Source organism: Hyperoodon ampullatus, assembly GCF_949752795.1.
Source record: "Hyperoodon ampullatus genome assembly, chromosome: 4".
NCBI classification, from domain to species: domain Eukaryota; kingdom Metazoa; phylum Chordata; class Mammalia; order Artiodactyla; family Ziphiidae; genus Hyperoodon; species Hyperoodon ampullatus.
Window position 1 is genome coordinate 57,275,138 of NC_136917.1, and position 120,858 is coordinate 57,395,995.

The 120,858-nt window shown below is 40.0% G+C and overlaps 4 protein-coding genes across 7 annotated transcripts; all 4 read right to left on the reverse strand.

Annotated features, from left to right (window-relative positions):
* Positions 1 to 9,654: 9,654 nt before the first annotated feature.
* On the reverse strand, positions 9,655 to 18,420 carry LOC307051396 (protocadherin beta-13-like; the record flags this gene model as incomplete). Of its 3 annotated transcripts, none has more annotated exons than XM_079701712.1 (2): positions 9,655 to 9,795; positions 16,162 to 18,420. In XM_079701712.1, 2 exons carry the CDS (start codon positions 18,418 to 18,420, stop codon positions 9,655 to 9,657), a joined length of 2,400 nt encoding a protein of 799 aa, XP_079557838.1. The 3 variants fall into 3 exon arrangements, with proteins under 3 accessions (XP_079557838.1, XP_079557839.1, XP_079557837.1); XM_079701713.1 differs by having other exon boundaries at positions 9,655 to 11,364; positions 17,740 to 18,318; XM_079701711.1 differs by lacking the exon at positions 9,655 to 9,795 and having other exon boundaries at positions 16,021 to 18,420.
* Positions 18,421 to 34,026: 15,606 nt separating this feature from the next.
* On the reverse strand, positions 34,027 to 41,445 carry LOC307051217 (uncharacterized protein; the record flags this gene model as incomplete). The annotated part of the gene is made up of 2 exons (XM_079701549.1): positions 39,033 to 41,445; positions 34,027 to 36,433 (listed from the first exon to the last, which is right to left on the reverse strand). Exons 1-2 carry the CDS (start codon positions 41,414 to 41,416, stop codon positions 34,027 to 34,029), a joined length of 4,791 nt encoding a protein of 1,596 aa, XP_079557675.1. The 5' UTR covers positions 41,417 to 41,445.
* Positions 41,446 to 54,357: 12,912 nt separating this feature from the next.
* LOC307051218 (uncharacterized protein) lies at positions 54,358 to 90,449 on the reverse strand (the record flags this gene model as incomplete). Its single annotated transcript, XM_079701550.1, has 5 exons — positions 54,358 to 56,750; positions 69,818 to 70,554; positions 70,617 to 72,295; positions 85,503 to 85,510; positions 88,061 to 90,449. 5 exons carry the CDS (start codon positions 90,447 to 90,449, stop codon positions 54,358 to 54,360), a joined length of 7,206 nt encoding a protein of 2,401 aa, XP_079557676.1.
* Positions 82,658 to 90,341, reverse strand: LOC307051398 (protocadherin beta-3; the record flags this gene model as incomplete). Of its 2 annotated transcripts, XM_079701716.1 has the most annotated exons (2): positions 82,658 to 84,705; positions 90,140 to 90,341. In XM_079701716.1, the coding sequence occupies one exon, from the start codon at positions 84,590 to 84,592 to the stop codon at positions 82,658 to 82,660; it is 1,935 nt and encodes a 644-aa protein (XP_079557842.1). The 2 variants fall into 2 exon arrangements, with proteins under 2 accessions (XP_079557842.1, XP_079557841.1); XM_079701715.1 differs by lacking the exon at positions 90,140 to 90,341 and having other exon boundaries at positions 82,658 to 85,018.
* Positions 90,450 to 120,858: the final 30,409 nt, after the last annotated feature.

A 120,858-nucleotide genomic window follows, 5' to 3' on the forward strand; every position in this document is an offset into this window, starting at 1 on the left:
TCACTAAGTATCTTTAATAGATAAGGACTTTAAAAATATATACTATACCACTATCACAATCTACAAATTTAGTGCTGGTAGCTTAATATAATTTATATTCAATCTGTGTTTGGTTTTACACATTTTCCTCCAAAATATTTTTTACTGTTGGTTTGTTTGAATCAGTATTTAAACAAGGTTCATGAAGTGCACTGAATTATCACTGTTTTGAATGCCCGACAAGAAGAACCATTAAAATGTCCTGAACTGAAGAAATTATATTTTATTCAGGCCATTTATTGAGTAATTGCAAATATATTCTCCCCTACACTCTTGTAAACACTTATAGATTTCAGTCGATTATAGTTAGTAATGTCATTGCTTTTTTTGCTTGTATATTTTTAAAAATACATATGTGTGTCTTTATGGAGCTCACAGGCTAGAAAATTTGTCAGGCAAGTAATTAAAAGATGCCAGAATGTATGCACAGGTAAATAATAATATATAAATACCAAGAAGGGACATCTTATACCTAGGAGACAGCATTGCATAGTGGTTATGAACATGGATTCTGGAACCAAAATGTCTACATTAGAATCCTAGTTCTGCTACTCACTATCTTAAGTCTTGGGCAAGTTATGTACCTCTGCTTCCTTAACTGTAAAATAGGGGCAATAATAGTGTTTACCTCGTAGGATTATTATCATAGGAATCTAATGAGTTAATTTTTACAAAGTGGCTAGTAAGTGCTTGTTAAGTGCCTGTTAAAATAAATAAAATCTAATCCATATTTTTGGACATCACTGTAACCTTTCCTAAGGTATTGAACTACAAGTTGTGATCTGGAGGAGCCATTCAGGAGAAGAAGAAGTGTTTTGAACGGATATTTTAAGGAAACAGGGAAGCTAAATATGCCTCGAGCTTTAAACCATGGAAGGGGGAGAATGTTAAAATGAGATTGGGGGAAAAAAGCAGAGTAAGGACATAAACAATTATATGAGTTATAGCATGCATTTTAAAATTTATCCTAAAGGCACTTATAATACAATGTAGGATCTTAAACAGTTGATTAACATAATTACACCTGCATTTTTGAAAAATCAAAATTGGCTGAAGTATGATAATCAGTTTCAGGGGGTATAACTGGAATCAGAGAGACCAGTTAGGAGGTGATGGTAGCCTGGATGAAGGTAATACTAGTGTCGATAAGGAGAAGCGGGGTGATTAGAAAGATATTTAGAAGATAAAAATATTTAAGACCCAGTGACTGATGGCTTGCATGGGGAGAAAAAGTGGAAAGACTCAAGGATAATGAACACCTCTCTGGGTTGGTTACTGATGGTTAGTGCATCATTCACTAAGACAGGGAATGCTGGAAAAAAAAAACAACCACCAAGATTGAAATAGAAAAAGATAAAGTTAGCTTGGGACATGTTGATATTGAGGTAAGTGCCTGTGGAATGTGTGTGTGTGTGTGTGTGTGTGTACATATATAACCGAAACACAGAAAACAAATCTGGGCTGGAGATGTGGACTTTGAGATTCATCAGCATGTACAGGCATACCCCAGAGATATTTTGGGTTCCATTCCAGACCACTGCAATAAAGCGAGTATCTCAATAAAGTGAATCACAAATTTTTTGGTTTCCCAGTGCATATAAAAGTTATGTTTGGGCTTCCCTGGTGGCGCAGTGGTTGAGAGTCCGCCTGCCGATGCAGGGGATGCGGGTTCGTGCCCCGGTCTGGGAGGATCCCACATGCCGCGGAGCGGCTGGGCCCGTGAGCCATGACCGCTGGGCCTGTGCGTCCGGAGCCTGTGCTCCGCAATGGGAGAGGCCACAACAGTGAGAGGTCCACGTAAAAAAAAAACAAAACAAAAAAAAAAAAAAAAAAAAAAAAAAAAAAGTTATGTTTATACTATACTGTAATCTATTAAGTGTGCAATAGCATTATGTGTAAAAATACAATGTACATACCTTAACTTAAAAATACTTTATTGCTAAAAAATGTTAACTATCATCTGAGACTTCAGCAAGTCGTAATGTTTTTGCTGATGGAAGGTCTTGCCTTGATGTTGATGGCTGCTGACTGATCAGGATGATGGTTGCTGAAGGTTGGAGTAGCTGTGGCAATTTCTTAAAATAAGGCAACAATGAAGTTTGCTGCATTGATGGAGCCTTCCTTTCATGAACAGTTTCTCTGTAGCATGCAATGCTGTTTGATAGCATTTTACCCACAGTAGAACTTCTTTCAAAATTGGAGTCAATCCTCTCAAACTCTGCCGCTACTTTATCAACTAAGTTTATGTAATATTCTAAATCCTTTGTTGTCATTTCAATAATCTTCACAGCATTTTCACCAGGAGTAGATTTCATCTCAAGAAACCACTTTCTTTGCTCATCCATAAGAAGCAACTCCTCATCCATGAGAAAGTTTTACCATGAGATTGCAGCAGTTCAATCACATCTTCAGGCTCCACTTCTAATTCTAGTTCTCTTGCTATTTCCACCACAAATTAAGTTACTTCCTCCACTGAAGTCTTGAACCCCTCAGAGTCATGAGGGTTGAAATCAACTTCTTCCAAGCTCTTTTATATTGATATTTTGATCTCTTCCCATGAATCATGAATTTCTAATGGCATCCAGAATGGTGAATCTGTTCCAAAAGGTTTTCAGTTTCCTTTGCCCAGATCCATTAGAGAAATCAGTATCTTTGGCAGCCAAAGCCTTATGATATGTATTTCTAAAATAGTAAGACTTGAAAGTCAAAATGATTCCTTGATCCATGGGCTGCAGAATGGATGTTGTGTTAGCAGGCATGAAAACAATATTAATCTGGTTGTACATCTCCATCAGAGCTCCTGGGTGACCAAATGCATTGTCGATGAGCAGTAATACTTTGAAAGGAATCTTTTTCTGAGCACTAGATCTCAACAGTGGGCTTAAAATACTCAGTAAACTATGTTGTAAACAAGTGTGCTGTTATCCAGGCTTTGTTGTTCAGTTTAAAGAGCACAGGTGGAGTAGATTTAGCATAATTCTTAAGGGCCTAGGATTTTCGTAATGGTCAATAAGCATTGGCTTCAACTTAAAGTCACCAGCTGCATTAGCCCCTAACAAAAGAGTCAGCCTGTCCTTTGAGACTTTGAAGCAAGGCACCTACTTCTACTCTCTAGCTATGAAAGCCCTATATATGGCATCTTCTTCCAATATAAGACTATTTCATTGACATTGAAAATCTGTGGTATAGTGTAGCCAACTTCATGAATTATCTTAACTAGATCTTCCTGATAACTTGCTGCAGCTTCTACATCAACTTTCTGCTTCACCTTGCACTTTCACGTCCTAGAGACAGCTTCTTTCCTTAAACCTCATGAACCAGCCTCTGCTAGCTTCAAATTTTTCTTCTGCTTCTTCCTCACTTCTCTCAGCCTTCATAGAATTGAAGAGAATTGGGGCCTTTTTCTGTATTAAGCTTTGGCTTAAAGCAATGTTGTATCTGGTTTGATGTTCTGTCCAGGTCACTAGAACTTTCTCCATATCAGTAATAAGGCTGTTTCACTTTTCATGTGTTCTCTGGAGTAGCACTCTTTTTTTTTTTTAATGTTTGCTTTTTTAATTAATTAGTTTATTTATTTTTGCTGTGTTGGTTCTTCGTTTCTGTGCGAGGGCTTTCTCCAGTTGTGGCAAGTGGGGGCCACTCTTCATCGCGGTGCGTGGGCCTCTCACTATCGTGGCCTCTCTTGTTGTGGAGTACAGGCTCCAGACGCGCAGGCTCAGTAGTTGTGGCTCACGGGCCTAGTTGCTCCGCGACATGTGGGATCTTCCCAGACCAGGGCTCGAACCCGTGTGCCCTGCATTAGCAGGCAGATTCTCAACCACTGCGCCACCAGGGAAGCCCTGGAGTAGCACTCTTAATTTCCTTCAAGAACTTGTCCTTTGCATTCACACCTGGCTGTTTGGTGCAGGAGGCCTAGCTTTCAGCTTGTCTTGGCTTTCAGCATGCCTTTTTCACTAAGTTTAATCATTTCTGTCTTTTGATTTAAGGTGAGAGACATGTGACTCTTCCTTTCACTTGAACACTTAAGGCAAATTGTAGGATTATTAACTGGCCTATTTTCTTTTTAAAATTTTTTTAAAATATATTTTATTTTTGGCTGAGTTGGGCCTTCATTGCTGCGTGAGGGCTTTCTCTAGTTGCAGCGAGCGGGGGCTACTCTTCTTTGAGGTGCGTGGGCTTCTCAGGCTTCTCGTTGCAGTGGCTTCTCTTGTTGTGGAGCACAGGCTCTAGGCACGTGGGCTTCAGTAGTTGTGGCTTGCGGGCTCTAGAGCGCAGGTTCAGTAGTTGTGGTGCACAGGCTTAGTTGCTCCGTGGCATGTGGGATCCTCCCAGACCAGGGATCAAACCCGTGTCCCCTGCATTGGCAGGTGGATTGTTAACCACTGCGCCACCAGGGAAGTCCCTTAACTGGCCTATTTTCAATATTGTTGTGTCTCAGGGAATAGGGAGACCCAAGGAGAGGGAAAAAGATGGGGAACATCTAGTTGGTAGAGCAGTCAGAACACACATTTATCTATTAAGTTCACTGTCTTATATGGGTATAGTTCATGGTGCCCCCCCAAACAATTACAATAGTAACATCAAAGATCACTGATCACAGATCACCATTATATTTGTTTTATTATAACAAATATAATAAAATGAAAAGTTTGAAATATTGTGAGAATTACCAAAATGTGACACAGAGACATAAAGTGAGCAAATGCTTTGGAAAAATGGTGTCGATAGATATGCTCATTGCAGGGCTTTGAATTTGTAAAAACTTTCAATTTGTAAAAAACACACAATATCTTCAAAATGCAATAAAGTGCAATAAAATGAGGTATGCCTGTGTATGGTGTTTGAAACCATGAGATCTCTAAGAGAACCAAGCAAAAGTGTGTCAAATAAGAATAGAAGAGGCTTAGCACAGAACTCTGAGAAACATCTTCATTTAAAGGAGAGGTAAGGAAGCATTTTTTAAAAAAGACAAGGAAGATGCAGAGTTCAGAATCATGAAACTAAAAGCAAATAGCATTTCAAGGAGATGAGGAATATCGACAGTAGCAAATCCTTCAGAAAACTCAAGAAAAATAAGTATTAAAATGGTCCATTGGATTTAAGAAGATGGCCATCGTAAGGATTCTGATAGATGTCTGCCAAAATCTGTTCTCCTTTTCTGTATAGTAATAGAACTGTACCCAGGCACATGGTGACTCAGCCTCCCTTGTAGTTAGGTGTGGCTAATTAAGTTCTCACAGATTGTGGACAGAATTTTTATTTGCTACTTCTGGGTCTGGAATGGAAGACATCTGTATGTGTCTCTTCCCTCCTAGCCAGCTAGAACCCAGATGTGGCAGTGACCCAGCTACAAGTCATGTAGATTATACACTGAAACAGGGAATGTAAGAGGAATTACTTGGAACAAATTTTGGTTCCAGAAGGACCATGAGGAGCAAAGCTGCCCTATCTACCCAATCATTTACATTGCGGCTGGTACAAGAAAGAGATACATACTTTTACAAGCCACTGTGTAGTTGTGCTGCTCTATTTCAATAGTGTAACCTTACCTAACTTAAACAGAAATGCGGTACGTGGGCCTCTCACTGTTGTGGCCTCTCCCATTGTGGAGCACAGGCTCCAGACGCGCAGGCTCAGCGGCCATGGCTCACGGGCCCAGCCGCTCCGTGGCATGTGGGATCCTCCCAGACCGGGGCACGAACCCGTGTCCCCTGCATTGGCAGGCAGACTCTCAACCACTGTGCCACCAGGGAAGCTCCAGAAATCTTTGATGAGCTTTACAATAGCAGTTTTCAGTAGAGTGGTTGTGATAAAAATTAGATTTCACTGGGATGAAAAGTGAGAGGGATAAGGAAATAAAATGTCAATCCTTTTGAGAAATTTAGCTGCAAAAGAAAGAAGTAGATTGGTATCTGGAGGAGAATTTATACTCAGGAGGGTTTTTTAAGCCTACAGAAATGTTTTAAAATGCTAATTTGCAGTATCGAGTAAAGAGGCAGAAAATTAAGGTACACAAGAAAGGATGTAATCACTGTGAAGCCCCTAGAAAGTGGTCAAAATAGGATCCAGGGATCCTATATATGAAGGGATTGGACTTAGGTGGAAGGGACCTCAGCAGAGGAAATTTTCCAAGTACATATGCTATCAAGAGTATAGGTTTGGGGACAGGAAATTGAGATAATTCCCATCTGATGGATTCTGTTTTCTCTTTTAAGGTATTAAGCAAGTTCATCTGCTAAAAGGGGGTGTGTAAGTAGTAGAGTGAGTAGTTTAAAGTAAGATAAGTAGGGCTTCCCTGGTGGCGCAGTGGTTGAGAGTCCGCCTGCCGATGCAGGGGACACAGGTTTGTGCCCCAGTCCGGGAAGATCCCACATGCCGCGGAGTGGCTGGGCCCGTGAGCTGCTGAGCCTGTGCGTCCGGAGCCTGTGCTCCGCAACGGGAGAAGCCGCAACAGTGAGAGGTCCACATACCGCAAAAAAAAAAAAAAAAAAATAATTAATTAAAAAAAATAAAGTAAGATAAGTAGGTTTGAAGTAGTTGTTATGGAGAATAAAAGAGAAAGCTGATTAGGAAAATATAAAAAGATTTCTTGATCTTGAAAGCCCAATTAAGTTTGGGTGTGATAAACTTAGTGGCAATAGTATTGATAACTTTCTAAGTTTGTCTTATAGAGTGCAGCATCCCAGGTGTAAGAGAAAAGAGATAACTATATTCATCTAATGTGGAGTTTCATCAGGTGGTGAGGGAAATCCTAGAGTGAAGGCAGGTTGAACAAGAGAATTGAGAATATGAGCATGAAGTGATTGGGAGTGGTAAAACAGGGAGTCAGCTGGATGAGAAGGAAATTAAAACAGGAGGGGGTTGTTAGGTGGTCGTAGCATCATGGAATGGAGGTCATGACAAGGTCAAAGACAAGATGTGATAGGAGTAGCAGGATGAGAGGGCTAAAGGCATAGAAGGTTGTGTTCTCAGAGGGAGAGATCTGAAATCATATTTTATGGAAAGAACAGTTCTGGGTAGTGAAAAAGTACAGCATGTAGCCAAGGCACTAATGACAACTGGAGCAGAGGACTGAGAGGCCATGTTAGATTAATCAGTGGATGCAGGAATGCAGTAGTAGGATAGGGACTTGAAGTAGACAGGAGATGAGGAAAACAATGTGTTTGTATGTGAAAATGTCCTTATGTCCTTTCTTTCCCATACTCTTGGCAAATTCCAACCTAAAGTGTTATTTTGTTCTTATTGGTAAGGGTTTTCAAGAAAATCAATTCTGGGAGGCTGAGCAGTCTCTTGCATCTCCATTTTGTAAGTGACCTCTTCCCATTGGACAACTTATAGTCCTTTAATATAAAATTGGCTGATACAGTTGGATTCCTATGCACTGGTTTATATTTAACTATAAATAAGGTATCTGAAGCATAAGAGCAAAATCTGTTTTTAGCAATACATTGTAAGATAACTGGTTGGTTTACTTATATCTGGGCATCTGAGCTCCTGAAGGCCTGGCCTGTCTCCATTAGAGTCAGGAAACACATAGTTCTTTCCAGAAATAGACAAGTCCTCCTGTTCAGATAGCTGGAAAAACTCTAAGCAAGAGGACAAGTACCTCATCCTTTTCTCTGCTGTTGCACCTGTTAGATTTTCTGCCTGAGCTGTTTAAACTGCTCTTTCCCCCTGCCCCGTTATAGATGAGAGAGACCAAGCTTATTGGGGAAACAAGCTGCTAGAACACTCCCACCTTGGTTGTTGACAGTTATAATACTGTATATCTCTTTAAGCTAGTAGTCCTCCATCTTTTCCCCACTAAGAACAGTAAACACAGGAGGTAACCTTAATACTTAATTTTGATTAATTAATATGAGTTTTTGTTCTCTATGTAAGGAAGCTTTCGTTTAGGGAAGAAGAACTTACTCCAAGTTCCACTTCTGAAAATAGAAAATTAGAATTTAGTTAGTCTGCATGGAGAGACTTTTGTTCCCTCCATTTTTCTTGAATTCAAAGAGTAATTAATCAGTCCACACAGTTCAAAAGAACTGGTGGTGAAATTTTAGCATTCAAGGACTGTAAACATTAGATTATTTTGGGTATGTTAGAGCAAGAGGTTTGACTTCCAGGCATTATTAACTGACTAATACCCAGCCCCTCTATAATGTTAAGATTAGAATATCTTCAAGAGGCAGTGCGTGGCATTGACTCCAGTCTGTGGCCCCACCTCAGGCATAAAAGCAATCATTTTACTCACCCTCATGCACCTCCTCTTTCTCATGCCTACTCTCTCTCTCTCTCTCACACACTTCCTTTCCTTCTATACCCTTACTCATTTTGCTCATCTACATTTTCCTTCCACAACATACAGACTTTAGACTTTTTGATGAAATTCATTGGAAAGATCCTCCCCCAACAATGAAGGCTTTCTCTTCTGTAATATAGTCAGGTTACTAAAGGCAAGAGTGGTTGGTTGGTGCTTGTACAGCATGAAACAAAACTTCCTCCTACAATGACTTGAAAAAAGTTCGAAAATTAGAATGTTAAAGGACTATCTTTTCATACTTTTCAGTACTCTACAAATATCTGAGAAAAGTGGTTTTGAAACTTTGGATTGCTACCCATTAGTAGGTCATGAAATCAATTTAGTGGATCATGACCACATTTGAAAATTAAATAGAATGGAATAATACAGGCAATTTCAGATTGTATCACAAAAAAGCTAAGCACTGTTCACAAAACATTTCTTTCATGTAAAACATGTATGTTATATAATATATACAATATAATTTTTCAGTTGCCTGTGATTTTTTAAAGTTTGAAAATTAGTGCCCAGTGTATATATATTAAATTCTGGGATAACACATGAGGCAAAAAATTATACACATTAGCAAACAAGTCCACTCTACAATAAACAAATTATTATTTGGGAGCCTGTATTCAACTAGGTTGCATTACACCTTTGTAACATTAATGAGACATCTGGAAAATTATAACTTCATATTCCAGTATTCTGTGGGTGGCCACAATATTAATGTGTCTTCAGAATAACCCTCCAAGATGAGTAAAGAAGAGACACTAAGAAAATTGCCTTCTGGCCCATTCTAACAAGGTGTTTATGATTGTATCATAGGACATGATTTTTCAGGTATATTTTCAGCAGTAATAAACATTTTAAAATGTTAACTTAAAAAGTGGTGAATTTAAAGAAAGAATGACATTTCTGAATAGCAACCATTATTCAACCACAAGAAAAACCGCAAGAAAGAAATAAAATGAAGAAATACTTGAACACTTGTAATACTTTGAAAGTGGTCTGCTTTATTTTATCATAAGCATAATTGTGAATGAAAGTTCAACTGGAGAGAGGGCCATGAGCAAAAACTGATTTGGTGTTATTATTTAAGGAGGCAAATTAATTACAAATTAAGACCTCATTGGTTAGAGAATAAATTGCTATCTAACTACAACCACAGGTAAAGATAAACATTCACTTAAAGGTGGGTAGAACATGCGAAAATATAAAAGTAACATCAGTACGACTTCAAACACACACATTTTGGGGGAAATAATGTTGGTATGGAAGTGCCACAAAACAACATACCTCTGAGATATAAAAGTTAATTATGGTCACTGAATATTGAACCCAAAGCTATTGTAGAAGGTACGATTTTCCTCTATTTCTTTCCCAGGGCATTGGGGCGGGAGGTTGGGGAGAATCGGCTTCAAGAATTTGAACTCATTACTCCCAGAGCCTCCCGTCAGACACACCTCGTACTGGTAGCTCTGGGACAGGGTCCCCGTGCCGCTGACGTCCACCAGGTGGCCCGGAAAGGGGCCCTCGGGCACCGAGCAGCGGCCCACCGAGGCCGCCCCGCCCCTCCTGCACAGCCGCACCGCGACGAACACCAGCACCGAGAAGAGCAAGAGCGATGACACTGATGCCAAGGCGACCACCAGGTAGACGGTGAGCGGGGCCGCGTCCGCCGCTTCCGCTTCCGGGGCCGGCAGGTAAGGCTGCGAGAAGCCGTCCACCAGCAGCAGGTGCAGCGTGACGCTGGCCGACAGCGGCGGCTCGCCGTTGTCCTTGACCAGCACCACCAGCCTGTGCTTGGCCGCGTCGCGCTCGCTCAGCAGCCGGGCCGTGCGCACCTCGCCGTTGTGCGCCCACACGCCGAAGAGCCCGGGCTCCGTGGCCTTGAGCAGCTGGTACGACAGCCAGGCGTTCTGGCCCGAGTCGCCGTCCACCGCCACCACCTTGGTCACCAGGTAACCCGCCTCGGCCGCCCTGGGCACCAGCTCGGTGCAGGGCGCCGAGGCGTTCTGCAGCGGGTACAGCACGAAGGGCGCGTTGTCGTTGTCGTCCTCCACGAGTACGCGCACCAGCGCCTGGCTGCTGAGCGCGGGCGAGCCGCGGTCAGCGGCGCCCACGCGGAACTCGAACGCCCGCAGGGCCTCGTAGTCCAGGGACCTCAGGGCGAACAGGTGGCCGTTGTCCGGGTTGATGGACACCAGGGAGGCCAGGGGCACGTGCGGGTCGAGGGGCGGCAGCAGCGAGTACGTGACCTGGGCGTTGACGCCCGCGTCTCTGTCTGTGGCGCGGACGCTGCCGATGTGCAGGGCGGGGCTGTTGTTCTCGCGGAAGGTCAGGGTGTAGGAGGTCTGGGTGAAGGCGGGGGCGTTGTCGTTGACGTCGGCCACCAGCACGGTTATGTTGTGCTCGGTTTTCAGCCTGGGGGTTCCCATGTCAGTGACGGTGATGGTGATGTTGTACTCGGCTCTTTCTTCTCTATCTAGTGTTTTCTGGGTTACTAAGGTGTAAAAGTTCTTGACTGAAGGTTTTAGAAGAAAAGGAAGGTCATCCTGGATGGAGGAAATAGTTTTCCCATTGTCCCCAGAGTCAGGATCTGAAACACTGAAAACAGCAACTACAATGTCAGGGGAGTTCTCTGGGATGGGAGTGGTGAGTGCAGACACTGTCACTTCTGGAGGATTGTCATTCACATCCACTACTTGCAGGAGAAGAGTGCATTTTCCTGAAAGACCTCCCCCATCAGTGGCCTTGATGTCCACTTCATAAGACAGAACTGTTTCAAAATCTACTTTTTTTCTCAGTCGAATTTCGCCTGTCATAGGATTTACCTCCAAAGTTTTACTGATATCTTCTGAAGGCTGAAAGAATGTGTATGATATTTTTCCATAGACTCCACTGTCTACATCGCTGGCAGAGACAGTGACAACCAGGGAGCCTACGGGGCTGTCTTCGGGAATATGCACCTTGTAGAGCGACTGCTCAAACTCAGGGGCGTTATCGTTACTGTCCACCACTTCAATGCGCACCTGGGCGGTTCCATACCGAGGCGGAGAGCCGCCATCCAGCGCTGTCAGGGTTAATGAGATTTCAGGCTCCTCCTCCCGATCCAGCTCTTTGTCCAACACCAGCTCAGGGTATTTTCTGCCGTCGCTGTGATTTTGGGTTAGAACCCGAAAATGGGAGTTGGGGCTGACTTTATAGTTCTGAACATTGTTGCTGCCTACATCCAAGTCCAGAGCATTACTCAGAGGGAATGCAATTCCTATAGGACTGTTTTCCGGTATTTTTAGAATCATTTCTCTTTCAGTGAACACGGGGGAATGGTCATTTATGTCTTTCACTCTCAGTTCTGCCTGAAATATCTCTAACGGTTTTTCCATTAATACTTGGAAATGTAGTATGCAAGGCTCACTCGGACCGCATAGCTTCTCTCGATCTAGTTTGTCATTTATGAGCAAATCCCCAGTCTGAACCTTGAGCTGCAAATGCTCTTTGTTCCACTGGGAAATGATCCGGGCACCGCGGGTGGACAACTCTGTCAACCCCAGCCCCAGGTCTTTTCCTACATTTGCCACAAAGGAGCCTCTCTCTGTTTCTTCCACTACTGAATAGGGCCCCAAATCGGCACTCGCCCCATACATGCTCAGCAAAACAAAGAAAACTAGGACTTGCCTTTGTCTCAGATTGTGCATCCATCCAATCTCCATTGCTCTTTCCTGAAAACTGAGTTCACAGGAGCTTCATATATGCCCAGGATCCTGGTAGTCCGGTCCTGCAGTATAGCAGGTCAGAACTATGTCTCTAAATACAGTTTTAAAGAGGTTTCACGCACATTGTGCTCTGACTGAGAAAGCTGTTCTTCAGCTTCCAGGCAGTGTGAAACTGGCTGGATCCTGGAGCTACGTCTGCAATTCTGTTTCTCACCACCTTAACCTGCAGCGCCACCATGCGTTCTCACTGTGTCTTATCTTTTCTGGTTTAACGTTGGATGCAAAATTCTCCTAAATGTAACACATAGGCTGTGTCAACCGTGTTCTGTAATATGAAACACTTAGTTCTATTTTCTTGTGGTTTTTATGAGTTCAGAGAGAGCTGTGTTGTTACAAAGGAGGAGTACTAAGAGCAGACTTTCATTATGTTGACTGTTTAAAGCTGTTCAGGGTGAATAATTAAGTAAAATAATTTAATTAACATTTAAGCTGAGAAGAATTTAAATTTAGGAGCAAAATATTTGTGAAGTAATATGGGAACAGTTTCACAAGTACATTATTTTCATGGTACATGTTATAGAATTGCAGATGAGTGGACACTGCAAAATTGCAATCAGTGATGGTTCTAAAGAGAGTATTTTATCAACGCCTTATTAAAGAGTAGATTACTTCCTCTTCTTTTCAACACCTAAGCCTGAGGACATGAGTTTTTGAAACTTTCAAATTATTGGAAAGTTATTTCCCAAAAAGGCAGTCTAAATGTTAGGCCTGCCATGTTTTGGGATTTTTTTTTTATCATGACAAGAATAATTTCTGTTTTATTCCTTTTAAAAGACAGGTTTAATGAGATGTAATTCACATACCATACAATTCACTCGTTTAAAGTCTACAATTCAGTGACTTTTAGTATATTCACAGAGTAGTGCATCCATCACCACAGTCAATTTTAGAACATTTTCATCATCTAAAAAAACCCCAAAATACTCTTTAGTTCAGATTTTCCATTTTTAAAATTTAAATTGAATTCCAGTAAAGATTCATAATGTTTTTATAAATCCAGTGTTTTTGTTAACAATCTGTAGAACAATTTTTGATAAATACCTTGTCTGGGGTTAAAGCATTCAATCAATGGGGTCTAAACTTCTGTTATAAAGGTCTTTGTATGCCTTCCTTTGGCCACAGTTGGTCCTGCTAACCAGATAATTTTCTTCCAAGCAGTCAACCTGCGGTAGGCAGAATAATGGCCACCCATCGAAAGATGTTCATGCCCTAATTCCCCAAATCTGTAAATATGTTATCTTACATGGCAAAAGAGAATGCACAGATATAAGTAAATTGAGGACCTTGTTGGGGGGTAGGTTATCCTGGATTATCTGGGAGGGACAGAACCTTTCCTGGCTATGGTCAGAGGGGTATGTGATTACAGAAGAAGTGGACTAAGAGACACAATGTTGCTGCCTTTGAAGATGGATGAAAGGGGCCATGAGTCAAGTACTGTAGGCAGCATCTAGAAGCTGGAAAAGAGAAAGAAATAGATTCTCCTCTAGAGCCACCAGAAGAGAATGCACCCCTGGTGACATCTTGAATTTAACCCAGTCATACCCATATCAGACATCAGACCTACAGAACTATATAGCAGTGCATTTTTATTGTTTTAAGCAACCAAGTTTGTGGTAATTTTTAATAGTAGAAACAGAAAATGAATACATAAGCATGAAATTTCATGCACCCAGCATCTGAGTCAACAAAAATTCATCACTCTACAAAATTGGATTATCACAGCAAATGCTGAAGAATGTCTGATTCAGCTCTTGTGAGCCATCCTTTCAGAATAAAGTCATTTATGACCCTCTAAATCTTTTTTCAGCATAATTTTAAGAGGTGTTGTCAAAGACATATGGTTAGTTTTAATAGAAAATAACTGGAGCCTATCAGCTTTATTTCTATTTAATTTCCAGAATCTTTAAATTATTTAGTGATAAAAATTCCTCCACATCATTGCCTATACTTTTCTGAAATTAGTTATTTCATTTAGAGCTAATACTAGAATAGCAACTGCTTTCAAAGAAATAGTGTGCTAAAATGAATACAGTATATTTAATTTGAATAAGGGACTTACAGAATGTATATAATAAACTTTCCAAAAAAAGATAAAATATATATTAGCAGTGACAGAAAAAGACTGAAGGAATAGTACAAAAAAACCTCAAGAAATACAACCATAGGGTAATTCTACTCCCTGTTTAGGGCCTTCATTTCTGCAATAATGAATGTGATATGTTGAGAAGGTACAGGAAGGTAATCAGGCTGATTCGATCATGATGAAGGTCAATTGTGGTACCTGACCCAGCTTACTTAGGTCAGTGCTTCTGTAAGAACTTTGGGTTTATTGGTCCAGAGCAGTGTGATCTCTGGTATAGAAACAAAATCAAGCTACAGACTAAAAGTTACATTTCTACATAGGAGTTCAATTCATGCAATAGAAGGATTTCACTTCCTTGGTTAGGAAGACAATGCCACCAGTTAATGCCTGCTGTGATAGCGTACAGGTTAAGAACTGGGACATTCCATTCAAGTAGACTTAGAATATATTCCAAAGTTTTCCTTTTATTCCTTCAGAATTGTGAACAAGTAAAAGAGGAAATAACATGCCAACTTCCTTAGGGTTTGGCAGAGGATTAAAAAGATAATGAATGTAAAGCACTCTGTACTCTTAACTAAATTAGAAATCAAGGAAAACTTGACAAAGATCAGTTAGATCAAACTATACACTTAAGATCTGTCCATTTTACCGTATTATATAACATTTTAACAAAAAATCTTACTGTGAAAACATTAGGATTGGATTCCACTGGAGGTAGCACAAAACTAAAATGATGGTGGCTTAAATGAGATAGAAGTTCCTTTATTTCTCATGTGAAGAAAGCTCAGAAGTGAGCAATCCAGGGATGACAGGATAACTGTGATTATCAGGGATCCTCATCTCTTTAAAGTTTATTCTATACTGACTGTCTTGGTCCATTATTTCCATCCTTAGTGTTGCTTTATGGCTCAATATGACTGTGTTCCAACCAAGACTCCCACATTGCAAGCAGCAAGAAGCAGTTAGAGGACAAAAAGGGACCCCTTCCTAGATGAGTCACCTCCCTGTTAATGGCCTTCTTGGAAGTCTCTAACAACATTTGCATATACATGTAGTCAAATGTCCCGTTTTAGCTGCCAAGGAGCCTGGGAAAACATGTTCCTTTGACTAAGCACACTAATGCTCTAAATGAAATTTGGAGTGTGTTACCAAAGAAGAAAAGATGAATGGAGATTGGACAGCTACTGCATTTTCTGTCACAAGATGACCAATGTTTCTCAAGTGGGAAAAGCCAATTTCCTGCTATGCCCTTTCATCACACTGGATAAAAACAGTGTAGCTTTTTCTCCCCTTTTACACCAGTAAAACTAAATGGAAAGCAATTACAATAACTATATTAAAACTAACACTGGTATATTAATGAAAGGAAGCACAATTAATAAGAGAAAATAAGATTAAAGTGCTATGAGAGCAGAATAAAGTAAGAGCCAGATTCTCACTGTACCAGTTCTCTCTCCTTCCTGATTGGGCATGCTTCAGTGTGTTAGTGCAGTACTGCTCTTATGTACGTAATGGTTTAAAAACTAATAAGAAAAACTCAAGGAAATATAACTGATTATATAGAATTAATTTCCCACTGTTTTTTTCCTAACACATTTCTAAGCTATGCCAGAAAGGACTTGTACATTTATTGACTTCAACAGTGTTTTGAGAGGCAAGATTTAGGACCATTAATCTTCTTACAGTAATGAAGAAAAGATACCTTTCTTTAAAACAAAATTTGCAAGCAAGTTTAGTGTAGTTTATAAGTTCATGATAGGTTGCCAGAAGAACAATCACCTTGAAGTATCATCAATTTAAAATATATGGAACGTGAAAAGCAATTGCTGTCACTGAATACTGAAACCAAAATCTTTCCTAAAGTTGGGGGTTTCTTCTATATCAGGGCCAGGGGAATGGCCCTGAAAATTGGTCACAACTGGCTTCAGAAACTTGAACTCGCTGGTCCCAGAGTCCCCCTTCAGATACACCTCGTACTGGTAGCTCTGGGACAGGGTCCCCGTGCCGCTGACGTCCACCAGGTGGCCCGGAAAGTGGCCCTCGGGCACCGAGCAGCGACCCACCGAGGCCGCCCCGCCTCTCCTGCACAGCCGCACCGCGACGAACACCAGCACCGAGAAGAGGAAGAGCGACGACACCGACACCAAGGCCACCACCAGGTAGACGGTGAGCTGGGCGGCCGGGGCCGCGTCCGCCGCTTCCGCTTCCGGGACCGGCAGGTAGGGCTGCGAGAAGCCGTCCACCAGCAGCAGGTGCAGCATGACGCTGGCCGACAGCGGCGGCTCCCCGTTGTCCTTGACCAGCACCACCAGCCTGTGCTTGGCCGCGTCGCGCTCGCTCGACAGCCGGGCCGTGCGCACCTCGCCGTTGTGCGCCCACACGCCGAAGAGCCCGGGCTCCGTGGCCTTGAGCAGCTGGTACGACAGCCAGGCGTTCTGGCCCGAGTCGCCGTCCACCGCCACCACCTTGGTCACCAGGTAGCCCGCCTCGGCCGCCCTGGGCACCAGCTCGGTGCAGGGCGCCGAGGCATTCTGCAGCGGGTACAGCACGAAGGGCGCGTTGTCGTTGTCGTCCGCCACGAGCACGCGCACCAGCGCCTGGCTGCTGAGCGCGGGCGAGCCGCAGTCGGCGGCGCCCACGCGGAACTCGAACGCCCGCAGGGCCTCGTAGTCCAGGGACCTCAGGGCGAACAGGTGGCCGTTGTCCGGGTTGATGGACACCAGGGAGGCCAGGGGCACGTGCGGGTCGAGGGGCGGCAGCAGCGAGTAGGTGACCTGGGCGTTGGCGCCCGCGTCTCTGTCTGTGGCGCGGACGGTGCCGATGTGCAGGGCGGGGCTGTTGTTCTCGCGGACGGTCAGGGTGTAGGAGGTCTGGGTGAAGGCGGGGGCGTTGTCGTTGACGTCGGCCACCAGCACGGTTATGTTGTGCTCGGTTTTCAGCCTGGGTGTCCCCAAGTCCGTGACGGTGATGCTGACGTTGTATTCTGCCCTGGCCTCTCTGTCTAGCGGTCTCTCTGTTACTAGGGTATAAAAGTTTTCCATGGAAGATTTAAGGAAAAAAGGTAGATCGTCCTGAATGTAGCAACTTATTTTCCCATTCTCTTCAGAATCAAGATCTGAAACACTGAAAACTGCAACCACAGTCTCAGGCGAGTTCTCGGGGATCTGCCTGGTAAGTGCAGACATGGTGACTTCTGGAGCATTGTCGTTCACATCCATGACTTGAATCAGAACGGTGCATTTCCCAGAAAGACTTCCAGTATCTCTGGCCTCGATATTGACCTCATAAGACTGAGTTGTTTCGAAATCAAGTTGTCTTTTCAGTCGAATTTCTCCTGTCATGGCGTTGATCTCAAAGGTTTTGCTAATCTCTTCTGAAGCCTGGAAAAGTGAATAGGAAATCTCTCTATTGACTCCTATGTCTATATCCGTAGCAGAGACTTTGACAATCAGGTAGCCTATGGAACTGTCCTCGGGGATCTGCACCCTATAGAAAGGCGGCTCAAATTCAGGGGCATTATCGTTGATGTCCACGACTTCGATGTAGACCTGAGCGGTGCCAAACCGGGGTGGAGAACCGCCATCCTGAGCAGTGAGGGTTAACCTGAGTTCAGGTTCCTCCTCCCGATCCAGCACTTTGTCCAGCACAAGTTCCGGATATTTCCTGCCATCGCTGCGTTTGCGGGTGAGGACCCGAAAATAGGAGTTGGGACTGATTATATAGTTTTCAATATTGTTTCGGCCTACATCCATGTCCTGAGCGTTCTTCAGAGGAAACTTAGTCCCAGGAGGACTGCTCTCTGATATTTTTAGCAACATATCTCTGTCCATGAACACCGGAGCATGGTCATTTATGTCTATTACCTGTAGCTCAGCTTGAAAAAACTCCAAGGGATTCTCTAGCAACACCTGGAAACGCAGCATACAGGGCTCCGTCTGACCACACAGTTCTTCGCGGTCCAGTTTCTCATTTAGCAGTAAATCCCCAGTCTCCTGATCGAGCTGCAAATACAGTTTGTTTCCTTTGGAAATGACCCTAGCTCCCCGCCTGGAAAGTTCCCCCTGCCCCAGACCCAGGTCTTTTGCTAAATTGGTTACAAAAGAGCTCCCCTCAGTTTCCTCCACCACAGAATAACGCCTAAATTCAGAGCTCGCCTGAGCTAAGCCCAAGAAGAAAAAGAAGAAAAAGACTTGCCTTTGTCTGCAAATGAGCTTCCTGCTGGCCTCCATTGTTCTTGCTCGGTATAGCCTCTGGCGAGGGTGGTTCCGCTGAGCTGTAAAGGCCTCAGTACGTTTCTGAGACTGTAGTTATTCCACAAGGTACTTCAGAAATATTCCAGTGAGTAGTCCTTTACAGAGGACCCAGTCCTCCTTCTGTGGCATCCAAGCTCCCCGTGGGCTTCCAGGCTCTGCTGTTGAGTTTTGCCTGTTAATGGAGACGCAGCTGCGGTTCCGGTTTGTACCTTATCGTGCAGCGCCACCACGCGTCCTCAGAGGATCTTACATTTTCTGGGTTGAAAATGGATGCAATGTTTCCAGATCTTTTCGTTTTGGTTTTTTTTAAATTTTGGCTGAGCCGCGTGGCTTGCGGGATCTCAGTTCCCCGACCAGGAACTGAACCCGGGACCACCAGGGAACTCCCCAATGTTCCCAACTCTTGCCAGTACGTATCACCGAGCTATGTAAGGTTACAATACTATTTTTACTATCTCTGAACCCTAAGGTTGAGGCAATTGTCTGAGGGCCATACAGAAGAAATGATATTTGTAGAGGCTACTTTCAATAATGCTAATTGAGTTTGGAGCAAAAAGAAAATATTTATGTAACAGTTTGCCTGAGAAGAAAGACTATATGCAGAAATTTAAATATATATATATAATAACATAGAAAACTTTCAGAATTATATACTTTTATTGCCATGAACTATGGGAATAATTAGTAGCTGTGAACCTCGGACACGTTATTTAACCTCTGCCTCAGTTTTCTCATCTGTCTAAGGTGGAGATATTAATGGAACTTACTACATAGGGCTGCTGTGAGTTCCTCACCTTACAGATGGGGAAACTGAGGCAGAAAGAGATTAACCTCACACACACACACACACACACACACACACACACACACACACACACCAGGCATGTAATGTGATGCCATCAGGTAGCTCAGTTTGCATTAATCCATTGTCATGACTAGAAAAACCCCCAAGATTCACGTGGTAGAAGAATTCATGAGCAGCATTATTTCAGAATGAAGTTATCATATCAAACGATGAAACCAGAAAGGCTGGAGAATCTTTCTAATACATGTATAATCTGTGATGGTAGTGATGATTCTGTATCTCAGAAGGGTGTCCTCTTCTCTTCTTACAGTATCAATTTTTAAAAACCTTTTATTTCGAAAATTTTCAAACCCCATAATGAAGGAGAATAGTACGATGAACCCCCAGGTACTCATAACTAGCTAGAACAATTATCAATATTTTGCCACAATTGTTTACCCTATCTCCCCAACATTTTCACCTCCCAAACTAAATTTTTACCCATAAAACTTCATTATAAATCTCTAACTTTTAATGTCTTAAAAAAACCCACTACAATGCCCTTACCACACCTAAGAAATTAAGTTAATATTGTTTAATATCCCATCTATATTCAGATGTTTCCAATTATTTCAAAGTTGTTATGATTGTTTGAATCAAGATTAAACAAGATCCACTATCCACTGCATTTGGTTGGTATGTCTTAATTTCTCTCATTGTGTAAGATTCCCTCCTCCCTTTTTCCATGCCATTGATTTGCTTGAAAAACTAAATAATTTTATCCTGATGCTATGGAAACAACTTAAGATTTTAATGCTGTGAGGTTCCTTTTTTTTGTCGTTAGACTATATCCCATTAGTAATGCACAGTAATATTACTATTTTAAGAGTTATCAGCACTAGCTTATGATATATTCAGAATACAGCTCTGCAAAAATGATCTGGATAACTGTTAAAGAAAAAGCAGTTACAGATTATTATAACAAACAAAGCTTCTCCTTAACTCTCCAGAATCTTTAAGTAATTCAATGATAATTTGTTTCTCTTTAATATTGCATATTTAAAAGTATTCTTTTTCTTATACTTTTCCGATTCAGCACTGAAGTATATGGAATAGAAACTTTAAAAAATAAACTTTCAAATTAAAGGAGAAAACGTGTTAAAAAGGTAGGGACTATTGTAGGAAAATTACTGCAGTGTGAGGAAAATAAACAAATGAAGCGATCAAGATTATGTAATATTTCTATTCATGGTCATTAATCTTTTCTATGAAATGAAGGTCACATTCAGATAACAAGGAGAAAGCACAGATCTTTCCATTTTTTTTACTTGAGATTTGGATAGATCAGAGCTTTAAAAATAATAGTTGAATAATTGATCCAGAAAAACTGGATTATTAGTTTATAAGAAAATAAAACCACAAATACATATCTTATTCTTTGCAAATACACGAAACATTTGCATTTCCTTAAAATTAGTGATGGTTGAATATCTTTTGATGCGGCTGTTGGCCATCTCTTTTTCTTTGGAAAAATCTCTGTTCAGATCCTCTGCTCGTTTTTAAATCAGGTTGTTTTGTTTTTGTGGAGTTATATGAGTCTTTATATATTTTGGATATTAACCCCTTATTGGATATATGATTTGCAAATATCTTCTCCCATTCTTTAGGTTGTCCTTTTGTTTTGTTGATGGTTTCCTTTGCTGTGCAGAAGCTTTTTAGTTTGATGTAGCCCCATTTGTTTATTTTCATTTTTGTTTCCCTTGCCTAAAGAGACATATCGGGGAAGAAATTAAGACCAATATCAAAGAGCATACTGCCTATGTTTTCTCCTGGGAGTTTTATAGTTTCAGGTCTTACATTCAAGTCTTTAATCCATTTTGAGTTGATATTTATGTATGGTGTAAGATAGTGGTCTAGTTTCATTATTTTGCATTTGGCTGTCCAGTTTTATCCCATGTCCCCTGCATTGGCAGGCAGTTTCTTAACTACTGCATCACCAGGGAAGTCCCACTTTTTTTCTTGAAGTTAATGATTGCCTTGCCTTTTCATTTGCTTGGTTTTCTTTAGATATGTCACCTATTCTTCTCACACTTCCAATTCCTCTCAGTACAATTTTCCACATGGTCATTCCCATGTCTCCTGAGATATCAATTCTCCTTTAAATTGAGTGGCTGTTCCCTACGTCTGCTGCATAGGTCTCATCCTGGAACTTTCCTTTGCTATCATTCTTGGAATTCCCTTTGCCTTTTATTCTGATTGGGTTTCCTATTTCAAGGATTTTATTCTTCCTCTTTTTTGGTTTATTCTATAGCTTTAAGAGATCACATCTTCCAAGAGTTTCATCTGATTGAAGATATGTCAGGGGACTTGCTGATGATATCCTTCGAAATGCCTGTCTCTTGAGTCATACAGCTCCAAACTGGACTAGTTGTTCACTATACTGGAGACAAGTGTCATCCTGGGATCATCCTTCAACATCATGTGGAGATTCATTTTACTTGTTCTGCTTTGTTTTTTGTTTCTTTGTTTTGTTTTGTTTTAATATTTATTTATTTGGCTGCACTGGGTCTTAGTTGTGGCACATAGGATCTTCATTGCGGCATGTGGAATCTTTAGTTGCAGCATGCGGGCTCTTAGTTGTGGCATGTGGGATCTAGTTCCCTGACTAGGGATCGAACCTGGGCCGCCTGCACTGGGAGCATGGAGTCTTAACCACTGGACCACCAGGGAAGTCCCTCACTTGTTCTGCTTTGGATCATCTCTTTTCTCTTTCTTCTTACTTCCTCTCTCCTAGATTACTCTCACATTTTGATATCTTCTAGTAGTTTCCAGAGAACGGTGTATGAAAGGTAAATTTTGTTGTGACCTTGAGTGTATTAAATTATCTTTATTTTACTCTCAAACTTGATTGTAAGTTTGACTGATTATAGAGTTTTAGGTTGGAAATAATTTTTCTTCAGAATTTTAAAATATTTTGTCCATGAGCTCTAAACCAATGTGTTTGTTAAGAAGTCTAAAGTGAATTTTATTTTATATCTTCTTTTTGAGACCTGTATTTTTAGTTCTTCTTGTATTATATTGTCATTGTCCCAAGCATTTGAAAATTAAACACTGATGTGTCTTTGTTTGAGCTTATTTTCATCCATTGTACAGGACAATTGGTAAGCAGTTTCATCTAGGAAACTAATTTCCTCCTGCTCTTAGAAACTTTCTATTTTCTCCAATTTACGCTTTTTTTTGCTTTGCTTTTTTATTTTTATTTTTTCCATTGAGAAAAGGGTTTTAATAAAGTTTTTTTATCAATTATATATCTATTTGGAAAAAGATAAAATTAAGATCTATTCCTTACACCATACTGCTTTGTTTTTATTTCTATATTTCTTCTTAGAAACTTTCTTTAGGAGTCTCATTCAGGTGTCTGTTCTTGATTTAGTTTGGGAGACTAAAGAGCTCAGTAATAGTTTTGAGCGTGTTATCAGGGCTTGTCCATTCTGATTATTACTCTAAGGTGAACTGGGAGCTCTTGTTGTTGGAGAAACCCCAGTGTCAGTGTGATTAGGTCTTTTCACTTCGACTGGTCAGATTCCCCAACTCTTTAAAAATCTCCTACCCAGGAGAAAAAGGTATGGATTGAAAAGGTAAAGGATTGAATGGGGGAAGTGGAGTGTAGGCCTGCATTATTCAGGATAGGTTAGGTTATGCTTCAATACTAAACAGTTACTCCAAATCTCAGTGATTTAACACAATGAAGGTTGATTTCTTTCTCACACTACATGTCCCATACAGTTCAGCATGGGACCCTCCTCACAGCTGTCAGTGAGGGATCCAGGCTTCTGGAGACTCCCATCTCTACAAAGGCTTTCATGATCACTATAGTGGGCAAAGTAAATGTGTTAAACCATGCACTGTCTCCAAAAGCTCCAGCCCAGAAATACTATATGTCACTTCTCCCATTTTAATGGTGAAATTAAATTACATAGCCACATGTATTTTAAAGAGGAAATAGAATTGAAATTCTACCATGTGTCTGAGAGGAGGAGAACTGAAATATTTGTAATTGGTCCCAGTGACTAAAATAGCATTTTAACAATCAGCTTTCACTGTTTAGATGGTCACCTATTTCCACTACGCATATTACCCCTGCCCTCAGTTTTGACTGTGGACCCTCTAATATGATGACTCTCTTTTCCTTCAGTCGTCAGAAAACAAAACTCCAGACTTACGCTAGGGATGGGAAAGTAGGTTACTCCGTGACTGGAGTCAGGGAAAATGATTTGACCATTAGAGATTTAACTGATTCTCAGGCAATTTTAACACAATTCTCCTTATTTGGCACCCTGTCATCATTTCCAGAGTGTCTAGGGCTGATAGTTCTGATATCCAATGCTTCTGAAAATCCTGCAGTCTAACCATGATTGGTTCTCAGCTTTTCCTACTTCAGGATGGGTAGTTGGTTTATCAGTTCTACTAAGTTATTCATCTGCTTTCCAGCTACTAAGATTTTTATCTGCTGTCTTATACCTTATTCTCTCCATCCTTGTAGGTTTATATTTTTGAAAATATCTCTTCACTTTTGTGTTAGTGCATTTTTAGAGAGAGCCAAGTTAAAGGCACATGTCCAATCCACCAATTTATCTCAAAATACCCTTGAATTTTTCAGAGAAATAGACTTGTGTTTAATTGGTCAAATCTATGTGGTTTTTATTCTATTTAAGTAATTTATGCTTTCATATTTATAAATTCCATTTCTTTTATTTTCTTTATTTTTTAAATTGTTTTTCTTGAATCCTGAGTTGTTTGCTTAGCCTATTCTCAATAAACCTTGATTTCTAAGAAATGCATGTAAGTCTCACAATTTTCTCTATTCATTCTTTGGTTCCTACCTTAAATATCACTTTATTTAAAAAGCTTACTATATCATCTAGAATTATGTTCTATATAATTTCTATATATAGAAATGTTCTATATAATTTTAGCCTGAAATAATAGAAAAACCCTAACAACAACTGCTTACACAAAATAGAATTTTATTTTTCTCTCATAAAATAAGGCTAGTGGCTGAAATGCACTGCATGATATCTGGGACCCAGTCCCATTCCATTTTGTTGCTTTACCATCTTCAGGACATGACCTTTACCTAACAGTCCAAGACAGCTGCCTAATATCCAGCTATTACATTGCCATTCAGACCAGCAAATAGGAGAAAGGGAAAGCTGTGCCTTCCTTTTTAAAAGACTACTTCTAAGAAGTATTCCATGGCACTTGTGCTCATGTCTCACCGGCCATAACTTAGTTATAAGACCATCCCCAGCCACAACAGAAGTTGGAAAGTATAATCTATAGCCCACATATCCACATGGGCAGCTAAAAATGAGAAGTCTGTTAATAATAAATAATGGGAGACCATATATTTGGGTGAAATTAGTAGTCTATGTCATACCCACTCAGACCATAGCTGTAGCCCCCACTACCCACTAGGAGGAGATAGGATCAAATACATTGCCTGATTGGATTGGTTTTTAGAGGAGCATATGATTGTATTTCTCCATATTGGTGGTATGTTTTATTTATTTATTTATTTTTAAAATTTATTTATTTTATTTATTTATTTTTGGCTGTGTTGGGTCTTCGTTGCTGTGTGTGGGCTTTCTCTAGTTGCTGTGAGTGGGGACTACTCTTTGTTGCGGTGCGTGGCCTTCTCATCCTGGTGTCTTCTCTTGTTGCAGAGCACAGGCTCTAGGCGCGCAGGCTTCAGTAGTTGCAGCACAAAGGCTCAGTAGCTGTGGCTCACGGGCTTAGTTGCTCCACGGCACATGGGATCTTCCTGGACCAGGGCTCAAACACGTGTCCCCTGCATTGGCAGGCAGATTCTCAACCACTGCGCCACCCTGGTGGTGTGTTTTGTAGCCAGAAAATTCTTGTTCCACTGAAAGTTTAGCCCTCAAAGCAATTAAGTACTAAATTCAATTTCTGGGACAAGATCCTTTGAACCAGTGATGCTTCCCTAGTGTGCTATTGGCACCTGTCATCCATTCCTACTTCTTTTTATTAACTTGTAAAAATTTTAGGGTCTTCAAAGCTTAAAACTCCATTTTACAGACTCCTTTGAATTATTATTCTGGATGTAAATTAGGTTTTACCAGTGAGCCTTCACATGAGCCTTTGAAGACAGGCAAAGGTCATCTTCATGCTGTCATTGCTGCTGACCAACAGATCAGAAAGATGTGAGTGCTTGCAGCCAAGTTAGCATTTCTGTGTCCAGCCATCAGTTTCATGGGGAACTGGAGGCCATTGTGGCAGCCAGACACTATGTTCCACTGTGTAGTCACCAATTTTGGAGGTGGGAGAGGAGAGGCCTTTGTGGGAGTAACAGTTTGGGTAGTAGCAGCAGCAGCAATTTCCTAATTTCTGTATGGCAACAATGGTAGTATGCCTTCAAAACCAGTAGTTCAGTGCTGATTCTTGCTTCTGCTTGTCCAGTTCTTCTGATTTTGTAAGCAACTAATTCCCTCTATAAAATTTCTTTTTTTTCCTTTAGTTAGATGTATGTAGAATGGTTTCTGTCTTTTTGTTTTTGTCTTGAACTCTGAATAATTCAGTTTTATACCTTCACTTGAATTATAACGAATATGAGCTTCTCAATTAGAGCTTGTAAAGGAAAAGATGTAAAATATAAACTCATTAAGCAGTTAAGGCACTATTCTCTTAAGCTAACACATCTTGGTTTAAGAATAGGGAAGAATGAAAAGTTATGGGTACACTCCTGAGAGACTAAGGATGAAAATGTTTAATAAATTTAATGTGTATATTTTTACAAAACAGAGCATGGCCTAAAAGTGAACCATAAACACTTTCTTTCGTCCCTCACATGCAACACGGTAGATAAAATTTACTTTTAAAATTTAATTATCTGTGGATAAATAAGAAAAGGGCTCAACATCACAACATTTTAAAATATGATAACTGGCTCACATTGTTTTTTTCTTTTTGGCCACACCACTCAGCATGCGGGATCTCAGTTCCCCTGGCCAGGGATGGAACCTGCGCCCCCTACAGTGGAAGGATGGAGTCTTAACCACTGGACCACCAGGGAAGTCCTTGGCTCACATATCCTAAATGATACATAGTTAGGTGAATGAAGCAAGTATCAAATAGTGTAAATAGTATATAAGCATTTTATAAATAAAATATTTTGTTAAGTTTTTTTTAAAATAAATTAATTTTTAAATTTTTGGCTGTGTTGGGTCTTCGTTGCTGGGTGCGGGCTTTCTCTAGTTGCGGTGAGCGGGGGCTATTCTTCATTGCGATGCACGGGCTTCTCATTGTCATGGCTTCTCTTGTTGCAGAGCACGGGCTCTAGGTGTGCAGGCTTCAGTAGTTGTGGCACGTGGGCTCAGTAGTTGTGGCTTTCAGGCTCTAGAGCTCAGGCTCAGTAGTTGTGGTGCATGGGCTTAGTTGCCCCGTGGCATGTGGGATCTTCCCAGGCCAGGGCTCGAACCTGTGTCCCTTGCATTGGCAGGCGGATTCTTAACCACTGTGCCACCAGGGAAGCCCTTGTTATAGTTTTTAAGTTTATAAAGCCAGACAATAAAATAACAGATTGAAATTTATTCATTAATTTATTCAATACTCATTCATCCATGATTACTTCAGTATGTATTTTTCTAAACACAGTAGAAAAACAGCTCTCTACATGAGGAGCTTATATTTTAATGGGGAAGGGAGATCAGTGATTTGACTGGGCAGAATACCCAATGAATGGAACATTATATTCAATGGATTCAAAGAAAAAATAGCCTAATATGTCATTGAAATTATGGCAAAATTGAATCTTCAAATTGAAAAGACATTAGGCAGAGCTTTTTATTTCTGAAACTGATGAAAATTCAGATGAACCTCATGTGGAAAACAATAAAAAGTGATGGACAAGACTTTTTAAAAATCACTTTAGGGAATTCCCTGGTGGTCCAATGGTTAGGACTCCGCACTTCCACGGCCAGGGGCCTGAGTTGGATCCCTGGTTGGGGAACTAAGATCCTGAAAGCCCCATGGTCCAGCCAAAAAGTGAAATGAAATAAAATAAAATAAAATAAAAATCACCTTAAAATATTAAAGAGGTGAAAATAGCCTAATTTTTGATGGAAGCCTGTAATAGAAGGGTAAACAGTATATCAAAACAACAAAACTTATTATTCTTTCAGGGCATGTGAAAACATTTTCCCTTGGGCTTTGATTTGAAGCAATGTGAGATCAAAGAAATACAAATCAAGTCTCAGGGCCAGCCAGATGTGCAGCATATTATATGAAGATCCTCCCCATTTTAATTGACCCCACAGGGCTACATCCACAATATAAACACAGTGTAAACACCAAAAATATCTAAAGCTGCTCCCTCCCCTCAACTCCAAGGACTTATATAGAAGGCTCCCTGGTGTTAAGTAGAGCAGAAGAAAAAGAAGAGAAAACATGCCTGGGAAATTGTAGCTACAGAGTGGGCCTCATGTGTGTTTGTATTCTGAATCTGCATAGGTTGACTTGCAAGAAACCTTAAGCCATAACTTGGTTTGTGATGGTCCCCTATTTATAGTGTTTCTATCCTGGCTAAAACAAATGAAAACCACTTTTGAAAGATGGAACATGCAACCAAGGCTCTGAGGACACCCTACAAATAAATTTTCAGGTGCAGTCAACCATATAATTCACATGAAGAAACAGACAACATAAATGAGAAGAATCAGAAACAATACAGCAGAAATAGACCCATACAAACTTCAGATGTGGGAACTATCAGATTGAAAAACCATTTATACTTACCATATATAAGTAAATAAGTGACATACTTGAAGCTGCACAGAACAGACTGAAAGGGTACACTGAGCTTCAGGGAAGGTAATACAAAAGTATCAAAATTAAGACATAACCTGATAAAGATAATGAATTTCAAGGGTAGAAAGCAAGTCATCTACAGATGAAGAAAATAGCCTCAGACTTCTCCTCATCAACATTTAATACCAGAACACAATGGAAATGTCTTCAGAGTTCTGAGGGAAAGAAATTATGGCTCAATAATGTTATACCTAGCCGAGATGTTCAAGTACAAAGATAATAATGCAGCAAACAGGAATGAATTTATAAAACATTGCATTAGCATTCATGAGTGCTTATTGAATAAAACTACTTAAGGATAAAATTCAGTCAATTTATAGATGAACTGAGAAACTGTGGTGAAAGGGTTAATGTAATATTTGGTATCAACAAATCTCTGAAGAAAGTTGACTGAAGAATTTTATACCCAGCTAAATAACACTTCTCAAGCATGTGATAATTCAAGAAATACAGCACCTATAAACTCTTCTCTAAAGGATTACACCTGATGAAATCCAGTAAACCAAGAGATGATGCACTATAAATAATTCAGGTTTGTGGAAGCTGGGTTAAAATAACTGAGAGTAAGGATGGCATATCATTTCCAGTTTGAGCATACCAGTTTATCTCAATTCCCCCATGAAACTTCATTTAAACAATAGAGAGCAAAGGTTTAACATAAATGAACCTATGAAGACAGAAAGAATAGAAGAGTAAACAGCAGGGGAGAAAAGTCACTAAAATTTTTGGAAGATGCAAAGTATATAGACAATTGGTTATGGACAGATTTTACTTTTTTCTGTTCTCAAATGAGAGTAGAAAGTAGGGGTGCAGGTGGGTAGGATTAATAAGAAAATCAAATCCAGCCAAAGTAATGATTCATGTTGAGGGTCCAAGGAGAGGCTGAAAACAACAGTGGCTGAAAATCTGTACAAGGACTACATGTATCTGAGAATTCCTTCCCCAGTCAGTGAAGCAAGGTGCCCTCCCTTTTCTCTTAGTGGCAGGAAATGGGAGGTACACTATTTGTAGATGTTATATAGACAGGGCTGGACTGAGGGACACTAGCACAACTGAGGGTAGGGCTGAGACCTTATTGAGAAGAGTATTAAAGAAATTCTACATACTGATTAAGACCCCATTTCCAACCAATGAGCTCTCAGAGTGCTGAGTGCCTTCTTTATAATACCTTCCACCACTACCCCCATTCTTACTGAATTCTTCTCTGGAAAACAACATAGGCCCAAGAGAAGAGATTTACAGATACTAACTTTTGGTCCCCAAGCAAAATGTTTCCTATTTAATTATCCTAAGGTGAGATCCACCACTCAACGAGTCCCACCCAAACATGCAATGCCTAATCAGCTTTTTATTTTCTCATGGAAAAAACACAAAACCAAAAAACAGACAGCCAAGCAGCTTAATACATAAAAAGGAAGGTCTCTAACATGAGAGTGGAGACCAAAGACAAAGAGGATAAAAGTAATACTAAAGAAAAATGAAATGCTAGGATTAGAAGAAAAAATTTAAAAACCTAAAATTAATATCTTCAGAGGTATAAGAAAAGACCAAGTCTCTGTGATACAATAGAAGGCTGCCATTGATTGATAAAGACCTAAGTGTAAGGGCCAAAACTATAAAACCCTTTGAAGAAAACATAGGTGTAAATCTTCATGACTTTGGATTAGGCAATGACGTTTTAGATATGACACCAAAAGCATAATAAGCAACCAAAGGAAAAAATAAATAAATTGGGTTTCATTAAAATAAAAAAATCTTTTGTGCTTCAAAGGATACTATCAATAAATTTAAAAGACAAACCACAGAATAGGAGAAAATATTTGTAAATCATATGTCTAATAAGGGTCTAGTATCCAGAATAAAGAACTACTCCAACTCAACAATAAAAAGACCAAAATCCTATTTTTAAATGTGCAAAGCATTTGAGTGGATATTTCTCCAAAGAAGATATTCAGATGGTCAATAAGCAAATGAAAAGTTGCTCAACATCATATACCATCTGGGAAATGCAAACCAAACCACAATGAGATACTACTACACACCATCTAGGATAGCTATAATCAAAAAGAAAATAACAAGTGTTGGTGAGGAGACACTGGAACCCTCCTACACTGTCAATAGGAATGTTAAATGGTACAGTTACTTTGGAAAACAGTTTGACAGTTCTTAAGAAGTTAAACAGAGTAACTGTATTTATGACCTAGCAATTCTAATTCTGGGTATATGCCCAAGAGGATCAAAAACATACATCCACATAAAAACTTGTACATGAATGTTCACAGCAGCATCATCCATAATAGTGAAAAAGTGGAAACAAACCCAAATGTCCATCAGCTGATAAAATGTGGTACATCAATACCACATTAATATTATTTGGCCATAAAAAGGAATGAAGTATTGATATGTGCCACGACATGGATGAACCTTGGAAACATGCTAAGTGAATGAAGACAGACCCAAAAGGCTACATGTTGTATGATTCCACTTATATAAAATGTCCAGAACAGACAAATCCATAGAGACATAAAGTTGATTAGTGGTTGCCAAAGGCTAGAGGGAGGAGAGAAGGGAAAGTGACCACTAATGGGAACCAGGTTTCTTTTCAGGGTGATGAAAATGTTCTGGAATTAGACAGTGGTAATGATTGTACAACTGTTTGAATATACTAAAAACCACTGAACGGCTTTAAAATGTGACTGTTAGGGTATGTAAATTACATCTCAATTAAAAAATTAAAAACTAAAAAGCTATAGAAAGAACCTTCAGAGAACAAGAGAGAGCTTTTTGAGAGGAAAACTATAATAGCAAAAGTTTAAAACTCAATCAGAAGGGTTAAAAAATAGGTTGAGAAAACCTATTAGAATCCAGGGAAATAAAGACAAAAATAGTAAATAGAGAAATGTTAAGAAAAATTAAATATCAACCAAGGAGGTCACTATACAACTAACATGAGTTACAGAATAAGAAAACAATGAACACAACAGAGGAAATCATTTTTTAAATTACACACACACACACACACACACACACACAAATCCCAAATCCTGTCTTAGTCTAAAGAACGCATTACACAAGATTGACAAATCTCATTGGGTATTTATCACAATAAACGACAAAATTCTTACACTCTGGGCTTCCCTGGTGGAGCAGTGGTTGAGAGTCCACCTGCTGATGCAGGGGACACGGGTTTGTGCCCTGGTCCGGGAAGATCCCACATGCCGCAGAGCGGCTGGGACCATGAGCCATGGCCACTGAGCCTGCGCGTCTGGAGCCTGTGCTCCGCAATGGGAGAGGCCACAACAGTGAGAGGCCCGCGTACCGCAAAAAAAAAAAAAAATTCTTACACTGACACATAATTAAGAAATTCTACAAAAATGGAGATAATATATAATGACCTAATTTCATCTTGAGCAAGGTTTCTCAGCTACAACACTATTGGCATTTGGGGCCATATACTTCTTTGTGGGCAGGGGGGCTGTCCAGTGCATTGTAGAATGTTTAGCAGCATCCCTGGCCTCTACCCACCAGATGCCACTAGCACCATCTCCTCCACTTGTGACAATCAAAAATGTTTCCACACATTGCCAGGTGTTGCTGGGTGGCAAATTTGCCCCCAGTTGAGAACCAGGGATCTAGGAAAAAAATAGGTCTCAGAAAAAATGGGTAATGAGAATGTTGAATATCTCAACATTGGAGATTAGAAGACAATGAAGCAATGCCTTCAAAATACTAGTAGCAAATAATTCCTCACCTATAATTCCACATCCAACAAAATCAACAAATCAACATTTGATTTTATAGCATCCAAAATTTTCAGATGTTCAAGTTCTGAATAAATTTGTCGCCAAATATTTTTCAGGAATTTAGGGGGGTAAACCAATAAAGAGGAAGACATAATAAATGCAGAAAATGAAATCAAACATATGAGAGACAGAAAATAAATTTCCAGGATGAAGGGTATAGCAAATCCCAAACTGCCAGCTGTGGAGTAGGTCTAAAGAGAAAATAGTGTACAGTTGAGCAGGAGTCTGGGTGGCTCCACAATAGCTCCAAGAAAAGATAATGGGGGCTTCCCTGGTGGCGCAGTTGTTGAGAGTCCGCCTGCCGATGCAGGGGACACGGGTTCGTGCCCGGGCCCGGGAAGATCCCACATGCTGCAGAGCGGCTGGGCCCGTGGGCCACTGAGCCTGCGCGTCCGGAGCCTGTGCTCCGCAATGGGAGAGGCCACAACAGTGAGAGGCCCTCGTACCACAAAAAAAAAAAAAAAAAAAAAAAAAGAAACTGAGAGGTTTTTTTTATGGGCTTAATAATACAATGAGGAGCTTTAGACTTTAGAAAGTATGGGGATAACTTTAAAATATGTACATAGAAAAGTAAGTAAAGTGGAAAATGAGGCAATTATTAACTTAATAGTAAAGAAATAGAAACAAAATCTTAGAGCAATATGAGGTTTGGGTCTAAGTGATATTTCAATAGTCATAATTATTTAAACACTATTTAAACAGAATAATGATATTGGTATGAGAGAGGATGGGGTAGAAGAAATGTGCAAGTTTGTGTGTGTGCCCTTTGTAAGTAAATGGATAATATCGAAAACTTAAATTTGAGAAAAAGCATTTTGTAAGCATATTATTTAGAAATATGGAGGCAAATATCATGGGGGAAAAAACCAAAAGGTTCAAAAGTTGTTACCTCTGGACAGACTTGAATAAACTTGAAAAAAGTTGTAGCGTTGTATGACATTAAATATTTGAAACATAAAATGTCTAAACAATTATGAAGATTATCCTTTTAAAACACATTGTAAATGTTATAAACATTGTTAAGGTAACTACATATAACAAAAGTATAAAGTAAGGTGAGGAGAGGAGGAAGTGTAACATTGTTTATTTGCTCGTTTTTCAGCAGGCAGTTGATCATTGCTAATATCTTAATATGCACCATAACTCCTGTTTGTTAACCTTATAGGGAATATTTATCTAAGCTTAAGCAAGTTCTATAGTTTCATATTATTTTTATTATATTTCAGTAAAATCTGATGGTTTTAATTATAAAGAAAGCAGTTTCTTACAGATTCGTTTCAGAAAATTATTTCCATCTAGCTAGTAACTTATAAGCATCATAGAAATATTTTAGAATGATGATGACATTGATAATTATTCATGAGTGGGAGAATCATGGTGTTAATTCACTTTCTTTTTTGGTCTTATTGAATATGTTTGAATCATGTGACTACATATTATTTTAAAAGAATGAAAATCATTATTTCCATACTAAAAACCATTTATTATGAAAAAGAAATCATAACTCTACCAACATTTTTTCTATTTAACTGGGATTAAATCCTTTTAAATTATAGCAGACGGTCTAAATAATGATATCAATTTTGAAAGAAAATACTCAGAAAACATCCAGATAAAATATTAGTTCATTTGAGGAAAGACAATAGTATTTTCAAAACAACACTACGGAAATCCAATGATATTCGAGGTCACAAAATTTTTTGCATAGGTGAAAATTATTTTTAAACCTAAAAGCCATCATTTACAATAGCCTGACATGCTATGATCATCGTAAAACACAATTCTCTTAGTCATAACAAGATATCAACGAACAAGCTCAAATATCAGGAACCTGCAAACATTTGTGACTTCCAAATATCTGACCACCAAAAAACTGAGAAACACCATTTCACCATTTCATGTCTCATCTCACATGCAAAATGTGAAGGGCTTAAAAAAAAAACAGCAACAATAAAAAACATCTAGAGATTCGAAATGTAAAATACTTCAAACTATAAATATGACAAAACTTACGAATGAGTGAATATGTAAGCTCTATGTGAATGAAAGGGTTGGAAATTAATACATTCGTGAATATGATCATTTATCACGTCTTGTCAAGTGAGATTCTTAATTGAACCCAAAATGGTTTCTAAAGTTCGAGTTTTCCTCGGTGTCCGTACCAACCCCTTCACCCATGATGTTGGGGACAGGAGGTTTCAGACACCTGAACTCCCTGGTCCCAGAGCCTGCCGTCAGACACACCTCGTACTGGTAGCTCTGGGACAGGGTCCCCGTGCCGCTGACGTCCACCAGGTGGCCCGGAAAGGGGCTCCCGGGCACCAAGCAGCGACCCACCGAGGCCGCCCCGCCCCTCCTGCACAGCCGCACCGCGACGAACACCAGCACCGAGAAGAGGAAGAGCGACGACACCGACACCAAGGCCACCACCAGGTAGACGGTGAGCGGGGCGGCCGGGGCCGCGTCCGCCGCTTCCGCTTCCGGGGCCGGCAGGTAGGGCTGAGAGAAGCCGTCCACCAGCAGCACGTGCAGCGTGACGCTGGCCGACAGCGGCGGCTCCCCGTTGTCCTTGACCAGCACCACCAGCCTGTGCTTGGCCGCGTCGCGCTCGCTCAGCAGCCGGGCCGTGCGCACCTCGCCGTTGTGCGCCCACACGCCGAAGAGCCCGGGCTCCGTGGCCTTGAGCAGCTGGTACGACAGCCAGGCGTTCTGGCCCGAGTCGCCGTCCACCGCCACCACCTTGGTCACCAGGTAGCCCGCCTCGGCCGCCCTGGGCACCAGCTCGGTGCAGGGCGCCGAGGCGTTCTGCAGCGGGTACAGCACGAAGGGCGCGTTGTCGTTGTCGTCCGCCACGAGCACGCGCACCAGCGCCTGGCTGCTGAGCGCGGGCGAGCCGCGGTCGGCGGCGCCCACGCGGAACTCGAACGCTCTTAGGGCCTCGTAGTCCAGGGACCTCAGGGCGAACAGGTGGCCGTTGTCCGGGTTGATGGACACCAGGGAAGCCAGGGGCACGTGCGGGTCGAGGGGCGGCAGCAGCGAGTAGGTGACCTGGGCGTTGGCGCCCGCGTCTCTGTCTGTGGCGCGGACGGTGCCGATGTGCAGGGCGGGGCTGTTGTTCTCGCGGACGGTCAGGGTGTAGGAGGTCTGGGTGAAGGCGGGGGCGTTGTCGTTGACGTCGGACACCAGCACGGTTATGTTGTGCTCGGTTTTCAGCCTGGGGGTTCCCATATCTGTGACGGTGATGGTGATGTTGTACTCGGCTCTGCTCTCTCTGTCCAGCTCTCCTTCTGTTACCAAGGTGTAGAAATTTTCTACAGTAATTTTCAGAAGGAAGGGGAGATGGTCTTGGATGTAACACATCATTTTGCCATTGTCCCCGGCGTCTGGATCTGAAATTCCGAAAATAGCGACCACAGTGTCAGGGGTGTTTTCTGGGATATCATTCATGAGTAATGACATGGTCAATTCAGGGGCGTTGTCGTTTACATCCGTCACTTCTATGGCTACAGTGCATTTTCCTGAAAGACCCCCGCCGTCTGAGGCCTCAATTTCCATACGGTAAGATCGAATTTCCTCAAAATCCAACATTTTTTTTAATCGAATATCCCCCGTGACTGTGTTGATTTCAAAGGCCTGAATGACTTGATTTGAGGATTGGAAAAATGAGTAGGAGAGCTCTCCGTGGGTCCCAGCATCCAAATCTCTGGCAGAGACAGTGATGACAAGGGAGCCTATAGGGCTGTTCTCTGGGACCTGCACCTCGTAGAGCTGCCGAGCAAATTCAGGGGCGTTGTCATTTATGTCCAGGACCATGATGAGAACCTGGGAAGTCCCAGTCTTTGGCGGTGACCCACCATCCAGCGCCGTGAGGGTTAACCTGATCTCTGGCTGCTCCTCACGGTCCAGCTCTTTGTCCAGCACCAGCTCCGGGTATTTCCTGCCGTCGCTGCGATTTCGAGTGAAAAGGTGGAAATGGAAGTTGGTGCTAATTGTGTAGTTCTGAACTGTGTTACTGCCCACATCTAAATCTTCAGCTATTTTCAAAGGAAATGCGGTCCCTGTATGGCTACTTTCTGAGATTTTCAGGAGGATTTCATTTTCCAGGAACTCAGGGGCATGGTCATTTACGTCTTGGAGCTGTAATTCACCTTGAATAAACTGCACCGGGTTTTTCAGTAACACCTGGAAATGCAGTATACATGGATCCATGTCACCGCACAACTCTTCCCGGTCCAGTTTTTCGTTTAGGAGCAAATTCCCACTCTTGTGCTCGACCTGCAAATGCTGTTTATTTCCTTTGGAAAGAATCCGGGCGCCCCGCGAGGCCAGCTCTCCTAAGCCCAACCCCAGATCTTTTGCTAGGTTGGCCACAACTGAGCCGCTGTGTCTCTCTTCTAGAACGGAATACTTAATGACCGCACCACCCACCTCCCACAACAGTAATGGAATAATAATGGCAGTCACTTGCCTTTTTTGCGTCGCTTTGGGTAGCGGCGTCTCCATGGTTCCTCCGGGTCTAAAAGATGCAGTATTTAATCACAAAATAATTGCTTTGCAGCCAACTCTGCTATCTTGGTTCAGAAATCTTGAGTTAGCTCTTAGCATTGATTGACGGGGATAGCTGCCTCTCTGAAATCTTCTTTACCCATCAGTGTAAATGTTTCCTTTGTGAGCTGCCACAAACGGATCGGTTTTTATGGAGTCTGGGAGCATGCAGCGACAGTTTTTCACTCTCTTAGCCTGCAGCGCCACCAAGCGTTCTGCTTCACAACTTCAGGTAGTCTTTATTTCAAAGAGTAATGTAATAGCTAAACTGCATTGAACACCTTTTGGGTCACAGAGTGTTATAAACTCCTTTCCCCCTCACCTGTGATGCAGTTTTGTTCAAGTATCTAACAACAGTTGTGAGAGCAAAGTAATACCTATTTATCTATATATTCATCTTCCCTATAAAGGTACAAGTTCAGTAGACAAAACTGGGCTCAAGACAAATTTATTTATTTAATAAGTATTTGTGCAGGAATTTTCTAGCTTCTCAGGATAAAGCAGTAAATTAAACACAAAAATTCTTGCTCTCAGGAGCTTATATTCTATTACAAAAATACTAATTTGTTCTATCGTGTTAGAAGTTATAAAATTTTAAATCCAGTTTCTGCTCCCAATCAAATTGCAGTGTGCCTGTAACTTCTGAAAAATGTGATTTCTTTTCAGTCTCTGTATACATAACCTTGGGGAATTTTTTTTTCCTTCATAAACTCATTGTGTGCATAGCTCACTAAAGTTGAGAAGAAATGGCCATTTGTTTTATTGGAAATCAGTAAGTTCTGAATTCAGGCAATGTCTTTCTGCAAACATGAAGAAGGCAATAAAGCCAATGAAGTCAAAGATATACTTTCTAGGGAAGGGTTTTGACCTGTCAGCATTGGACAGGGCCCATCCCAGTGTACACCCTCTGGGACTGTGCAGATGGGGTTACTGAAAAAATCCACTGCAACAAGTAAAGCCATGTGGTTGGAGTAAGAATAGCAGAAGAAGCAGTTCCCCCAAAGAAGAATGGAGGAGGAGAGGGGAAATATCTGGGAATACAAACCAGTAAGGGTTCCCTACACTCATTGAATTGATCAGTAATCATCCCTGACAAAAGAGCCATGATAGTTAATTTATTTGGACACAGAATACAGCTAAATATAATTTAGTTAAGCCCAGTTCCATTTTAATTAAGGATAAAAAGAAAATATTCACTCAATTGTCACTGCCAGACTTTGACGGGACCTTGTAAAGAGGTATATTTCATAAAATACTACAAATAAAACCAACAAAAATAAAACCAAATATGGGTTAAACTGTGAAAGTAAATGATTTTGTGGTTAATAAAGATAAATGGTGCATACACAGCACTGGAAGGGAAAATCTGACATTAGCTAGTAACCTGCTACTCATAACTTACTTACGTCTTGGCAGGTATCACACATATAGAAGGAGGAGGAGTTTGAAAAGTATAATTTGGATTTTACCAAAAATACCTCTGAACTTGCAAACTGTTAGACAAAGACAAGGAGATAAAATGTACTCTCAAGCACTTTATATTCTGTAATAGAGATTAGGGTGAACAAGGATGTTTTCTGTTTAGAAGGAAAGTTAAAACAGTGATATTTAATAATGTCACTTATTGGCAAGGATACTATATTGTAAAGAGAATACTAGTATTACTAATTCCTTGAAAGTTATTTTTTAAATTCGCTATTAGAATGTTAATAACATTTAGCAAATATTTATTAAGCATTTATAATTGGCTTGGTGTTGTTTTAAAAAGGCCAGCATATTCTTACATGAAGCTCACAAACTAATGTAATGTGTTGACAATTTTGTTAAGTCTATATTCATAGAAAATATGTATTGACTATTGTGGTATACTGAAGTACACATAAATATGAATGGCTATTTTAGCATTTAGCCATCTTTAGTATTTATCTTTAGTTTTCCACACTTTAGTTACCCCAAACTTATACTGGGAATACAAAACAGTAAGTGTTCCCTACACTCATTGAATTGATTGGTAATCATCCCTGACAAAAGAGCCATGATAGTTCACTTATTTGGACACAGAACACAGCTAAATATAATTTAGTTAAGCCCAGTTCCATTTTAAATAATATCAAATACATTCAATAATATCAATTACATTAAAATTTTAAATATCTGATTAAATAATATTAAATACATTAAAATTTTTTCCCTACATAGCAGTAGTGATGACAATTGTCACAACTACTTAGAAATACAATCTTAAGGACTTTGGAATATAATTTTTGTAAAAAGGATAGATTATTCAATTAAAAATTTTTTTAAAAATGCAAATAAAAATTTACTTTTGTTCAAATTTTCAAATATACTTGAGTGAGAGTAATTTTTAAAAACTACTAACGATAATATAGGGAAAATACTGTGCATACCCAGTACCTGATATTTAAAAATTTCACCCTAAGGAACAGTAATAAAATAATCAGGAAAACGGACCGTCAATAATATGCATTAATAACATGTAGGTTGAAATTAAAAGAGATTTCCAACTTATTAAGTAGGGTTTAATAGAATAATTCGATACTTAACTGAACAGGAAACTACTCCGAAAGGTGGGGTTTTCCTCCATTTCCCTCCTAGTGCCCTGGGGAGGGAAGTTACGGTGAATAGGTTTCAGAAACTTGAACTCGCTGGTCCCAGGGCCTCCCGTCAGACATACTTCGTACTGGTAGCTCTGGGACAGGGTCCCCGTGCCGCTGACGTCCACCAGGTGGCCCGGAAAGGGGCCCTCGGGCACCGAGCAGCGACCCACCGAGGCCGCCCCGCCCCTCCTGCACAGCCGCACCGCGACGAACACCAGAACCGAGAAGAGGAAGAGCGATGACACTGATGCCAAGGCGACCACCAGGTAGACGGTGAGCGGGGCGGCCGGGGCCGCGTCCGCCGCCTCCGCTTCCGGGGCCGGCAGGTAGGGCTGAGAGAAGCCGTCCACCAGCAGCACGTGCAGCGTGACGCTGGCCGACAGCGGCGGCTCCCCGTTGTCCTTGACCAGCACCACCAGCCTGTGCTTGGCCGCGTCGCGCTCGCTCAGCAGCCGGGCCGTGCGCACCTCGCCGTTGTGCGCCCACACGCCGAAGAGCCCGGGCTCCGTGGCCTTGAGCAGCTGGTACGACAGCCAGGCGTTCTGGCCCGAGTCGCCGTCCACCGCCACCACCTTGGTCACCAGGTAGCCCGCCTCGGCCGCCCTGGGCACCAGCTCGGTGCAGGGCGCCGAGGCGTTCTGCAGCGGGTACAGCACGAAGGGCGCGTTGTCGTTGTCGTCCGCCACGAGCACGCGCACCAGCGCCTGGCTGCTGAGCGCGGGCGAGCCGCGGTCGGCGGCGCCCACGCGGAACTCGAACGCTCTTAGGGCCTCGTAGTCCAGGGACCTCAGGGCGAACAGGTGGCCGTTGTCCGGGTTGATGGACACCAGGGAGGCCAGGGGCACGTGCGGGTCGAGGGGCGGCAGCAGCGAGTAGGTGACCTGGGCGTTGGCGCCCGCGTCTCTGTCTGTGGCGCGGACGGTGCCGATGTGCAGGGCGGGGCTGTTGTTCTCGCGGACGGTCAGGGTGTAGGAGGTCTGGGTGAAGGCGGGGGCGTTGTCGTTGACGTCGGACACCAGCACGGTTATGTTGTGCTCGGTTTTCAGCCTGGGGGTTCCCATATCTGTGACGGTGATGGTGATGTTGTACTCGGCTCTGCTCTCTCTGTCCAGCGCTCCTTCTGTTACCAAGGTGTAGAAATTTTCAACGGATGGTCTTAGAAGAAAGGGGAGATTGTCATCTATAGAACAAGTAATCTGTTGGTTATGTCCAGAATCTGCATCTGATACACTGAAAACTGCCACTATGATCTCTGGCAGGTTTTCAGGGATGGGGCTGGTAAGTGACGACATAGCCAATTCGGGAGCATTGTCATTCACGTCCAGGACCTTGATGACTAAACTGCATTTTCCTGATAGTCCCCCACCATCTGTGGCCTCAACATCCACCTGATATGATTGAAATTCCTCAAAATCCAATGTCTTTCTCAGTCGAATTTCTCCCGTATTTGCATTTATTTCGAAGGGTTGGTTAACATCATCGACTTGAAATAGGGCATAAGATACCTCCCCAAAGGATCCTGCGTCTAAATCTCTCGCTGAGACGGTGAGAACCAGAGAGCCCAGGGAGCTATTTTCAGGGACTTGGGCCTCATAGAACTCCTGAGCAAACTCGGGGGTGTTGTCATTGCTGTCCAAGACCACGATCTGAATTTTTGTGGTCCCAGACCGGGGCGGAGACCCGCCATCCAGCGCTGTGAGGATTAGCCTGAGCTCGGGCTGCTCCTCACGGTCCAACGCCTTGTCCAGTACCAGCTCTGGGGACTTCCTGCCATCCTTGCGGTTCCGAGTGAGAACGTGGAAGTGAGGATTGGAGCTGATTTTGTAGCTCTGAAGGCTGTTGCTACCAGCGTCTAAATCCTGTGCCATTTTCAAAGGAAATACCTTTCCTGGCATAGTAATTTCTGATATTTTTAGTAGCATTTCTCTAGCGGGGAACTCTGGGGCGTGGTCATTTATATCTCTAATTAGCAAGGCAGCCTGAAAAAACTGCAAGGGATTTTCCAGTAACACTTGGAAGGGTAGCACACAGGGCTCAGTAGAGCCGCAAAGCTCCTCCCTGTCCAGTTTTTCATTTAGCAGCAAATCATAGGTCTCTGGATCAAACTGCAAATACTGCCTATTCCCCTTAAAAACAACTCGGGCGGCCCGGGCAGCCAGCTCTCCCATCCTGAGTCCCAGGTCCTTTGTCAGGTTGGCCACAAATGTTCCACTTTCTGTCTCCTCCAGTATAGAATACTGAATCGATTCTGAACCTGCCTCCCACAAAAGAATCAATATAATGAAGATCACCACTTGCCTTTTCTTATGATGTAATTTTGTTTGCACCATCTCCATTGTTATGTCTGGTTCCAGAGGAAAAATCCTTTTCCAATCCCAATCACCACATCCACCGTTGACCCTCCAAAATGTCTGCTATAAAATTTCAAATTCGTTCTTATAATTTGTCTGGTGGCGACCGCTCCCTGAACACTTCTATCTTAGCTTTAGCTGTGTGTTCTGTGTTTTTTTCTTGGGTTTCTCCGTGAAATGGAGTCCACTGAATGCAGAGCTTTTATCCACTCTCTTAGCCTGCACTGCCACCATGCGTTCAAATTAATAACTTCGTGGGGGTGCTGCAGGTCGACACCATATCCAAAATCTGAGCATTAAAAGGTTTTTTAAAAATCAGTGTTTCTCAAACTGTAGTGTGTGAAGCACATGAATAAAGACTTACCTGGGAGTCTCGGGGTGTTTTTTCAAAGCCAATTCCTGAGCTCCCCTCCAGAACTTGAATCAAATTCTCTGGCAGTACTAACAGAAATTTGCACTTCAGTCTTACTTCTTAAGTGATTCTGATGCGAACTAACACATTTAAGAATCATTCTCTCAGGTAATGTAAACTTCCTATAACCAACTTTTATTCATTGGCAGTGCAGTTTATCTCTGAGGAGCAGTGTAATTTCTGAATCCAAGTATACTATTTAATTGTCCCATCAACAAACTATACAAAATGTAAAAGTTGGTTAGCAAGACCAATCTTAAAATACACAATCATTTCTCTAAATTATATGGCTAATAAAATGATATGAACAACATACTTACTTTGTTTTGTGGGCACACCTGCACAGTACAGGGAACAATTAGGCTATTAGGAAAACTGAGGCCAAGAAATACTTATGATAGAAGTATCTAATCAAATTAAAGTGTTTAAAAGAGGGACTAGGAGCAATCAGGTATCTGTCATAAGTAAGCATTTTAGGATTCCCTTCATTTTTGTATGGGTAGAAATGGTCATGATTTTATTAGTGTTGTTCATTTTATTGTAACTTTTTGGTCAAATTTCCCTGCTATATTAAATAATTAATCAAGGTCCAAATATATTGCCCTGTTGTAAGAGCATATGCAACGCAGAAAACAAACATTCAGGAATCACCTCTACCAGTCTCTCACAACAAGGATGACACTAGGTCCTATAAATATAGACCAAATAAGGTAGTGTGAAAGGTGAATTATATTTGAGTGGATACCCTGGAATTCAATGATGGTTCATCATGGCTATATTCATTCACAGCTCACCAATTTCTGCTCAGATAAATTGGAAAATGTATCTCTAAACTTCCTGAGAATACATTAAATGGGTCAGTGCATATCTGAGTACACAAAATACACCAAACATAATTCATTTAAGAATGATTTCATATTTATTGAGAGGTGAAATCAATCGAGTTCAAGCAAAATTCACTTCAGGTAAGGAGTGAATAATGGAGGATTAAAAATGAGGATATTTTTCAAAATACTTCAACTCCAGCTAAAATAAATAAAGCTAAATAAATCTAAACTCTGAACAGATGAAGTCATTTTGTAGTTGAAAGCACCTCTATCTACCCAGAAGGATAAAATTAACATCATTTTGTTTCACTTGATAAATTTTACTGAGAACAGACTTCCTTGAGGATCTGAATAACAAAATACACTGATGAAGTAAAACCAACAATCATAAACATCTTGGATGGGTTTAGTTTCTTCTCTGAAACAAAATTATTTCTAGCTCAATCCTAAATGCTTTCAGTGGGCAGTGTGAGTTCTGATTCCAACTTAATGGCATCCCTGGCATCCACAGAGTCCTTTATTCACTCTCTTTGCCTGCAGGCATCCTCAAATACAGCTTATTAAATTATTTTTTCATTTTAAAGCAAATCTTAATTATTAGCAGTACAGTATGTGTAAAAAATCAAGTTAGATCATTGAAGTGTCTGTGAGAGCATTACCTGTTATGATAGAGAGAAAGAAGATAGTATCTTTTTGTTATCTTCTTTGGTTTCCTCTTTTTTTAAACTTATTTTATTTATTTATTTTTGGCTGCGTTGGATCTTCGTTGCTGCACGCGGGCTTTCTCTAGTTGTGGCAAGCGGGGGCTACTCTTCGTTGCCGTGCGCGAGCTTCTCATTGCGGTGGCTTCTCTTGTTGCAGAGCACGGGCTCTAGGCGCGGGGGCTTCAGTACTTGTGGCTCATGGGCTCTAGAGCGCAGGCTCAATAATTGTGGTGCACAGGCTTAGTTGCTCCGCGGCATGTGGGATCTTCCCAGACCAGGGCTTGAACCCATGTCCCCTGCATTGGCAGGTGGATTCTTAACCACTGCACCACCAGGGAAGCCCCTCTTTTTAAAAAAAAAAAAAACAACTTTTTTTTTTGGCTGCGTTGGGTCTTTGTTGCTGCGCATGGGCTTTCTCTAGTTCTGGGGAGCAGGGGCTACTCTTCATTGCGGTGAGCGGGCTTCTCATTGCGGTGGCTTCTCTTGTTGCAGAGCACGGGCTCTCATGCCTGCGGGCTTCAGTAGTTGCAGCACGAGGGCTCAGTAGTTGTGGCTCACGGGCTCTAGAGTGCAAGCTCAGTAGCTGTGGCGCACAGGCTTAGTTGCTCTGCAGCGTGTGGGATCTTCCCAGACCAGGGCTTGAACCCATGTCCTCTGCATTGGCAGGTGGATTCTTAACCTTAACCACTGCACCACCAGGGAAGCCTCAAGAAGAAAGTATCTTAATGTAACCCCAAAAGATATCAGTTGGGTATGTGAAGAAACTGCCTTTTTGGAAAGTGGATTACATTAGATTCCATCAGGAAAATGCTTCTCAGTTGCTTTGATTTGATCGGCTAGAGTTGAATTGACTTTGCTTTTACAAACGTCTCACAGGAATAATTCAAGTCTTTATTATGGAAAAAGTTCAACATATACAAAGTAAACAGCATAAACTTGCATGTACACATCACCCAGCTTCACAACATTCTGTCTTGTTTCATCTGTACTTTTTCCTCCACTTTATGCCTCCCACTCAGTGTTTTTTTTTTGTATAGTTCTTTTCTTTTTTTCTTTTTTTAACATCTTTATTGGAGTATAATTGCTTTACAATGGTGTGTTAGTTTCTGCTTTATAACAAAGTGAATCAGTTATACATATACATATATTCCCATATCTCTTCCCTCTTGCATCTCCCTCCCTGCCACCCTCCCTATCCCACTCCTCTAGGTGGTCACAAAGCACCGAGCTGATCTCCCTGTGCCATGCGGCTGCTTCCCACTAGCTATCGGTTTTACATTTGGTAGTGTATATATGTCCATGCCACTCTCTCACTTTGTCCCAGCTTACCCTTCCCCCTCCCCATATCCTCAAGTCCATTCTCTAGTACGTCTGCGTCTTTATTCCCGTCTTGCCCCTAGGTTCTTCATGACCATTTTTTTGTTTGTTTTTTAGATTCCATATATATGTGTTAGCATACGGTATTTGTTTTTCTCTTTCTGACTTACTTCACTCTGTATGACGGACTCTAGGTCCATCCACCTCACTACAAATCTCAATTTCGTTTCTTTTTATGGCTCAGTAATATTCCATTGTATATATGTGCCACATCTTCTTTATCCATTCATCTCTTGATGGACACTTAGGTTGCTTCCATGTCCTGGCTATTGTAAATAGAGCTGCAATGAACATTGTGATACATTACTCTTTTTGAATTATGGTTTTCTCAGGGTATATGCCCAGTAGTGGGATTGCTGGGTCGTACGGTAGTTATATTTTTAGTTTTTTAAGGAACCTCCATACTGTTCTCCATACTGGCTGTATCAATTTACATGCCCACCAGCAGTGCAAGAGTGTTCCCTTTTCTCCACACCCTCTCCAGCATTTATTTTTTCTAGATTTTTTGATCATGGCCATTCTGACTGGTGTGAGATGATATCTCATTGTAGTTTTGATTTGCATTTCTCTAATGATTAATGATGTTGAGCATTCTTTCATGTGTTTATTGGCAATCTTTATATCTTCTTTGGAGAAATGTCTGTTTAGGTTTTCTGCCCATTTTTGGATTGGGTTGTTTGTTTTTTTGTTATTGAGCTGCATGAGCTGCTTGTAAATTTTGGAGATTAATCCTTTGTCAGTTGCTTCATTTGCAAATACTTTCTCCCATTGTGAGGGTTGTCTTTTCATCTTGTTTATGGTTTTCTTTGCTGTGCAAAAGCTTTTAACTTTCATTAGGTCCTATTTGTTTATTTTTGTTTTTATTTCCATTTCTCTAGGAGGTGAGTCAAAAAGGATCTTGCTGTGATTTATGTTATAGAGTGTTCCGCCTATGTTTTCCTCTAAGAGTTATATAGTGTCTGGCCTTACATTTAGGTCTTCAATCCATTTTGAGTTTATTTTTGTGTACGGTGTTAGGGAGTGTTCTAGTTTCATTCTTTTACATGTAGCTGTCCAGTTTCCCCAGCACCACTTATTGAAGAGGCTGTCTTTTCTCCACTGTATATTCTTGCCTCCTTCATCAAAGATAAGGTGACCATATGTGCGTGGGTTTATCTCTGGGTTTTCTATTCTGTTTCATTGATCTATATTTCTGTTTTTGTGCCAGTACTGTATAGTTCTTTTCTTAAGGTAATGTTTACACAAATTGAAATGCACCAATCTTAACTGTATCATTTTTAACAAATGGATCCATCAGTGTTAAAGATAATGAACGTTTCCATGATTCACTGGGAACTGTCTGAATTATATTTTCCAGGTTAATTTTAATAATTAGGTGGCAAAATATTGATCTCCTCTGGACACAACACAGAAAGGTAAACAATGTAAAAAATCACCATGTCCCATGCTCTTTTTTGTTCATGTATGCTAATTTGAAGTGACCATTTCAAGATTAATTTAGTTGTATTATTACCAATGGGTTGAAATAGTACTTTAACTGATGAAACATTGTAAAGTGTGTTAAACTTAATTTTATTTAGTTAACTTATAACTGTTGCATAGCTGATCAAGCTGATTTCCATTTATATGCCACGTGTGTTTGTTTTCCTTTCATTCCATTATAACATTTAAAAAACTTCAAGTTATTAAAAATGAAAGATAAAGACTAAACTTCAAGGATGGATTGAACCTCTTGGAAATCTTTCTAAATTTAGTTATGTGCAAGGAAAAACACAATTATTCAGGGAAAAGATAGAAATGATATATAAGCCAATAACTTATGAAAACTTTTCAACTGATGTGATATATGCAGCAGAAAAGTTTTAAAATATAAACAATTTGATGCTAAACACATTTGAAATCTGAAATGGTTGGGGAAGATCAGTCACTTCAATATATTTGAAAAATTTCCCTTGAGACTTTGTGTTTGACCCATGGATTAGTTAGAAGTGTGTGTGTTGTTTAGTTTCCAAGTGTTTGAAGATTTTCCTGTTATTTTTCTGTTATTGATTTTTAGTTTGATTCCATTGTGGTTGGAGAGCCCATGCTGTATGATTTCAATTTTTAAAAATTGGTTGAAGTTTGTATTATTGACTTGTTTACATGGTCTGTCTTGTATATGTTCTCTGAGCATTTGAAAAGGATGTGTATTCTGGAGTTGTTGGGTGGGTGTTCTATAAATATGTTGGTTGATGGTATTGAGTTTTATGCATTCTTGCTGATTTTCTGCCTAGTTGTTCTGTCAGTTGAGATAGGGTTGAGAGAGGGTGTTTAAGTCTCCAACTTTAATTGTGGATCTATTTCTCCTTTCAGTTCTATCAGGTTTTGCTTCACATATTTTTCAACTCTGTTGTTTTGTGTGTACATATTTAGGCTTTCTATGTCTTCTTTTATCATTATATAATGTCCTACTCTATCTCCAATGTCATTTTCTTTGCATAATATATTTTTCTATCTTTTTACTTTCAATTTGCCTGTACCATTATATATATTTTCTAATTAATTAATTAATTAATTTTTGGCTGTATTGGATCTTTGTTGCTGCGCATGGGTTTTCTCTAGTTGCGGCGAGTGGGGGCTACTCCTTGTGGTGTGTGGGCTTCTCATTGCAGTGGCTTCTCTTGTTGCAGAGCATGGGCTCTAGGTGAGCAGGCTTCAGCAGTTGTGGCTCACGGGCTCTAGAGCGCAGGTTCAATAGTTGTGGTTCACGGGCTTAGTTGCTCCTCAGCCTGTGGGATCTTCCCAGACCAGGGCTCGACCCTGTGTCCCCTGCACTGGCAGGCGGATTCTTAACCACTGTGCCACCAGGGAAGCCCCTGTATCATTATATTTGAAGTGAAGTTTCCTATAGACAGCATACGGTTGGTCATTTTTTAAAAACCCATTCTGCCCATCTCTGTTTTAATTGGTGTGTTCAGACCATTTACATTTAATATAATTAGTGATATGTTAAAGCTTAAGTCTGCCATTTTATTTTTTGTTTTTTATTTGTCTATCTTTTCTTTCTCCATTTTCTTTTTCCTGTCTTCTTGTGTGTTATTAGAATGTTTTTTAGAATTCTACTTTGATTTCTCTATAGTGGGTTTTAGTGTATCATTTTGTATAGCTTTTATAGTGGTTGGCCCACACATAAATTATCACAGTTTACTGGTTGTCATTTACCAGTTCAAGAGAAGGGTTGAAAACCTTCCTCCCTTTACATACCTTTACCCTCCCCCATTTATAATTGTCTTAAATATTTCCTCTACATACATTTTGAACTATATCAGACAGTATTATAATTTTGGATTCAACCGTCAAACATAATTTAGAAAACTAAATTCTAAAAAGGAGAAGACCAAAGAAGATATACAGACTGCCAACAAACACATGAAAGAATACTCAACATCATTAATCATTAGAGAAATGCAAATCAAAACTACAATGAGATATCATCTCACACCAACCAGAATGGCCATCATCAAAAAATCTACAAACAATAAATGCTGGAGAGGGTGTGGAGAAAAGGGAACACTCTTGCACTGCTGGTGGGAATGTGAATTGGTACAGCCACTATGGAGAACAGTATGGAGGTTCCTTAAAAAACTACAAGTAGAACTACCCTACGACCCAGCAATCCCACTACTGGGCATATACCCTGAGAAAACCATAATTCAAAAAGAGTCACGTACCAAAATGTTCACTGCAGCTCTATTTACAATAGCCCAGAGATGGAAACAACCTAAGTGTCCATCAAGAGATGAATGGATAAAGAAGATGTGGCACATATATACAATGGAATATTACTCAGCCATAAAAAGAAACGAATTTGAGCTATTTGTAATGAGGTGGATAGACCTAGAGTCTGTCATACAGAGTGAAGTAAGTCAGAAAGAGAAAGACAAATACCGTATGGTAACACATATATACGGAATATAAGAAAAAACAATGTCATGAAGAACCTAGGGGTAAGACAGGAATAAAGACACAGACCTACTAGAGAATGGACTTGAGGATATGGGGAGCGGGAAGGGTAAGCTGTGACAAAGCGAGGGAGAGGCATGGACACATATACACTACCAAACGTAAGGTAGATAGCTGGTGAGAAGCAGCCGCATAGCACAGGGAGATCAGCTCGGTGCTTTGTGACCGCCTGGAAGGGTGGGATAGGGAGGGTGGGAGGGAGGGAGACGCAAGAGGGAGGAGATATGGGAACATATGTATATGTATAGCTGATTCACTTTGTTATAAAGCAGAAACAGCCACACCATTGTAAAGCAATTATACTCCAATAAAGATGTAAAAAAATTTTTTTAAATAAAAAAATAAAAAGAAGGAAAGTCTATTGTGTTTACCCATATTTTTGTTTACTGTGTTCTTCCTTATTTCCGGATGTTCCAAGATTCCTTTTTTTATTAATTCCTTTCTGTTTGGAGAACTCCCTTTAGCCTTTTATTTATTTATTTATTTATTTTAGGGTAGGCCTACCGGCAACAAATTTCTTCCAGGAGGATATTTTCACTGGACATAGAATTCTGGGTTAATTTTTCTTTTCTTTCACCACTTGGAAAATATGCCATTTTCTTCTGACATCCAGGTTTCTGATGAGAAATCTACTCTCATTCAGATAGTTATTGCCCTATGGGTAATGTGTCATTTCTTTCTTTCTTCTTTTAAGATTTTTTCCTTCTTTTTAGTTTTCAGAAATTTGACTATGTCTTTTGGTATAAATTTTTTGTTTGTTTATCTTGCTTTGGATTTGTTTGGCTTCTTGAATCTCTGGGTCTCTATCTTTTGCCACATTTGGAAAGTCTTCTCCTCTCCTTCTGGAATTCCAGTGACACAAATATTAGATCTCTTGGTATTGTCCCTGAGGCTCTGTTAATTTTTTACACTCTGTTTTCTCTCTTTTGCTCAAATTGGGTACATAATTGCTATTGTTCTATCTTCTGGTTACCTGACTCTTTGTCTTCCTGTTGTTGAGCTAATCCACTGTTTTTCATTTCAATGATTGTATTTTTAATTTGTAAAAATTCCATTGGTATTCCTCTGTATTTCTTTATTTCCTTGCTGCAACTTTACATTTCTTTTCTGAGAATATTTTTTCTTTTGTTTCAAGCATGTTTATAATTGCTCATTGAGGCATTTTTCAGTCCACTTAAAAATCATTGTTAGATATTTCCAACATCTCTTGCATCTTGGTGTTGGCATCTTTTAATAGTCTATTTTATTCACTTTGATATCTTTCTAGTTGTTGGTATGACCCAGGTAGTACCTTCCTAGATGTGCCTGTACCCAAAAGGAACTCTTGCTCAAGTGCATGAGGAGATGTATTCAAGAATGCTTATAGTGGTATTATTATGGTAACAAAACTCTTGGAGCAACCCAAAAGTCAATCAGTAGTAAAATGAATTTAAAGGTGAAGGTGGGGCTTCCCTGGTGGCGCAGTGCTTGAGAGTCCGCCTGCCGATGCAGGGGAAACGGGTTCGTGCCCCGGTCTGGGAAGATTCCACATGCCGCGGAGCGGCTGGGCCCGTGAGCCATGGCCGCTGGGCCTGTGCGTCCGGAGCCTGTGCTCCGCAACGGGAGAGGCCACAACAGTGAGAGGCCCACATACCGCAAAAAAAAAAAAAAAAAAAAAAAAAAATTAAGGTGAAGGTGTATTTATATAGTGGAATACTGTAGAGTGGTGTAAATGAATGAACTGCATTAACATGGATGAATTCAATACCATAATGATTGAAAAAAGCAAGCCCACAGATGATCCATACTACATGAATCCATTTATATAAATTTCAAAGACAGACAAAAATCAAACAATGTATTATTTAGCAATATATGCATATCTGATATAATTACAAAGAATAACAAGTAATTAATTAAAAATTCAGGATAGTGGTTGATTATAATGAGGGTGGAAGATGTTATCGTGGAGGCACACAGGGATTTCCAAGGTCTTGGTATTGTTCTAATTCTTAAGCTGGGTGATGAACATTTTATTATTTTTATTTTAAATTGCACATATACATTGTATACACTTTTTGGAATGTTTAATAGATTTCAAAATAGAAAAAAATAAAAACAAAAAGTAATGTCTTTGGGGTCAGGCTGCCTGGACTCAAATCCTGATTCCACCACTTACTAGCTAGGTAGCCTTGGGCAAGTTACTTTAATTCTGTATGTCCAGTTTGTTCATCTCTAAAATTGGCATACCAATTGTACCATTATTTTGAGGATTAAATGAGGTATGTGTAAAGAATTTAGAAAACAGTAAGGTGCATAGAAATTGTATAATAGTAATAATAATAATACATCATATGTAACATATAATTTTAATAATTATTAGTTTCCCTCCAGACCTTCCTTCAAAAACATTAAGGCTCATTCCTAAAGAAATAAAAGAAATTTTTTTGGAGAACACTAGGATATTTTAGTGGAGATTTTAGGAGTCCCAGCTTTGTATCCTGACACTTGCCGGGCCACATCCTGAAAAGAGTTCTTTGCCCATTCATCACAATGCCCCTTAAAGTCAAGTCTGATATTTTATAAACCTGGCTCTGCACTACCTCACATGGAGCACCATGTCAAAATTTCCACTCAGGACAGAAACTTGGGTGCAGACCACCTTATCACACAAAAGCAGAGAAGACTTGGGACTTCCCTGGTGGTCCAGTGGTTAACACTTCACCTTCCAATGCAGGGGATGCGGGTTTGATCCCTGGTCAGGGAGCTAAGAACCCACATGCCTCACAGCCAAGAAACCAAAACATAAAACAGAAGCAATACTGTAACAAATTCAATAAAGAATTTAAAAATGGTCCACATCAAAAAAATCTTGAATAAAAAAAAAGCAGAGAAGAGAAAACAGCAGTTGCTACACACCAGCTACTCAGTTTCTTTTTCTTACATATGAACAGATAATCTATCACCAGACATATGAAAACCACAAATGACACAGAAACACAAAAAGAGAAATGCAACCTTCAGGAAACAGATCATTCAGGAAATAAAGTGAACTTTGAAAATCTCAAGTGCTACTATGGAAAAGACATAATCAGATAATAAGAAAACTCTTAGGGATTTAAATATGCCATTAAAATTAAAAATTCAATAAAAATACTCAAAATAAAGTGAGGGACTAACTTTAAGTGAGGATATAGAGGAAAAACCTAAGATGTAAAAGAGAAATATAAGAAAGATAGAGAAACAATTTAAAATGTTCAATATCCAACAAGTACAAGTCTCAGAAAAACATAACAAGCTGAAGTTAGGAATACAATTATTAAGGAAATAATACTAGAGATGAAAAAATCCCAGATATGAAAAGGCATGAATCGTTAGAATGTATAAAACATTGAATGACATAAGTAACATGTAAGACATTTATGAAGTGGAAGCGAAAACTAAATGCATTTCCAGTTATGCAGAGACACAGAAAGTTTATTTTTGTGCACTCTCTCTTAAGAAGCCACTAGAGGATATACTGTAGCAAACAGAAGGAATTAAAAAAAAAAAAAAGAAGGAGACTTTCTTGAACCTTACCGCAATCACCTAACATATGCCCAAATCCTCTAACTCCTTTGTAGGGCACTGTTACTTAGTTGACCCATGGTTCCCCATGGTGTGCAGTCTCCCTCATTATAAGTCAGTAAACCCACCTTTACTGACTATAATGTTCTGATATAATGTGTTCCTGGTGATCTTTACCTGCAGGGCATTCATAATTTATAGGGTCATTAAAAGTAAATTTTTAACATTGCTTTTCAGGTTTTAAAACATCTATAGACAGGGCTTCCCTGGTGGCGCAGTGGTTGAGAGTCCGCCTGCCGATGCAGGGGACGTGCGTTCGTGCCCCGGTCTGGGAAGATCCCACATGCCGCGGAGCGGCTGGGCCCGTAAGCCATGGCCGCTGAGCCTGCGCGTCCGGAGCCTGTTCTCCGCAACAGGAGACGCCACAACAGTGAGAGGCCCACGTACAGCAACAAAAAAAAAAAAAAAAAAAAAAAAAAACATCTATAGACAAACAAGGAATTCTTAGCTACAGTTGTAGAATGGGTCATTAACCCTAACTATATAAAAGTAAAAGCGCATTTTTGAGAGGTTTGAAAGTATAAGGGAGAAACAAGTAACAGGAAAAATAAGAATTCTGTTAGTTTCTTTCATGCAAGAAAATCAAAAGAAACTGTTGTTAGTGGAACAATAAATGGAGCTTTCAGTTTGAGCAGAGAAGTAACAGAAAATAGTGAGACAGCTATATGTGAAGGATGTATGAGAGAAATTTTAAGTACCAGATACCAAACAACAATAGCATGAAATTAATTGTTTAAAGTTTATGAAAAAGTTACAAACATATTCTTTAGCGATAAGAAAGTATTTTAAAAGTTAGAAAATGAAGGTTTAAAAGTGCTTTCCAAAGGGATAAAATGAAAAACAGATAACCAGGTGTTGGCAGGAATGCTGAGGAACTGGTATATCCAGACACTGCTGAAAGCAATGTAAACTGGGACAACCACTTTGGAAAACTATTTGGAAATATCTGCTAAAAGTGGACATGCACTTACTAAATGAGTAGCAATTCCACCCTTAGGTATATACCCAACAGAAATGCATATACGTGTTTGTTGAAGGACATGTAAGAGAATGTTTATAGCAGCGTTATTCAAACAGCCAAACGTTGCACCAACCCAAATATCCACATACAGTAAGATGGGTTATAAATTGTGACATATTCCTACAGTGGAATACTATACAGCAACAAGAATGAAGAACTAAAATTAAAAGCAGTATCACGGATAAATGTCATAAACATATTGTTGAGAAGCCAGATGCAAAACAGTTCACACTCTACTATTCCATTTATATAAATTCAAAACCGGCAAAACTGAACTATAGTATTGGAAGTTGAGATATTTGTTATACTTGAGCTGGTAGTGATTTTAAGGGGTAATTTGTGTGGCACCTGGGATGCTAATAATGTTTCGTTTCTTCAAGTGCTGATACCAAGTATGTTCACTTTCTGAAAATACAGTGAGCTGTGTTAAGGGTTTGTTCACTTTTCTGTATGTATGTTATAATTGAATTAAAATATTCATTAAAAAAATTATTTGCCAGTAGGATGAGAGCTAGGAAAGAAGTGTAAATAGAAGTGTTGGTTTTCATCATGCTTTCTCACATATTATATTTGTTATATGAATGTATTCCTTTGCAAACAAAATGAATATTATGTAAACATTTTAAATTTTTGCTATTTAGCATCAAATAACTTAGAGCGTGATTAAACAGAATGAATAAAGAGAAAACAATATTTTATTAAGACAGTTCATTGCAACAAGTACCAACGGAAGGAGCAAAAATTTCAGGAAAATCAACAGCATGCAAGGATTTGGAATGGCACACTATAAATAAATGCAATGACAACAGAATTTAGTTTTCCAAAATTGGACAAGGTAAAGTTAAATGGACTAATTCATTACAAAAAGGAAATCAAGGCTATATCAGAAGATGGAATTTTTCTCCATGATGCCCTCAAATTCGGTATCTGGGGAAATTAGAGATAAATGACAAATACCTTGCATCATGATGAGATCCCTAACTGAATCCAAAGCTATTCCGGAAGTTGGCGTTTTCCTCTATTTCTTCACCAGCGCCCTGGGTCGGGAGGTTAGGGAGAATCGGCTTCAAGAATTTAAACTCATTTAACCCGGAACCTCCTGTCAGACACACCTCATACTGGTAGCTCTGGGACAGGGTCCCCGTGCCGCTGACGTCCACCAGGTGGCCCGGAAAGGGGCCCTCGGGCACCGAGCAGCGACCCACCGAGGCCGCCCCGCCCCTCCTGCACAGCCGCACCGCGACGAACACCAGCACCGAGAAGAGGAAGAGCGACGACACCGACGCCAAGGCGACCACCAGGTAGACGGTGAGCGGGGCGGCCGGGGCCGCGTCCTCCGCTTCCGCTTCCGGGGCCGGCAGGTAGGGCTGCGAGAAGCCGTCCACCAGCAGCACGTGCAGCGTGACGCTGGCCGACAGCGGCGGCTCCCCGTTGTCCTTGACCAGCACCACCAGCCTGTGCTTGGCCGCGTCGCGCTCGCTCATCAGTCGGGCCGTGCGCACCTCGCCGTTGTGCGCCCACACGCCGAAGAGCCCGGGCTCCGTGGCCTTGAGCAGCTGGTACGACAGCCAGGCGTTCTGGCCCGAGTCGCCGTCCACCGCCACCACCTTGGTCACCAGGTAGCCCGCCTCGGCCGCCCTGGGCACCAGCTCGGTGCAGGGCGCCGAGGCGTTCTGCAGCGGGTACAGCACGAAGGGCGCGTTGTCGTTGTCGTCCTCCACGAGCATGCGCACCAGCGCCTGGCTGCTGAGCGCGGGCGAGCCGCGGTCGGCGGCGCCCACGCGGAACTCGAACGCCCGCAGGGCCTCGTAGTCCAGGGACCTCAGGGCGAACAGGTGGCCGTTGTCCGGGTTGATGGACACTAGGGAGGCCAGGGGCACGTGCGGGTCGAGGGGCGGCAGCAGCGAGTAGGTGACCTGGGCGTTGGCGCCCGCGTCTCTGTCTGTGGCGCAGACCGTGCCGATGTGCAGGGCGGGGCTGTTGTTCTCGCGGACGGTCAGGGTGTAGGAGGTCTGGGTGAAGGCGGGGGCGTTGTCGTTGACGTCGGACACCAGCACGGTTATGTTGTGCTCGGTTTTCAGTCTCGGTGTCCCCATATCTGTGACGGTGATGGTGACGTTGTATTCCGCTCTGCTCTCTCTGTCCAGTGGCCTCTCGGTCACTAGGGTGTAAAAGTTTTTGAATGTGGGTTTCAAAAGAAAGGGGAGATCATTCTGGATGGAGCAAACCATCCTACCGTTGTCCCCGGAATCTGGATCAGAAACACTGAAAACGGCCACCACAGTCTCTGGGGAGTTTTCTGGGGTAGAGCTGGTGAGCGTCGACATGGTCAGTTCAGGGACATTGTCGTTCACATCCACCACCTCTATAACTACAGTGCATTTTCCTGAAAGGCCCCCGCCATCTGTGGCTGCAATCTCCACGTTATAATATCGAGTTGCCTCGAAATCCAATGCCCTTTTCAGACGAATTTCTCCTGTTATTTCGTCTATTACAAATGGTTGAGTAACTTCATCACCTTGGAATAGAGCGTAGGCTACATTCCCATTCGTTCCTGCATCTAAATCTCGGGCGGAGACAGCGACAACAAAGGAGTTTAGGGGGCTGTTCTCCGGAATCTGTACCTCATAGACCGACTGTAAAAACTCAGGGGCGTTGTCATTGATGTCCACTACTTCAATGCGGACTGCAGTGGTCCCGGACCTGGGCGGAGCCCCACTATCCAGCGCCGTGAGGGTTAAACTGAGCTCAGGCCCTTCCTCCCGATCCAGCGGTTTGTCCAGCACCAGCTCTGGGTATTTTCTGCCATCTCCGCGATTATGAGTGACAACATGAAAATGGGAGTTGGGGCTGATTGTGTAATTCTGAATAGTGTTGCTACCTATGTCAAAGTCCTGAGCTATTTTCAAAGGAAACACAGTCCCTGACTGGACGTTTTCTGGGATTTTTAGGAGCATTTCCCTCTCGAGGAACTCTGGGGAATGGTCATTTATATCTGTGAGCTGCAGATCAGCTTGAAAAAATTGCACCGGGTTTTCCAGTAATAGTTGGAAATGCAGTATGCAGGGATCTGTCGCCCCACACAGCACCTCCCGGTCTAGTTTTTCATATAGAAGCAAATTCCCGGTCGTTACATCCAGCTGCAAGAGCTGTTTATTTCCTTTGTAATGGATTCGCGCGCCCCGAGTGGCCAGTTCCCCCACCCTGAGCCCCAGGTCTTTTGCCAGGGTGGCCACAAAAGACCCACTTTCTGTTTCTTCTGGCATGGAATACCTAACTGTTTCAGAGCCAGACTCCCACAAAAGCAACAATATAGCAAGAAAGATAACTTGCCTTTTCTGTAGCGTTTTTGCTGGTGCAGTCTCCATTGTTTAGATCCGGTTCAGAACTTGCAGTTTCTTCAACTCCGTATGCAACCAACCCAGATGATTTGGTTAAATAAACTCGAATTAGATCTTTCTGACTGACCTGCAGTAGAACGATGCCCTTCTCTGGAGATCTCTGCCTCTAGATCTTATGTAAAATGCTTCCTTCTTTTAGAAAGCATTCAGAGTTCTGATTCCCAGCTTAATGGCTTCCCGGGTATCCACAGAGCCATTCATTCCTACTCCTAGCCTGCAGCACCACCAGGCGTCCTTATTTACTATTGCATATAGTATTTGCCGTCTCATTCCAAGTTAGGACCTTTTAAGTCACAGAAGTGTTCCCAGTTGTATCTCCACTTCTCAGTTATTGTAAGTTCTAAATAAACATGTGCTAAGTTAACTTCCAGCGAAAGAATACTATTCAGAACAAACTAAAACACTAGTATTCCTCATAAAATATCTTTTGAGTACTTGAAGAAACTTTCTTTTGTGCGATTCTTATTTGATTATATTCACGAAATAAGCAATAATGGATGTTTACAAAAGTTTACACTATTAAAATTATTTTTATTTTTAAATATTACATATTAGAAAAGGGCATAAATCATGAGTGTACAACTCAAAAAATTTTCAGGAAGTAAACACACTCATAAGCAAAACCTAAATTAAAATTAAAATGTTTCAAAAACCCTAGAAGCCCCTTCCTCTCATTGTCTGGTCACTACCCTCCCCCCTAAAGGTAAGCACTCTCCTGATTTCTATTATCATAGAGCTTGTGTGTGTGCGTCTTTTTTGAACTTTTATACAAATGGAGTTATAGAGTGTTATGTTTGTCTTCTTTCACTCAACATTACCTTTGTAAAATTCATCTGTTACATATTGTTCTAATTTATTTTATTCTCATTGCTTTATGTTATTCTATTGTATGACTATACACCATTTGTTTTTTTATTCTCCAGTTGATGGACACTGGGGTTTTTCAGTTTGGGAATATTTTGAGTAGTGCTGCTATGAACACTCTTGTATATGTCTTTTGGTGTCTATGTGTGCATTTATATTTACTATATTCCTAGGAGTTAGACTGTTGTGCCTTAAGATGTGCACATATATATATAGCTTTAATAGATATTGCAAAACAGTTTTCAACTGTGTTTTTATCAAAACCAGCAGCGTGAGAGTTCCAGTTGCTCCATATGCTTGTCAACATTTGATAATATCTTTTAATTTTAACTTCTCTGATGAGTGTGTAATGATGTCATATTGTAATTTTAATTAGCATTTCCCTGATGATTAATTAAATTGAGCACATTTTTCACATGATTATTTTTATTAGTGTATATTCTTGTGAAGTACATAAGTCTTTTGTCTATTTTTCTATTTAGGGTATTTGTCTTTTTTTCTTATTGATCTTTAGAAGTTCCTTATATATTCTGGGTATAAGTACTTTTTTAGAAGTATGTATTGCAAATATTCTCTCCCATTCTATGGCACGCATTTTAACTCTCTTGTGGTATCTTTGAAGAACAAAACTTCTTAACTTTTACTCTAATTTTTCAATATTTTTTATTTACGGTTAGAACTTTTTGTGTTTTCTTTAAATCTTTGCATACACTAAAGTCAAGAAAATATTGTTGTATGGTGCTTTTGAAAAATCAATTACTTTACTTTTCACATTTAGAGGTATAATCCTCCTGAAATTATTTTTTCATGTTAATGAGGTTAGGGTCAAATTTTTTTTTTCATATAAATATCCAAATGACTGCACCATCTATTGAAAAGAAGTTCCATTCCCAATTGTTTCTGACGTGCCATTTTTTTCATGAATCAAGGGTTCATAGTTCTGTTCAAGAGTCTTTTTTTCCCATTTTCTCTTTGTTTATCCCACAATACAGTATTATCTTAATTACTATACTTCATAATAGGTTTTATTATCTGATTGCTAAGTCCTCCAGTTTTATTCTTTTTCTTTAAGATTGCTTTGGTTAGGGGCTTCCCTGGTGGTGCAGTGGTTGAGAGTCTGCCTGCAGATGCAGGGGACACGGGTTCGTACCCCGGTCCGGGAAGATCCCACATGCCGTGGAGCGGCTAGGCCCGTGAGCCATGGCCGCTGAGCCTGCGCGTCCGAAGCCTGTGCTCCGCAACGGGAGAGGCCACAACAGTGAGAGGCCCGCGTACCGCAAAAAATGAAAATAAAAAAAGATTGCTTTGGTTATTATTGTCCCTTTGTATTTCCATATAAACTTTACCTTTCTCTTTTTGGTAAGATTTTTTTTGATGTGGACTATTTTTTTTAAGTCTTTATTGAATTTGTTACAGTATTACTTCTGATTCATGCTTTGGAGTTTTGGCCACAAGGCATGTGGGATCTTAGCTCCCTGATCAGGGACTGAACCCACATCCCCTGCATTGGAAGGCAAAGTCTTAACCACTGGACGGCCAGGGAAGTCCCCATATAAACTTTAGATTCAGCTTGTCAGCTTCCACAAAGAAATCTGCTGAAGTTTTGTTTAGGATTTTATTGCCTCTGTAGATTGAGAAGAACTGACATATTCCCAATATTGAGTCTTCCAACTATTGAACATTATATATCCCTCTGTTTATTCAGATATTTAACTTTTCTCAATAATATTTTATATTTTTCAGTGTAGAAGTCTTACGCATTTTGTTATGTTTGTTTCTAGATATTTGATGTTTCTGAAACTATTGTAAATGATGTTTGAAATTTTTAATTTTCTGGGTTTTGTTGCTGTATAGAAATACAATTATTATTTGCATGTAGACCTTATATCCAGTGGCATTACTTACTTCATTTATTAATCCTAATAAAGAGTCTGCAGATTCTTTATGACTTTTAATGTATACAATCATGTCATTTTTATTTTATTTTATTTATTATTATTTTTTTATGGTACGCGGGCCTCTCACTGTTGTGGCCTCTCCCGTGGCGGAGCACAGGCTCCAGACACGCAGGCTCAGCGACCATGGCTCACGGGCCCAGCTGCTCCGCGGCATGTAGGATCTTCCCGGACCGGGGCATGAACCCGTGTCCCCTGCATCGGCAGGCGGACTCTCAACCACTGCGCCACCAGGGAAGCCCTCATGTCATTTTTTAAAAAGACTTCTTATTTCTTCTCTTCAAATCATTCTGTCTTTTATTTTTTCTTTGCTTTATTCCACTGGTTAGAACCTATAGTAAAACACTGAAGTGAAATAGTAAAGGCAAGCATTCTTGTCTCATTCTTGATCCCTGAGGGAAAGTTTTAAATAATTTACCATTAATGATAATGTTTACTCTAGGTTTTAAAATACTTTATGAAAGTTCCCTTGTGTTTTCAGTTTGCTAACAATTTTACCATGAGTGTGTGCTGAATTTTATCTAGTGACTTTTTCTGTATCCATTGAGGTAATCATATGATTTTCCTCTTTTACCTAATGTAATGTAGTATATTGATTGGATTTGCATTCTTAAAATAACACAGTTTTCTCATAATTTATTATTTCTCTTTTATATATTTCTGAATTTTATTTACTGATATTTTGTTTAGAATTTTTCCATCTGTGTTTGTAAAAGAGATTGGTCTCTAGTTTTCCTTATGATGTCCTATTCAGGTTTGGATGTCATAATCCATTGAAGTCATGCTGGTACCCAGATAATCTGGGAAATATTTCCTGTTTATCTGTCTTCCAAAAGATTTTGTATAAATTGGTGTTAGTTGCTCCATGAGTATTTAGAAGAATTCACTAGTGTGAACTAAGTGGCAAGGTTTTTAATAACAAGTTTAATTTACTTAAGATATGACTAATCAGATTTCTTCTTGTTTCAGTTTTAGTAAATTGTGTTTTTAAAAGATGTTTTCCATTTTACATAAATTATCAAATTTATTGGCATACAGTTGTTCATAATATCTTCTTTTATTTTTTAATATCTGTAGGATTGGTAGTGATGTTCCTTTTTCATTCCTGATACTTATGATCCATGTTTTCTTTCTTTTTAACATTAGTCTTATGAAGAGTTTTTAATAAGAGTTATTAATTATTACATGGAACCAACTTTAAGTTTTGTTAATCTTCTTCGTTGTATATTTCTCAGCTTTGTATTTATTTATGTTTATATATATATATGTATTATTTTCTTCCTTCTACATTGGTATTTGATTTGTTATTTTTCTAGCTTCTTCAGATGAAAGCTTAGATTATTGATTTTTAACCTTTCTTTTCTAACCTGTGCATTTAAAGTTTTAAAATTTCCCTGTAAAAGCTGTTTTGATATATCAGATCTTAACTTTTACCCAGTTCAAAATATATGTAAATTTCTTCTGCGATTTCTTCTTTGATGGATTATATTATTTAATTTTGAAGAATTTGGTATTTCTTTTAAATTTTTATTTCTGCCTTAATTTCATTGTCAAAGAGCATATTGAGTGATTTCAATTCTTTAAAAAAAATTAGAGACTTGCCTTATGACCCAGAATATGGATAATTTTGATATATGCATGTGCATATAAAAAGAACGTGTACTTACCAGTGTACTATGTATGTCAGTTTATTCAAATATAATTATTGTGTTGTTCAGATTTCTAATATTCAGTGTAGGTGTGTCTTCTTATTCTATCAGGGGTTGAGAGAGTTGTAATACATCCTCCTCCTGTGACTGGATTTATCTATTTCTTATTTATGTTCTTTCAGTTTAACTTTCTATATTTTGTAATTATCTTATGGGGATATATTCAGTCTTAGAATTGACATACTTCTGGTATATTTACCTCCTTATCATTATGAAATATCTCTCTTTGTCTCTAGTAATGCATCTTTCCTTAAAGTCTCCTTTGTCTTATGTGAGTATATCTATACTTGGTTTATTTTGGTTAGTGTTTGTGTCATGTATCTTTTTCTATTTTTAAATTTTCAAACTTTCTGTCATAACACACACACAGAGACACACACAGTTATGTGACAGCATATACTTGAATTTTTCTTAAACCTAATCGGACAACATTGGTTGTTTAATTGGATTATTTAATCCAATTGCAATTAATGTAATATTTGATATCTATCCACTTATATTTACCATCTAAATTTTTGCTGTTTGTCCCTAAAGATTTTTTCTTTTTGATTATTTAGATATTTATTTTTTTCTTTGATTCATTTTAAAATTATTCTCCTTGTGATTAGCTTAGAGATTACAACATCCATCTTTGATCTACAAGAGTCTAATACAAATTATTTAATTTTACTACTCCCATGATAATGCTTAGAACCTTAGAATTCCTTAACTCTGTTTATAGCACCTGCCTTTTACATTATTATTGTTATGAATTAAAATTTTATATATATTTTAAATCCTTTAAGAAACTATTATTTTTGCCTTTAATAATCAATAGCAATTTATAGTTACACTTATTCTTGTTCTTCATTTCTTCCTGCAAATCTGTGATTCCTTCAGGACTGTTTTCCTTCTGCCTAATGAATTCCATTAAAAGTATTTCTTTTAGTGCAGATGCGACTGTGATTAATTCTTGCAGTTTTTGTTTGTTTGAAAACTTCATTTTTGAAAGATATATTTTCCGGTGATAGAATTCTAGTCTGGTAGTTATTTTTTTTCAGGACTCTGAAGACATCATTCCTTTGTCTTTTGGCTGCTTGATAGTCAGCTCTCTATTTTATTGTTGTTCCTTTCAAAGCACTGTGTCATCTTCATGTGGTTGCTTTTAAGATTTTCTCTTTGACTTTGGTCTTTAGCAGCCTTCCTGTGATATTCCTAGCTGTGCTTTGTTTTTTCTTTAACATCTTTATTGGCGTATAATTGCTTTACAATGTTGTGTTAGTTTCTGCTGTATAACAAAGTGAATCAGCTATATGTATACATATATCCCCATATCCCCTCCCTCTTGCATTTCCCTCCCACTCTCCCTATCCCACCCCTCTAGGTGGTCACAAAGCACTGAGCTGATCTCCCTGTGCTATGTAGCTGCTTCCCGCTAACTATTTTACATTTGGTAGTGTATATATGTCAATACTACTCTCTAGCTTCGTCCCAGCTTACCCTTCCCTCTCCCTGTGTCCTTAAGTCCATTCTGTACATCTGCGTCTTTGTTCCTGTCCTGCCCCTAGGTTCATCGGAGCCTTTTTTTTTCCTCTTAGATTCCATATATATGTGTTAGCATACGGTATTTGTTTTTCTCTTTCTGACTTACTTCACTCTGTATGACAGACTCTAGGTCCATCCACCTCACTACAAATAACTCAATTTCATTTCTTTTTATGGCTGAGTAATATTCCATTGTATATATGTGCCACATCTTCTTTATCCATTCATCTGTCGTTGGACACTTAGGTTGCTTCCATGTCCTGGCAATGTAAATACTGTGGCAATGAACATTGTGGTACATGACTCTTTTTTAAAAAATAAATTTATTTATGTATTTATTTATTTTTCGCTGCGTTGGATCTTCTTTGCTGCACACGGGCTTTCTTAAGTTGTGGTGAGCAGGGGCTACTCTTCACTGCGGTGCATGGGCTTCTCACTGCGGTGGCCTCTGTTGTTGCAGAACACCGCCTCTAGCCACGCGGGCATCAGTAGTTGTGGCACGCAGGCTTCAGCAGTTGTGGCACACAGGCTCAGCCGCTCCGGGGCATGTGGGATCTTCCTGGACCAGGGCTCGAACCTGTGCCCCCTGCATTGGCAGGCAGATTCTTAACCACTGCGCCACCAGGGAAGCCCATGACTCTTTTTGAATTATGGTTTTCTCAGGGTATATGTGCAGTAGTGGGATTGCTGGGTCATATAGTAGTTCTACTTTTAAGGAACCTCCATACTGTTCTCCATAGTGGCTGTATCAATTCACATTCCCACCAACAGTGCAAGAGTGTTCCCTTTTCTCCACACCCTCTCCAGCATTGATTGTTTGTAGATTTTTGTTGATGGCCATTGTGACTGGTGTGAGGTGATACCTCATTGTAGTTTTGATTTCCATTTCTCTAATGATTAGTGATTTGAGCATCTTTTCATGTGTTTGTTGGCAATCTGTATATCTTCTTTGGAGAAATGTCTGTTTAGGTCTTCTGCCCAATTTGGATTGGGTTGTTTGTTTTTTTCATATTGAGCTGCATGAGCTTCTTGTATATTTTAGAGATTAATCCTTTGTCAGTTGCTTCCTTGGCAAATATTTTCTCCTATTCTGAGGGTTGTCTTTTCATCTTGTTTATGTTTTCCTTTGCTGTGCAAAAGCTTTAAAGTTTCATTAGGTCCCATTTGTTTATTTTTGCTTTTATTTCCATTTCTCTAGGAGGTGAGTCAAAAAGGATCTTGCTGTGATTTATGTCATAGAGTGTTCTGCCTATGTTTTCCTCTAAGAGTTATATAGTGTCTGGCCTTACATTTAGGTCTTTAATCCATTTTGAGTTTATTTTTCTATATGGTTTTAGGGAGTGTTCTAGTTTCAGACTTCTACATGTAGCTGTCCAGTTTCCCCAGCACCACTTACTGAAGAGGCTGTCCTTTCTCCATTGTATATTCTTGCCTCCTTTATCAAAAACAAGGTGACCATATTTGTGTGGGCTTATCTCTGGGCTTTCTATCCTGTTCCACTGATCTATATTTCTGTTTTTGTGCCAGTACTGTACTGTCTTGATTACTGTAGCTTTGTAGTATAATCTGAAGTCTGGGAGCCAGATTCCTCCAGCTCCATTTTTCTTTCTCAGGATTGCTTTGGCTATTTGGGGTCTTTTGTGTTTCCATACAAATTGTGAAATTTTTTGTTCTAGTTATGTGAAAAATGCCAGTGGTAGTTTGATAGGGATTGCATTGAATCTGTAGATTGCTTTGGGTAGTATAGTCATTTTCACAATGTTGATTCTTCCAATCCAAGAACATGGTATATCTCTCCACCTGTTTGTATCATCTTTAATTTCTTTTATCAGTGTCTTATAGTTTTCTGCATACAGGTCTTTTGTCTCCTTAGGTAGGTTTATTCCTAGGTATTTTATTCTTTTTGTTGCAATGGTAAATGGAAGGAAACAACAGCAAATATCAATAAAACTAAAAGCTGGTTCTTTGAGAAGATAAACAAAATTGATAAACCATTAGCCAGACTCATCAAGAAAAAAAGGGAGAAGACTCAAATCAACAGAAATAGAAATGAAAAAGGAGAAGTAACAACTGACACTGCAGAAATACAAAGGATCGTGAGAGATTACTACAAGCAACTATATGCCAATAAAATGGACAACCTGGAAGAAATGGACAAATTTTAGAAAAGCACAACCCTCTGAGACTGAACCAGGAAGAAATAGAAAATATAAACAGACCAATCACAAGCACTGAAATTGAGACTGTGATTAAAAATCTTCCAACAAACAAAAGCCCAGGACCAGATGGCTTCACAGGCGAATTCTATCAAACACTTAGCAAAGAGCTAACACCTATCCTTCTCAAACTCTTCCAAAATATAGCAGAGGGAGGAACACTCCCAAACTCATTCTACGAGGCCACTATCATCCTGATACCAAAACCAGACAAAGATGTCACAAAAAAACCTACATGCCAATATCACTGATGAACATAGGTGCAAAAATCCTCAATAAAATACTAGCAAACAGAATCCAACAGCACATTAAAAGGATCATACACTATGACCAAGTGGGTTTATCCCAGGAATGCAAGGATTCTTCAATATATGCAAATCAATCAATGTGATACACCATATTAACAAATTGAAGGATGAAAACCATATGATCTTCTCAAAGATGCAGAAAAACTTTCAACAAAATTCAACACCCATTTATGATAAAAACTCTCCAGAAAGTAGGCATAGAGGGAACTTACCTCAACATAATAAAGGTCATATATGACAAACCCACAACCAACATCATTCTCAATGGTGAAAAACTGAAACTATTTCCTCTAAGATCAGGAAGAAGACAAGGTTGCCCACTCTCACCACTATTACTCAACATAGTTTTGGAAGTTTTAGACACAGCAATCAGAGAAGAAAAAGAATAAAAGGGGGCTTCCCTGGTGGCGCAGTGGTTGGGAGTCCGCCTGCCGATGCAGGGGACGCGGGTTCGTGCCCCGGTCCGGGAAGATCCCATATGCCGCGGAGTGGCTGGGCCCGTGAGCCATGGCTGCTGAGCCTGCACATTCAGAGCCTGTGCTCCGCAACGGGAAAGGCCACAACAGTGAGAGGCCCGCATACCGCAAAAAAAAAAAAAAAAAAAAGAATAAAAGGAATCCAAATCAGAAAAGAAGAAGTAAAACTGTCACTGTTTGCAGATGACATGATACTATACATAGAGAATCCTAAAGATGCTACCAGAAAACTACTAGAGCTAATCAATGAATTTGGTAAAGTAGCAGGATACAAAATTAATGCACAGAAATCTCTTGCATTCCTATACACTAACAATGAAAAATCTGAAAGAGAAATTAAGGAAACACTCCCATTTACCATTGTTTTTTATTCTCCTAATTGAGTTTCATTGAGCATCTTGAGCGGTACATTTTGTTCACCATTTTTGGAAAATTCTTGGTCATTATTTCTTTAAACATTGCTTATTCCCCATTCCTAGTCCTTCTAGGATTACAATCATATGTGTGTTGGAGTTTTTCATTATGTTCCACATGTCACTAAATGTTCTTGTCTGTATTTTTAATTATTTCATTTCTCAGTACTTCTATTTGGATATTTAATATTGGCCTGTCTTGCATTCACTAATCCTATAATCCTTTACAACTACTATGCCATTACACAATCTAATATTTTAAAATTTCAGTTATTATATTCTTAAGTCCCAAAATTAATTTCCATTTTATTCCATTCTCTAGTGAAATTCTCTCCTACCTATTTTCTGTATTCCTTATTTTAACATATCAGTCATACTTATTTTAAGATCACTGTCAGTAAATTCTAGTATGTATTTTATCTGTAGGTCTTCTGTATTGTCTGATTTTTCCTCTAGGTTTTATTCATGTCAACCAGCCTTTTTGTATGTGTGCCTCATAATTTTTTATTGAATGCTGAAGATTAATGTAAAAAGCTGTCCAGGATCCAGATGATATTATTTTCTTCCAGAAAGAGTTCACCTTTTCCTCTGTTAGCTTGATAGAGTCATGTCTAATCAAATTGCCTTAACTGAAACAAGCACTGTGCTTAGTCAAGGTTCTTTGCAGTCCTGAAAAGCACCTGACCCTTCAGAATTTTCAGTTCAGAACTCAGTGTATTCTCCACAGCCTTTCCCATGGAAGGTCACAAACTCTAATTTTCATGCATTAAGACTATTAAAACTTCACTCTGCTTTTCAGAAATTTTTCTTCAAGTTTTTAGTCTTCTTCCCTGGAATGTCCCAGAATTTGACAAGCAACATGAGGGGGAAAACTGGCCTTGAGCTTGAACCTTCAGTTTGCCAAAGGCTATTGAAGTTACCCCATCCCTGGCAGAAGCCTTTTGTCTGTTCTTTGAGTTTGCAAATTTCCTTAGGGCAAATTGACTGTAGGAGTCAGTTCAGAACTCTAAGGATTTTCCTTTTCAGGAATCTTAGCCCCTTCAGTTCTTTTTATATCATCTGCTGTCTGTTGCTTGAAACTGGTAACTTCTGAATTTAAAACAGGTTTTATTGTTGTTTTCTGCTGTTAGATAATCCATCTAACCGGGAAACAGAATTCCACCAAATATGTGCATAACTTATAATTTAAGACTATTTAAAATCTATATTTTGTAATTTCTGGTAGTAAGAAATAGAGGGTCTTAAAGTGATGTGGGTTATATTGCCTTCAGTAGAGTTTCTGCGCCTAAAACAGCATGTGTTAAACTCACTATATGCTATGCCTAAAAACAACAACAAAGGAATTGTAAAAAATGCACACATAATAGAAGCACTTGAGAAACTATGATTGAAATGGGTATTATTATCCAGATATTTGGCCTCCATTCTCTATTTTTGTTTTGCAAAAGTAGAACTGTCCTATTTTTCTTAAGGTATTCATTTTGGGGAAGTTATTTGGATTATATTTACTATTAAATTATAATCATTGAATTTTAAAATGTTCATCTATTCTACACCAAAGACTGGTGGTGATCCCCAGCTAGTAAGGAATGATCCATACTTTATAAATACACACAGTAATTTATAAAGTAATACACAAAGTGAGTCATAAATTTACTCATATAAATTCATAAGTGTGGTTCTGAGTGTTTGGCCAGTCTCATTTGGGTGATTATACAAATTGGACTTTCCTGGCATAAACAAAAACATGAACTTAGATTTTCATAATGTTGAAATATATTGCTGAAAACTTCAATTACATTTCTTGTCATCATACATAAAAACTATTTCATTTAAATATCTAACAGTAAATGGAGAAGTCAAAGTAAATGGAGAAGTTAAAGTTGACTACCATATTTATGTCATATTTATGTTTAATTTTGTTCTCATTTTTATCACTTTCTAATTTTAAGTATTAGGTTGGATGAAGGCTAAAAACTATGTTTCAATAATAACTTAAACAGTAATTTTCCTTTTTTATTTCATTATATCCTTAGAAAAAATGTAATTCAGAGAAAGATGCAAGTAATTAAATTCCAGTAGGATGACACGAGATCTAAAAATAAATACTTAGGTTATAAAGCAGGCTCTTTAATTACTCACATTGTGCCAAAAGTTCAATAACTGGTCTTATAGTTACATCCGTATAAATTTAGTTGGAAACCACATAATCGTCTTGCTTGGCTTAATGAACACAACATGAAACAATTATAATTCAGATAAGTTTATCTTAATTTCTATTTCTATTCTTGTTGTCTTAAAAGAAAAAACAATGCTACTTAAAAGAAAAAACAATGCTACTTCTTACTACTAAAAGTTAGAATAATTGAAAAAGTAAATTTATGTAAAATACCCAAAAGCTACATTGAAGAAGAAAACAAGGTGACTTGGAGATCAAAAATAAATCATCATTTTGTTCATAAAAGCTGCCCATGTTTCCAGAGTAACTTAAAATGAGCAATCAGACTAGAACATAATAACCAAAACTGAGAAGAAATTCTGACTCTTTTGAAACATGCAGAGAAGCTGCAGGAAAACCAAGAAAAACACATACGTTAAACTACATTTGAACTTCTATTAATAGGGCAAAAGGAAGGACAAGAAAGTATATGCCCTCTACCTCTTGAGTCCTTTTAAAGGATTAAGGGTTTAATTAAGGTTCTAAGATTTTAAGTATTTTACCAAACAGTGACTTAGTTTTATTTTAGTGAAGTGATACCAAGTTATATAAGATTTTCTCTTTAATTGTTATTTATAAATGAGAATAATTTTTATTTTAATATCAGTGAGTATTTATGGAGCAATTACAATGTGCTACGTAAGTAGCAAACAAGATAATCTCTAGCATATACAGTGCTCACAATGGGATATGGTCACAACTGTAGTGTATCAATAATTTAATAAAGTGCATGTTTAGGTACAATTTGGGAGAAACAAGTATGCTAATTTATATGTTCATGGCTATTCAGGGGGGCATAGCCTGGTAGAATAGTGAACAAGAAAGGTCTAGGTAGCTACAAAGAATTTCAAACATTCTGGCCTTGCAAATATAAGGCTATGTGGTAAAGACAAGCACCAAAAATATAGAGAAATATAAGATTACACAGAAGCTTTAAAATGTTTCCTTGAAAAGACATTAACCAAGAAGTTCCTTTAAATAAAATTTCTTCTTACACTACTTGAGTAATTTATAGTTTTGGAAAGATTAATCATCAAGAGAAGGTCAAATATGGAGAAATACATAATATCAAGTGTAACTACAAATGCTAAATCCAATGAATATTAGTAAAAGGAAGATTTAGCACAGAGACATGCATAAGTTTGCAGTAGAGATATACATATTTATACAACAAAACAATCTCAAGATAAAGTAACGCAATGTGAGTCATGTTTAACAAACTTGAGAGGCTCACTTGACCAAATATGACACTTAACCGAACAAAACTATTCCTGCAGTTGGGGCATTCTTTTAATTTCTCTCTCTGTGTTCTGAACCAACTGGGAAATACTGGCTTCAGGAATTTGAACTCACCAGTTTCATGGTCTCCCGTCAGACACACCTCGTACTGGTAGCTCTGGGACAGGGTCCCCGTGTCGCTGACGTCCACCAGGTGGCCCGGAAAGGGGCCCTCGGGCACCGAGCAGCGACCCACCGAGGCCGCCCCGCTCCTCCTGCACAGCCGCACCGCGACGAACACCAGCACCGAGAAGAGGAAGAGCGACGACACCGACGCCAAGGCCACCACCAGGTAGACGGTGAGCGGGGCGGCCGGGGCCGCGTCCGCCGCTTCCGCTTCCGGGGCCGGCAGGTAGGGCTGCGAGAAGCCGTCCACCAGCAGCAGGTGCAGCGTGACGCTGGCCGAGAGCGGCGGCTCGCCGTTGTCCTTGACCAGCACCACCAGCCTGTGCTTGGCCGCGTCGCGCTCGCTCAGCAGCCGGGCCGTGCGCACCTCGCCGTTGTGCGCCCACACGCCGAAGAGCCCGGGCTCCGTGGCCTTGAGCAGCTGGTACGACAGCCAGGCGTTCTGGCCCGAGTCGCCGTCCACCGCCACCACCTTGGTCACCAGGTAGCCCGCCTCGGCCGCCCTGGGCACCAGCTCGGTGCAGGGCGCCGAGGCGTTCTGCAGCGGGTACAGCACGAAGGGCGCGTTGTCGTTGTCGTCCGCCACGAGCACGCGCACCAGCGCCTGGCTGCTGAGCGCGGGCGAGCCGCGGTCGGCGGCGCCCACGCGGAACTCGAACGCTCTTAGGGCCTCGTAGTCCAGGGACCTCAGGGCGAACAGGTGGCCGTTGTCCGGGTTGATGACACTAGGGAGGCCAGGGGCACGTGCGGGTCGAGGGGCGGCAGCAGCGAGTAGGTGACCTGGGCGTTGGCGCCCGCGTCTCTGTCTGTGGCGCGGACGGTGCCGATGTGCAGGGCGGGGCTGTTGTTCTCGCGGACGGTCAGGGTGTAGGAGGTCTGGGTGAAGGCGGGGGCGTTGTCGTTGACGTCGGACACCAGCACGGTTATGTTGTGCTCGGTTTTCAGCCTGGGGGTTCCCATATCTGTGACGGTGATGGTGATGTTGTACTCGGCTCTGCTCTCTCTGTCCAGCGGACTCTCTGTTACCAGGGTGTAGAAATTCTTTAAAGTCGGTTTTAGAATGAATGGCAGATTACCTGGAATAGAGCAAACCATCCTTCCATTGTCTCCGGAGTCTCTATCTCGAATTCGGAAGATGGAGACTACAGTCTCAGGAGCATTTTCTGGGATGGAGCAGGTGAGTGAAGGTATGGTAAGTTCAGGGGCGTTGTCATTCACATCTACCACCTCTATGACTACAGTGCCTTTTCCGGAAAGGCCTCCTCCATCTGTAGCCTCAATTTCCACGAGGTAAGATTTAATTTGTTCAAAATCCAATTTCTTTGTCAGTCGGATTTCTCCTGTGATTTCATTTATTGAGAAAGTTTGTTTAATTTCCTCTGATGCTTGGAACAAGCCATAGGAAACAGCCCCAAAGTTTCCAGCATCTACATCCCTAGCTAAAACAGTAAGTATTGGGGAGTCTAGGGGGCTGTTTTCCAGAACCTTCACCTCATATGGAGTGTGCACAAACTCAGGAGCATTGTCATTGACATCCATGATCAGGATTCGTAACATGCTGGTGCCAGACCTAGGTGGAGACCCACCATCCAGCGCCATGAGGGTTAAGCTGAACTCAGGCTGCTCCTCTCGATCCAGTGCTTTGTCCTGCACCAAATCTGGATATTTCTTGCCCTCACTATGATTTCGAGTGACAACGTGAAAATGAGAATTGGGGCTGATAGTGTATTTTTGAAGACCATTGCTGCCCACATCCAAATCCTGAGCTAATTTCAACGGAAAAACAGTCCCTGGCTGGCTGTTTTCCGGTATTTTCAGGAGCATTTCCCTATTCGGGAATCCTGGGGAGTGGTCATTTACGTCCTGGATTAATAGTTCTCCTTCAAAAAATTGCACCGGAGTTTCCAGGAACACTTGGAAATTCAGCACACAGGGTTCAACGGGGCCACATATATCTTCCCGGTCTAGTTTCTCCCTCAAAAGCAAATCTCCAGTCTGGAGATCTAGCAGCAAGCGCTGCTTGTCATCGTCACACACCACCTGGGCCGACCGGGCGGCCAGCTCCCCAATTCCCAGGCCCAGGTCCTTGGTCAAATGGGCTATAAAGGAGACGCTCTCTGTTTCTTCCAGCACAGAATAACGAATAGGCGCAGGGTGAGCCTGAGACAAGAATACCATCAAAATAAAGGTCATCACTTGCCTGTTTTGCTGAATTCTCTCTAGCGTCTCCATGTTGGAGCCAGAGTGCTTACATCCAATCCCTTCAGCAACCACAAAAAGACCCGAGGTATTAAATTCTGACTTCTTGCTTGGTAGAATCTTCACAAAATTGCCTTTAATCTTAAAGTCGTTTAGTATATCGCTACCCAAACTCGTTGGTAACCCAGCACGGCTGGCAAAGCTTCTTCTGTGTGGTGTTGATTTCGTCTGGCAACAAAGGAACACGGGAGCTCTTTACGGCTCCTTATTCACAGTCTTAGCCAGCAGCGCCACCCTGCGTCCTTATTGAGAAACTAATACTGTAGTCTCAAGTCAGCCTATTTTGGAAGTGTCCAAATGTAAGCCCTTTAAAAAGGTGTATAGAACTTTTAAAAGTTTTGTTATTCCATTAAGGTATAAGTTATTCCATTACATTGCATGAGCTAGAATAATTGTGAGCACAAAGCAAGGGGATATCTTCCTCTCCCCATACCCTTACAAGTGGAACTTAAAGAACTCCATTTCCCCTTTGTCATAATCTAAACAGGGGAGATAAACTCTTATAAAATTATAACTCATAATAGTTTTATCTGTTTATTTCCAAGTAAGTGAGAAATTTATGATGATGCAAAAAGTTTGTGTAAGGTGTTCTGTACCACCTGGTCTCAGGTTCTATTTTTTTACACTGGTGTGCAAACAGTAATACAGTTGAATAAAGAGGCATCTTGCTTTGTTGTAAGTCCTTTTACAGTGTGAACCCACATTAAAATATTAAGGAGGTCAAATAGTATTAGAGTCAGATTCTTAGATCCAGAGAGGAAATGAAAGGATTTTTACAGATAAAGAAACAGAAGCTCAGAGGGTGATAGGACTTGATTATTCTACTTGACTATTATCAGGATAATATCAAGACAAAATTGAGTGAAAATCATAGAATCTTATTAAGGTAAAGCCTTTAAGTTTAAGGTGATTTAGCTAGATATCTGTATTTAATAATGAGTTTGCTTCTTACCACATTGATCCTTTGTAGCCCAGATATCACATTCCTTGACTAGCCAATTTGCGGGAAGACAAGAAGCAGTGATTTAAAACATTTTAATGTGTGAGCAAAGGGTACCACAAGCTTTGACTACTTATATATGGTGAAGAGGAGAGACTTGTTTATAAAATGGATTTCAGTGCAGCATGCAGCTATTGTGATTTCCCTGATACAGTAAGTTAACTGAGACACAGTTAATCAGTTTACTGGTTACAATTAGTATATTAAATGGAGTACCACTTATCTTGGTACATATGGGATTTCTCCTTAAATATCTTGTAATTTAATTACTTAATTAACCTCATAAATTATGATTCACATTTAATGAATTATTTTAAAATCATGTCAGTAATCTTAGATTCTGATAATGATAGAAAGTATTAGGAAAAATTATTATTTACTTTTTTTTGGCCATGCCGCGCACATGCGGGATCTTAATTCCACAACCAGAGATCAAACCCATGTCCCCTGCAGTGGAAGCGTGGAGCCTTAACTGCTGGTCCGCCAGGAAAGTCCCAGGAAACATTATTTTTGAAAGAAGCCTGGACTATAGTAATCATTCAGTACATATCATTTGGATAAATTAATTAACCCACTCTAATGATCATATTTCTACCTATATTAGCAGATTACTGTGAGATCATGCATTCAGCCATGAACATGTCTGACACTGAATACAGAATTCTGAGAGATGAGAGTATAATACACACTAAGCACTGTTCAAATAAATTTACTTTTATTCTAGCTCTGTTAATTCCTGTTGTAAGAGATCTAGTAATAGCAATAATAGTAATATTAATATGCTGTAGAATTTTATTTAATGTTTAGGGCAAATCGGAGAAAGATATATCAACATTAAGTGAAATGAAAAAATAATAATAAACATACTGAAAAAAAAGAAAGAATATTATTTTAGATATAAATGGAAAGCAAATTTCCTGAATGAAACAAAAAATTGTTTCATACTATGTTAACTGAGCTCTAGTTAGATTCAAGTTAAAGAGTTCAGGACAAAATTCAAACTAGATTTTGTTTACTTATTCCTATATGCTGACATAGTAATAGTGTTGCAGATTAGCTCTTTTCGATCCCTTTTGTCAATCCAAAGCAAATGAAATCTAGGTAATATTAACATATATGTGTCACTATATGCCAGATAGTATTTTAAGCATTTTACGTACACTAACTCATTTTATCCCTCAAACAACCCTATGAGGTGTGGGCACTCTTATTAGGCACACTTTATAGAAAAAGACATTGAGGAATAGAAAGTTTAAATAATCTGCCCATAGTCACGCACCATGTGAAATGGCAAAGGTAGGATTCAAACTGTTACAGAATGGCTCCAGAATCCATTCTTTGATCTAACTAAGTGGAATTACAGAGGTGAACAACTTTTTAGGTAATTTAGATCCAAACTTCAGCCTTGCCTTGGGTACACAGATATCATATGTGAAATATATTTGTATTCAAATTTTCAATTAGTATAAGAATCTTTTAAATAGTTTGTCTCCCTTTAGAGATAGGTACCAGCAAAAAGAGGTGCTTACAAAATTTAGAAATTGAAAGGAAAACTAAGAGTGTTTTGTTGAGATCATTATTAGGTTTTAAAAAAATACTAAGAGTGACATGAATAATGAATTCCCTGTAGCCTTAAATATATATCCATATATATACATACATATCCATATATATATATACATATACATATATATATATATATACCTATGTATAGATCTTTTGAAATGTTATCAGCGTGTAAAGTTAAAATCAAGAAAGGTGGCCTAGGGCTTCCCTGGTGGCGCAGTGGTTGAGAGTCTGCCTGCCGATGCAGGGGACATGGGTTCATGCCCCGGTCCGGGAAGATCCCACATGCTGCGGAGCGGCTAGGCCCGTGAGCCATGGCCGCTGAGCCTGCACGTCCAGAGCCTGTGCTCTGCAATGGGACAGGCCACAGCAGTGAGAGGCCCGCGTACCGCAAAAAAAAAAAAAGAAAGGTGGCCTAAGATGATAGTTTAACATTGCATCATGGATTATTTTGCCAAACTGCCAAACTTATCAGAAAAAAACTATTATATCTGCATGGAAGAGGCATTAATGATAAAGAGAATGACCACCTGCAAAACCATTCCATTCCAGTCAGGAAAGCTGCATTATCCATTCTGAAGGATTCATACAACAACTTACACAATTGGTTGCCAGACCTGAAGCACAATATTTAAAATATTTCTTCCATTTTGAATACACAAAGAGAGATAGAATAGTTAGAGGGATACTCTGGTAATTAAATATCAGTTTTAATTCCTCCCTGGTAAAATATAGGCAAGAACTTTAAATATCATTGAGGGAAAGATAAAAATCATTTTAAAGGAATTTGAATACAAGAAGTCCTAAAGTTCAAATGCGAAACACATACTTTGAAGTTTTGAGTAGTCTCACTTGTTTAAAAAAAATGAGAGAATGTTCTTTTAAACTTCATGATAACTTGAGGGCTGTTTTGTTCTTAACTTGGAGGGGGAAAGTACAGAGGGATATTAAGCGATAATTGAAAGGAGAGATGAATTGGTGAAATATGTATTAGATTTTAAATATTATTTTTAGTTACTGAAATCACACTTCAAATAGTATTATTTCAAAATATTAAGCAGCATTGATAATTGGTAATTATAAATGGTTTGTAGATTTTACTAGAAATTCTTATAAAAGGAATTATCTTTTGGAATTTTCTACTAAATAGATATATTAGATTCATCAGCTGGCCATTCAAATGAAATAACTGTAAAGCAAACAATATTTGTCACTGGTAAAAGCAAACTAAAATTTAATATCTTTTAATCTTTTAATATCTTATAGCTAAACTGAAGCTATTTTTAAAAAAAATCACACTAATTGAAATGCAAATTTAGAAAGGAGATATTTGAATAATTAGAGTGTTTGGCCTTAGAAATTTGTGATGAGATCCAATATAATTTCTAATAATTCCTTGTATTACGTACTAAATTAAAAATAGTATTTGTATGTTTAATGTATCAAAATATTCAAATATTTATTGTTGTTATTTTTCAAGATTGTTTTGGCTACTTGCATTTCCAAGTGAATTTTACCTTCAATTTGCTAATTTCTGCAAAAAAAAAAAAAAAAGCAAGCCTGCTGGGATTTTGATAGGGATTCAGTTGAATCTGTAAACCAATGTTAAATCTTCCAAAACATGAACAATTTTTCAGTTGAATCTGTAAACCAATGTTAAATCTTCCAAAACATGAACAATTTTCCATTTACTTAGGTTTTCTTTCATTTCTTTCACTGATGTTTTATAGTGTTTGGCATACAAGTCTTGCACTTATTAAATTTATTCCTAAGTATTGTATTATTATTATTATTATTATTATTTTTTTTTTTTTTTCGGTACGCGGGCCTCTCACTGTTGTGGCCTCTCCCGTTGCGGAGCACAGGCTCCGGACGCGCAGACTCAGCGGCCGTGGCTCACGGGCCCAGCCGCTCCGCGGCATGTGGGATCTTCCCGGACCGGGGTACGAACCCGTGTCCCCTGCATCAGCAGGCGGACTCTCAACCACTGCGCCACCAGGGAAGCCCCCAGTATTATTTTTGATGCTATTGTAAATGGAATGTTTTCTTCATTTCATTTTTGCATTGTCCAATGCTAGTATATAGAAATAGTATTGATTTTTATATACTGGTCTTGTATCTTTTGCTGAATTCATTTATTAAGTTTAGTAGTTTTTTGGTGGATTCCTTAGGATTTTTATATGCACAGTCATGTCACCTGCAGAGATAGTTTTACTTCGTTTCCAGTTTGAATTATTTTATTTCTTTTCCTTGTCTAGTTGCTCTGGCTAGAATTTCCAGTACAATGTTAATTAGGAACAGTGAGAGGGAACATCCTTGTTTTGTTTCTGATCTTAGGGAGAAAGCTTTCAGTCTTTCACCATTAAGTGTGAAGTTAGCTGTGGGCTTTTATAGTTGCCTTTTATCAAGTTGAGGATATTCCCTATTATTCTCAGTTTCATGAGTGTTTTTATTATGAAAAGGTGTTGTATTTTGTACGATGCTTTTCCTGCATTTATTGAAATGGTTGTATGGTTTTCCTTTTCTGTTAATATGGTATATTGCATTGATTGATTTTCATATGTTAAATCAACCTTGTATTTCTGCGACAAATCCCACTTCGTCATGTTGTATAATCCTTTTCACATGTTGCTGGAGTCAGTTTGCTAATATTTTGTTGAGGATTTTTTGTACCTATATTCACAAGAGATATTGGTATTTAATTTCCTTTCCTTGTGTTATCTTTGGTTCTGGCAGCAGGGTAATACTGGCCTCATAAAATGAATTGGGAAGTGGTCCCTGCTCCCTTTTTTTAAAAAACAAGTTTGTGAAATATTGGTGTTTTTAAAAAAAATATTTATTTATTTATTTGGCTGCACCTGGTCTTAGTTGCAGCACTCGAGATCTTCGTTGCCACATGCAGGATCTTCATTGCAGCATGCAGTATCTTTAGTTGCGGCATGCGGGATCTTTAGTTGCGGCACGTGGAATCTTTAGTTGCGGCATGCGGGATCTTTAGTTGCGGCATGCGGGATCTAGTTCCCTGACCAGGGATCAAACCTGGGCCCCTTGTATTGGGAGCATGGAGCCTTAGCCACTGGACCACCAAAGAAGTCCTTGGTGTTAATTCTTTAAATGTTCAGTACAATTCACCAGTGAAGCCATCTAGTCCTGGGCTTTTCCTTGTAGAAAGTTTTCTGACTACTGATTAAGTCTTGTTGAATAGGATGAAACATTCAGGATGAAGAAATCCATTTCCCCAGAGATAAATATAAGGGGAAAAAATCCTCAAAAGACAATATTTAGAGAAGACAATTTTAATTTTTGATAAACTTCTAATTTTTCTAGAAGTTGAGTTTCTCATCAAAGTCTTTCCTCATGGACAGCCCATATTAGTTGGACACTATTGACTTCAAAAATCTGAACCCATTTGTCTCTGATATTCCAGTCAGAAACCTCTCATATTAGTAGTTCTGGAACTAAGTCTTAGTGATGTTGACATCCCCAGAATGCTCAGAAGGTGGCCTTATGAGCAGCAGTCCACTGAAGGCTCCTTGTTCATCCTCCACATTTGAGCATCACTGAATAGGAGCAGAGAGAATTGAAAGAGGAAGATGGCTAAATAAAATTAGTGATCAAGAGGATAGAGCATGTGTTGGCTTGAGTAAACTTCTGTGGGTGGTTCAAGGAACAGAAGGTAGGGCTGGGATAGGTCCTCAAACAGGTATAGCATAATTATGCCAAATAGAAGGTGGCTTCTAGTTGTCTTTAATAATAGCACAAGCTTGTGCCTGGCTGTATCTATCTCTTATGAGCTTAGATATGCTTCAGTGCTCTATACTTCCAGGTTGTGGGTCCATGTGCTAATAAACATTAAGTACTTTGAGGCTTTGAATCATTGATAAAATAGTCATGAGTTCTAGCTCATCACCATCCAGGATACCACCTTGTTCTACCTGGTACCAACTCAGTACACAATATAGGATTGCTTAGCAGTGGATTTTCTTTGTCATCCAGCATGTTGGGTGTGTCATCCAGGACCACCATATGCAGCACTGTCATGCATATTAATCAAGACCATGTTTTTTCCCTGTAGGTAATTCTCATGTATCAATTACTTCAGTTACAACTCATTTTCCTCAAAATCAGCTTTATTCTAAGATTAAATCAGCTTGTTTACTCTAAAGATTGAAAAGTAAATGATGTCTTCATTAGCTCTCATGTCTATAGCCTTATCAGACATCATGACAGCCAAGAAGCAGAGGGTGACAGTCCCTAAGATTTTGCTTCATAGAGCAAATGCAGGGCAGTGCCACCCAAGGGAGACTGGGGCCCAGCTCAAACACATCATTAGGTGTTGGTCCAGAACTTCTACTTGTGTGTGGCAAAGTTGAGCTAAGCTTCTTAATTAAGGCTTGGATTTGTAGAGCCTGAGGCTGTAACCACTTTGAGACTCCTTCCTCCCTTTGCAAGACTACCAAAACCAGTAATGCTATGAGGGAAATCTCCAATAGAACATGAGTTCTCAATAAAATATCACCAACTAACAAGACTAACAGTGTGAAAAACAGACTCAACAAATAAAAGATGTATACAGAAGAAACAGAGATTGGAACAATATGGAAAGAACTTAAAAGTAAAAGATATTTAATTTCCTCCAACAAAAAAGAAGGAAATGGCAATTGTTTAAAAAAAAAAGAACAAATTGTTGTGAAAACCTGCCAAGTGGAAATTTTGGGGAAAAAAGCCCACAAAAAACTATAGTTAATTAAAAAAAATTCAGTATATTGGGTGAATCTCAGGTTTGGACCTAGCAAATATCAGAACATCAAGAATAAAGAAAAAATCTTAGAGTTAAGAAGTTTACAGATAAAAGAATGAGAACTAGACTGATATACTTTTCATCAACAGTCTTCAATACTAAAAGAGGGAGAAGGAAAATTAGTTTACATTTTTTTAATATAAATTTATTTATTTATTTATTTATTTTGCTGCGTTGGGTCTTCGTTGCTGTGCACGGGCTTTTGCTAGTTGCGGTGCATGGGCTTCTCATTGAAGTGGCTTCTCTTGTTGCAGAGCGTGGGCTCTAGGCGTGTGGGCTTCAGTAGTTGTGGCTTGTGGGCTCTAGAGTGCAGGCTCAGTAGTTGTGGTTCACGAGCTTAGTTGCTCCGCAGCATGTGGGATCTTCTCAGACTAGGGCTCAAACCCGTGTCCCCTGCATTGGCAGGCGGATTCTTAACTGCTGCACCAACAGGGAAGTCCCTAGTTTACATTTTAAAATCTATGATCAACCAAGCTATTGGCTAAGAACATGAGGATTAGACATAGAAATAACTGAATTATGCCTAATAGGTTGCCAGCTTTAAAACATGTAACAATCTACTCTAAGAAGCAAAATAGAGTAGTGGGATATATTTTTTAAAACTGTCATTTTTTAAAGTCCCCATTTGCAAGGAAGCCATATTTAAGGATTAAGGAAGATTTATTAAAAGTGTGGTAAGTTAGTTCACTAGTTTTAATGAGTGATATTTGAACATAGTTTAGTCTTTTAACAACTCTACATAAAAGTTTAAAGTTCATTTTCATCTCTTTGCCTTTCAGTGTTAAAAACTAGATTAGAATATTAGTAAGAGATCAATCTGGAAATAATTCACAGTAATGAATTTGTCCATCCTTTAGAAGAAAAACTACTGGGAAATTATTATGAATGTAGAAAGTATCACTTTTACCTAGTGCTGGACTTTCAGTTGGGGGAATTCCAAAAAGTGGCAAAGATAGTTAGTACTATACATATGGTGCCCTCTCTGTCATGCATGTAATAAAATATCCAGGTAAAGAAGTTTCTGAAAGTTGTCTTCAAATAAAAGGGTAAAAGGTTTCCAATAGACAAGAAATAAAAGCAACTTTGAACCAAGAGTACGGTATAATTTTTTCCTATCTTCAAATTTAGTCCATATGATCTTTTCTGGCTTTACTAAATTCTGATCACTTCTCAAAAATATGTGAATTCAGTGCATCTATCAACTAAGATATTAAGTATCTGTTCTTCTTATGTCTGGGTCTAAGTAACTCCCCGGTTATATAGCGCCTCCAATTTGAGTCCAAAATCATATACCATATTGGCCAAAAAAAGAACTGGCCTCCATATTTTCTGTAGTTGAAAATTTCCCTGGTTCTGACACGAGCTGGAACTAAGCCAGCCACATACAGAGAAGTCTTGATCAGAATTCTTTGCCTTTTCTCTGATCTTCATGAAAATTCAGCTAAGTATGAAAAGTAGAAAAAAAAATCTGACCAAAGAGCCAGATTCAATTATCTCTATAAAGTACTTAATGAGTGAAAGGAAATACTGTCTTTCCCTTGATTACTAAGGATTCATGTATTTGAGTCTCATGCATAAAATAACACCATTTTAATATGATTATAACTTTATGTGTGATTGAAGACATGTCAGTATTATTTTTTTTTGTTTTTTGGGTTTTTTTTTACAGTCATTAGGGGTTTTAAATTTTTGAGCTGTAATTGACATGTAACACTATATTAGTTTCAGGTGTGACAATGATTTGATATTTGTGCATATTGCAAATGATGACATAAGTCTAGTTAACATCTAGTTAACGACATTCTTTTTCTCTTTTGAGAATTTTCAAAATCTTTGAGAAACTTCAGTTCTCTTTCTTCTAGTCATGAGTATTCAATTCCTGGAAAGTTCTATGCCTCTGGATGAGAAAATGCCTATGAGGAGAAATTTTATTTTTTCCTAATCAGATTTTTAAATTGGGGACTAAATATTTTTACTTTAAAATAAGGTTTTTTTCTATTTCATTCAAAATAGACATAAAAATCGATGTTTGGTTGCTTCAAGAGTTTATTCTTAGTTGTAGTTAATTTAGACTTTCACAGTGATATTGCTCTCTCCCCTTTAGAACTTCCCATTCTTATAATCTTCTTTTAATTACTCTATAGGAGGTAGAATGCTGATGTGTTTGGGCAGTGTTTATCCCAGAAGGACCATACATAATCCTAAATCATGTCAGGTTGAAATGTGAAGGAGGAAACTAAGAAAATATTTCCTTCATATATCACCATATAAATGCCACGTAGATATTAATTTTTTTAAAGTAGGATTGGATGGGACACCACTTTTGCTATAAAGCATTTAGAGAACATATATACATGTACTTTCTTGAAATTTTTTAAAAATGGCCCTCAGGTTGATAATACTTACATCTCAGAAGTTAAAAAACAAATTGTCATTCCACCAGATGTTTATTAAATAATGTTTTCATGCCAAATGGAAAAGCACGATCAGTTGTTCAAAATGCCTATGTTTAATTTTTTTCTCAGTCATCCATCATAAATACATTTTAGGCAAATCTAAGAGTAATCTGACCTATTAACCTACATTTTTTGTCCATTTTTAGCCAATATAAGCATATACAGTGTTGAAATATTAATTGCAAATGTCAAAACAAAATGAATTATGTATGTAAGTTTTATTTGAGTACTAAGCCTCTACAGGATGATACACCTTAAAATGGTACTTATTAAAACATTTTTATTTATCCACTTCATTAACCACAGACAAAGCTGCTTTAGGAGTATTATAAAGAATATTACCTGACTATATTCAATAGGGTAAATTATAATATTGGTGGTTCAGAACTCTCTACATTGCTTTGGATATAGAATTTGAAATGACTACCTTAAATAAACCTATTTGAAATCATCATTAAAAGATAATGCATTTATTTTTACTCACCTATTAGAAAAAGAGGCATTAATACTGGATTGAAAAGGTAGGAAGCAGACGAAAAAAGAACATGCAGGGTTAACTAGATAGAAAGTAAAATCAATATATAAACAAAATACTATATCAACTCAAGAGCCTTGACTTAAAAGAAAGCATTCATAGCCAGACAACATTTTGATTCTTCTGTTAATGAAACCTACGCTATTCTTGCAATTGCCTTTTTGCGCTAGTCCTACCCAGTGTCTTGAACCAGACCACTAGGGAGAATTGGCTTCAAGAATTTAAACTCATTTAACCCGGAGCCTCCCGTCAGACACACCTCATACTGGTAGCTCTGGGACAGGGTCCCCGTGCCGCTGACGTCCACCAGATGGCCCGGAAAGGGGCCCTCGGGCACGGAGCAGCGGCCCACCGAGGCCGCCCCGCCCCTCCTGCACAGCCGCACTGTGACGAACACCAGCACCGAGAAGAGGAAGAGCGACGACACCGACGCCAAGGCGACCACCAGGTAGACGGTGAGCGGGGCGGCCGGGGCCGCGTCCGCCGCTTCCGCTTCCGGGGCCGGCAGGTAGGGCTGAGAGAAGCCGTCCACCAGCAGCACGTGCAGCGTGACGCTGGCCGACAGCGGCGGCTCCCCGTTGTCCTTGACCAGCACCACCAGCCTGTGCTTGGCCGCGTCGCGCTCGCTCAGCAGCCGGGCCGTGCGCACCTCGCCGTTGTGCGCCCACACGCCGAAGAGCCCGGGCTCCGTGGCCTTGAGCAGCTGGTACGACAGCCAGGCGTTCTGGCCCGAGTCGCCGTCCACCGCCACCACCTTGGTCACCAGGTAGCCCGCCTCGGCCGCCCTGGGCACCAGCTCGGTGCAGGGCGCCGAGGCGTTCTGCAGCGGGTACAGCACGAAGGGCGCGTTGTCGTTGTCGTCCGCCACGAGCACGCGCACCAGCGCCTGGCTGCTGAGCGCGGGCGAGCCGCGGTCGGCGGCGCCCACGCGGAACTCGAACGCTCTTAGGGCCTCGTAGTCCAGGGACCTCAGGGCGAACAGGTGGCCGTTGTCCGGGTTGATGGACACCAGGGAAGCCAGGGGCACGTGCGGGTCGAGGGGCGGCAGCAGCGAGTAGGTGACCTGGGCGTTGGCGCCCGCGTCTCTGTCTGTGGCGCGGACGGTGCCGATGTGCAGGGCGGGGCTGTTGTTCTCGCGGACGGTCAGGGTGTAGGAGGTCTGGGTGAAGGCGGGGGCGTTGTCGTTGACGTCGGACACCAGCACGGTTATGTTGTGCTCGGTTTTCAGCCTGGGGGTTCCCATATCTGTGACGGTGATGGTGATGTTGTACTCGGCTCTGATCTCTCTGTCCAGCTCTCCTTCTGACACTAAGGTATAAAAATTCTCTACAGATGGTTTCATGATGAAGGGGAGATCATTCTCGATGGAACACACCATTTTCCCATTGTCTCCAGAGTCTAGGTCAGAAACACTGAAAACAGCCACCACAGTCTCTGGCGAGTTCTCTGGGATAGGGCTGGTAATTGAGGACAAGGTCAGTTCTGGTGGGTTGTCGTTCACATCAACCACCTGAACTATCACTGTTGATTTTCCTGAAAGGCCTCCACCATCCTTGGCTTCTATGTCCACTTCGTAAGTATGGATCGCCTCAAAATTCAAATATTTGATTAGTCGGATATCACCAGTAACTGGATTTAGTTGAAAAGTTTTTCTAATTTCTTCAGAAACATGAAAAAATGCATATGATATTGTCCCCAAATTTCCTGTATCTAAGTCAGAAGCTGAAACAGTGACAATAAGAGAGTTAACGGGGCTGTTCTCTAGAACTTGAACCTCATAGAGGGACTGTGTAAATTCTGGGGTGTTGTCGTTTATGTCTAAGACCAGGATGTGAACCTGGACGGTCCCAGACCTCCGTGGAGTCCCGCCATCCAGCGCAGTGAGCATTAACCTAAGCTCTGGCTGCTCCTCACGATCCAGTGCTTTGTCTAGTACTAGTTCTGGGTACTTCCTTCCATCCCTACGACTGCGTGTGAGAACGTGGAAATGGGAATTAGGAGTGATCGTGTAGTTTTGGAGACTGTTTCTTCCCACATCCAAGTCTTCAGCATTTCCCAAAGGAATGATTGTTCCTGGTGGAGTGTTTTCTAGGATTTTCAGCTGCATTTCATTTTCAGAGAATGCCGGAGAATGGTCATTTACGTCTATGACCTGGAGCTCATTTGTAATAAACTGCAAGGGGTTTTGCAGTAATATCTGAAAATGCAGTATGCATGGCTCTGCGGAGCCGCATAGCTCCTCCCGGTCCAATTTCTCTTGCAGGAGCAAATCACCGGTCTGATGGTTGAGCTGAAAATACTGTCTGTTCCCTTTAGACACAACTTGGGCCCCCCTCGCGGCCAGTTTCCCTACACTCAGCCCCAGATCCTTTGCTAGATTGTAGATGAAAAACCCCCTCTCTTTTTCCTCAGCCACAGAGTAGCGTCTCGACTGGGACCCAGCCAGAGACCCACCCAGAAAAACAAAGAGAAACAGGACTTGCCTTTGTCTAAGAAAGCGCTCTCCTCCGGCCTCCATTGCATTTTCTGCCATGTTCTTCCGAGAAATATTGTCAAGCTAGCCTCCAACAGCACTGGGGAACACAGTCTTTTGCCTCCTAACCTTTGAAGAAAACCTAGCGAATAATCCTTACCAGAGTCTCAGATTTGCTTGCTTAAAAATCTGCCCCGGCTCCCAACCCCTAGTTTACGGCACTGAATCGGTGTGTTACAGAGTATACACAGTGCCTGAGGTTTAATTCTCCTTCTTAGTCAACAGCGCCACCGTGCGTTCGCTCACAGCTTCAAAATCTTGGAGAAGGTGATGTTTGCTGGGCTTTTTGTTTTGATTTTTTTAATCGCTTATTCCCTTTTATCAAACCGAGTTGATGCTACTGTAGGAATTTCTTCTGTTATATGGGTTAAATAAACACAATCTAGGGAGAAGAAATGCGCTCTTATCTAAAAGAAGTGACTGTCCCTGATAGAGTCCCATTTCCATGATTTTGCGGAAGTGGACACCTGCTAGAGCTACTCACCCCACCTCCTGTAATTATTACAGAAAAAGTTTTACAAGATTTTGCTCTAAGTGATGAAGCTTTGCTTTCCTACTAGTGTTTTTCTTTATTTTCCAAATTTTGTAAAATGCACACGAGTTGCATTTATAGTCAGAAAAATGCTATAAAAAGACAACCTCAAGCAAGGTGATAAAAAATTATAATAGATCATGTCAGGGGATATATCCAGAGACCACGAATGCCTAATTCCTTCCACATTTTCGCACTCACTCAAGGAACACAGAGCTTTCTCCTCCTCCTATTTCACAGTAATTCTATGATTACTGGTTTCATCTGTATTAACTCTTTAATCTGCATTACTGTATTTCATCTGTGGAAACCGACATTTATTGCGTTTGTAGAAGTTAGATGTATTGTGGTAATAAGACAGACTATGTCTATATATCTTACAGAGTTTCCCATCTAATGGGGTGAACAGAATTTAAGCAGATGTTTAAACAGTACTATACAGGAAATGTATAATGAGTGCACTGGAAGTATACAATATGGAGACCTAACTTAATGGGGGGGGGGATTCAGAAAGTTTCCCAAAGATGTCCCATTTAATCTGGAATATGAAGGATGAGAAGTCTGCCAGGCTAAAACTAAAATGGGAAGATTCCATATGTAAGAAATGCAAAGGCCCGGGGACAGTAAAGATAATGAAGGTAGGACAGTGTACCCAAAATTTAGTGTCTCAAGAGTAAGTGGAGGGCTTCCCTGGTGGCACAGTGGTTAAGAAGCCACCTACCAATGCAGGAGACACGGGTTCGAGCCCTGGTCCGGAAGATCCCACATGGCGAGGACTAACTAAGCCCGTGCGCCCTAGAGCCCGTGCTCTGCAGCAAGAGAAGCCACCACAATGAGAAGCCCGTGCACCACAATGAAGAGCAGCCCCAGCTCGTGGCAACTAGAGAAAGCTGGTGTGCAGCAACGAAGACTCAACACAGCCAAAAATGAATAAATAAATAGACTTATTTTTTAAAAAAAGAAACATAAATATCACCTATTAAAAAAAAAGAGTAAGTGGGAAGAGAAGGCTGGACAGGGAGGCAGGGGCCAAATAATAGGTGGCTGGATTTTGTTCTAAGAGTGAAGGGAAGCTATTGTAAGGTTTTGGGCAGAGCAGTGAAACAGCACAAATATCATGTGTTCAATATAGCTTCTTCACAATTATAAGTAATGTTATATGAAGGATCATTTATTAAATTTACTCTTAATATTAGTGATAATAAAAATAACAAAATTACACTTCTTATCCTTATGTTATCTTATTTGGACATAACTGCAAGCTATTTAAATAGCTGTTATCATTAAATCAGAGAGCATTTAATTCCAGCAAAATTTGTCCTGTGAGTATTTTAATGTATTTGAGTGTCAGTATATCACAGATGAAATAAAGACATTTCTTTCCTTCAATCAGTCATTTAAAATTTTTATGAAGAACCTAGTCTTGCAGTCATTGTTCTAATCATGCAATAAATAGAGAGCTACTGAGAAACATAACTCAAGCGCTAAAAAGGAAACAAAAAAGCATTGAAAAGCCTAGGAAACTGAAAGGGGAAAAACGGAAGTAGTGAAAAAAATAGAATGAGCAAACCAAGATAAATATTTTTTCCATGGGCTTATTTCCAATTGAATCATAAATGCTCCAGATATTTTTTTAAATGCAATGCCAAATTACATATGAAGTTTCTAAAATTTGGTCATGGACAAAAACATGTACTCAGATCTTTTGGATTTTAATGAAGTACTCAAAGAATAGATGGTTTTAAATAATTAAGACAGATTTTTAAATGGAGGGATTGAAACAATCAGAGGTTTAAAATTTTTTAATAAAAAGCATGAATAATTAGCATGTCTGAAAATGACTGGACATTGCTATTTATTTAACTACATTTTAGAATATTGGTAGTTGATTTATTGAAGACTTTTAATGTGAATGATTTGTAGAATCCAACAGTCAAGGTTTTCACAATCTCTAAAGAATCATAATTATCAGGTATGAACATTTTAAGGAAGTATATATTTAGAAAAGTGTGAGAGGGTGCTTTGTTATTCATGAATGTACCTATGTTAATGGTTTTAGCCAATGTGAGTTCACAGGAAGAAAGTTTAAACTAGCCTAAGAGAATACTCTATACAAACACAAATATTCTGGGTAGGAAAAAAGAATAACCCTATGTACTTATTGCAAACTTTCAAAAATGTAGGAATGCAAAAATTACCTAGGGACTGTGGGAGGTGAATTTTGAAAAACAGTGTTCTAAAAATGAACGACTTCAGAAAATACAAAATATACTTTCACACATTAAATCGAATTAAGTTACAGTGATATTAACAGTAAGAAAAGAAAGAAAATTTGCATTCATTATACCACAGAGCAGCACATCTAGAAACACCAGTAACATGCACTGAATTGGAATAAGATAGTTACATTTCAAATACAAAGAAAACAACTCCAATGGGCAAGGCAGTAAAAAAGGACTTTCCACAATTTAACTGAGACTAGGCATCACAGACCCTTATTAAAATTTAACTGAATTCAAAACTATTCCTGAAACTGGGGTTTGCCTCACTAACCCTCTCCTCATCTTGAGTTAGGAAGTTTGGGATAATCGGCTTGAGGAACTTGAAAGTCCCCGAGCCTCCTGTCAGACACACCTCGTACTGGTAGCTCTGGGAGAGGGTCCCCGTGCCGCTGACGTCCACCGGGTGGCCCGGAAAGGGGCCCTCGGGCACCGAGCAGCGACCCACCGAGGCCGCCCCGGCCAACCTGCACAGCCGCACCGCGACGAACACCAGCACCGAGAAGAGGAAGAGCGACGACACCGACGCCAAGGCGACCACCAGGTAGACGGTGAGCGGGGCGGCCGGGGCCGCGTCCGCCGCTTCCGCTTCCGGGGCCGGCAGGTAGGGCTGCGAGAAGCCGCCCACCAGCAGCAGGTGCAGCGTGACGCTGGCCGACAGCGGCGGCTCGCCGTTGTCCTTGACCAGCACCACCAGCCTGTGCTTGGCCGCGTCGCGCTCGCTCAGCAGCCGGGCCGTGCGCACCTCGCCGTTGTGCGCCCACACGCCGAAGAGCCCGGGCTCCGTGGCCTTGAGCAGCTGGTATGACAGCCAGGCGTTCTGGCCCGAGTCGCCGTCCACCGCCACCACCTTGGTCACCAGGTAGCCCGCCTCGGCCGCCCTGGGCACCAGCTCGGTGCAGGGCGCCGAGGCGTTCTGCAGCGGGTACAGCACGAAGGGCGCGTTGTCGTTGTCGTCCGCCACGAGCACGCGCACCAGCGCCTGGCTGCTGAGCGGGGGCGAGCCGCGGTCGGCGGCGCCCACGCGGAACTCGAACGCTCTTAGGGCCTCGTAGTCCAGGGACCTCAGGGCGAACAGGTGGCCGTTGTCCGGGTTGATGGACACCAGGGAAGCCAGGGGCACGTGCGGGTCGAGGGGCGGCAGCAGCGAGTAGGTGACCTGGGCGTTGGCGCCCGCGTCTCTGTCTGTGGCGCGGACGGTGCCGATGTGCAGGGCGGGGCTGTTGTTCTCGCGGAAGGTCAGGGTGTAGGAGGTCTGGGTGAAGGCGGGGGCGTTGTCGTTGACGTCGGACACCAGCACGGTTATGTTGTGCTCGGTTTTCAGTCTCGGTGTCCCCATATCTGTGACGGTGATGGTGATGTTATATTCGGATCTTGTTTCTCGGTCCAGGGGTGTGTTTGTGACTAAGCTGTAAAAATTCTCAACAGAGGGTTTAAGAATGAAAGGAAGATCATCTTGGATGGAGCAAACCATCCTTCCATTATCTCCTGAGTCAGGATCTGAAATGCTGAATACAGCAATTACGGTCTGCTGCAAGTTTTCTGGGATCTCACTGACAAGCGTTGACATGGTGAGTTCCGGTGGGTTGTCATTCAAATCCATCACTTGGACAAACACCACACAACTGCCAGAAAGGCCCCCACCATCTGTCGCCTGAATATTTAATGTATAAGTCTGAATAGATTCAAAATCCAGTTCCTGTGTTAAAAGGAGTTCTCCCGATTTTGCATTTATTCCAAATGTTTTCCGAATATCCTCAGATGCTTGGGAAAGTACATAAGATATTTCTCCATAGGTTCCAATATCTAAATCTCTGGCAGAGACAATGGCAACCTGGGATCCAATGGGGCTGTTTTCTAGGACATGCACCTCATAATGCAGCTTTGCAAACTCGGGGGCATTATCATTGATGTCTAAGACTTCAATGCGGATTAGGGCGGTCCCAGACCTGGGTGGAATCCCGCCATCCAGCGCTGTGAGGGTTAATCTGATCTCAGGCTGTTCCTCTCTATCCAGTGCTTTGTCCAGCACCAGCTGTGGTAATATTGTGCCGTCGGAACTGTCTTGTAATTTAAGGTGGAAGTGGGAATTGGGGCTGACTGCGTAACTTTGGAGGCTGTTGCTTCCTACATCTAAGTCCTGGGCACGCTCTATTAGGAAAGTAGTTCCAGGAGTGATACTTTCTGAAATTTTCAATATTATTTCTTTGTCTAGGAAAACTGGAGAATGATCATTTATGTCCCTAATCCGTAGCTCGGCCTGGAAAAACTTCAAGGGATTTTCCAGTAACATCTGGAAAGGTAGTACACAGGGCTCAGTAGGGCCACATAGCTCCTCCCGGTCCAGTTTCTCATTTAACAACAAATCCCCCGTGTGCCTATCAAAATGCAAACGCATTTTTTTCTCTTTGGAAACGACCCGGGGGGCCCGAGCAGCTAGATCATCTACCTCCAACCCCAAGTCTTTCAACAGATTGGCCACAAAGGAGCCACTGTCCATTTCCTCGGCCACTGAATAACGCCTAGGCTCAGAACCAGCCTGAGCTATGCCCAGCAAAACAAAGAATGTCAAGACTTGCCTTTGTTTCAGAAAGCATTTCTTCCTCTCTCCTGCCTCCATCGCTCTCTCGTCTCCCAGCAAACTTGACCCAGCTCGGATTCACGTTGTCGCTGATCTATATCCCAGTATCACTCAGACACTGGGATAAGTGGAGATGCCTAGGGCCCTTATTTCCCGGAGCAACTGCCTTAGAAAGCCTCCTTTTCCTGCTTGCTTCTTTAGCAGAGCATCTGGCTAGAGGAGCGCAGACTGGTAGCTTTCTTCCTTCTACTTCTAATGCTGCAGCGCCACCCTGCGTCCTTTCCGAGTGTTTATTTTTTCCAAAACATTAAGGAAATCCCAGTCCTTTCTTTCAGACTGATGGCAATCTAAATGGAATATTTTCAAGTAGTGTCTCTCAATGTACCGAAGTAACAATAATTCCATATTAACTAAAATCCAGTCCCTAATAACTTTTTAAAATTATCCTTCCATTATCCTCCCCCAGTTTTCTTCAACTTAAATAAGAATTCATATTCACTCTTGAATTCCTTTTACAAATGCACTTATTTTCTTAACCACTTGACTTAAGGAATGTCTTAGAAAATTTGTTTTTAAACCAAGTTTCATGATTGTATTGGTGTTACATCTATTTATTCTAGAACAGTCCCCTGTATTTTATTGATATTGAATTTTTTTAAGTGTCCAGATCAGTTGTCTTATAGGTAAACAAAAGATAAAAATAGCTACGGCATTGGTACTTGTTGACTATAAATTAACAATTAGCTATGCTTCAGAAGAAAAGAAAACACTACTGAAGATAGAGCAATAAAACAACAACTATAGCATTATTCAGAAAGGGGGTGTTTCCTCTACTTTTTACCCAGAGCCCAAAAAGCAAGAATGCCAAGGGTGATAGCTGTCTCCACATACTATCTTGTTTTTAGCTTCAAGGAACCTAATTTAATTGGAGATAAGGTGATGTTAAAGAGATGTATCTCCCGTCTCTCTGTCTTGCATTAGGTTGGCAGAATATGGGGATTTTTTTTTTTTTTACATTCAATGGAAAGAAAATTCTGGAAGGAAGGACCAAGGCATTTTCTCTTTATTCCAGAGTTCTGAGATAATCCTTAAAGAGGTGAAGTCTTCTTCTGGAAGTGCTGTAGGATGAGCAGGTAAGTGTCAACATCACCAATTTTATGGAATTGTCATCCAGCATCTTTTACATGAAGAAAGGTATTTCTGAAACTATTTCCTATGTAAATTGCCTGAATGTTTGTCACGTAGCCATGAAGTTGCCTGGTAACTTTCTTGCAGTGGATGTTTATAATGCACAGATAATGAGTGGTATTTAAAATGTATGGTGAGTATGCACCAGAGATTGGAGAATTCAGTGAGACTGGAAAATTCAGTGAGCCTGGAGAATTCTGTGCACAGCTCCTTAATATACTGAGATTAAATCTTTAGCAGCCTTTGACAACCAGGTTGCTGAAGAGCATGCATCTCAAAGGTTGTCACTGATTGTCATGAACTGGACCTTAGGAGGTCTGAGACTAGTGTTGATACCTACCATTCTCTTCTGTGAGAGTTAAACTTACCATAGGTTGTTCTTCATCCAGTGATTTTCCCCCAAGAATGGGCAAATTACTTACCCCACTATTGCATCGCATAGTATTGTGAAATTAAACTCCCTGTGTGGTTTCCAATGGTGGAAAATTCAACCAAATCTCATGCACATTCTGAAACATTCACAAGAATTTTTCAAAGGGGCAACATCTCAGATTCATAGATTTTTCTCAGAAAACAAAGAAGTTTACAGGTAATACTTGGAAATGTATCGTTTCTATAGGTCTGGCTTTCTATTCGGGAGGAAAGGCTCTTCCGTGGGTGTATCTCAAATATTCTTTGATCTCTTAATAGTTTAGATCCACCCACAGAAGAGCCTTTACTCACGAATCTTTGGTCAGTTTGGAAACCACCTTGCTTAGGTCTGTCTGCCCGCCGCTATGCAGACACTCCCCTTTCCGCTGCGAGGCCAAATCTCCAGGAACCGGCTATAAAAAGCAGCCTTCCTTTTCCTGGACTGCTTACGCTACTCCCAGGAAGAAAAGGAAAACTCACCACTTGCCTTTTTCTGCTAGATTTTCTCTCAGTTTCCAGCATAGCCTCTTTGACTGCGTTTTCTTTAATGAAAGAAGCCTTCGGAAGTCTTCCAGTAGGGATAACATCAACATATATCTAGTTCCCATTTGTTTGAAGAAAGGTCTAAAATCTCAGCTTGCTGCTGACGTTTTCCAAGGCGCGTCAACCCCCAACCCCTCTCAGTTTTGTCTTTTCTAAAATGGAGTCTGTGACAGGCGCCTGGCTCCACCTCCATTTTTAGCTTGCAGCGCCGCCAGGCGTCTGAACTGAAAACCTGGTTTGTACAGCGCTTTCCCTCAGAAGCTGTCCAAAAAAAAAAAAAAATCTGTTCGTGTCACGTGATCTAGTGGCACAATTCTTACCTCCTGATAGTTTAAATTACTTCTCCGACTTTTGGTTTAGCTAATTAAAACTTTTAATTAGTATACGGCTTTATTATCAGTCAGCTGTACAATTTCTTTTGAGAGTAACTTGAATTTGATTTCTTCCATTTTAGACAGGCCAGTCGTTTGGCTGTACATTCACTGAGTTTTTAAATTCATCGGCAGGTATTTATTACACACAGATTAATTTCAGGCACTGTGAAAGGCATTAGGGATATAAAATGGAATAAAGCCTGGTACTTACACCCCAAGAGGTTACAGCCTAGAAGTAAAGTAAAGCGATAATTACTGTAGTGAGTAATAAGTGCTAAGACAGAGATTTGCACAGGCACTCTGAAGTACTCAAAAGGAATATTTAAGTAAGAACAGAAATGGGGTATCAGGAAAGATTCTCAGAGGAGGTGAGGTTTGAGCTAAGTTGAATTTTATGGTACCAACTTAAAAAGAAACCCATTGAAATAGTTTTCTACTGTAGATAAAGTAGATAAAGTATTTCTGATTTTACAGGAAAGAAGATTTACTCAAATGATGGGAACATCATGGCTTATTTGGGATACAGTCTTTTACTCAGTCAACATCACAGAGTTCTGTATGATGTGTTGTGGGGTGACAACTAACTAAAAGACTAGGGCTGGGCCCTTTTTTCCTATTTGAATTTGCTCATCTATCTAATACTCAACTTAAATGAGAGTCCCAAGCATGAGTATGTGCGTGTATGAGTGGCTTGTTATGTTAACAATATCTTTAGGAGATATTTTTGAGTGGTGATTAAGAGCACTGACTTTTATGTCAGGAAGACTCATATTCAAGTACTGGCTCTGCTACATCGTATATGTTAAGTTAGGAAAATTCTTTACTCTCTCCAGACTTCAGTTTCCTCATCTGAAGAAAAAAAAAAAACGGATGTAAGGATGGTATCTACTTCATGAATTTGTAAGAATTAAGTGAAACAATGCTTATGAAATAGTCAGCCTAGTGCTTGGAACATCATAGTGTTTCATAAGTGCTATTTTAAGTGGTGATACAATGAAAACAAGGAACTTATCTACATAGTTCTGTTTACTCCTACCAACAAATGTAAGTCTAAATGACTCCCTTGTGTACTGTTGGTGGGAATGTAAATTGGTGCAGCCACTATGGGAAAGAGTATGGAGGTTCCTCAAAAAATTAAAAATAGAACTATCATATGATCCAGCAATTCCACTTACGGGTATATATCTGAAGGAAATGAAATCACTATCTCGAAGAAATATTTGCACCCCTATGCTCATTGTAGTATTATTCACAATAGCCAAGACATGGAAAAAACCTAAGTGTCCATCCATAGATGGATAAAGAAAATGTGGTGTGTATATATACATGGTAATTATGTCAGAAAAAGGATATGTTAACTGACCTTACTGTGGTAAACATCTTGCAGCAGAAAGGGGAATATTAGAGTAGTGGCAAGAGGACAGACCCAAGCAGGGTGGTTTACAAAGAGACCAAAGAATATCTTAGATCCACCCACAGAAGAGCCTTTGGTTCCAAAGGGAAGGCAGATGTATAGAAGCACTACATTTCCAAGTATTACTTGTAGACTTCCTTTCTGTATTCTGAGAAAAATCTATGAATCTGAGATGTTCTCCCTTTGAAAAATTCTTCTAGAGTACCAGAATGTACATGAGGAAGTGCATGAGATTTGCGTGAATATTCCATCATTGCAAACTACGCAATCAGTTCAGTTTCCGTTTTGTTGTTGTTGTAATTATGGTGACAATATTGAGCTCTCCTCTCATAGCAACTTTCCATTATTGAAGTATAGTTGATTTACACTATCATGTTAGTTTCAGGTGTACAGCAAAGTGATCCAGATATAGATATATGTACATAAATATATATTCTTTTTCAGATTCATTTTCATTATAGGTTATTACAAGATATTGAATATAGCTCCCTGTGCTATATAGTAAATCCTTGTTGTTTATCTGTTTTATATATAATATTGTATATCTGTTAATCCAAACTCCTATTTTATCTCCTCCCCCTTCCCCTTGAGTAACCATAATTTTGTTTTCTGTCTGTGAGTCTAATTTGTAAACAAGTTTATTTGTATTATTTCTTATATTCCATATATAAGCGATACCAGATAATATTTGTCTTTCTTGGTTTGACTTACTTCACTTTCTATGATAATCTCTAAGTCCATCCATGTTGCTGCAAATGGCATTATTTCATTCTTTTACACGGCTGAGTATCATTCTTTTTGTATATGTACCCCACATCTTCTTTATCCATTCATCTGTTGATGGACATTTCCACTGTTTCCATGTTTTGGCTATTGTGAATAGTGCTGCTATGAACGTAGGGGTGCATGTATCTCTTTGAATTATAGGTTTGTCTGGATTATGGCCAGGAGTGGGATTGCTGGATCATATGGTACTCTATTTGTAGTTTTTATAGGAATCTCCATGCTGTTCTCCATAGTGGCTGCATCAATTTACATTCCTACAAACAGTGTAGGAGGGTTGCCTTTTCTCCACACTGTCTCCAGCATTTGTTATTTTTAATGATGGCCATTCTGACCGATGTGAGGAGGTACCTTATTATAGTTTTGATTTGCATTTCTCTAATAATTAGTGATGTTGAGCATCTTTTCATGTGTCTGTTGGGCATCTGGATGTCTTCTTTGGAGAAATGTCTATTTGGGTCTTCTGCCCATTTTTTGATTGGGTTGTTTGTTTTTTGTTTGTATGTTTGTTTTTTGGTATTAAGTTATATGAGCTGTTTGGATATTTTAGAAATTAAGCCCTTGTTGGTCGCATTGTTTGTAAATATTTTCTCCCATGCTATAGGTTGTCTTTTTGTTTTGTTGATGGTTTACTTTGCTGTGCAAAAGCTAATAAGGTTGATTAGGTCCCATTTGTTTAATTTTGCTTCTATTTCTTTTGCCTTGGGAGACTAATCTAAGAAAATATTGCTATAATTTATATCAGAATCATTTACCTATGTTCTCTTCTAGGAATTTTATGGTGTCGTGTCTTATTTAAGTCTTTAAGCCATTTTGAGTTTATTTTTGTGTATGGTGGGAGGGAGTACTCTAACTTCATTAATTTACATGTGGCTGTCCAGAGTTCCCAACACCACTTGAGAAGAGATTGTCTTTTCTCCACTGTATATTCTTCTCTCCTTCATCAAAGATTAACCGACTGTCAGTATGTGGATTTATTTCCGGGCTGCTTATTCTTTCCCATTGATCTGTATGTCTGTTTTTGTGTCTATATCATACTGTGTTTTTTCAATAACATTTTTAAAATTTTGGATTGCACATGAGCAAGGGCAAGTGGTCTGGTGTGTGTTTGTTTGTGTGTGTGTGTGTGTGTGTGTGTTTTCCACTCATTTTTTTCAGAGCTTGGGACTGCTAAGGTCTTTTCTTTTGTTAAGGCCATGCTGTGCGGCATAGGGGATCTTAGTTCCCTGACCAGGGATCGAACCTATGCCCCTTATATTGGGAGCACAGAATATTAAACAATGAATCGCAAGGGAAGTCCCCACACTGCGTTTTTTTTTTTTTTTTAATTTTTTTTTTTTTCTTTTTTTTGCAGTATGCGGGCCTCTCACTGCCGCGGCCTCTCCCGCCGCGGAGCACAGGCTCCGGACGCGCAGGCTCCGGAAGCGCAGGCTCAGCGGCCATGGCTCACGGGCCCAGACACCCCACGGCACGTGGGATCCTCCCGGACCGGGGCACGAACCCGCGTCCCCTGCATCGACAGGCAGACTCCCAACCACTGCGCCACCAGGGAAGCCCCCACACTGCGTTTTTTTGTAATTTATTTTATTCAAGCATAGTTGAGTTATGATGTTGTGATGATTTCTGATGTAGAGCAGAGTGATTCAGTTTTACATATATACAGATACTTTTTCATATTCATTTCCATTACTGTTTATCATAGGATATTGTATATAGTTAAATGTGCTATACAGTAGTACCTCCTTCTTAATCCATTCTCTATATAATAGTTGGCATCTGCTAATCCCAAACTCCCAATCCATCCCTCTCCTTCTTGGCAACCACAGGTCTGTTCTCTATGACTCTGAGTCTGTTTCTGTTTGCAGATGAGTTCATTTTTGTCATATTTCAGATTCCACATGTAAGTGATACCATATGGTATTTTTTTTCTTTTTGACTTCCTTCACTTAGCATTGGGAAGTGGTACTGGGAAGATGTTTTACGTAAGATTTTATGGAAAAAATGCGAACGACCTTTTTGCCCAAGCCAAAAGATACTCTCTTGATCCATCCATGTTGCTGCAAATAGCATTATTTCATTCTCTTTTATGGCTCAGCAATACTCCATTGTATACATTTACCACATCTTGATCCATTCATCTGTCAATAGACATTTAGATTGTTCCCATGTCTTGGCTTGTGAATACTGCTGCTGTGAACATAGGGTTGCATGTATATCTCTGAATGATAGTTTCGTCTGGATATATGCCAAGGAATAAGATTGCTGGATCATAATGTAGCTCTTTTTGTACTTTTAGTAGGACCCTGCTTACTGTTTACCCAAGTGGCTACAACCATTTACATTCACACCAATAGTGTAGGAGGGTTCCCTTTTCTCAAACCCTCTCCAGCATTTGTGCTTTGTAGGCTTTGTAGTGATGGCCAATCTGGCTGGCGTGAGGTGGTACCACTTTGTAGTTTTGATTTGCATTTCTCTAATAATCAGCAATGCTGAGCATTTTTCACATGTCCATTGGCCATCTGCATGTCTTCTTTGAATAAATCTCTATTTAGGTCCTCTGCCCATTTTTGGATTGGTTGTTTGGTTTGTTGGTTGGTTTGTATTGACTTGTATGAGCTGTTTGTATATTTTAGAAGTTAAACCCTTGTTGGTCGTAGAGTTTGAAAACATTTTCTTTCATTCTGTAGGTTTTTTGGGGTTTTTTTTTTTGATGCTTTCCTTTGCTGTGGAAGAGCTTATAAGGTTGATTAGTCCTGTTTGTTTATTTTTGCTTTTAATTCTTTTTTGTTGGCCAGCTGATCTAAAAAAACATTGCTAGGATTTTTGTCAGAGCATGTTTCGCCTATGATTTCTTCTAGGTGTTTTATGGTGTCATGTGTTTATATTTAAGTCTTTAAGGCATTTTGAGTTTATTTTTGTGCACGGTGGGAGGGAGTGTCCTAACTTCATTCATGTACATGTGGCTGTTTATCTTTCCCTATACCCCTGGCTGAAGAGACTGTCTTTTCTTCATGGTATATACTTGCTCCTTCATCACAGATTAATTGACCGTCGGTATGTGGATGTTTTTCTGGGTTCCTTATTGGGGTCCATTAATCTATATGTCTGTTTTTGTGCCAATACCACACCGTGGTGTTGTTTTTTCAATTTATTTTATTGAAGTATATTTGATATACAACGTTGTGTTAATTTTCTGCTCTGCAGCACAGTATTTAGAATTACTATATACAGATTCTTTTTCATATTCCTTTCTGTTACAGTGTATCACAGGATGTTGTTTATAGTTGCCTGTGGTATACAGAAGGGCCTAGTTGTTTATCCATTCTCTGTGGAATGTTTTATATCTGCTAATCCCAAACTTCCAATCCATCCCTCCCCTGCCCTTCTCCCCCTTGGCAACTACTGGTCTGTTATTTATGTCTCTGAGTCTGTGCAGATCAGTTGCTTTTTGTCATATTTCAGATTCCACCTGTAAGTGATACCGTATGGTATTTGTCTTTCTCTTTCCGACTTCCTTCACTTAGTTTTGGGAAGTTGTAGTGGCAAGATGTTTTCCGTACCACCTTACGGAAAGACCAGAATGAACTTTTTGGCCAACCCGATGTGATATTCTCTTGGCCCATCCGTGTTGCTGCAAATGGCATTATTTCATCTTTTTATGGCTGAGTAGTACTCTATTATATATGTATATATATACCATATCGTCTTGATCCCTTCATCTCTTGACTGACATTTAGGTTGATCCCATGTCTTGGCTGTCGTGGATGGTGGTCCTATGATCATAGGGGTGCATGTGTCTCTTTGAATAATAGTTTTGTCTGGATGTATTACCAGGAGTGGGATTGCAGGATCATATGGTAATTTTAGCTGTATTTTTTGAGGAACCTGCCTACTGTTTTTTATAGTGGCTGTACCGATTTATATTACCCATACAGTGTAACAGTGTTGCCTTTTCTCCACACCCTCACCAGCATTTGTTATTTGTTGACTTTTTAATGATGGCCATTCTGACCCGTGTGAGGTGGTACCTCAACGTACTTTTGATTTGCATTTCTCTACTCATCAGTGATGTTGAGCATCATTTCATGATTCTATTGGCCATCTGGATGTCTTCTTTGGAAAATGTCTGTTTAGCTCTTCTGTGCATTTTTGACTGGGTTGTTCATTTTTCTCTTATACGTTTGTTTGTATGAGCTGTTTGTATAGTTTAGCAATTAAGCCCTTGTCAGTCACATCATTTGCAAATCTTTTCTCCCATTCCGAAGGTGATCTTTTTGTTGTGTTGATGCTTTCCTTTGATATGCAAAAGCATATAAGGATGATTAGGTCCCATTTGTTTATTTTTGCTTTCGTTTCTTTTGCATTGGGAGAGCGATCTAAGAAAATATTGCTACAGTGTATGTCACAGAATGTTTTGCCTATGTTGTAGGAGTTTTATGGTGTCCTGTCTTACATTTAAGTCTTTAAGGCATTTTGAGTTTATTTTTGTATATGGTGGGAGGGAGTTTCTACCTTCATTGATTTTCATGTGTCTGTCCTCATTCCCGGTACCATTTGCTGAAGAGACCGTCTTTTCTGCATTTTATGTACTTGCCTCCTTCATGGAAGATTAATCGTCCATTGGTCTGTGGATTTAGTTTTGGGCTCCTTAATCTGTTCCAGTGATGTATGTATTTGTTTTTGTGCCTATACCACAGTATGTTTTTTTCGATTTATTTTATTGAAGTATAGTTCACTTACAGTGCTTTGTTAATTTCTGCTGTACAGCACAGTGATTCAGTTTTACATATATATATACTTTCCACATTCTTTTTTAGTACAGTTTATCAGAGGATATCGAATGTAGTTCCCTGTGCTATACAATAGGACGTTGTTGTTTCTTTTTTCTCTATAGAATAGTTTGCATCTGCGAATCCCAAACTTCCCATCCATCCCTCTCCCAGTTCCTCTCCCCCTTGGCCACCACAGGTTTGTTTACTATGTCTTTGAGCCCCGTTCTGTTATGTAGGTATGTTCATTTGTGTCCTATTTCTGATTCCCTGTATAAGTAATATCACATGGTGTTTGTATTTCTCTTTTTGACTTCCTGCATGTAGTATGATCATCTCTAGGTCCTTCCAGGTTGCTGCAAATGGCATTATTGCATTATTTTTTACGGCTGAGTACTACTCCATTGTATACGTGTACCACATCTTCTTGATCCATTCATCTGTCGATCGACACTTAGGTTATTCCCAAGTCTTGGCTTGTGAATAGTGCTGCTGTGAACATAGGTGTGCATGTATCTCTTTGAATGATAGTTTTGTCTAGATATTTGCCAACGACTAGGATTGCTGGATCATAACGTAATAACTCTTTTTGAGCTTTTTGGAGGATGCGGCTTACTGTTTCCTCTAGTTGCTACACCCATTTACATTTCCACCAGTAGTGCAGCAGGGTTCCCTCTTCTCACACCCCCTCCAGCATTTGTTCTTTGTAGGCTTTGTAGTGATGGCCATTCTGACGGGTGTGAGGTGATACCACTTTGTAGTTTTGATTTGCATTTCTCTAATAATCAGCAATGCTGAGCATTTTTCATGTGTCCATTGGCCCTCTGGATGTCTTCTTTGAATAAATCTCTATTTAAGTCCTCTGCCCATTTTTGGATTGGTTGTTTGGTTTGTTTGTTGGTTTGTATTGAGTGGTATGAGCTGTTTGTATATTTTAGAAGTTAAACCCTTGTCGGTCGTAGAGTTTGAAAACATTTCCTTTCATTCTGTAGGTTTTTTGTTTTGTTTTTTTGATGCTTTCCTTTGCTGTGGAAGAGCTTATAAGGTTGATTAGTCCTGTTTGTTTATTTTTGCTTTTAATTCTTCCTTGTTGGCCAGCTGATCTAAAAAAACATTGCTAGGATTTTTGTCAGAGCATGTTTCGCCTATGATTTCTTCTAGGTGTTTTATGGTGTCATGTGTTTATATTTAAGTCTTTAAGGCATTTTGAGTTTATTTTTGTGCCCGATGGGAGGGAGTGTTCTAACTTCATTCATGTACATGTGGTTGTTTATCTTTCCCTATACCACTGGCTGAAGAGACTGTCTTTTCTTCATTGTATATACTTGCTCCTTCATCACAGATTAATTGACCGTCAGTATGTGGATGTTTTCCTGGGTTCCTTATTGGGGTCCATTAATCTATATGTCTGTTTTTGTGCCAATACCACACCGTGGTGTTGTTTTTTCAATTTATTTTATTGAAGTATATTTGATATACAACGTTGTGTTAATTTTCTGCTCTGCAGCACAGTATTTAGAATTACTATATACAGATTCTTTTTCATATTCCTTTCTGTTACAGTGTATCACAGGATGTTGTTTATAGTTGCCTGTGGTATACAGAAGGGCCTAGTTGTTTATCCATCCTCTGTGGAATGTTTTATATCTGCTAATCCCAAACTTCCAATCCATCCCTCCCCTGCCCTTCTCCCCCTTGGCAACTACTGGTCTGTTGTTTATGTCTCTGAGTCTGTGCAGATCAGTTGCTTTTTGTCATATTTCAGATTCCACCTGTAAGTGATACCGTATGGTATTTGTCTTTCTCCTTCCGACCTCCTTCACTTAGTTTTGGGAAGTTGTAGTGGGAAGATGTTTTCCGTACCACCTTACGGAAAGACCAGAATGAACTTTTTGGCCAACCCGATGTGATGATCTCTTGGTCCATCCGTGTTGCTGCAAATGACATTATTTCATCTTTTTATGGCTGAGTAGTACTCTATTATATATGTATATATATACCATATCGTCTTGATCCCTTCATCTCTTGAGTGACATTTAGGTAGATCCCATGTCTTGGCTGTCGTGGATGGTGGTCCTATGATCATAGGGGTGCATGTGTCTCTTTGAATAATAGTTTTGTCTGGATGTATTACCAGGAGTGGGATTGCAGGGTCATATGGTAATTTTAGCTGTATTTTTTGAGGAACCTGCCTACTGTTTTTTATAGTGGCTGCACCAATTTATATTACCCATACAGTGTAATAGGGTTGCCTTTTCTCCACACCCTCACCAGCGTTTGTTATTTGTTGACTTTTTAATGATGGCCATTCTGACCCGTGTGAGGTGGTGCCTCAACGTACTTTTGATTTGCATTTCTCTACTCATCAGTGATGTTGAGCATCATTTCATGATTCTATTGGCCATCTGGATGTCTTCTTTGGAAAATGTCTGTTTAGCTCTTCTGTGCATTTTTGACTGGGTTGTTCATTTTTCTCTTATACGTTTGTTTGTATGAGCTGTTTGTATAGTTTAGCAATTAAGCCCTTGTCAGTCATATCATTTGCAAATCTTTTCTCCCATTCCGAAGGTGATCTTTTTGTTGTGTTGATGCTTTCCTTTGATATGCAAAAGCATATAAGGATGATTAGGTCCCATTTGTTTATTTTTGCTTTCGTTTCTTTTGCATTGGGAGAGCGATCTAAGAAAATATTGCTACAGTGTATGTCACAGAATGTTTTGCCTATGTTGTAGGAGTTTTATGGTGTCCTGTCTTACATTTAAGTCTTTAAGGCATTTTGAGTTTATTTTTGTATATGGTGGGAGGGAGTTTCTACCTTCATTGATTTTCATGTGTCTGTCCTCATTCCCGGTACCACTTGCTGAAGAGACCGTCTCTTCTGCATTGTATGTACTTGCCTCCTTCATGGAAGATTAATCGTCCATTGGTCTGTGGATTTAGTTTTGGGCTCCTTAATCTGTTCCAGTGATGTATGTATCTGTTTTTGTGCCTATACCACAGTATGCTTTTTTCGATTTATTTTATTGAAGTATAGTTCACTTACAGTGCTTTGTTAATTTCTGCTGTACAGCACAGTGATTCAGTTTTACATATATACATACTTTCCACATTCTTTTTTAGTACAGTTTATCAGAGGATATCGAATGTAGTTCCCTGTGCTATACAATAGGACGTTGTTGTTTCTTTTTTCTCTATAGAATAGTTTGCATCTGCGAATCCCAAACTTCCCATCCATCCCTCTCCCAGTTCCTCTCCCCCTTGGCCACCACAGGTTTGTTTACTATGTCTTTGAGCCCCGTTCTGTTATGTAGGTATGTTCATTTGTGTCCTATTTCTGATTCCCTGTATAAGTAATATCACATGGTGTTTGTATTTCTCTTTTTGACTTCCTGCATGTAGTATGATCATCTCTAGGTCCTTCCAGGTTGCTGCAAATGGCATTATTGCATTATTTTTTACGGCTGAGTACTACTCCATTGTATACGTGTACCACATCTTCTTGATCCATTCATCTGTCGATCGACACTTAGGTTATTCCCAAGTCTTGGCTTGTGAATAGTGCTGCTGTGAACATAGGTGTGCATGTATCTCTTTGAATGATAGTTTTGTCTAGATATTTGCCAATGACTAGGATTGCTGGATCATAACGTAATAACTCTTTTTGAGCTTTTTGGAGGATGCGGCTTACTGTTTCCTCTAGTTGCTACACCCATTTACATTTCCACCAGTAGTGCAGCAGGGTTCCCTCTTCTCACACCCCCTCCAGCATTTGTTCTTTGTAGGCTTTGTAGTGATGGCCATTCTGACGGGTGTGAGGTGATACCACTTTGTAGTTTTGATTTGCATTTCTCTAATAATCAGCAATGCTGAGCATTTTTCATGTGTCCATTGGCCCTCTGGATGTCTTCTTTGAATAAATCTCTATTTAAGTCCTCTGCCCATTTTTGGATTGGTTGTTTGGTTTGTTTGTTGGTTTGTATTGAGTGGTATGAGCTGTTTGTATATTTTAGAAGTTAAACCCTTGTCGGTCGTAGAGTTTGAAAACATTTCCTTTCATTCTGTAGGTTTTTTTTTTTTGTTAGCCCTATGTTGTTGTTTGTTTTTTTTTTTTATTAGTTTCTGCTTTATAACAAAGTGAATCAGTCATACATATACATCTGTTCCCACATCCCTTCCCTCATGCATCTCCCTCCCTCCCACCCTCCCCATCCCACCCCTCCAGGCGGTCACAAAGCACCGAGCTGATCTCCCTGTGCTCTGCGGCTGCTTCCCACTTTTGTTTTGTTTTTTTGATGCTTTCCTTTGCTGTGGAAGAGCTTATAAGGTTGATTAGTCCCGTTTGTTTATTTTTGCTTTTAATTCTTCCTTGTTGGCCAGCTGATCTAAAAAAACATTGCTAGGATTTTTGTCAGAGCATGTTTCGCCTATGATTTCTTCTAGGTGTTTTATGGTGTCATGTGTTTATATTTAAGTCTTTAAGGCATTTTGAGTTTATTTTTGTGCCCGATGGGAGGGAGTGTTCTAACTTCATTCATGTACATGTGGTTGTTTATCTTTCCCTATACCACTGGCTGAAGAGACTGTCTTTTCTTCATTGTATATACTTGCTCCTTCATCACAGATTAATTGACCGTCGGTATGTGGATGTTTTCCTGGGTTCCTTATTGGGGTCCATTAATCTATATGTCTGTTTTTGTGCCAATACCACACCGTGGTGTTGTTTTTTCAATTTATTTTATTGAAGTATATTTGATATACAACGTTGTGTTAATTTTCTGCTCTGCAGCACAGTATTTAGAATTACTATATACAGATTCTTTTTCATATTCCTTTCTGTTACAGTGTATCACAGGATGTTGTTTATAGTTGCCTGTGGTATACAGAAGGGCCTAGTTGTTTATCCATCCTCTGTGGAATGTTTTATATCTGCTAATCCCAAACTTCCAATCCATCCCTCCCCTGCCCTTCTCCCCCTTGGCAACTACTGGTCTGTTGTTTATGTCTCTGAGACTGTGCAGATCAGTTGCTTTTTGTCATATTTCAGATTCCACCTGTAAGTGATACCGTATGGTATTTGTCTTTCTCCTTCCGACCTCCTTCACTTAGTTTTGGGAAGTTGTAGTGGGAAGATGTTTTCCGTACCACCTTACGGAAAGACCAGAATGAACTTTTTGGCCAACCCGATGTGATGATCTCTTGGTCCATCCGTGTTGCTGCAAATGGCATTATTTCATCTTTTTATGGCTGAGTAGTACTCTATTATATATGTATATATATACCATATCGTCTTGATCCCTTCATCTCTTGAGTGACATTTAGGTAGATCCCATGTCTTGGCTGTCGTGGATGGTGGTCCTATGATCATAGGGGTGCATGTGTCTCTTTGAATAATAGTTTTGTCTGGATGTATTACCAGGAGTGGGATTGCAGGGTCATATGGTAATTTTAGCTGTATTTTTTGAGGAACCTGCCTACTGTTTTTTATAGTGGCTGCACCAATTTATATTACCCATACAGTGTAATAGGGTTGCCTTTTCTCCACACCCTCACCAGCGTTTGTTATTTGTTGACTTTTTAATGATGGCCATTCTGACCCGTGTGAGGTGGTGCCTCAACGTACTTTTGATTTGCATTTCTCTACTCATCAGTGATGTTGAGCATCATTTCATGATTCTATTGGCCATCTGGATGTCTTCTTTGGAAAATGTCTGTTTAGCTCTTCTGTGCATTTTTGACTGGGTTGTTCATTTTTCTCTTATACGTTTGTTTGTATGAGCTGTTTGTATAGTTTAGCAATTAAGCCCTTGTCAGTCACATCATTTGCAAATCTTTTCTCCCATTCCGAAGGTGATCTTTTTGTTGTGTTGATGCTTTCCTTTGATATGCAAAAGCATATAAGGATGATTAGGTCCCATTTGTTTATTTTTGCTTTCGTTTCTTTTGCATTGGGAGAGCGATCTAAGAAAATATTGCTACAGTGTATGTCACAGAATGTTTTGCCTATGTTGTAGGAGTTTTATGGTGTCCTGTCTTACATTTAAGTCTTTAAGGCATTTTGAGTTTATTTTTGTATATGGTGGGAGGGAGTTTCTACCTTCATTGATTTTCATGTGTCTGTCCTCATTCCCGGTACCACTTGCTGAAGAGACCGTCTCTTCTGCATTGTATGTACTTGCCTCCTTCATGGAAGATTAATCGTCCATTGGTCTGTGGATTTAGTTTTGGGCTCCTTAATCTGTTCCAGTGATGTATGTATCTGTTTTTGTGCCTATACCACAGTATGCTTTTTTCGATTTATTTTATTGAAGTATAGTTCACTTACAGTGCTTTGTTAATTTCTGCTGTACAGCACAGTGATTCAGTTTTACATATATACATACTTTCCACATTCTTTTTTAGTACAGTTTATCAGAGGATATCGAATGTAGTTCCCTGTGCTATACAATAGGACGTTGTTGTTTCTTTTTTCTCTATAGAATAGTTTGCATCTGCGAATCCCAAACTTCCCATCCATCCCTCTCCCAGTTCCTCTCCCCCTTGGCCACCACAGGTTTGTTTACTATGTCTTTGAGCCCCGTTCTGTTATGTAGGTATGTTCATTTGTGTCCTATTTCTGATTCCCTGTATAAGTAATATCACATGGTGTTTGTATTTCTCTTTTTGACTTCCTGCATGTAGTATGATCATCTCTAGGTCCTTCCAGGTTGCTGCAAATGGCATTATTGCATTATTTTTTACGGCTGAGTACTACTCCATTGTATACGTGTACCACATCTTCTTGATCCATTCATCTGTCGATCGACACTTAGGTTATTCCCAAGTCTTGGCTTGTGAATAGTGCTGCTGTGAACATAGGTGTGCATGTATCTCTTTGAATGATAGTTTTGTCTAGATATTTGCCAACGACTAGGATTGCTGGATCATAACGTAATAACTCTTTTTGAGCTTTTTGGAGGATGCGGCTTACTGTTTCCTCTAGTTGCTACACCCATTTACATTTCCACCAGTAGTGCAGCAGGGTTCCCTCTTCTCACACCCCCTCCAGCATTTGTTCTTTGTAGGCTTTGTAGTGATGGCCATTCTGACGGGTGTGAGGTGATACCACTTTGTAGTTTTGATTTGCATTTCTCTAATAATCAGCAATGCTGAGCATTTTTCATGTGTCCATTGGCCCTCTGGATGTCTTCTTTGAATAAATCTCTATTTAAGTCCTCTGCCCATTTTTGGATTGGTTGTTTGGTTTGTTTGTTGGTTTGTATTGAGTGGTATGAGCTGTTTGTATATTTTAGAAGTTAAACCCTTGTCGGTCGTAGAGTTTGAAAACATTTCCTTTCATTCTGTAGGTTTTTTGTTTTGTTTTTTTGATGCTTTCCTTTGCTGTGGAAGAGCTTATAAGGTTGATTAGTCCCGTTTGTTTATTTTTGCTTTTAATTCTTCCTTGTTGGCCAGCTGATCTAAAAAAACATTGCTAGGATTTTTGTCAGAGCATGTTTCGCCTATGATTTCTTCTAGGTGTTTTATGGTGTCATGTGTTTATATTTAAGTCTTTAAGGCATTTTGAGTTTATTTTTGTGCCCGATGGGAGGGAGTGTTCTAACTTCATTCATGTACATGTGGTTGTTTATCTTTCCCTATACCACTGGCTGAAGAGACTGTCTTTTCTTCATTGTATATACTTGCTCCTTCATCACAGATTAATTGACCGTCGGTATGTGGATGTTTTCCTGGGTTCCTTATTGGGGTCCATTAATCTATATGTCTGTTTTTGTGCCAATACCACACCGTGGTGTTGTTTTTTCAATTTATTTTATTGAAGTATATTTGATATACAACGTTGTGTTAATTTTCTGCTCTGCAGCACAGTATTTAGAATTACTATATACAGATTCTTTTTCATATTCCTTTCTGTTACAGTGTATCACAGGATGTTGTTTATAGTTGCCTGTGGTATACAGAAGGGCCTAGTTGTTTATCCATCCTCTGTGGAATGTTTTATACCTGCTAATCCCAAACTTCCAATCCATCCCTCCCCTGCCCTTCTCCCCCTTGGCAACTACTGGTCTGTTGTTTATGTCTCTGAGTCTGTGCAGATCAGTTGCTTTTTGTCATATTTCAGATTCCACCTGTAAGTGATACCATATGGTATTTGTCTTTCTCTTTCCGACCTCCTTCACTTAGTTTTGGGAAGTTGTAGTGGGAAGATGTTTTCCGTACCACCTTACGGAAAGACCAGAATGAACTTTTTGGCCAACCCGATGTGATGATCTCTTGGTCCATCCGTGTTGCTGCAAATGGCATTATTTCATCTTTTTATGGCTGAGTAGTACTCTATTATATATGTATATATATACCATATCGTCTTGATCCCTTCATCTCTTGAGTGACATTTAGGTAGATCCCATGTCTTGGCTGTCGTGGATGGTGGTCCTGTGATCATAGGGGTGCATGTGTCTCTTTGAATAATAGTTTTGTCTGGATGTATTACCAGGAGTGGGATTGCAGGGTCATATGGTAATTTTAGCTGTATTTTTTGAGGAACCTGCCCACTTTTTTTTATAGTGGCTGCACCAATTTATATTACGCATACAGTGTAATAGGGTTGCCTTTTCTCCACACCCTCACCAGCGTTTGTTATTTGTTGACTTTTTAATGATGGCCATTCTGACCCGTGTGAGGTGGTACCTCAATGTACTTTTGATTTGCATTTCTCTACTCATCAGTGATGTTGAGCATCATTTCATGATTCTATTGGCCATCTGGATGTCTTCTTTGGAAAATGTCTGTTTAGCTCTTCTGTGCATTATTGACTGGGTTGTTCATTTTTCTCTTATACGTTTGTTTGTATGAGCTGTTTGTATAGTTTAGCAATTAAGCCCTTGTCAGTCACATCATTTGCAAATCTTTTCTCCCATTCCGAAGGTGATCTTTTTGTTGTGTTGATGCTTTCCTTTGATATGCAAAAGCATATAAGGATGATTAGGTCCCATTTGTTTATTTTTGCTTTCGTTTCTTTTGCATTGGGAGAGCGATCTAAGAAAATACTGCTACAGTGTATGTCACAGAATGTTTTGCCTATGTTGTAGGAGTTTTATGGTGTCCTGTCTTACATTTAAGTCTTTAAGGCATTTTGAGTTTATTTTTGTATATGGTGGGAGGGAGTTTCTACCTTCATTGATTTTCATGTGTCTGTCCTCATTCCCGGTACCACTTGCTGAAGAGACCGTCTTTTCTGCATTGTATGTACTTGCCTCCTTCATGGAAGATTAATCGTCCATTGGTCTGTGGATTTAGTTTTGGGCTCCTTAATCTGTTCCAGTGATGTATGTATCTGTTTTTGTGCCTATACCACAGTATGTTTTTTTCGATTTATTTTATTGAAGTATAGTTCACTTACAGTGCTTTGTTAATTTCTGCTGTACAGCACAGTGATTCAGTTTTACATATATATATACTTTCCACATTCTTTTTTAGTACAGTTTATCAGAGGATATCGAATGTAGTTCCCTGTGCTATACAATAGGACGTTGTTTTTTCTTTTTTCTCTATAGAATAGTTTGCATCTGCGAATCCCAAACTTCCCATCCATCCCTCTCCCAGTTCCTCTCCTCCTTGGCCACTGCTGGTCTGTTTTGTATGTCTTTGTGTCTGTGTCTGTTTTGTAAGTAAGTTCATTTGTGTCGTATTTCTGATTCCCTGTATATGTAGTATCACATGGTAGTTGTCTTTGTCTTTTTGACTTTCTGCAGGTAGTATGACTTCCTGCATGTAGTATGACTGTTAGTGTGTGGATGTATTTCTGAGCTCCTTATTTTTTTCCAGTGATCTATTTGTCTGTTTTTGTGCCAATACCACACTGTGGGTTTATTATTTCTTTAATAGAATTGTGCTTGTTTTACAACATTGTGTCCATTTCTGCTGTACAGCACAGTGATTCAGTTTTATTGACATATTCTTTTTCATATTCCTTTCCATTACAGTTTATCACAGGATATTGTATATAGTTCCCTGTGGTATACAGTAGGACCTTGTTGTTTATCCATTCTGTATATAATAGTTTGCATGTGCTAATCTGAAACTCCCAGTCTAGCCCTCTCCTAGTTCCTCTCCTTCTTGGCAACCACACTTCTGTTCTCTGTGTCTTTGAGTCTGTTTCTCTTTGTAGATGAGTTCATTTTGTCATATTTCAGATTCCACATGTAAGTGATACCATATGTATTTGGTTTTTTCTTTCTGACTTCCTTCACTTAGTTTTGGTAAGTGGTACTGGGAAGATGTTTTCCATATGATGTTACGGATAGAGCGGAACGAAGTTGTTGGCCAACTGAATGTGATGAATCTCTTGGTCCATCCGTGTTGCTGCAAATGGCATTATTTCATTCCTTTTTATGGCTGAGTAGTACTCCATTATTTATATATACCATATCGTCTTGATCCATTCATCTCTTGACATTTAGGTTGTTTCCATGTCTTAGGTATTGTGGATAGCGCTCCTATTAACATAGGGGTGCATGTATCTCTTTGAATGATAGTTTTGTCTGGATGTATGCCAAGGAATGGGATTGCTGGATCATAATATAACTCTTTTGGAACTTTTTGGAGGACGCTGCTTACTGTTTCTCCTAGTTGCTATACCCATTTACATTCCCACCAGTAGTGTAGGAGGGTTCCCTTTCCTCACATCCTCTCCAGCATCTGTTATCTGTAGACTTTTTAGTGATGGCCATTCTGACTGGTGTGAGGTGGTACCACTTTGTAGTTTTGCTTTGCATTTCTCTAATAATCAGCAATGTTGAGCATTTTTTGATGTGTCCATTGGCTCTCTGGATGTCTTCTTTGAAGAAATCTCTATTTAAGTCTTCTGCCCTTTTTTGGATTAGGTTGTTTGGTGTTTTTTTGTTTGCTTATTTGTTTCGTTCTTTGGGTTTTGGTGGGGTTTTTTTGTATTGAGTTATATGAGCTCTTTGTGTATTTTAGAAGTTAAATAAACCCTTGTTGGTCACATCGTTTGAAAATATTTTCTTTTATTCTATAGGTTTTTTTCTTTGTGGATGCTTTCCTTTGCTGTGCAATTGCTTATTCAGTTGATTAATCCCGTTTGTTTATTTTTGCTTTTAATTCTTTGTTGTTGGCCGGCTAATCTAAAAAAATATCGCTTGGATTTTTGTCAGAGATGTTTTGCCTATGATTTTTTCTAGGTGTTTTATGGTGTCATGTCTTATATTTAAGTCTTTAAGCCATTTTGAGTTTATTTTTGTGCACGGTGAGAGGGAGTGTTCTAACTTCGTTCATTTACATGTGGCGTTTATCTTTCCCTATACCAGTTGCTGAAGAGACTGTCTTTTTTCATATTATATACTTCCTCCTTCATCAAAGATTAATTGACTGTTGGTGTGTGGATTTTTTTCTGGGTTCCTTATTGGGGTCCAGTAATCTATATGTGCTTTTGTGCCAATACCACACCGTGTTTTACTTATTTAATTATTTTATTGAAGTATATTTGATTTGCAGGGTTGTGTTAATTTTCTGCTCTGCAGCACAGTATTTAGTTTAACTATATAAAGATTCTTTTTCATATTCCTTTCTGTTACAGTGTACCACAGGATGTTGTTTATAGTTGCTTGTGGTATACAGAATGGTATCTATCCATCCTCTATGTAATAGTTTACATCTGCTAATCCCAGACTCCCAATCCATCCCTCCCCTGTCCTTTTCCCCTTTGGCAACCACTGGTCTGTTGTTTATGTCTTTGAGCCTGTTTCTGTTGTGTAGGTAAGTTCATTTGTGTCCTATTTCTGATTCCACATATAAGTGATATCATATGGTATTGTCTTTCTCTTTTTAACTTCCTGCATTTAGTGTGATAATCTCTAGGTCCTTCCATGTTGCTGCAAATGGCATTATTTCATTTTTTTATGGCTGAGTACTACTCCATTGTATACATGTACCACATCTTCTTGATTCCTTCATCTGTCCATGGACATTTAGGTTGTTCCCATGTCTTGGCTTGTGAATAGTGCTGCTGTGAACATCGGGTGCATGTATCTCTTTGAATGATAGTTTTTTTCTGGATATATGCCAAGGAGTGGGATTGCTGGATCATAATGTAACTCCTTTGGTACTTTTGGGGGGACCCTATTTACTGTTTCCCCTAGTGGCTACACCCGTTTACATTCCCACCAATAGTGTAGGAGGGTTCCCTTTTCTCACACCCTCTCCAGCATTTGTTCTTTGTAGGCTTTTTAGTAATTGCCATTCTGACTGGTGTTAGGTGGTACCGCTTTGTAGTTTTGATGCATTTCTCTAATAATTAGCATGTTGAGACTCTTTCTATGTGCATTTTGGTTATCTGTATCTCTTCTTTCGAGACATGTCTTTTGGCCTTCTCGTTTTTCAAAATTTTTTTGATATTCAGTTTTATGGCCTTATTCTCATTTTGTTAATTGTTTTGAATTTTTTTGTAGGTATTTTTTTTCTTTCTTCTTTTGTTCTCCTGTGATTTGATGACTGTCTTTAGTGTTACGTTTGGATTTTTTTTCCTTTTATGTGTGAATCTCTTATAGATTTTTGGTTTGTGATTACCATGGGGTCTTTATAAAGCAATTCATATATATGTGTATATATATATATATATATATATGTGTGTGTGTGTGTGTGTGCTTATTTCAAGCTGCTCATGTCCTACTTTCAGTTGCCTTTTAACACCCTGCCTTCGTACTCTCCCCTCATGATTTCTGTTTTTGATATACTTTATATCAAGTTGTTTCATGTATTCCTTAACTGCTTATCGTAGATATAGATGGTTTTACTTCTTTTGTTTTTTAACCCTCTTACTAATGTCCTACTAACTTTTTGCAGGGATGATTTTCTACCTTTACTATATGTTTGCCTTTACTAATGAACTTTTTCAGTTTGTAATATCCATGTTCCTATTTGTGACCCTTTTCTTTTTTGATTAAAGAATTTCCTTTAACATTTCTTGTTAAGCTGGTTTGGTGGTGGTGAGCTCTAGCTTTTGCCTGTCTTTAAAGCTTTTGATCTCTCCATCAGCTCTGAATGAGAGCCTTGCTGGGTAGAGTATTCTTGGTTGTTGATTTTTCTCTTTCATCAGTTTAAATATATTGTGCCACTCCCTTCAATTTCTGCTGAAAAATCAGCAGGTAGCCTTATGGTGGTCCCCTGTGAGAGTTATTTGTTGCTTTTTCCTTGCTGCTTTTACTACTCTCTTTAACTTTTGTCATTTTAAGTACAGTGTCTTGGCATGTTCCTCTTTGTGTTAATGCTGTACAGAACTCTCTGCACCTTCTGGACTTGGATGTCTGTTTCCTTTCCCGGTTAGGGAAGTTTTCAGCTAGTATGTTTTCTAATATGTTCTCAGCCTCCTTTGTCTCTCTCTTCTCCTTCTGGTACCCCTATAATGTGAATGCTTGGTATTGTGCCAGAGGTCTTTTAAATTGTCTTCATTTCTTTTCATTCTTTTTTTTTTTTCTATTCAGCATCAGTGATTTCTACTACTCCATCTAGCTTGCTGATCTGTTCCTCTGTATCATTTAGTCTTAGTCTCCTGTCGATTCCTTCTACTGTATTTTTTTTTTTTTTTTTTTTTTTTTTTTGCGGTACGCGGGCCTCTCCCTGTTGTGGCCTCTCCCATTGCGGAGCACAGGCTCCAGATGCACAGGCTCAGCGGCCATGGCTCACAGGCCTAGCCACTCCGCAGCATGTGGGATCTTCCTGGACCGGGGCATGAACCCGTGTCCCCCTGCGTCGGCATGTGGACTCCCAACCACTGCGCCACCAGGGAAGCCCTCTACTGTATTTTTTATTTCAGTTATTGTATTCTTGATTTCTGTTTGGTTGTTCTTTGTATTTTCTAACTCCTTGTTAAAAACTTCTAACTTCTCACTCGGTGCAGCCATTCTTCTCCTGAGTTCTTTGATCAACTTTACAATCACTACCCTGAACTTCTTTTTGGTTAGATTGCCTATCTTTACTTTACTTAGTTCTTCTTCTGGGGTTTTATCTTGTTCTTTTCTCTGGAACATATTTCTCTGTCACCTCATTTTGCCTAAATTGCTGTTTTTATTTTTATGTATGTGGTAGGTTGGTTATATTTCTCAACCTTGGAGAAGTGGCCTTTTGTAGGATATGTCCTGTGTGTCCCAGCAGCACATGCCCCTCTTGTCACCCAAGCTATATGTTCTAGGGGTTCCCCCTATGATGGCCATGTGGGTCCTTCTGTTGTGGCAGGCTATATGGGTGGCATGCTAGGCTTGGTTGGTTCCCAGTCTGGTTGGTTGCCAGACCCTGCCTTATGTGGAGGCTGATGACTGCTGGTTGGTGGGACTGGGTCACAAAGTGGCTGACTGTGGAGCCCCAGGGGGCCCTGGGGCTTATGATCACTCACTGGTGGGCAGAGTCAGGATCCTGAAGACTCTGGGGCTGCTGTCTGCACACTGGTGGTGAAGCCAGGTCCTGGGGTGAGTGCTGGCCTACTGGTGGGCAGAGGCATGTCCTGGGTTCTGGTAGCAGGACCCAAGGGTTCTAGAGCTGGTATCTGATTGCTGATGGGGGGTGGTTCCTGACAGAGTTGGGTACAAGGTCCTGGGTGTGCTGAAGTTTGTGCTGGCCTCCTAGTGGACAAGGCTATGGCCTAGCTGGTCCCAGGACAGGGTCTGGCCTGCTGATGGGCAGGATGGGTTCTCAGGTTCGGGGACTATGGTTTTCTTGAGTCTGGCTGGTATCTGCCCCCTGGTGGGTGAGTCTGGTCCAGAGGCTAGAACAGGCTCTGTGGAGGTCAGGACCAGGGACTAGGGGATTCCGGGACTGGTGCCTGCCCGCTGGTGTTTGGAGCTGGGTCCTGGGCCCTCTGGTGGGCAGGGCCATGTCCAGAGGTGACTCTGGGCTCAGGGGTCTTAAGGCAGCCTGTCTGTTGATGGGTGTGGCTCTGTCCCTGCCCAGTTAGTTGCTTGGCCTGAGGCATCCCAGCACTGGCATCTACGTGCTTTTGGGTGGGGCCAGGTCTTGGTGCTTATGAGCTAAAGGGAGGATTCCACAACAGCACTTGCCAACACCAAGTGTCCACGTGGTAGAAGGAGCTCCCCAGAATGGCTGCTGCCAGTGTCTGTGTTCCCAGGGTGAGCTGTAGTTGCCTCGTGTCTCTCTGGGAGATTCTCTGAGATCAGCAGGTAGGTCTGACCCAGCCTCCTCTCAAATTACAGCTTCTGCCCTGGGTACTGGAGCATGTCAGATTTTGTGTGCTCCCTTTAAGAGTGAAGTCTCTATTTCCCCAGCCCTCTGGGACTACTGAAAGTAAGCCCCACTGGCCTTCAAAGCCAAATGCTCATCTTCCTGGTGCAGGGCCCCCAGGCTGGGAAGCCTGTCATGGGGCTCAGATTTGTCACTCCTTTGAGAGAACCTCTGCAATGTAATTATTCTTCAGTTTGTGGATCACCCACCCAGCAGAATGGGACTTGACTGTATCACCAGTCTGCCCCTTCTACTCATCTTGTTTTGGTTCCTTCTTTATGTCTCAAGTTGTAGAAAATCTTTTTTGATATGTTCCTGTCTTTTTCATAGATTGGTTGTTCTGGAGATGGTTGTGATTTTGGCGTGCCTGTGAGAGGAAGTGAGCTGAGGGTCTTTCTACTCTGCCGTCTTGGCCAATCCTCCTAGGATTTTTGATTTGAGACCTTTCCTTTATCCAAATATATGTATTTAGTACTATAAATTTCCCTCTTAGCACAGTTTTCACTGTTGTCCACAAATTTTGATATACTATATTTTCATATTCATTCAATTCATTGCATTTTAAGACTTCTCTTGAGAATTACTCCTTGACATATAGATTATTAAGATGTTTGTTATTTAGTTTGCAGCTGTGTTGGAGTTTTTCATCTTATCCTTTTATTATTTATTCATTTCTAATTTGTTTCCATTATGGTTGCAGCGTAACTTCTGTATCATTTTAATTTTTTTAAATTTGTTGGGGTTTGTTTTATGGCCCAGGACATAGTCTATCTTGGTATAAGTTCTGTAAGCATTTGAAAAGAGTATAATTCTGCTTTTATTATGTTCTGAGACTCTGAATTTAATTTAAACCTTCTGTATTAACTGGCTTTCTCTGACACTGCTCTGGTAGAGGAAGAGAGAAAGCTGACTCATTATTGCCAGGGAGAGTTGGAAGTCCAGGTTCCCCACTTGGCCTCTATTGACATCTGAAGAGGTGAGCTACTCATTACCATGGGTGAGTGGGAGTTCCAGCTTCCCACATTTTCTCCACTGATACCATGGCAGGTAGGGGATAGGAGTGGGGAGGCTTGTTACACAAGTATGTGAAACACAAGCCTTCCCACTCAGCTTTGCTGGCATGGGTGGTAGGGGGACTGTTTTTTTGTTCTGTGTTGTTTGTCCAGAGTAAAGCAATTATTATCTAAAAGTTTTATGTCTTGCTAGGCTTCCCCTTTCCTGATCCATTGGATAGAGTAGGGTTGGGTTTTTTGTTGGGTTTTTTTGAGGCTTTTTTTGCCTGTGACTATTGGTATTTCTGGATTGTCAGCTTCTTAAACTCCCAGTGTGAGATATATGAGGGGGGAAAAAGTAAGAAACTCATGACTGTGTTGTTGTTCCAGTTCCTAGATCCCTAGCTGGTCTGCCCTCTTCTCTCTACCTTACAAATTTTTCTTATGTTTGTTTTATATATAATTTGAAAGGTTCTTAGTTGTACTTATCAAGAAGTATGGGGAGGAGTATGTTTATTCCATCTTCCTAGAAGTCGAAGTCTTATAGTCTTATGTTTAATCATTGCTATTTTCTCAATATAGTCATTATATCCATCTATAAAGAAAGGTGGTTGGGAATGGTGGAGGGAGAGGGTCAATAGGAGGGGGTAGAGTGACCGAGGGATTGGGATTAGTTTTGCCAATACTTAGAATTTTTGTATCTGTTGATAGTGATATTGGGAAATAATTTTTCTTTTTTATTTCTCTTGACCTGTTTTAGTATCATAAAATGAGTTGAGGGGTGCATCAGGTACCCCCAAGATCACCCTTTGATGATTTGCTAGTAGGAGTCGCAGGACTCAGCATACAGTTTTACTTACAGCTAAGAGATATTAGAACAAAAAAGAAAACAAAGCTAAATCAGCAAAGAGTAAAGGGACATGGGTGGAGTCTGGAGGAAATCAGGCACAAGTTTCTAAAAATTTTCTCCCTGTGGAGTTACACAGGCCACACTTGATTCCTCCAGTGATGAACTATGACAACATGTGGGAAATGCTGTCTACCAGAGAAGCTCATTAGAAACTCAGAGACCAAGGTTTTTACTGGGGCTGGTCATTTAGCTACCCTCTACCTGTCTTGGGCCAAAATTCCAGACTCCAGAAAGGAAAGGTTTTCAGCATAAATCACAGTGAGCCACTCCTATCATTTAGGGAAAGCTTTATATCATGTAGTTAACTGTTTATGATTCAAGTCCCCACACTGCCTTTGCTTTTGGTATTTTATCCAAGAAATCATTGCCAAGGCCAATGTCAGGAAGCTTTTCCCTAGGTTTTCTTCTAGGAGTTCTAGTTCAGTTCTTATATTTAAGTCTTTACCCGTTTTGAGGTAATTTTTTAGTGGTGTAATATGAGGTCCCAATTTCATTCTTTTGCATGTGGATATCCAGTTTTCCCAGCACCGTTTCTTGAAGAGACTGTCCTTTCCCCATTGAGTATTCTTGGCACCCTTGTCAAAGATCAATTGACCATGTATAAATAGTTTTTTTTCTGGGTTCTCTGTTCTGTTCTATTGGTTAATACATCTGTTTTTATGCCAGTATCACACTGTTTCCATTACTGTGGCTTTGAACTATATTTTGAAATCAGGATGCCTCCAGTTTTATTTTTCCTGCTCAAAATTGCTCTGGCTACTTGGGGTGTTTTGTGGTTCCATGTTAACTTTAGGATTCTGTATTTCTGAAAAAATGCTATTAGGATTTTGATAGATCTATATTGAATCTGTAGATTACTTTAGGTAAAATGGACGTTTTAACAATATTGATTTTCCCATACATGAACACCAGGTGTTTTTCCATTTATTTGTGTTGTTTTGATTTTTTTCAATTGTGTTTTACAGTTTTCCATGTGTAAGTCTTTTGCCTCCTTGTTAAGTTTACCCTTAAGTATTTTATTATTTTTGATGCTAATGTAAGTGGTATTGTTTTCTTCATTTCCTTTTCAGATAGTTAGCATATAGAAATGCAACTGATTTTTGTACATTAATTTTGTATCCAGCAACTTTACTGATTTCATTTATTAGTTCTAACATTTTTTTTATGTGGAGTCTCTAGGGCTTTCTATACATAAGATCATGTCATCTGCAAACAGAGATAATTTTACTTCTTTCTGATTTGAATGCCTTTTATTTCTTATTTTTTTACCAAATTGTCTTGGCTAGGACTTCCAGTACTATATTTAATAAAGTGGTGAGAGTGGACATCTTTGCCTTATTCCTGATCTTAGAGGAAAAGCTTTCAGCTTTTCATCATTTTGCATGATGTTAGCTGTGGTCTTTTCATATATGACCTTTACTGTACTGAGGTAAGTTCCTTATATACTTAATTTGTTGAGACTTTTTATCATAAAAGGGTGTTAAATTTTGTCAAATGCTTTCTCTGCATCTGTTAGGATGATCATGTGATTTTTGTCCTTCCTTCTGTTCCTGTACTATATCACATGATTCGCATATGTTGAAGCATCCTTGCAACCCAGAGGTAAATCCCATTTGGTCATGCTGTATAATCATTTTTAATGTGCTATTAAATTTGGTTTGCTACTATTTTGTTGAGGGTATTTGCATCTATATTCGTCAGGGATATTGGCTTGCAGTCTTCTTTTCTTGTGGTGTCTTGGCTTTGGTAACAGGGTGATGCTGGCCTCATAAAATAAGTTTGAAGATGTTCTCTATTTTTCTGAAAGAGTTTAAGAAAGATTGATATTAATTATCTTTAAATGTTTGGTGGAATTCATCCATTAAACCAACTGGTCCTGGGCTTTTCTTTGTTGAGAGGTTCGTAATGTTTTGATCTATGATCTTGGAATAGGATTTTTGCAGCCCATGCTAATTTTCCATCTTGGCAAGAACCAGAATCAGTATTATCTTTTCTCTTTCTGCCTTTCCCTCTATTCTCTTTTTCTATATCTTTTATTGAACATATATTAGGGTTTTTCAATCTATGTTCTATGTTTTCTGTGGCTGGTTTAAAACTTTGGTCCAAGATTTTATGACACTCCTGTATTCAAGAGGTAGGACCTATGTCCCTTCGCCTTGAATCTGGTCTCTGGCTGCTTGATCAAAGTCAACAAAGTATAATGAAAGCGATATTTGCTCTTGGACCCCAGCCGCCATGTTGCAAAGAAGCCCAGGCCATATAGAGAGGGCACATGCAAGTATTCTGGTTGACTGCCAATGTCAGTGATGTAAGGGAAATCACGTCCAGATGATACTAGCCCATAGTTACCATGTCAACCCCATCTTTGAGCCTTTCTACGTGAGGCCTCAGAAAACAGATCAGAAACAGCCCATCCTCACTGTGCCCTCACTGCATCCCTCACTCAGAGTCCATGAGAAAAGTAAAATGGTTGTTTCATGCCACTAAGTTTTGGGGTGGTTTGTAACTTTTTGTTCTGTTATTGGTGAATCCCATAGTTATATACAAATTTACTAATTTGTTCTTCAATAGCTCCCAGACTAAATTTTATACCATCTACTGAAGTTTTATTACATGACTATGTTTTGTTTCTAAAATTTCTAGTAGGCTCTGTATATATCCATCTAGTTTTGTTTTATTTCAGTCTCATGTTTTATTTCTTCCATAATTTATTGCCCATTTTGTGGGTATAATCCCAAATTCATCTTCACAAGTGTCTTTTTAATTTTTTTATTTTGAATAGTACTTTTTAAAAAATATAATTCTCTTTCCTTCCTCTCCCCACTGATGTTCACCTCCTAGGCCACCCAGATATGCTCTAGAAAAAGGTCTTGTAATAGTGACTTGGGCTTCTGATCCAAAATAGTACAGTTGGCGTCCTTGAGCCTGTTAGCTATAAGGTTTAGTACATAGTCTGTGCCTTCTAGCTGCCATAGGTCTGAAACATACTACAGTGTATAACTTCAGGAATCTTTTGGTGGTTTTTTAACCTTTTTCCATGAACAAGACAGGCCCATCCCAGCTCCTGGCTCTAAGCAATGACCCTGGCTTTTATTCTCTATCTTTCACGGAGAACCTTTTGTTCTTGACACCCCATAGCAGCCAAACTAATGGGAACCAATGCCACCATCTGATCTGGCAGCTCAGAAATGCAAGAATTTCATCCCTGCTCATCATTTTACGTCTGTTTCATTTCTGGTTTTTGCAGTTAAAATTTTTCTATTTTAAAAGTTTATCTATTATCTGTGTGGTTTAGAGCAAAGCATGGTACATACAACCATAAGTTTGCTTCACCAACTGAAACAGAAAACCCTTGTTATTTTTATATTTTTTTCCTTTAACATCTTTATTGGAGTATAATTGCTTTACAATGTTGTGTTAGTTTCTGCTTTATAACAAAGTGAATCAGCTATATGCATACGTATATCCCCATATCTCCTCCCTCTTGCGTCTCCCTCCCACCCTCATTATCCCACCCCTCTAGGTGGTCGCAGAGCACTGAGCTGATCTCCCTGTGCTATGCGGCTGCTTCCCACTAGCTATCCATTTTACATTTGGTAGTGTATATATGTCCATGCCTCTTTCTCACTTCGTCCCAGCTTACCCTTGCCCCTCCCCATCGCCTCAAGTCTATTCTCTATGCCTGTGTCTTTATTCCTGTCCTGCCCCTAGGTTCATCAGAACCTTTTCTCTTTTTTTTAAGATTCCATAGATATGTGTTAGCATACAGTATTTGTTTTTCTCTTTCAAACTTACTTCACTCTTTATGACAGACTATGGGT